Raw genomic sequence first — 117576 nt, 5'->3', positions numbered from 1 at the left:
CTTGGCCGTCCAGCCAAACTGAGTAATTGTGGAAGGGAGAAGAGCCTTGGTGAGATAGGTAATGAAGAACCCAAAGATCACCGTGGCTCAGCCATAGTGGCTGACCTCCAGAGAGATGCAGTAGGGAGATGGGAGAAAGTTCCACAATGTCAACTATTACTTCAGCCCTCCACCAGTCGGGACTTTATGTCAGAGTGGCCCGACGGAAGCCTCTTCTCAGTGCAAGACACATGAAAGCCTGCATAGAGTTTGCCAAAAAAAAACAAACAAACACGAAGGACTCCCAGACTATGAGAAATAAGAGTCTCTGGTCCGATGAGATCAAGGTTGAACTTTTTGGTGTTAACTCTAAGCGGTATGTGTGAAGAAAACCAGGCACTGCTCATCAACTGCCCAATACAGTCCCTACAATGGTGGGAGCATCATTAAATTAATTGTTTTTTTCCAAGGGTCTGAATACTGATGACCATATGATATTTCACTTTTTCTTTTTTCATAAATATGCAAACATTTCTACATTTCAGTTATTTTTTTCTGTCAAGACGGGGTGCTGAGTGCACATCAATGAGAATTAATATGAACTTTTTTGATTTTGGCAAATGGGTGCAATCACACAAAAAGTTAAACATTTCAAGGGGTCTGAATACTTTCCGTATCCACTCTGTGTATACTAATTGCTACTTTTGTTCGATTTTTAATTGAGGTAATAAGTTATGGTGAATATTAGCACTTGTGAACATCCAGATGCTTTTATTGGCCTGCGTGCTTCATTGATCTGATCTTATGTACTAGAAAGCAAGTTCTTTAAAATAAATAAAAACAAAGTTATTGATTATTTTTCGTAAAATACTTAATCAGATGACACTTGGTATACTTTTTATTTCAGCAGGGTACTTTGTGTCAAAGTTCTGAAGAATTTGTTTGGACACCATTTAATTTTTATGTACTGTAGTCACAAAGAGTAACAGCGGTTGTGTTCCCAGTCAATAATAACCATGCATATTTTAATTGCATACAAAGGAAATCATCCTTAAAGTGCACTTGACATGTTCACAATATTCCAAGACAGATGTCCCCATACCAGTCTATCAGATGTGTTTTTCTCAGCCTTGTGTCTTATGATTGTCCCCACCATGGTCAATTTTTGGGGGAGCAGATCCTCTCCATGTATGAGGTGAAAAATTTTAAATGTTACAGTGCGCCCCTCTTAATAACTTTTACAATGGTCAAATTTGACCAGAACACAACACAACACAACACAAGGGTTTAAGTGCTCACTGTCCAGACACAAATGTGCAAAAATGACAAAACCACCATTGTTTAAAAATAGCAAAAAACAAAAAAACATTTATTGACATTGCACATCTTTATTCAGTTCCTGTTGGACAATTTCTGGCAAGTCAACAACAATCAGAGTTGACTGTCAAGTGACAGGAATGTTGAGGTTCATCAGGGTGAGATGACAGGCATCATCATACATGGTTGCCCAACAAGGCTTCCAACAGTCTTGAACTGCTTGTAATCGCAGTCGTTACCACAATGAATTTATATCCTGTATACAAAAAAAGGATCTGTATTAAATTGTGCTTGTAAATATTGTGCCTCATAGCATTAACTCATTTAAACAAAATTGCTATGAGGCATTCTGAGCTATTTCCATATGAAGCACATTATATGGGAACAAGTTTCAAGATTCCATTTTCAATGATCAATAATCTTCTTTCAAAGCCTACAAAATGCAATCAAATCTTTGAAAACTATTCTAAATTCAGTCAAAAGATAACACATAATAGTGGAATAATAAATTCATGTGAGCTGTTTAACTCAACTATGGTAGCAAACATTAGGGTGATATTTAAAAGTACACGTATGTGACATGTTGATACACATTTCAATTGTTTACCTCTTTCTCTACCAAGAAAACGTAAAGCTGAAATCTCAGAGTAGGTGCATCCCCCAAGGAACATGACAACAACAATGCGTTGTGCCTCATTCTTTGCTCCATTTTTGCCTGGCACAAGAGGGACAACTATTAGAACATGTCCATTCAAAACCATGGTGCATTTACTCTGGCAAAACAGGGCCTCCAACTGATCGATACATACATTCATTAAAACTGTCAGGGACATTAAGGCATCACAGAAGCAGAATCACAACATACTGTATACATTCACAGAGGTGGGCATTCCATCCCTGGGACGGAACGGTTCGGACGGATGCCCATTTTGTGGACAGTCGGACGAGAACACTTTTAAAAAGGACGGAGTTAGGTTTTCATCCGTCCCTTTAATCGTCCTTAACCGGGTCAAGTCCCGGCTGACGTGTTGTGTTGTGTTCTTTTAAAAAGCAAGACCTTCTTGCTAAGCCTGCACAACATTTGGAGTGCTCTCTTTCATGTGTTCTCTCCCTACAGTATTGTTCTCACAGGCATAGTTTGCCCTCTAGTGGATGCCCATTTCACTGACAACGGGGGGAAAAAAAAAAACACTTGAAAGCTTTGACCCGGAAGCGGAAGACGCTTGTTTTCCTCCTAAAATAACATTGCCTTATTTTGCAATCTTAAATATTCTCGTGATGACCCCCGGCATTCTCCGGCAGACTGACGGAATGCAAGGCTGGAAGCGCTTTAAAGGATGAGGACAATTTTTATGAATAAAGATGAAGGGATGAGGACGTAAGGGTACCCAGGTTGCAGACGGCGGACGGACTGGCAAAAGGGTAAAGTGCCCATCTCTGTACATTCATATGACTATATACGCAAAGGAACAAAATACAGTATCAGCATTGTGGAGGAATTTAAAAAGACAATATGTAAAATTTAGTGCCATCTAGTGGTCAATTAACAGAATGCAACAACCTAAGATGGAAGCGCGTGCATTGTGAAGCACATGACTACGGTGCCTCAGAGAGACTACAAGTCGCAAGCCTACCAACAGTTTCTTCAGCAGAGGTGCAAGAAAAATGTCATCACAAACGACTTCTAGTAGTCCCATCCATCCATCCATTATCTGTACCGCTTCTCCTCACAAGGGTCGCGGGGCGTGCTGGAGCCTATCCCAGCTGTCTTTGGGCAGTAGGCGGGGGACACCCTGAACTGGTTGCCAGCCAATCGCAGGGCACACAGAGACAAACAACCGCACTCACAATCACACCTAGGGGCAATTTAGAGTATCCAATCAACTTACCATGCATGTTTTTGGAATGTGGGAGGAAACCGGAGTGCCTGGAGAAAACCCACGCAGGCACGGGGAGAACATGCAAACTCCACACAGGGAGGCCGGAGCCGGGATCGAACCCACGACCTCTGAACTGTGAGGCGGACGTGCTAACCAGTCGACCACCGTGCCGCCCTTCTAGTAGTCCCTCAATACTGAATTAAGTGCATTGCATTTGTTACACATGCAGTAGTCATGATGCTCAGGAACTACGTTCGCTAAATTTGTCTCCTTTGAGTATCGGTAGCACAAAGGTGGCAGCGAAACATGGCAGCATCTTGTAGGGGAGGCGCGCCCTATGTAATAAAATTAGAGATTACTTCATCTACGGTTATATATAAATAATTATGTTGATGTGATAGAGCATATTTCTTTGCATATTGTTGAAATGAATACTATTTTGTTTGATGAATGATCATTGAAAAATCCAAACATTCTATACATTGTCCCTTTGACAATTACAGATGTTTATAAAGTAAATGTCCCGAACTGCAGATTGATTGTTTTTGCATGGTACCCTACACTCAAAATCATGCGATGAGTGTTTTTTAAAAAAATGTTTTAGGTATGATATTGACAATATTATAATTCAAATGGATATTAGGTACATATATTATTAACATATATAATGTCAGCTAAAAATATGTCCTAGTCATATTTATAGTACTTTTTGGCAAAATATTCACTTCAATGTAAATAACATGAAACTAAAGAAAGCAAAGAATTGATGACCGATGCAACTGTAGTAAATCCGTTCAACATCATACCTGTGACGGCAAACTCATTTCCATTTAGCAACCTGGTAACTTCTTCAAGCCCAGTCCAACCATCTCGCTCTAATACCTGTGAATTGCGCACAAAATGGGCTTAATCATCTTTGATCCAGTTGAATCAAAATAATGAGAAATCCTGCTTATTTACCTGCTCTATGAGCTTGCAGCTCAGTGGGATATAGGCACCACTGAAAATGTAAGCCATGTCCCTTGGGACGCGCAGGTCATATTCGTCATCTGACATTGGCACCTTTTTGCAAAATAACATAGCAGGGTAATTAACACAAAGCAGAGTGATATAATCTAATATGATGAACATCAAGTAACACTTGATGACGTTATACCAGATTGAGTTTTCTGCTTAGGGCCCTGAAGTTGCTTTTCCTTGCCAAGGATGAAAAGGCATCTGTTAGCTTCCCTTGAAAAGGTGGAGAAAAAAAAGCAAAATCAAATAAGTCACATCAGGTCACATCATACTAAATCTTGCAACAGAAAACTTGCCTTTACTGTACCTGCTGTCTTATCGTTGACCAGTTTACCTACTTTGCTCTCCATAACAGTCAGTGTTTCACCCTGCTGTTGCTCCACAAGCAGCCCCGACTGCTTGAGGTTGGCAAATGTGAGCAGGTGCTCCACTCCATAACTCTAATGAAGGTCAAGCAGAGAAGGGATAACTACACACCACTAAACTAAACTCACAAGACTGTGGGAAATTCATGGCGGAGAACATTTTTTTCCATGTTGCAAAGGTAGAGCGTTTTTTTTGGATCTTAGTAAGGGAAATATGTGAAAATCTGCAAAGTAAATCATTACCAATCAATTTGTTCACTAATGTGTTTGTAAAGGTGCACAGTAAGATGTATTAAAATTTATGTTTTTTTTCGAAACAACTGCTCAAAGTTTAGCTACCATATACTGATTTATTTCGAAAAATCTAAAAATTTTCTTTTTTGCAATGGGTAATTTGTGATTGTACAAGGCCAAACAGAACATTTTTTATTTTTAGTAAAATAAAATCAGTATTCGGTGCTTCAACTTTGAGCAGCTGTTACGAAAACACATACAGGATTTGAATTTCAACGTTTTAACACATCTTACTACATACCTTCCAAATATCTGATAAAATGCCCTTAATAAACATGTACATATATAAATGCTGATTATCTATGTCTATAATGTTTATGATGTCTATAAAGCCAACTAATGGACCTTGATGGGATACAATTATGATTTTTGAATGCTGTTTTAATTAACTTTACTACTGCAAAAGTTTAAAGTTACCCAGAGCTGGGCAGTTCGTCCCAGGGGCTGAACAGTCCATCACACCGTCCCAGACGGATGCCCATTTTTGGGGCGGAGGACGGGGGGTGACACGTTTTTAAAAAGGGGCGGACTAAGCAAGGGCAGATGTGGATTTTAGTCCGGCCCACCCATCGGCCCTCATGCATGTGACGTAGTCACTAGGCGGCCAAAGTTCATATCAACCTACTCGGCGAAATGGGCAAACGACAAAAATTGACTCCGAACACTAGTTACCCAATTGTGCTGGAGATTTTTCAACAGGAGATACAGCGCGAGTCAGACTAGTACGACAAGTGATGAGACCGAGTAGCGTGTGCAGCGTCAGAGCCAGCACACCGGAAAGTGACGTCAGCATGTCGCTTGACTGTCCGCTGCTGCAGGATTACGTAGCTTTGTGCTAAAACTAATGCAAATAAATATTCAGTCACTGCATCTTCTCTTCTACAGAGCCGCCTTCACTAATTGCCTGCACAACGCTTTTCATGTACTTACCAGTAGTCACATTGCACATGCATATTCCGCCCTCTTGTGGTTCAACACATGTACTACTATGGATAATGCCACAGGAATCAGCCTTTCACCTCACTGACAGAAACACGGCCAGCCTATCTTGTGTGTGTAATCCAGAATAGTTTTGTCAACTAAGTGTTCACATTTAGTACCGCATCCCTTTGCTTGCAAAGTATGTCCGTGTGTGGGACATCTTTAGACCGTAAAAGTCTCTACAAGCATATACATTTAAATGACCCGGAAGTGGAAGTCTTTGTTTCCTCTTAAAACACCTTGCGTTATTTTGCAATGACTATTTTATAAAACATGAAAACATCTTAAGTTAAAACGCAAAAGTTTTGCAATAAAGCGCAATAGTACTGCGTTATTACTCAATCTTAAATATTCTCTTGATGTCCACTGGTTTGCGCCAGTCAGCATTATCATCTCATCTTCATCACGGAAGGACTTGTGTTGCAGTCTCATGCTATCAGTATTTGGTTAAACAACTGTAAACAATTCAATCCACTCAAGATATTCCCAGCCGGTAAGTAGATGTGCACAGGAAATTAGCCAGCTAATGATCTTTAAATAATGTTTATGAGTGCACAGAGTTTTTTTTTTTTGGGCGGCAGGGTGTGGGCTGGAGCGACGGAATACAAGGACATAAGCGCTTTAAAAGGACGAGGACGGACGGGGTCGGGGGATGGGGGATGGGGGTGGGGCGATCATTTCTATGAATAAAGACGGAGGGACGAGGCCGGAAGGGTACCCAGGTCGCGGACGGAGGACAGACTGTCAAAAAAGGGTAAAGTGCCCAGCTCTGAAGCTACCATTAAGCTGTACTGACAGAATTATTTGGTAGGGTTTGAGATACATTTGAGTCAAGTAAGGGCTCAAATGGGAACTAAAACTGAATAAAATTTAGTATTATATTCCTATGGGTACAACAATGAATCACAAAAATACCAGCTATTGTCTTTCATACATACATTATACAGGTGCATCATTAAAAAAAATAAATAAATAAGACAACATCATGGAAAACGTTTTTTTTTTTTTTTAAATAATTTAACTGAAAAAGCAAAACTCATTTTACTACATACAGAGCAAAATATTTCATGATTTTATTGTTATCTTTAATGACTATAGCTTACAGCTAACAATGACCAATAAGTCACCATTTCAGAGACATCTAAATATTAAATAAGAAACAAAATTATGTTATATAACATATTTTATTTAGGTAGGTATTTGCCTTCCCAAAAATATTTTCCCATTTGTTTAATGAAGCTGTACATCATACGTACATAGGAGTTTCAATTTTTGAATTTAACTACTCAAAAACATGAAACAAAGCTATGGGATTTTTGGTATGTTAGGACAAAAACGAAAAGACAATTACAGCAGCAGATGTGAAATCTCACCTGTAGATACTGTGTTTTTAAAGACCGGTAATCTTTTGGCAGGAGTCCTGCAGGATACACACATTACAGTACAATGAAGCAGAAGATTTTTTTTTTTTCAAGTACTTTGAACATACATGCCAAAAGAACCTACCATTTTCCGTTAGAGAGAGAAGACAAAGCAGTCGAAGACTTTCTGTCATGGAGACCTAAAGATAAGAATCACATCTGGTTCAGTTTTTAACGACATGCATAAGACTGTGTCGCAACACTGACTGCTTTAAGGAAACCCACCTGCCTGTTGATGTGTTCCTCAATGAAAGAAATACATTGGCGGATTTCAAAACCTTCAAGTAAAGCTTGGGGGCGGGGGGGAGACAAAAACATTTCTGTTAATGTGATGTAATGATTGATTAGCCAAATAACGCACAAATTAGAAGGATGCACGTCCTGACGCAAAAAAAAATGTATTCAAAGTAACCTACAGTGTTCTGTCTTTAACAGCTCCTGGAAATCCTGTTTCGTTTTCTTCTTCATCATTGATTCACTTGCGCTGATGTCTATGAGAGATTCGTGACTGTCACGCAGTTTGTTCAAAACCAAGCAAGTCCAATCAAGCTGATGTGGATTACTTTGCTTCACTCACGCAGGCTCAGGAGCCGATGCTCTTGTTTCAACCCTTTCAGTTCTTCTGACACAAACGTTTTCATCTGCTTTATGTCCATCCCTCGACGCTTCTATGGAATTTAAAAAGAAAACTTTCTGTCACACTGCGTCCAACGAAGAATGTCATTTTATTGACTTACATCATATGCAATCTGGAGATTCCTGGCTTTCTGACTGAGAAAGCTGAAGACATTGGAGAAATGTTCATTTCTGATTTCATCGAAGACCTAGAGACAAGCAATTTAAAACACATGCTTGGTTTAAGATCTGCTTCCCCTCTAAAGTCAGCCTTACTTTATCTTGAGAGTTCAGCATGACTTTGATGCTTTTGTCTGAGGAGGAAACATCAGGCCCAAATTCCACACATCCTGTGGGGGAAAAAAGGGTCTGTGATTACATTATACACAAAGAAAACATCTACGGTCTGACAAATCTGAAATATATGTGCTGCAATTTACATGTGAAAAATACAACTCTGATGCATTGCAATGGCAATGATGGAGTCAGGATTCGCATTACAAGGTATTGCACCAAGTATGTGAAGCAATCTCATAAATAATTTAACAAATGATATTGTCAGTTTTATTTAGTGAGGCTTAGATGTAGTGCCTCCATGAACACCGACTAGGTTGTTACCCACCACATTTGATTCTGAATACATCATCCACAAGTCCTTCATAAACCACTTGGGAGCACAACGGGGTGACAAAGTCCACATCTGTAATTTGATAGAATTAGTGAGCAAAGCAAGCATGACACAAAGTGAGAAATCGACTCTCATCTACTCACCCCTATCGATTAAGAAAACTTTTCCTATTTCAGTGTTCCGAGCCTTATGGTCTGCCTCTTCCGCTTGCTCTCTCCAAGACTCGCACGCCATCTGGTGCAAGACAAAGAACAAAAATGAATGTCTGTCAGCTACCCATCTTGTTCAAAACATAACATAACAAATGACATTCAACCCAAGGACCTACTGTACCTTTGAACACCTTCCAATACCATAAACCTTTGAAAAAGGTCCATAAATGGAGTGAAGGAGATGGAGAGCGCTGCCAGCTGTCCTCACCCAACGCAAGTCTCCAGCCTGGGTGAACATCACATACAAGTGGGAGTTGCACCTGCAATCTCGCAACGAACAATTAAAGACGATACAATGAGACTTGTGCTGCATCAGTACACACCGTATGATTTTAGTTGAGCATACCACTTACGCATAATGGTGTAATCATTGAGGGAAGAGTGAGTAATGATAAGAAATACTGTTAACATAATACTAAACAAATAAATGTGTTATGTGATTTTAAAAAATGCAATTTAAAAATGTACCATTGGTTGACATTACCTACACCAGCATGGTTTGTTTTTGTGAAGGAGAATGCTGTAGAACGCAGTATCTGTACGCGATCGAGTGAGCTTGTGAAAGAAAAATCCAGGACCAAGGCAATAGATTCACCAGGTTTTCATGATGAATGGTTTCAGAAGTAGGATAGTTAGCTTTCTAACATTCCGTTTTTGCTTTTAATTTTGTCATTTACATCGTTAAAAAAATAATTTCTAATCAAAATGATGGATATTTAACACGGACATATTGCGTATTATGTACCAGATAGTTGTCCCGAAAAAACTCTGGGAGTTCCAAACTGATGATGTCATCATCCAAAGGAAGTAGATAGAAGGCCCATTCATCCATTGTCACATCTGTAAAAAATAAAATAAGTAACTGCCCCTTTTTTTACACAGGTGGTCAGCCACGAATTCAAGAGCTAATACCTCCAAAGACTCCCTCCTCCTCCAGTACCGTTTCACATGCAAAAAACTAGAAGACAGACCATGAACGACAAATCACTACCAATAATTTCAGTGTGAATAAATCAATGTTTGTTTTTGTTTAAACACCAGAATATCAGGTACCTTCTGTGGAGTAAATATAATTTTGTATCTTCTAAATTTCCCTGCTCCTTTGTCTGCTTTGGCCACATCTGCAGAGAGAAGGCATAGAAATTAGCAAAAATTAGTTGAGACATTTTTAGTTTTATAGGTTCTTAATTGGCATCTAATGTCTATTGAAACTGTAAAATATCAATGGCGTCAGGTTGAAACCTCATAGGTTGCAATGTGGTAAAAAAAAAGAAGTTTTTTTTCAAAAACCTATACTATTGGTCAGTGCACACATGTGGGTGATATTTTTACAAATTATTGACCAATCTAAAGTGTTGAAAATGTCTTGCTGTCTTTGATGATGCAATGTTAAAGGGACACTTGGATGAGATTAACATTGGCACTTATATAATAGGTTAGCATGTAAAAATGACATCAGTACTAAAATCCTAAAAGATTCTGTAGTGATTTAAGGCCTTTTTTTGTGATTAGATTTCCGACAAATTGGCACGCCCCTTTTTGGAGCTCAGCTTGTTATTTTTTCGGTCTCAGCGGTCTACGTCACAGGAGGGAGGCAAGCGTGGTAATATTGCTCGCTTTGTCAGTTCTGTTGTCTAAAACGGTGACCGATCGCCAGCAAAATGCAAATGCACATTACTACTCTTGTCCACTACAACCTGTGAAAGTATAAAAGTGTTCTGCACAACAGTTTGGATTTATTGACATAAAATGTGAGCTCATCATGATCACCTCCACAAAATCCAAAATACCGTGGCGATCGCTTACACAGGCTGAAGCGGACAAGAGCATGAATGCGCACACGAACCCTGACTGGTTATATTTCGGACATTTAGTGACACTAAACTTGTGTCAATTCTCAGGAGGCAGACAGCGACTGACGGGGGACAAGCAATCAGGCAAGCATGGATTTTTAATTTGAATTTAATTTGAGTAAAATGCCCAGCTCTGATGGCCGCCCCCTGAGATGGACAAAAACAGTTGGATTTTACTGTTTAACTAATATTCCACAAACTAAATATTACGTAATCAGAATGCTGTGTTTAGATTAGTGGGGCTGCATAGAAATTTTTATTGTAAAGAAAAACTTTTGACTTCCCCTTGAAACATTGAATAAACATTTGATTTGGGGGCAAACTTACCACATATCCACTTCACCGTTTTTATTCTTGGCCGGATCAGAAAACAAAGCCTCAAGACAGAAAAGTCACATTGTCAGACATCTACATGCTGAAGTGTGCATGAGTATGTTTCTATGTGCGTGTAGGATGGGTACTCACTGGTCGGACATGCTAATTATGGGTTTATATTCTACTTTGTATAGTTTGTCAACATCATGTTGCTGTTAAAAGAACAGAAAGATAATAATGTTCTAAAATATTCATTGTGATTCATTGTTGAGGGGATGTAATTGAAGCAATGGATAAGGGTCACCTTCAGGATGGCAACATTGGCAATACGGTCCAGCGGGCTCATCAAGTCTGCGTCAATAAAGAGGTCCTTCTTTCCTGGAAGCTACATGAATAAACATGGGCATAAATGGGGACTTCATGATGAAATGGATATTTCAATCATTGCACATGGACTTGTTCTATAATAAATAGTTGGAAACATTTACAATACAGTTCAGTCTATATGAGCACTCACAAAAGAAACCTGAACTTTTTTTCAGGCATAACGGAATAAAACCTCTGCATTGTTTCTGATGAACAATTTTGACATTGTATTTTGATGCAGTCATTATGGTGGTATTTGGAAAGCAAAGTGTGTTAGGATCACTGTGAAAACATTTATAGAGCCCTGTTTTACAGATTACTATGGCAGTACTGTACACGGGTGCAACCTGTACTATTTGTTTGATAACTTTAACACACAATCCAGTTTTCTTGGACGAAAAACCTTCAAGTGACATTATAGTTCACTAAATGTGTTTACTACAAGGGAAATCCCAAAATAAAACACGCTCCGAATTGTTGACTTTTTTATGACGAGACTAATCATTTCGGATGATTCGTGAGTGTGGGTTGCTTCTTGAAATGGTAGCAGCAGTTACATTGCTGTATTAATTAATTCATTATTATCATTAATAATTTATTAATTTGGCTAACAGCTAACATTGTTGTACTGTATTACATGCTAGGTGTTCTTACCTGCTCCAGCAGGTAGACGAGCTGGTCTCTGGCCAGTCTCTTGAGCAGAGAGAAGTCAGGAAGCTCCGGGGAATCTTTCCTGGCACTGTAAGCCATGCTGTCGAACCCGTATCCATTGATTATAGACATATAGTTAACATTAAAAACACTCCATATGTAAAGCGCATCTTTTGATAATAATGAGGAAGCAGAGTAGACTAACCTCGGAGCAGTGGCTTTTTCCCCCTCTTGCTAGCTAAATCAGCTTAATGTTAAAAACAAACTTCTGATCGTACACAAACTGTCGACAATAAGATCATGGTATTATAATACTAACGCGGTTGTATTCAGCTACTAAAATTGTGATTATATAATGAAAAAAACACAATCTGAAAGCGTTTGGAATGACAATTTTGATCATTTTTTTAAATATTGACAGACGTCAGAGGCGGGGCCTTTTCTTCTTTCCTGTTGCTTGCTGTTGGCAAAAGATGTGTATGCCGCCATCTATTGGACAATACTTGTGCCAATCATCACACCCTTTCTGATTGTCACACAGAGCTTTGTTTTACTAATAAATGTCAACAGCACAATTGTAAATCAGCACGTAATCTGTTCCTGGCCAATACCAAACAGTCTGCAATGACTCCTGTCCCTACGGCTAGAATCTAGATCATTTAACGTAACATTTCTCATTCTACTACACAGATTTGGTTCAGCAGCTGAAACCATCAACTAGTTGCCTTGACCCATTACCGTCTGACTTTTTCAAAACTATTGTGAATTCTGTTCTAACTGTATTGCAGCGAATAATCAACTGCTCACTTCAGTCAGGCAAGTTTCTTAAACCCCTGAAAGTTGCTGCCATCAAGCCCCTTCTAAAAAAGAGAACGCTGGATGACTCCCTGTTAGTAAATTATAGACCCATCTCAAACCTTCCCTTCTTATCAAAGATTGTTGAAAAAGTGGTTTTTAATCAACTCAGCAAATTCTTTAACTGAAACTGACTTTTTGATCAACTCCAATCAGGATTCCGACCTCATCACACCCCAGAAACAGCTCTTATTAAACTACTAAATGACATAAGATTGAACACTGACCGAGGGAAGGTGTCGGTGCTAGACTTATTGGATCTCAATGCAGCATTTGATACAATTGATCATAACATACTGTTGAACAGGTTGGAAACTTGGGTGGGATTAAATGGAACGGTCCTAAAATGGTTTAGGTCTTACTTAGAGGAAAGAAGTTACTTTGTGACCATTGAAAGTTTTGAATCAGATCGGAGGGCCTTGACATCAAGGGTCAGTCCTTGGGCCCCTTCTGTTCAGTCTGTATATGTTACCTTTGGGTCAAATGCTTCAGAACACCAATGTTGCCTGTCACAGTTATGCAGATGACACATAACTATATACATCAATGTCCCCAAATGACACCAGTTCAATCAGTGTATTGTGTCACTGTCTAGAGCAAATTAACAACTGGATGAATCAAAATTTCCTTCAGCTAAACTAAAACAAAATAGAGGTAATTGTTTTCGGCAATAGAGAAAAGAGGATTGCTGTTAGAAAACACCAGGAGTCACTGTCTTTAGAAACCAAAGACCAAGTCCGAAATCTTGGGGTACTGATAGACTCAGACCTGACTTTCAGCAATCATATTCAATCAATCACTAAATCAGTCTTTTATCAGCTGAAAAATATATCCAGACTGAAGGGTTGAATGCTGCAAGCAGACCAGGAGAAACCTATCCATGCTTTCATCTCCAGTAGACTTGATTATTGTAACGGTTTTCTTACTAGTCTCCCTCAAAAGAGCATCAAACAGCTGTAGCTCATTCAGAACGCTGCATCTTGGGTTCGTACCAGAACAAAAAGATCGGAACATATTACTCCAGTCCTAAGGGCTTTACACTGGCTCCCAATTAAGTGTAGAATAGATTTTAAAATGTTGCTACTGGTCTATAAATCAGAGAATGGTTTAGGTCCTGAATACATGAATGAAATGCTGATTTAATATAAGCCCTGTAGGGCTCTGAGATCTGCAGAGTTGGGTCAATTAGTGGAACTGAGAGTTCAAGGTAAACATGGTGAAGCTGCATTTAGCTGTAACGCTGCACGCAAATGGAATAAGCTGCCAACAGAAGTGAAGTCAGCCCCGAGTGTAAATGCTTTTAAATCCAGGTTAAAAACTTTGCTTTTTTCTCATACCTTTGATTAAGGTCCTTAATTTTAATCATTTTTTAAATTCTTTTATATATTTTAGAAACCCACTTTTATTTCTTTACTTTTAAATGTTTTTAAAGTTTTCTGCTGATGTGCTTAAATGTTGTAATTTTGTTACTCCCGCCCGCTCCAGCTTGTCTCCCAATAGCGTGGGCTGGATGGTTGAAAGCACTTGAGAAATCAAAGAAAATGATCCTCACAGTGCTCCCCACCTTTTCCAGGTGGGAGAGTGAAGTGTGGAGGAGGTAGATGATGGCATCATCCACACTGATGCCAGGCTGGTATGCGAACTGGAGTGGGTCAATTGAGGAGCTCACCAGGGGGCGCAGGTGAACGACGACCAGTCTCTCGTGGTCCTGGATGGTCCTTACATGGATGGATGTAAGGATTTTAGAAATAAAATACTAGGGCTGTAGTACTCAATTTGAATTATTGCGACAAATTCATTCATTTTCAATTTTGCATTTAAATGGAACGGTGCGTAATCGAGCGAAAAACAAGTACAGTAAAAACCTGCAGGAACGTATCCCACTAGTGGGTGTTTCCCATCGGACACCGAAGAAAACGAACAGTTGCGCTTCACAGTAGTGGTAACTGAAACATCAAGGAGTCGATAAAAGGCATTGCGTAAACGGTGTGTCATGAATTTAGACACTTCGTTGTTGGTAGAGACGGTCAATTTTGCCGCTGAAAAGCATCGAAATCAGCGTCGTAAAGACCCAGAACAAACTCCGTATATTAACCACCCGATTGGTAAGTTTGTTGAGCGCTTTGCCACGCAATCAGGAATGCTGTGACCACCACAAAAAGTGGATCTAATATTGCTGAAACAATTACTTGCATGTTTTAAAACAAGTTGCATAACTTCAGTAAATACCACAATATGTAACAGCATGTCAAATCTCAAATAGCAGGGTGAATTAAACAAACAAACAAACAAACAAACAAACAAACATTTGGTGCCCAATTAAAGCTAAAAGGCTAACTGTACGTTGAGGGAAACATTTTTTTCGTTTGTCTTTTCTTTTTAATTTTATTTCCAGTGCGACTAATGTAATTGAAGATGGAGCTTTCGAAAATACTGACTCATCAAATACATCATCCAAAATACTATATACTGTATACAGTATTCAGCAAATGGAATCACATTCGGTAACTTGCCCAATGCTCTTTTTTACTCTGATTATGATCAGTCTAAGCCGGTGTACGCTCAACTGCTTTTCTTTTACCGGTACATGTATCTGTTTTTATATTTTGTTGTCATGTGATCACCTGTTGCACTTTAAGATATTCAAATTAAAAGTCTATTACAAATAAAATGTACCTATTGGAATAACAAAACAAATACTAAGAATAATACACTGACATGAGAACAAGTCCATTTTAGCTTACCTTCATTACATAGTATGTCATTAAATAATTAAAGTGAAGGAATTGCACAGATTTTTTTTTTAAACATTTTCCCACCATTTCTCTCTTTGATACTCTGCTCTGTGTTTTTACTGTTAAGGAGTAGCAAGGATTCTCAGCCATGAAGCTGGCATCACTGACATTGTGGTATTACAAGTATGTATACTTTAAGTTGATGTATTAATGTAAATCTCTACTGTTGCAACCACTAACAAATTTATTTTGTATGTGTTTTTGTGGCCTTCTTTTCTGGAAGGCTGCTCTTCTTCATGACACTTTGGAGGATACAGACACAATGCCTGAAGAGCTGGAAACAAAGTTTGGACAGATCGTTGCACACATTGTTCAGGAGGTGACAGACGATAAGAGTCTGCCCAAACAGGAGAGGAAGCGTCTACAAGTGGAACATGCACCTCATTGTAGCCACCAGGCCAAATTGGTCAAACTGGCAGACAAACTGTACAACCTCAGGGATTTGAACCGTTGCACACCTGTTGGTAATCACGTTCTTGTCCGTCTACTTTTTATGGCCATTTCTATTTTCAATTTAGGGAATTAATTCCTTCAGTGGTTTTCTCTCACTAGCATGTCACCAGATTGTTTTGCTGTATACTGGTAGCAACACACCCCAAAATCCATACATACATACAGTACATACAGTACATACATACATTACATACGTACATATGTACGTATGTACATACATAAAAGTACAATAATGTTTGTTTTTACACTTTTCCAATATCTTTACTCTGAATGTAATGTATGAATGTCTGAATGGTATGTATAGTTATTACTTTACTTGCCTTATTGAAACCAAAATGTTGTGCTGTAGCTTAATTTTGCATTCTAACTAAAAAATACCAGAAGATTACCACACAAAACAAAGATTCATGTATTATTAGATACAACCTGACCCTCTTATTTATGTGTTTTTCAGGTTGGACGGCTGAGCGGATCCAGCAGTATTTTGTGTGGGCCTCTGATGTTGTAAAAGGTCTAAAAGGTACCAACTCAGCTCTGGAGGAGAAGCTCGAGGAGTTGTTCAGACAGCGAGAAGTGCAACTCTAACATGGCAGTGATATGACAGAGATCCAGTGTGATTCATAGTTTTCATTTGTAAATATTGAAATTAATAGATTTATTTCCTATAGATACCTCTTTTTTGTTTTTTGTATTTCTGAAAGTCTTCGCTTACTTGAGCAACTAATATAAACTGTATCATTTATCCACCGTGCCACTAACTGTATTATCAACTCAAGTAAATGATACTGACTATAGTGGGGAAGGTGAAAAGCATGCATAGTCAAAATAATTGTGACAGTCTGAAAGGACAGGAGATGGGCAAGTTTGCTTCTCAATCACTGTGGAAGTGTCATTGATCAAGGACCAGTACCAAAACCCACATTGCTCAGGGGTGTGACAATTTTACACCCTCCTTTTTGTCTCACAAAGTCTGGTAAAATATCACCTTGGACATTAATAAAGTATTATAATTAAATGATTGTTTCGGTAGTATACTTTGAATGTAAAAGCAAAGCACAAAGTGCATGTACTGCTGCCAAGCCTTTTAAATCATCACTTTCAGAGAAGCATTGACAATTACTGCATTTTGACAAAGTGTGTTTCTAATATTTGGGTTTGTATATTTATTTATCAAGCAGCTTGTGGGCGTTCAGTTTTACTTGACATTATTACACACTTAGAAACCAGATTTCGTGCCGCATCTTAACCTGAAAGGTTGTGCTAAAATGCAGTCTACGAAAGCGTTGAATGTAAAGTGCTTTGTTACAGCTGTTGTGAAATGCGCTATATAAATAAAATTGTATTGTATTGTATAGTATTACATGTTCCGCCATTTGAATTTAATTGGAAGAATTTGACCACGTAAAATTAACAGAGTACGAAAGAATTGTATACATTTGTAGTCAATAAATGTAAGTTTTAGCTAAGCCCAGAAGAAATTAAAAACACGAAGAAGAACGGCAAACAAAGACTAAAAAGCAGACGAAGAAGAAGCAGCAGACGAAGAAGAAGAAGACCCTAGCTCCGCCCACTTTGAGCACTACCGGACCATGTTAGCTCGGATGTTCAATATTTGAAGCATTAGCACGTTCTTTCCACCCTCCAGCGAAATACTACATTTATCTGTTTGGTTTGTCCATCAGGCAGCCATGTCTAACCACGATTCAGCCAACATGAAGCTTCCACCTATACAGTCCACGGCTGGAGCCGTGCCGGTCCGGAATGAGAAAGGTAAGACGTAAATGGTTAGCTAAACGCGTACTAGCATAGCAAGCTATTGCTAATGCTAACGCTACTGCCAAGGCAAAGCATCCGTCTTGTTCAACCTGAAAACGAATTCCTTTATTCTTGTCGATTTAGTAAAAATGTATGTCGACTTTAATGGTTTACAACCTATTACACCGTCACGCAACCGATGCAGACCTTGGACACTGACTCAGAGCCAGCATGTCATAAATAAGTTTAAGAATAATTAGTTAACAAATATTTAGTTGTTGTTTTTTAAATCAGAGATGCATGTAAAGTTTTCGAGATGATTTTTTTTTTTTAGCTCATTCTGAATCTACCCTGTTTTTTCTCTCGCACATCAGGTGTTCATAGTAGTAATAATAACATAATAGCAATACAATTGTATGTAATACAGTTAATATTTAGGAATTAAGGATTAAATTCAGCAACAGGTGGAATTTATTCTCAAACATCATAGCTATAAATTACAATGCATGATGAAATCCGTATCGTGCAAGCTTTTATCGATCAAACATAAAAATCAAAATAGAGAAAATATTAGGGCTGCACAATATATCGAAGAAAATATTGATATCTCGATATTGGCCCATGCAATGTGCGTATTGCAAAGACATGCAATAATTTTCTTATGGAATTGTATGCTTTTATCTGAATTTGAGCAGTCAGGTGCAAGCTTAAATGTGCATCGCCACCCAAATAGTTGGACATTATCTAGGAGGATTACAATTAATTAGCTTAGAACACCCTTGAGCTTGCTTATTTTGCTGCAGGAAAAAATGTACTTCTTTCATTAGATGATAAAAATGTCATTTCTTTTGCATGTTACATAGCGCAATAATATTGATATCGCTATCGTCAACATGCATATCGCATATCGCATCCATTCAAAAGTCAAGACATTGATACGTTGAGGAACAGATAAAGCCACCTTTGACAAAAATTAGCTATTGACCGGTGGAATTCTATTTTAGTTTTGCATCTCACCATTTCTCATTTGACAATTTTTGGTAAAGCTTTGACTTTGTACAGTTTGTAATCCATTTGTGTGTTGTTTCCCAGGTGAGCTCTCAATGGAGAAAGTCAAGGTGAAGAGATATGTGTCAGGCAAACGTCCGGACTATGCACCAATGGAGTCATCAGATGAGGAAGAGGAGGATTTCCAGTTTGTTAAAAAGGGAAAGGAAATGGAGCCTGAGATGGAGCAGGAGGAAGAGGATGTGTCCGACCCACGTCTAAAGCGTTTGCTTAACCGTGTCCCTGAGGATGTTGAGGATAGGTATCACCTGTCTCCCGGCTCTTGACATTCAGAACTCCTCAGACTGACGGCTTGCGCATGAAAATTTGACCTTGTCGTTTCCGTCTTTGCTCAGGCTGGCCAGACATCGGCAGATTGTAGAGCCGGAAGTTGTTGCTGAGAGCAGCGAAGACTCTGATGAGGGCACGTGGCATCCACAACGTGAGGAGAGCAGTGAGGATGAAGAGGAGGAAGAGGAAGAAGTTGATGATGAGGTTCACAGTAAAATTGAATTTTATACAATTTTAAAGCGTGATTACACTACATTTTTATTTTCATTGCGGAGGTCGTCGTTTCATGATGATATCACTATCACCATATGAGGCTTTGAGGTTAAAAACTGTTGACACTGAACTACTCTGCCCTGCAATGTCAGATTACATTATCAAGTGGAAGGCACGATGAGTTGCCACTCGTATTTACTGTTTTTTCTCTGAATTGTTTTATATTTATGGCCTAGAAGTATTTTTTTTAAATGCATGTATTACGACTTTTAATTACCGTGTTAGCGTTGGTCAGTATTAAGTAAGGGGCAAGTCAAACCAAACATATTTTTTTCAAAAATATGTTCCATGCAAGCCCACCAGTTGAAGCAAGGCACTCTGATAAAGGTTGCATTTGTGGAATAAGAGTTATTTAATCCACCTCTTTTTAGCCATCTATGGGGGCGGCCATTTTGTCACTTCTATCGACTGGAAATGACATCACAGTTGCTCAGGGCTCAGGAAGCGACCAATCACGTCTCACCTGTTTCTGATTGGTCGTTACCTGAGCCCCGAGTATTTGTGATGTCATTCTCAGTCGATAGAAGTGACAAAATGGCCGCCCCCTGAGAAAAAGAGGTGGATTTTTCTGCTTAACTCATATTCCACAAAAGCAATATTAATCAGAATGCCGTGTTTCAACTAGTGGGCCTGATGGGAACATATTCTTGAAAAAAATATGTTGGGGTTGATTTCCGCTTTTAAGTGCAATGTTAGAGTATGTTGTTTTCCCCTTGATTGTTTGCCATTTATAGCCTACAGGTGTTTTGCGTACTAATATTCACTGTTGGTGAAGTGACTTATATTTCTGTTGCGCAAATGTTTCTTTGCGCAGGAAATTGAGAGGCGTCGAGCGATGATGCGGCAACGGGCTTTGGAACGCAAGACTGAAGAGATGGAGATCCTGGAGGTGGAGGAGGAAGGCAAATCTGGGGAAGAATCGGAGTCAGAGTCTGAGTATGAAGAATATACAGATAGTGAGGACGAAGCCGAGCCCAGACTCAAACCAGTTTTCATCCGCAAGTAAGAGCTGCTTCTATCGAGTCAACTTTGCGCCACATTCTTTTTTTTGTCAATTTAAGGCAATCCCAGCTGACTTTCAAGCCAGAAATGTGTGATTGTTATTTAATGTATTGTTGTGGTCGAATGTCATTCCACCAATTCTATCAGGTTTATAAGCTCCCCAAATATTAATTTGGTGGACCCTGAATGTGTTTGCATCCCAGAAAAGACAGAGTGACGGTGGCAGAGCGGGAAGCAGAACAGCAAAAGCAAAGAGAGCTGGAGGCTGAAGCCAAGAGGCAGCAGGAGGAGCGGCGACGCTACACACTGAAGATAGTAGAAGAAGAGGCCAAGAAGGAGTTTGAGGAGAATCGGCGCACCCTGGCCGCTCTGGATGCCCTCGACACAGACGGCGAGAACGAGGAGGAGGAGTATGAAGCCTGGAAAGTTCGTGAACTGAAACGAATTAAGAAGGACAGAGAAGCTCGAGAAGCGTGAGTAGAAGATGACATTTGATTTATAAACATGTAGGAAACAATTTAGATCGTTAGTAGGGATGTAACGATTCACTCAAGCCCCGATTTGATTCGATTTTCAGTTCCCGATTTTCAATTCGATTCGATTTTTTTTTTTTTAATTGCTTCCTTGCTTGTCTCTGCGCTAGTGTGGTGCTGCAACCATTCGCAAATGCAATACGCGATGATGTTTGGCGCAAGCGTGTCAAGTAGGGTTGCCACAAACTATTATTTTGCTAATCGACTAATCAGCAACAGTAGTGCTGATACGGTTGGGCACCGAGAATCGGGCATCGATTGGAACCGGGTCCATCGTTGCGGTTTTCCCGGAACCGTTCAGATTTTAGAATGTCGATGCTTAAGTTTCGATTCCTAATTAGCCGCGCGGAAGAGCTACGAACAAAGTACGACAGATATAAAAAAAAAAGAAAAAAAGTTTGTGCGCGCACGGAAGCTCGCCCCGGGCTCCTGCCGCCGAAGCTGCGTCGCAATATCACGGAAGCTCGCCCCCACTCGAGTTGCCGTGATCCTCTCGGTCGGTCGGCCCGCTCGCTTCGTAAGGGCCGGCAAGCGTGTGGCGCAGCGGTGGCGACTCTGGGACAGCGATGGCAGCAGTCGCCCTTCGCGGGGTCGGCGATCCTGCCCGGGCCAATCGCCGGGGCCGCCCCGGCTGGCTCATTCGACCGACACCTAGCCATAGAACTGACATGATGCAGTTTATGACCCAAAAGTCAGAATCGGCTAAGTATGTCTAATGCCAACATTGAGCCAACAAGTTCAACACACAAATGCACATATCCAGCCAATATTTAGCTTAGATCATACGTAGCTGCAGCATATACATAAATACTGTACCTTCATAGATACATCCTATGGTTACATAGACTGCTTGGATTAACTAGACTTTCCTTCCTTGCGTTTAAAATGCAGCGCTGTGTTTGTCATATATATTTTATTTCTAAAGCAGACAAGGTTAGCCAATCAATTGGTGTTCAGTAGCATTCAGTGACAGCTGCATTATTGTATTGTCTTGAACTTCTCAAAAGTAAAGATCTTGTGTAAAATAATACCAAATGATAATACAAAAAAGGTATTAAAATAAATATACTAAAATATATATTTATATTAAAATATAGTGGTTAAAAGCAGCCTTTTGAATAATCAAAATAAAAAATAACTCCTTTTTTGGGGGGGTTAGAAATCGGAATCGAGAATCGTAAGGAACCGGAATCGAATCAAAGAATCGGAACCGAATCGTCCAAAAATCAAAGAATGCCCAAACCTGTGCTGAGTTGCACTAATACTATGAAATTACATATAATTACTAAAAAAATATTTGTAATGAACATAGCCATGACACCACTACCCACAATGCTTCCGTTTACATCACAGTAGGGCTGCTCGATTATGAAAAAAATATTAATTATGACTATATTGGTAATGTTTGAAATCACGATTATTCAAACGACCATTTGGATTGGATTTTTTGGTGCAAAACAAGAAAATCTTTAAACATAGAAAAATAGATACTTTTGGACCAAACAAAATGATAAAATTGATTATTATAAAATATAAAAAGGTGCAAATAAATTTGAGTATAATTTCCTTGTGTAAACAAAGTGCGTTGGATATGAATTCATATTAATAATCGTGTTTTACGATTATGCCAATTCTGAGATCCTGGAGTGTAATAATCGTAATTGTAAATGAATTTCGATTAATTGCACAGCCCTACGTCACAGATGACCCGGATTATCATGACTGCGCATGTGTTGCCAAGAAAGCATGCAGGCCGTGGGACACGTGGCCTTTTCGAGAGAAAAACAGCGGCAAATAATTACATATATAACTAAACGACACGTTCACTATTAAAATTAACTGTCGACGATTTTGATTGGTTAAATTGTGGTGTTAGTAATCCAATCTTGGCAGTTCTAGTGTCAAGTAATTTACCCGATATGCGTATGCCGTTTGGTTACAGCAGAGACATTAGAGAGCGGCAACGGTTAACATGGCGTTGTGAATCGATTCTTTTATTTATTTTTTTTACATGGATGCATATTTCAAGCATTTATATCGATATAAAATCGATTTTTGATCAATCGTTACATCCCTACACTTTAGTGAAGAATATTGCAACAAATGTACAATTTGTTTCAATGTGAAACACTGATTGAATAACAATCATAAGGCTTTGTCCAATTTGGTCATATAAATTGTTTGTGGTAACAGGATGGAGAAGGAAAAGGCAGAAATTGAGAGATTCCGCACTATGAAGGATGAGGAGCGCAGGACTGAGCTCCGCAACAATGGCAAAGTCATCACCAACAAAGCATCCAAAGGCAAATACAAGTTCCTTCAGAAGTACTACCACAGAGGAGCCTTTTTCTTGGTGAGTTGCTACGTTGGTGCATTGTGGGACATGGTGTTTATCGTCTCTGCAATCTGGTATGTGGCGTAGAGTTGATTTTTGGACATCACGCAGGCCACATCAGTAGCCGGGTTTACATGGAGATTGTTTTGTCATTCGGATTGAAATCATTCCGAATGAAGACCTCCGGTCACCCGTTTACACGTGACGTGATCTATTCCAATCCGCCACTTACTTGCTCCACCCTGTTAATCACATCAGCCGCGTTGCAGCCGCGTGACGCACGGAGATCGATGTAAACGTGACGTGATTTACCAAGATGGAGGTCGTTCATCTATTTAGCACAGTATTTGCAAATTCTTTTAACACTTTTATTAAAGGATCATATTGATAAAAACAAGTTAGGAGTACTTTAAAACAAGTTCTCTCGCGCTACGGTAAGATGCTGCCATTTTAAAGCGCGTATGCAACGACGTCATTACGCGTGTTTACGTCAAGACAGAGCATGCGCACCCTGGCTATTCCGATTGAACTGTTTATATGACGCTCATTCTGATGGGCAAAAGGAATATACCACCACTGTGATTTGTGACTTTTTATTCCGATTGAGGTGTTTATATGGAGCATTTTCGTTCCATTTGGTCATTCGGATCCTTTCGAATCGGAATACACGATTATGTAAACCCGGCTAACGCATGACATTGGGACAAAAATGGCAGGTAATTTAACAATACTCAAAGGCACTTATTCTTATTATTCTATTCTTAAAAAAAAAAGAATCAAGTTCTATTAATAGAGCTCAATTGCAAGTTTCTTCTTCTACTCTTCTTATTGCATTGTGAGTACTCCATGCTTGCATGGCACCACACTGCCTCCAAGAGGCCACCACGCACAAAACAGTAACAGCCAGTGTCTTGTTGTATTTCTTGTTTTTTATTGCTATTATTTTGGTATATCGTTTTACGTCGTTGCCAATTTATTTTAAGCGTTCTATCAATTTTTATTGTCATAGCATCACACATCTTGACATATGGCATGAAATACAATACCCGAGATCCAAGGTTAGCCTAAGTCCCAAGACTTGTGAAGATAAAAATAGGACAACAAAGTAAGATAAAATAAATATGATAAAAAGATGAGGGCGATGCTTATTCACGGTTTGAATGTGTGCAAAGTTGCAATGCATCAAAGGTGCGGATGTAGCACAATGAAAATGCAAGAGGCTTGAATTTCACACATTTCAATATCAATCAAAATAATCACGCTTATTATTCATACCATAATCACCCAGCCCAAGGAAGGACACAGGCTTGCAAAGGGCAACCCTGCTTGAAGTAAATGTGAATTGTGTTGCAGGATGAGGAGGATGAAGTGTACAAGCGGGACTTCAGTGCACCCACGCTGGAGGATCACTTCAACAAAACCATCCTGCCCAAAGTCATGCAGGTCAGTGGCAGCATCCATTTCCTTCATCGAGTTGAAAAGTCGATACGATACATAAAGTTGGGCATCGTTTGAATTTTGAATTCTGATTCCTGTTCCTCGATTCGGTTCCAAACGATTCTGATTCGATTCCGGTTCTGAACGATTCTCGATTCCGATTTTTTTTTAGGGGCGGCGGGGGGGTGGAATAAATATTTGTTTCATTAACGTTTCGACTGTTTATGAATTTTTCCTTTGATTTTCTCAATGGATATTTTTGACAAATATAATAATATCAAACCTATGAGCTTGAAAGAGAGCTTTATTTTGGAGACCCTCGAGAATATACAATACAATAATACAGCTTATCGCATGCTACTCATTAATGGGGAAGCCGAGTGTGCAAATTAAAATGAAAAACATGTGCTCGATGTGTGCATTAAGCATATTTCATTTCATAAATTGTATATTTACCCGATTGTGAGTGCATTGCGGTCCGTATCACTTGGCTGAGCGTCGGACTCGCAGCTGGCGACCCCACCTCATTATTGGCGTTGTGAGCACACTAAGCATTGGTAAGACGTCTCGACGGAGAGGAAGGAATTTCAGAACACCGGTAAGTCGACGCAAAGAGTCAAAGACCCAACACTCGAACAATTCTACCTTATGTAAACGGAGGTGTTTAATCATATTAGATGTGCAACATGCTTAGCACGAGATCATTTTTTGACGTGTAGCACTGAGCGGCTCGGTCTTGCCACTTTTGACCTGTGTCAAACAGCAAATTGGGACTTGGCTGCCAGTAAAGAGTTGACAACCGTATTGTTTTGATGTAACAATCTTGGAACATGTGTAGTCAAATGTTTACTATCTTTGACACATTTTTCATTTTGAATCCCATGTAGGTTAAAAACTTTGGGCGGTCCGGACGTACCAAGTATACTCACCTGGTGGATCAGGACACCACGTCGTTTGACTCTGCGTGGGCTCAAGAAAGCGCTCAGAACAACAAGTTCTTCAAGCAGAAGGCAGCGGGAGTAAGAGACGTGTTTGACAGACCCACGGTGAAGAGGAAGAAGACATAAACCGCGTGCGCACGAGTGCACTCGGCCCTTGCCTGGACTTTACTTTGTAAAAGAAAACACATTCTGTTTGGATTGTTTCAATCCATCTTAAAAGACTGAACATTGACATTATTTAAGATGCATCTGACCGTCGGTTTCCCTGGATTTTGACCAATAACCACGTTTATTGTTCCGAATGAAATACACGACCGTCAATCCCGTCGGGGCATCAACAACAAAACATGTTCTTCATCACTCAATCGCTCTTTGAGAATCGGTCATTTTGTACATATTCACACGGAGTTAACAGATTTGTTTCCGTTGCTCTTCCACGCTTGTGAAAGATTTTTTTTTTTCTTTCTTTGTATGAATAAATCTTGTATTTTCACAATTTTAAACAAACAAGGGTACAGCATACATCCAAACAAGCACACAAAGACAATAGGTCTTCAAAATCTTTTATTGTGAAAACTTTCCCCCAAAAGATGACACCACCTCATATTTAATTTGAAGAGTTCAATCCTAATGAAATTGGTGCGATGCGAAAGCGATGAAAGAGTCCTGCGTACTTCAGCTGGTTAGAGCCACAAGAGCTTCCACCACGTTGCCCATGTGCTCCCTCAGACTGCGCTCTGCTGCGAACCTCGAAATCTCCATCTCTGACATCTGTGTCACAACACAAACATCGCCAAACACGCTGCTTTAATGTCAAGGAAATGTCACAACCTCACGCGCAAAATTGTTTTAAAGTGCTTGCAAATCAGATTTTTATTTGTTTGCCCTTTAAATTTGGGATGTTACGTACTAACCGACTGCTTTATGAAACTTTTATTATTACACCCATTGGGGTTTACATTTAGAAGTTGACAACCAGACAATCTTTACAGCGTAAGACCCCTCGTTTGTGTCATTGCAGGTGTACACTCAATATTCCTAGAGTAGTTTGGAATAACTTTTCATCCTCTACTTGTACAGGCAACATGTCACCAAACTCTAAAACCAAAACGGCTGGCATCACTTGGGCTCATGGTATTGATCCAGGTTATATGTTCTAATTCATGACATTTTCATGTGCCTTGGATGAGATAGATACATTACAATACATACTAAACTGAAACGCGAATAGATATCCGGGAATACTTAAACTTACAATTAACTCCACGTCCTCCTTCTTGATAGTGACTTTGGCCAACTCTTTTTCTCTGAAAGAACACAAGAAGACAAAATCACCTTATGTTTTTACTGCAAGCTTCACATCTACTCAGTTAAATAAACCTCAACATTTCTATAGGCACAAACTGATTACCAAGTGGACACAACACAATGAGTGATGCAATAGACACCCGATCCAAAGCGTCAACATCTAAGTGCATGTGCTTGTGCAATGTGTAAGATGGGCGTTATGCTTGAAAAGAATTTATACACCAAGATTGTTGTTGTTTTTTTCCTAAAATGATACGAAGGAAGTTTGAAATTGTTTCATATTTCAGACATTACCTCTCTTGCTTGGCTTTCTGTTCTCGTGACCTTCTGTCTCCGATTACTGACATGGCCTGGAAAAAAAAAAATAATAATACAAATATGATCTTAAATACGCACTAACAAAAGAGAGACAACATTTTTCCGCTGACAAGCAACACGGTTCTGAAATGGCGTGACCACTTCGCATATGGCGTGAGCGATATGTAAATGTGTCTATAACACCACAAACACAGCGCGTTTTAGAATCCAGTACAACCTATAATCTTACATTATAGTCTAAGCGGAAGTCAACCCAAAGATATTTTTTCCAAGAATATGTTCCTAGCAGGCCCACTAGTTGAAACACGGCATTCTGATTAATTTTGCGTTTGTGGAATATAAGTTAAGCAGCAAAATGCACTCATTTTTAGCCATCTCTGGGGGTGGCCATTTTGTCTTCTGTCGACTGAAAATGACATCTCAACTGCTCACAACGACCAATCGCGGCTGACCTGTGTTCTGAATCTGAGCCGTGATTGGTGGTTGTGAGCAGTTGTGATGTCATTTTCAGTCGACAGAAGACAAAATGGCCGCCCCCACAGATGGCTAAGAAGGAGTGCATTTTGCTGCTTAAAATTAATCAGAATGCCGTGTTTCAACTAGTGGGTCTGCTGGGAACATATTCTTGGAAAAAATATCTTTGGGTGGACTTCCGCTTTAAGAAATCCAGACACGCTTTCTATACATGCTCAATGGTGTATCGAAAGGCTGGTACAATGTTAACATGTCGATCTATGTGACGCATTGGTCAACCCCACAGCGTTAGCAGTGGTTTTGTCACAAGAACAATATCAACGTGAAATGTGCATCTTGGTCACAGTCCTGTGACAATGCAGTCGGCAGTGACCGCATGTTTGTTAACAGCCGTCAACAGCAGCAAGTTCTCCTACCGTCTGTAAATCGGAACTGGATATTTCTTTCTCCTCCGCATAATCAGTGACCCTCTCCAAATCGGCGGCACCACTGTCATGTTTACGAGGCTTTTCTGCTGGCTTCCCAGTGCAGTTTTCGTCGGCTTCCAGGTCCAAATCCACATCTCCCTCGGTAGCCATGTTTGCAAGGATGTGTTCTTTTTCTTCTTCGTTCGGTCTTTAGTGGCGGTTGGCATCCATTTCGTTGCATTATCGCCACCTGCCGGTTATTTTTCACTCCACACTACATTTCTGTCAAATCCATCAAATTCGCCCAAACTTTTGTTCCCAAATAAATCCTCTGTACCTCACATTAGCTATTATTTCCGACAATTTAATAATTGCTCATTTCTGTATTTATAGTTTGTCGAATTTGGTAGTCGGCAACACTAACGAAAACCCATTTAAAACTAGAGAATGCAATTTCTGGAGAAATTGTGAAGGCGAAGGAAGCTAAAAGCCTTCACTCAAATAGTTTGGGCGATTACAATTTGGTCCGGCCGGACAAAATGGTGGATAAAGTAGTAAAATGCCCAGCTCTGTCTATTTCTTCCCAGGTCAAAGCACTTCTTATTCTAACAGTCGATGGGGCCCCGACTGACCGGTCCGTCACGCTGAAGGAATGCCCACCTCTCTTCTGTAGTGTTAGTAATGCTCCTAGATTCTTCTCTCCTATTGGATGGCGATGCACATTTAGAGGGGTACTTAACCCCCCCAAATCAACTTTTTTTTCCCCAGATGAACTTTTTAAACATTTGCAGTAATGTCTACTAATGCGGTTTTTAGGTCCTAATCATTATTTCCACGTTTTAGTGCATGTTTGGGTAAATCTTGAATTTGGTGGCAAAAAACGTCGGTGTACTACTGTATTTGGTTATTACGTGTGTCGTCATTGTCACCGTCCGAACCGTAATCGTTACGCACCGCTCGGTCCAGTGACTTTAACCGCAGTGGTCAAAGGGATGTTGTATTGCTTGCTTATTCAACTGGGGTTTATGGCAAGCCATTTGAGCATTTATTCCAAATCCTTGATATCACACATTAGTGTATAACACTAGTTTGGTCTTTGTCAGCACTATAGTTGGACATTCAGCCACACTAGTTATGTCCTACTAGTTGCATGCTCAAATGGCTTGCCATAGGGGCTTCATTCCATCCCATTTCAACAGCAAACAGTTTTCTATGGCACTCACGCTTCTAACTGACTGCACACACACACACACACACTTGTCAAAACTGCCACTGCCTTCTCATCTGGGTTCTCAGCTGGTTTTAGTATTAGTTGTTGTTGTTGTTGTTGTTGTTGTTGTTATTGGTTTATTTTTTTTAATAAATGACACATTTGTGGAGTACAAGATAAAAAAAGTCACAAAGTATTTGTAATAAAGTAAACTACAGTCCCTAAAAGACTGTTTTACCTTCTTTTTTTTCTGGACAGTGGTACAATAAAACTGAAATAAATATATTTGAAATGAACCCCGAAACCACATGTATGAAATTAATTGACAAAGATGAAAATGAAGGACATCTTTGAAATAATTATAGTTCATTTTAGTTGGTTTTATAGACGTAAAATCTAGTTTCAGTTAGTCACTGTTTTTAAATACTCATTTTAAATATTGTTTCATTAACAGATTACTTTTCATTACCTGTATTCAATAAATCTTATTTATATAGCACTTTCACAACACCTGTAGCTGTAACAAAGATTAACAGAACATTTAACATAAAATAACAATACAACAGAACACATAACATGAAACATTGATAATAATACAATCGTAACAATCTGACATAGTCCTTGTTTGAGATTGTTATAGATGAAAAATGAGATAATCAAAGTTTCCTTTCACCAGTGGATCAGAGACGTCATGAACGACTGCTACAAGCTAAGTTTTAAAGTAAACAAGCAGCTGTAGCGTCCATTGACGAATACAGAATGGTTCAATTCTCCTGTTCCATATAGAGCTGCTTAAATTCCAAGCGCTGCTTCTCAGATCCAAATACACATCCACGCTCCGCACTGACGCTCCTCTCTACTCATCCTGAGCTCCACCATAACTTTGATCCCTCCCAAAGCCATATCTTAATACCACCACTCTCATCCCCAAATTTTAGAAATCATCAATGTTATGCAAAAAGGAAAGCTGCAGCTCTGGTGTTACATTACCCCATCTGAAGCTATTTAGGATCCATATTCAGATAAAAACAAAAACATCCATTTAAATGAAATACATCCTACTCACCAGAGATGCCTTAAAGTGGAACTCAACCAAAACTTATTTTTTTCAAGAATATGTTCTATGCAGGCCCACTAGTTGAAATACGGCATTCTGATTAATATTGCGTTTGTAGAATAAGAGTTAATCCACCCGTTTTTGTCAATCACTGGGGCCGGCCATTTTGTCGCTTCTGTTGACTGAAAATGACATTACAGTTGCCCAGGGTTCAGGTAACGACCAATCACAGCTCACTTGTTTTCTGAAGCTTGAGCGATGATTGGTCGTTATGTGAGCCCTGAGCATCTGTGATGTCATTTTCAGTCAACAGAAGGGACAAAATGGCCGCCTCTTGAGATGGCTAAAAAGGGGTGGATTTTCCTGCTCAACTCATATTGCAAAAACGCAATATTAATCACAATGCCGTGTTTCAACTAATGGGCCTGCTGGGAACATATTCTTGAAAAAAATATGTTTGTGTTGACTTCCGCTTTAAGTGAATTATTGTGTGCAATGTGCAGATAGTTACATGCAGACATGTTTACAATTCGAACTGGGCTCGCTCTGACCAACTAATCAGAAGATGGAAAAATGTGAATTTTGTGCTTGTGAGGACAAAATTGCAATGTGATTGGAAACTGTATAACTGCTAATATAGTTCTAGTTATAATTAAGTTATATTATCTAGCACAACTAATTCTGAAGGGTAGGTAGAATTTAGATCATAAATGTAAGTCAGATTGTTTTGGCCAGCAGAGAAGACATTGCTGGCTCTGATTGCCACTTGTTTACATCTTATGGTGTAATTCTCTGTACTTTTGTCCATGAAGTCTTCTAAAAACAGTAGATTGATTGCTAATGTCACTCCTGCCCTCAGGAGCTTGTCTCTCATTCTGTCTGTCTGTCTGTCTGTCTGTTTGTCCACATCACCCCTTCCTTCTGGGATTCCTTTTTTGTGCTGGTTTAGATCTGTAGGTAAGATGTTTTTTAATGTAAAGTGAAATATTAGCAGATTTTCTTGTGATTAATGCAAACTTGAAATTGACTAAAAATTGCTGAATGTAAAACAACAATTAGATTACGCAGACTTTCAATAGTCCGGATTACCCGTTCACTTCATGGTTGTTGTTTCTTTTTCTGTCTATTATAAGAGGTTTACGGTACTTGACTGTGACTAGAAATAAACCTTCAACCACTGTGACACGTAAGCTTTCTCCAGACATTTCCTGCTCTTTTGTGGGTGTACACTTTTCAGTGCACCCAGCATAATCAGATTAAGAAAGAATAAAACGGCTTCCAAGGAAGTCTAAAAATCCCATCGGTACCCTTGGGATCCAGTACTTCATCCTTGAGGCAATGTATGTATTGGTTTACGACTGGAAGGATGGCAATGTGGCCAGTAAAACGATGCCTGGATCACACCAACCCCTTTATTCTTCTTTATGAGTGACTCAAGATGTGGATTATTAAGAGTCGTCTCACGTCAGGTGTCAGAGACGCAATGCCAGGTCACTTCATACGAGCACAGGTAAGACTTGTTTTATGGTCTGACTCTTCCTATAAGATGTGGATGGAAACGTAAAACTCGGTGGGACTGAACAATATCTGTGTAATATTTAAGTGGTGTTTTGCACTGTGAAGACCAGGTGATCATTGCTTAAATGCCATTTTTGCAATCTTACACAAAAAAAATTCCATCTTGTTTTCCTAACCCACTTGTCGGGTGGCTGTGGATTTGGAGCAGATTGGGTAACTTTTACCAAAGTTTCGGTTGAAGACTGGATTTACGGCAGTTGAAGAGCTGAAGCTGGCCGGTATTTTTGCCACTTCTGTTGCATACTCAAGTTGAAGTCAATTTAATTCAACAGTCATGATTACTGAATGGCTCACTGGGGAACACTGTTGACGTAGAACAGACATGGATGACCTAACTAAGGAAAATGTGGCCTGTGTTTGGAAGGACAGCTGGTGTAAAAACTTTGCCAAAGAATATCATGCGAGTGACTGGCTATGGCTATACAGTATAACGTTTTTGTCGTCTTAGAAAGTTTTTATTACTTTTTGTATTCCTGGTGGTAACAAATTTGTAGCTTTGACTCATTAGTATGTGTAGTTTTTCCACCTTGTTGGATCAAAATCTTGACCCAATGTACTTGTATATTGGCTTTTGGACCAAGCGCTGGGTTATCTATTTCACCCAATTTGAGTTACTTTTGATCCAGTAGTTTTAAGCGTGTAAAAACCTAAATCAAAAACACCACAGATACTTGTATACATAACTGTATGTATACAGTGGATTGCTGGATTGAATACATCACAATTTTACCCTGTGTTACAACGTAGACACTATTGAGTGATGCACCCAGTACACAAAACGTAAACTAAACTAAAATGGGGTGTGATTGCAGTCCAGTCGTGTGTCATTAGCAGCATTTGTACAAGCTTATGTCAAATACAACCAACCCCATTCAACAGGTAGAACATCAGAAAGATTAACCATTGCCCTATCTTTGATGAATAATCAATCTTTCATGAGTTTAATTCCTTTACATTCCGTATTTCAGTCTTATACAGTAAATGGATACATTGTGTTTCTGTGTCAGCCCACCTGTTTACTGCTCTCAGCTCCAATGAAACAGTTACAATGAGCAAAAACAGTGCCAACGTGACCAGTACTATACAGTAAGGCGCTGTATACAGTAAAGTAGCAATTGTACTCTGATGGCAGATGGTTGATGAATGGATTGTTTCTCTGGTCGAAGATGGGATTTGAGCCAATAGTTATTGCCCAAATCTACGGAAACCATAGAATGAACAATGATTTGCTGCCTCTAATTTGCTTGTGTTTGTCCTCACTGGCACTTCCCCCTCTCCCACAAGGCAGAAGTAATTATCTGACAGTGAAAGGGGCCCCCAGGAATGCTTGGCCATGAGCGGGCGATTGGATCTTTCTGAGCAATGTGTGTTTGACAAAATAGTTTACAACCGCTCATGGTGGAATGACCTATCATGTTAGATATTAGGTGAAGTATTTGTATGGGGACCATGGTGATAGCGCACAGCTCCGATCATTTGTTTCAAATAAATTGATTAAAATTCTTAGAAGATTTTTATGATTACTGTTGCGACACTGTTTCATAGCTTTAAAAAAAAGGCGTAGAAGTATTTGCTTCAGGTGAAGATAAAATATATATATATATATATATATATATACATAGCAGTGCATTCAGGAGTGTGGCTTCAGTAGTCTTGTTGGAAGGTACGTGCTATGCAGAGCTGGGCATTTTACTAAAATTCTGCGGACCGCTCATCGACTTCCATCTGCAGCTGGGGTCAAGTCAAGTCAAATTTATTTATATATCCTTTGATCACAATAAAGTCTCAAAGGGCTTCACATGCCCATATTTGACAAATATTAATGACATCCCCTGATTTTAGTCCCAGAAGGGCAAGGAAAAACTAAAAAAAAAAAAAAAAACATCCGGGGAAAATCAGAAACCTTGAGAAGGGACCATAGATGGGGGAATCCACCTTCCAGGATGATCATCAGGCTGCAATGGATGCCGAGTGTGCAACATTGAACACATATTATGATGCTATACAATATTGGTTAAAATAATGTGAAAGTCAATCAAATGAAGTCCTGTAGAAAGATGACTTCGGTGAAGTGGGTCCCTGCCCAGTAGGTCAATTTAGAATTCTCCATAGCAGCACCTCCAAGGCTGTGGTCAGCCTTCGATTTTGAAACAGCTGTGTGGGCAGGGTACACCCTGAACTGGTTGCCAGCCAATCGTAGGGCACACAGAGACAAACAAACAACCGCACTAAATGTTAAATATCTCTGAATTAATTGCCTCTGAAAGCAGTTCTGCAAGACTAATATTTCTTTTGTTTCTTTAAATATACTTGTTGAGTGAACTGATAAATCTATAACAATAAGGTTAATGCTAAAAAATGAATTAATGGTTGTTCTTGATGTGCTAATGGAGGTGTCAGGTGTCCTTGCCAGCAGCCAGTTTCGTGGAAGGATGTAGGAGTTTTCGTCTTCTGTGTTTGCTAGTCTAATCTTCTTAGCTGAGTGTAGCCTCTCTTTTGTTCCGCAGTTCCTAGAAAATGAATGTTGGCACTGATTCTGTACCCTTTCTTGACATGCTTAATACCACGCTAAAAGTGATTGGTTATTCAACAGCCATATCGGGCTTGAGTTTTTCAGTTGTTTTAGAAATCCTGTTGTTGTCCTTTGTGACACTGAAAGTGTCATAGACATATATTTATATACGTACAATAAGACTTCCTTTTTGATTATGAACAAGTATCAAATCCCATCAAGAACGGCATCGAGAACGGATTTAACCGATATTACGTCACACGCAGGTGCCACACGCCTGACACGTGGTCGAGTAAGGAAAAAAATAAGAAAAAAAAGAGTTGTGTACCTTGTGGTCCCACAGATGCAATGACATGTGCCCCATATGGTTTTGATTTCACCGATCACCACGCTGCGGGCCTGCGTGTGTCAGTTGTTTTTGTTTGTTTGTTTTTTCTTTTTGGCGGCGTGTCTGCTCGCGCGGCGTCTGCGTGTGACGTAAAGATTACATTCTCGACACCGATTGGTTGTCGCCGACGAGGGACAGGCCGGGACCACGTGGATCGATTAAATGTACAAGACGAATACTCGGGGACGGAGGGACGATGCCCTGCTCTGGTCATTATGGACTCTCTGAGCTCTGCTTTGGCAAGTAGAAGCAAGCAGCCAGCCACAGCGCACACCTGTTGCCATGAGCCAACAAGCAATGCATTCACCGGAGAGATCCAGCCTGCTGGTAATCATACACGTGCTGGCAAGATGACAAAAGGTAGCACGCAAAGCGTCTATAGTTTGCCAAACTCGTCATGGTAACAAAAGTCGGACACATCGATGGCCCAGCAGCATTTTTTTGGGGGGGGTTGCGGAGGCCACCGGCATGAAAAAGGGCCGCCCCCTAAAAACAGGCTGATTTCAGCTAGATGTGTGTACAGTTTTCTATAAAAAATCATTTAATTGCTTGGGATGGTTTGTTGAATGCATGTCCAGGTAGGTTGCTGCTTACCTGTGGCCAGGGACATGCAGGGTTTCACTTGATGCCCAAAGTGCCCTTTTGCCCCCTATACAAGATTATTATTATTTTTTTATTCTTTATTTAGCATGTACTTGTTTGTGAAAGTATGTCAGTGGCCTTATAACAGTGCAGTGTGGACCCACGAATACCCGATGTTCGGCACCTGTGGATTCACATATTAACATACCCCCCCCATTTTTCATGGAAAGCATATAGTTTTTTTTAAGAATTTTGGGTGTTTGTAAAAAAAAAAACAAAAAAAAAATAAACAATGCATTTCAATGGGTGTCCATTTTGTACAGGTTATTGATGCAGCTCACAGCTGTTCGACAGAACAGTCTCTGCTTCTTTGAGCCTTCAACGAGAGTAATGTAGCATAATAACGTAGCATAGCAAAAGAGTACTGTTTGCAACGGTGAAGGTTATCCTCTCTGAAAGGACTGAACAACGACAGGATTATCCAGACGCTCTGCCCTGCACACTAACCCAAATCTAATCTGACTCTCTCTTCTTGCACTCAGCGCTTTTCAACGGCTAGCAGACACAATGTTTCAATTCACATCTCATCTTCAGCACAGAAATCAACTTGACACAAGTTGACTTCTTTTCACACTTAAAAAAAAAAGTGTGATCCACAGAGATGCTTTATTGAAGACTTTTAAATACTGTCCGCATGGTTTGTGCCCCCCCCTAAAAAAAACCATACAGTACAAAGACTAAAGTAGGATTTGCATTAAATGGGATAAGACAAAATTGGCCTCTATAAATGAACTCAGCGAAAAACTGTGGTGTTACCAGGATGCCAGGTGTGGGTGGTCTTACCTGGGGGGACAAAAAAATGCTACAATGCTTAAATAGGTCGAAATCCAGCGTAAAACATGCTTTGTTTTATCCTTAATTGAGATGGCTGTTGTTGTGATTTGAGCTAAACAAATTAATGGCTAACAAATGGATTTTTTATATCACATTCATCAGAACTACATCCAGTTTTCTTTGGGTGGGCAGAGTGTGTCCGTCGATGGGCACTGCCCACAATGCCCCCCCTTTAGTAACGACCCTGGCGTAAATACAATACACATATATTCCATGAAATGTGGTCTGCTTGTACACAGCACTACAGTACACAAGTTCAGAGTCATGCAAGGTAGTGCGCTGCAGACAATAACACAGTATGAAATTGGCAATGCAGTCACAATGGTCAATCACGCTAAAGCTAAATCGTAAAAAAAAATTCAATGTAAAAATCTGGCTTCAATCATATTGCTCTCAAAAGCAAATACAATAACACACTCTAATCAGAGATGGAGGCGATATGTGTACCTAAATGTATGATTTAAAACATACTTGTATCTTTACTTATTCTTCTAGCACATCAGGTTGTGAAATATTTTCTTTTTTTTTTTCTTTTTAAGTTTGACCTATAAAAGCTTGTGCAAGATGGATTTTACCATGCGTTGTAATTTATAGCTACCCTTTTCAGACAAAATCCACCTGTTGCTGAATGTATCCCTTAATTCATAAATATTGCTAAATATATGACTATACTACATTGTTACTATGGAAACCTGATGCGCTAGAGATAAAAACAAGGGCAGATTCGAAATCAGTGCAAAAAATAATAATCTAAGAATCTAAGAGTTTACTTACATCTCTGATTTAAAAAAAATTGTAAAACTGTGTTGACCAGTATAATCAACCAGTCATTAGCCAACAGGATTCCATATAGTCATTGGCCTATTTTGCAAACATTTTGACTAATGCCTGCCTTCATTGTTCATTTCATGATGGCAGAGTGTACTACAATGTTTGTGGGTGTTAAGGCACCCAGTAACTCGTGGGATTCTGGGTGCGTCCTCTTCATCGAGTGACATTCAGTCTTGTGTGGTGAACCCACACTGATTGGAGGCTGAGAGTCATTACCATCTCCAAATGTGATAGGGTCATTTCATTTTGACCAAACTATTTACGATTCCCTTGTAGTGTTTGGCCGTCACAGGGAAGGGAGGTGGACATGGGGGAAGGGAAGCGAGGGACAGATGGGATTGACACATGGTCCCTGTCAGCCTCCTCTTCTCACCCACCTCCCCTCGCAGATTTGGTCTAATCTGACCGGGTAGCGTCGGGTGAGGATGGGGGAGGGCACTGGGCATTCGCCACCACCTCTCTCTCTTTTCTGGCAGCACCCAACAGAGCCTCAGAGCCAAAGCACGCAGGATGTGGGGAAAAAAAGGGGACTTCTTCCCCAGTGAGGCTGTCCCGAGGGAGCTGACGTGATCTGAAGTGGCACTCATGCTGAGGTTTTCACTTGCAGAGAATGCAGCCTAACTAGAGTTATTGCTAATCCATCATAAGGAGAGCGCAGGCACAACCTGCTGAAGGACTGAGCTGCTCGTTCTTTTATCTTTCTTTCTTTCTTTTTTTCTTTTTTTTTAATTATTATGTTTTCCCCTTAAGGGCTTCAGGCCTGTTGTAACTTCTGGCTTCTTTAAGGATGTGACAGTGCGAACTGTGGAAAATCTGAGGAAAATCATTTTCGGTTGGAAATTCATGGCCAAATGCAGAGTCGTAGTGGGTGACCAAAAGCAATCTGGAGGCACAATGTCCGCCAACCAGGGAATGAACCGTCGCAGTGTCTACAATTACTTCCTCAACATGGTGGCCTATCAGGTGAGAGCTGGCGAGAAGCAATGTTGGCAGTGAATGTTGCTGGAGTTTAAAAAAAAAAATGTATTTATTTTTTTAAAGTTTCATGAAGGTCAGAATGTGATGCAGTTTTTGAACTGTTTTATATGGTCTTGTCCAAGAAGAACATGAATGTTTTCCTCAAAATATGAAACCAATACCCTTACTAACACAGTATGTCACTGTACTAGTGCTACTGTATGTTTATATTGATGTAAAGCACTAAAGGCAGTCTGGTTCATGACAATATTAGTTACAATTGTTTAATGTCATCTATTAAACACAGATGGAGGCATTTCACTGGTTTTCAACAAATGGTGTCTTTTCAAGATTCAGGAGATGCTTTATTTAACTTTTTAACCCCTGATTGAGGCTATCAAGAGAAAAACCCTTTAGTACAGTGGTTCTCAAATGGGTGTACTACTCCTGGGGGTACTTGAAGGCACTTCAGGGGGTACTTGAGATTTAAAAATATGTTTAAAAAGTAGCTGTAATGCAAAAAAAAAAAAAAAAAAAAAAAGCTTGATCACAGTACCTGCCTACTTGCCACCAAGAATGACAAAGATCCTCTGGAAAGCCCAAGCCCAAGTGTCTCACTAAATGCAAAAAGACTCAGTTCAGTGCAACAATGAAATGTTCAGTGTTGACACTTGGTAATGCTGTCAGAGTCTTCTTTTTAATTATGAAACACATATTTTCAGACAATATTTTTCAAAATTAAGTTTAAGGTTTCTTTTGGAGAACATATTCTTACTGTGATCGCAAAGGAGGACACTCCTCTCAATAATTATTCTTATGTGCACACATCTTGATAATTAAGTTAGTTCTATTTTTTAAGTTACATCTTTTCATTTCCAATTAGTTCTAGATATATGACTCCAAACGGAGTTCCAAAGTTGATGGCATAGCATGCTGTTTTAAGTCTTTTTGCTTTTTCATTCAAAACCGCTTTGCGCTAGTTAGGGGTACATGGCTGAAAAAAAAATGTCACACGGGGTACATCAATGAAAAAAGGTTGAGAACCACTTCTTTAGTAGACAAGAGACAGAACAATCACTTTGAGATGCAGCTAAATAAAAACATGCATCCAAGGAGACAGTCGAAGTACAACATGATGGCTGCTTCTAAGAAGCGTCTGCCTATTTCTCCTTGTCATCTACTTCATGCAACTGGGGCGCACCCAGCCAGAGACATCTTATTTTGTCTCACAGCAAAGTGATAATACAATATCAGAGAGAGAGCGAGAGGAACATTCTAGTCATGCAATAAAACAAAAGATTAAATGAGGTTATAATTAACATTGAATATGTCTTATGTGCAAAGTCATTTATTTTTCTAACAGAGGTACTAACTTGCAAGTTGCAGCATAATGTTTTGACCAATAACGTGTTTACATTGAGATATCTGTTAACCAGATAGCAGACTGAAAGACATTTGTGAGAAACTATCTATCCATCCATTTCTCCTGCTTACCAGGTTCATGGGTTACCTGCAGCCTACCCCAGCCAGTCAATCACGTGGCACAAACAGACAAATAACCATTCCCACCTATGGGCAATTTAGAACAGGCCTACACAGTATCCAATGATTCGATCGCCCTGATTTTAATGCAAATGAGGGCAGTCACTATAATTGGCTGGGAGTCGGCTACATTCCATTCCACAACATTGCAGAATGGCGCAAACGCCCACTTATGCCCAATTCGACCCGCCTAAACTCTAGGAAAGTACCAAAAGAAAGAAAACTCCACCCATGCTTACAGTTGGACTGCGCTTTGCGCTACACTTGCACGGAAATAGGGCCCTTAGGGTCAAGTAAACAGATGACCAGGTTAACGATGTCATTCTGCAATTTTATGGACATTTGAAGCATTTGAAGTCATATGAAGAACTATTATAAAACAATAACCTCACAGCAATAACGTTTGAGGGGCCTTTAGGTGAATTTCAGATGAACAGTCCAGGATGGGAACCTCACATTTTATCCTACTGGGAGAGCTAGCAGCTTACCTGTGAAAAAGGCAGCATTGAAAATGATGGGTGGTTGGCTGAAGAAAAAGTTTGACTAAAAAAAATGATAATACTTCCAATATTGTACTAATGTCCATCAGCGATGTCTGGTTTTAGGTGCAGTCAGATGTTCATTCCATTACTTGATGAAGGCACTAGTCCTCGGCTAATGAATCATTTAACTAGGCCAGAAGACAATCCTGCAAATAACATAACAAATGACCTATTTTTTTGTTGAGTGGGCAAGGATGGAGTTCTTCATCATATTAAAACAGTGTTTAATCGGGCACTATACCTAAAGGCGTAGATACACCAAAATGACGTCGGACGTCGGTCAACGTCGAGGCGTCGGATTGCGTCGTCTGATCGATGTTGCGAACAGCGCCGTAACATCGGACCCCGTCAAGAAGCATCTGGTGGGCATTTCGGCATGTTGAATTGGCGTTGTGAGTCGTGACATTTGGGCTCTCTGATTGGCTGTTAGCTAACGAATTAGCGCACGGGCAATAACAGGAAGTAACAAATGCAGATAAACAGTGAGCACGCCTTTGCTGCCTTCATCTTCTGACAAGTACAAAGGCGAGGGTTGACAATACAAGTATTTCACAATACTTTGTTAAGAGCATGAGGGTTTGCTTCGCATGGGAGTTCATCGTGAGCGAAAAATATATCTTAATGCATTGTTTACGTTTTTATAATCCGCCCCCAGCCAATAGCTTTCCGGTTGGCTTTTTCTAACCATGAAGAATAGTGACTACCGCCGCCGATTGTATGGAGGGGTATTACATCTCACGCATGCTCTGAAGTTACTTTAATGGTCAGCATCGCTGTCTGTCGGAGTGTATTTTTCCAGCGTGACGTGCCGACAGTCGGCCCGATGCCGCAGTAGGTAAGCGTCGGTCCTATTTGGGAAACGTCAAATTATTCTATCTAGGCATTAAGATGTCAAAACTTTATATTTTAAATGTGCATATCTTCTTTATCAGATGCTTAAACAAACATACACGGTATTAATAATAATAATGATAATAATATATAATAATAATAATGCATGAAAATAACATACCACGTGGGGACGGACTATATATTGTAGCCTATAGCATTTTTTCACGGATAAAATATTACAGCTAAGAGAAAAAGTAAATGGCTCCCTCTCCGGAAAAATCACGTTGTCACTTGTGCCATCTTCTTCTCCAGTTAATCATGTTAAGCTTCTAGACTCCCGGTACACAACTTTGAAACAAATCAAAATAGAAATACTTCCGAATCAATTGTTGACTTTTGCTTGGCGAAATACAAAGGATGCACCAGCTGGACATCTAAAATCATGGAATGATGACCTACCTACCCACATATCTACCATGATCCAATCATTTTACACCAGTACGCAATCAGAACTCTATTTTTGTCCATCCCTCCTTTCCGTGATAAGGTAATACATAATCTTCTCTGCTTTATCCATTAGATTATGACTGACACGTGACTTGTGTGTATCTGGACACACTGCACTAACATGCCTTTATTGATCATACACTGTAGTCTGGGCTACACAATCGCATTCATATTGAGGCCAATTTGGAGTCTTCTGTGAACTTAACATAGACACTTTTGGATTGTTGGGGGAATTACAGTACTAGGAGAGAAAACACACAATGACATGGAGAACATACAAAGTCCACAAGACAAGTGGAAACCATTGTTCTGCCCTTTCAGGATTTATATCCTCTGATATTGATGTTCAATGTTCCCAATGGCCAGGATATACAGGAAACCACATTTGTGTAATGAATGGACAAGGCTGAATCATTGCATTCCAAGACTCTACACAGATGAGATACAGAGGAAAAGAAAGAATGCATAGAAGCAAGTGTCTTACATCTTGTATTTTCTTGGTAACAGGCTCATATTAGCAGATTGGTATTTAAACATAAATTAACTTGTCCCCTCCCTGAGTTGTCACTTTATCATGTTGGAGGGGTGTGTGTGACCTAATAATCCAAGGATCTTAGTTGTCAGGGGCTTTAGTTCCCTGGCAGGGTAACTTACAGCAAACAGGTGATTTGTTAGGCACCGGGCAAAGCATGGCCCAGAACCTTCTATGAAGATGACCAAAAATGTGCTTGACGTATCCACGAGGTCCGCATGGCAAAGTTACGTCAAATGTGTAACCTACGCGGAGTCACAGACGCTATAAGCAGCAGTGTTTTTTTATTGTGCGATTCTTTGTTTTCACTTATTTTGTCAAATATAGCTGGCAACGTGTAGCTAGCTTCTTTTTTATGTGATCCTCCTATCCTGCTACATTAAGCATGAAGCGGGATTCAAATGTTTTCTCTTATAAGGTGCAACAACTGGCGTTCCTACATTGTTAAAGTCTGTGTCACTGAAAGTGAATTTGCACTAACATTTTCCGATTTCACCGTTAAAGCAGCACTGGGCAAGAATTCGACCTTAATAAAAAATGTTCACAAATCTTTTGATGAAACATTGACTTACAAGTAGTTGAATGGGACTTTTGTCAGGCTCTGGGGGTCTGTATCGTTTTTACTGGCACTAAGCAACTTTGAGGAGGATGGGAGCAACCATGGCACACAAAAAAATACAAATGTCCTGAATTGCTTTACGGCATACTCAGTTCCTCCTTTCGCTATCAGGACAGAAGACGATTCGAATGTTTACACGCTATTACTGGTGTCATGGCAGAAGTCACAAAACAAACAAAAAAACAAGAGTATTGTTTAAACAAAATTAGATTCATTACCTCATCGCTATTCATCTTTCACAAAGCCACTGGAAATAGAAATGTAATTCAGTCCAACTTGCAGGCCAGCGAGAGCTCAAGATTTCACGACACTATGCGCTAGCGCGCATGGGAGATGTGGTTGACTTTTGTCAAAACACTACTGCTTTTGTCCACATGGCGCCGCCATAATCAACAAAAATTGACATATGACAGTGTTGCTTCAAAGTCAAAATTTACATCAAAATGCTTGGTATAAAAAACAAAAATACACTAAAAGAAAAACTTTAGTTGCTGTACTTAGCATTACTGCTGAGAGGTGGATGGAGAAGAAGGAGAGGAGGGCGAAAAAGGAAAATATACTGCCGGCGCGCAGACACGATCGAGACACTGCGCAGCCACAACAAGCAAGGAATGCTGGTCTTTGTAGTACAGGAAGTGCTTGTACTCTTCATTATTTTGCTTGTATTATATAATTATGTTTTTTTAAATTAGAGTGGATTCGGTTTATATAAAGGTGCGGATTATAGTCCAGAAAATACAGTATTGTCTGACTTCATTTTCAAACATGAAAAAATGTGTTCTTCTGTGGTGGTGCAGTCTCCCAATTTCGACATGGGTTCATTTCCCACTCGATAGACTACAAATGTGAGTGTGAATGATTGTGTTTGTGCCTATGGTTGTGAATGATTGTGTTTGTGCCTAAAATATCTTCGAGTGGAAAGTGAACCCAGACCGAAGTCAGGTGACTGCACCACCACCTCAACCGGAGCCACAGAAGACCACATTTTTTTCATGCTTGAAAACAAAGTCAGACAATATATTAAAATGATTGTACACTCCACAAATAGGAAAGCGCTCAAGACTTTGTATTTATGAGAGCGTTACAATATTTTCGTAGAATACATTTCTTTTCCTGTTTGTTTGTCTCTCCCTGTCTGTTTTTTTGATTTGTTGATATGTGAATGATCTGAGAATCTTACATCTGTGATGTAAAATAAGACTGTGTGTAGAAAAAAAGGCATAGGCGATTACTATTTGGTCTGGCCGGACAAAATGGCGGCTAAACGGATGGCGGAAAGGTACCGTAAGGCAATAAATGGACTGCAATTTTTTTAGTAAAATGTCCAGCTCTGCCTATAAGATTATTCATCAGGCAACAAACAAACGATTCCTAGGAATCTACCGTAATTACTGGGAACCATCTCTTCAAAAACAATAGGCTTTTGATTTCCGTCCCTGTTAGTTACTCTAGATCAGACCTTGGTAAACTATGGCCTGAGGGCCACGTCCGGCCAGCCGTCAGTCTCTGACCGGCCCTCACAGTGACCATGAAGTCGAAGTAAAATGTAAAAAATGTGATGCTTTGATTTTGAAAGTTGTTTTGATTGCATAAGTGTGGCGGAGCCATGGGTGGGCCTGGGTGGGCACAGGCCCACCCAGATTGACAGACTGCCCACCCAATGAGATTCATGAAAAAAAAATATACTTTAAAATTTTTTGTAAATTATTGCATTATTTTTGAATTTTTGTTTTTTATTTGATTGAATATTAAGAATGGCACAATTGTGCTTGTCTAAGGAAGATCTGAAATTCATATTACCGGTATTCAGTTGATCATTTTATTTGAATAGACGTGTCAAGATGGGAGGATTGTGCTCAGTGAGAGAAATATTCAGGCCCATTCTGATTTTTCCGGGCCCACACATCAGCCACGTTCTGGCTCCGCCCCTCGTGCAGATTTTAGTACAAGCAAGGTAGCAAGCAAAAGCTACAACCTGTGTCTACAATGTTGGCAAGTTAGCGTTGTTTTCACTATATTTAGCAACTTTTCCAACCCCTCTGGCAACAAATTTCCCCCCAAAAGAGACCACACTGGTACTAATGTTAGCAACAGACTTATTTCTTGCACGGTGGATGGAAGAGTAGAAGGACAATTTGGCCTGATAACACTGAATCTAAAACTACAGTTTCATATACTGTACGTATTGAGTATGTTATAAGTCATCACTGTATCATTATACATCACTGTCAATAATATTCCATACTATACTGTTATTCTATACAATAATATTCAATAATACTTACCACTTATCAAAACATTTGGGAGTCCTGACTAGCAACGGCTAACATGAGTCGGCAGTTGGTGCACAAAATCACTGTTATCAATTTCTCAAGTGTAAAGATTTAATTTTAAAGACCGCTTATAGTTTTGCTTAAAATGTGTAATTCCCAATTATAAAAAAACATACCATATCGACACACATAGAAATTTATTGAAGAACTCGGCAAGTGTTCCAGTTTCTCATGTGGCCCCTTTGCAAAATTAATGACCCACCTCTCTTCTAGATGAAGGTCTTTCAGGTTACTGTACATTGACTGAGTATTTGTGTGTGTTCTCTCTTCCCCAGATATGCTGCTGCTGTGGGCCTGCTCCCTGCTCGCTCTGCTGTGCCTTCTGTCCTCCAGTCAAATCGTCCACCAGCACTCGGGTCATGTACACCATCTTCCACATCATGAGCTGCGCTGTCTCCTGCCTCATGCTGTCACGCACCGTCTCTGAACTCGTCAGGGAAAATGTGAGTACTGGATTTGACCTTTGTGTATTATTCAAAAGTGGCGTTATGGCTCACACACCAATGACTCCCTCGGTCAACTATCATCGCCGTCACTATGATTGATTGTTTGACAAGTTTGTAAATGATACGCATTTCTTATCAACAGTAAAGGATTTGCAGGCAGCAAGGAAGTGCAGCTTTGCACTTTTTATATATACAATGTATTTGGTAAACATGCTCAATTGAAAGAGCTCTAATACAAAACCTGTAATAAATATTCTGATGCTTCTTACAAAACATTGACAATAATGTTCACACTGAGGTACCGCAGCTGGGTTATTATTATTATCATCATCAACAATGTTTCTTTTTAATTGTTGTAATTTACAATTGCATAGAATTGCTCCGTTTCTAATATTTTGATGACCTTCTTAGCAGGGGCGGAGCCAGAACGTGGCCATGGGTGGGCCTGGAAAAATCAGGGTGGGACAGAATATTTCTCTCACTTCACACAATCCTCCTGTCCCGACACATCGTATATTCAAATAAAATGACAAACTGAATAATATGAAGTTCAGATCTTCCTTAGACAACCACAATTATGCCATTCTTAATATTCAATTAAAAAAAAACACACACAAATAATTTCATAATTTACTAAAAATGTAAAATTATATATTTTTTGATGAATCTCACTGGGTGGGCAGTCTCTCAGTCTGGGTAGGCCTGGGTGTGCACGGGCTCCGCCCCTGCTTCTTAGTTACATACATTTGAATTCCTCTTTGTCAGCCAAAGATGATGTTCAAGCCCTATGTACAGCTCTTGTTCTCACAAAATTGAGCAGGGGTACCAAAATAAGAAAAAATTCCCATGAGGATAACCTCAATGGTGGCCACAGATTACATAAAGCAGCAAGCCAGACGGAGTAACAGTGCATAGCATTGCAACAGTATGGCCATATTAAGTCTGACACTTTAAAGAATTACTTTTCAAGTCTTGTAAATGAGGTATAATGCCATTCGAAATTACATGTTATTGGACTAGCTCTTAAAAGAAAGTCTTTTGGGGAATTGCTACTTGTTTTGTTTTCACACTGACGTCAGCCTCAATAGAAAGGAGGGCAAGAAACAGAAGATGGAACAGAATGCTAATTGCAGTTAAGCCTTTGACAAACAACTATGTAAGGTTTTTGTGTTTTATTCAGGGTGGCTTCTATTTGAATCAGCCTCCACCACATGAAAGACTGTGGCAATGTGCTTATACCGTTTGTGTTTTTTTTTTCAGGTGCCTTTCTTCAACATGGTGTGTGATCAGGCACATGGTGGAGGTCATTGTGAGATGCTTGTAGGCTACTCAGCAGTCTACAGAGTCTGCTTCGGCACGTCCTGTTTCTACTTAATGATGGCCATCTTCCTTGTTGACGTCAAGTCAAGTCAAGACTTCAGAGCACTCGTACACAATGGGTCAGTGCTGCTGTTCATTTCATTGTTTGTTCTTCAAATATGACTCCTTAAAGTGGAAGTCAACCCATACATATTTATTTCAAAAATATGTTCTATGCAAGCCCACCAGTTGAGACAAGGCATTCTGATAAACGTTGTGTTTGTGGAATAAGTTAATCTACCCATTTTTAGCCGTCTCTGGGGGCGACCAGTGACAAAAAGCAATAGAAGGACTGTATATAGACAAACTGTTAATTTAATTGGACCTTTTCAAAACTTTTGACTGGCCATGACAAAGTGTTAATTCTTTGAGTACTTTATGCACTGGCTTTGTCTATCAAGGAATTAAACAGCAAAATTCACAGCAGGTGCTTGATCCTTCAATCAACCAAACCATTTCCTGGTTTGGTCGAACTTTGCCGTTGCAAGGCTTGACACAGAAGGAACTGGCCGCAGTGTCACAAAGTGTCATCAGCAAATTGCAACAGTGATAGAGAGAAACTGAAAAAGTCGCAGACGTGAATGTCCTTCGAAACGTGTTGGTCGGCTTTATTTTCATCACCGCTGTAAAACCGTTGCAGAGGGCTTAAATGTGCCAATTTTTCCTCACAAAACAAAACGAAATACTTTGAATATAATACTGTAAATAGATATAGGTAACATCTTACGAGTAAAGAGAAAATGAAGTAAAAATCATTGATCGTTCAGGTAATCTTGACAGTTTGGAATTGAGGCGGTTTACAGTCTTGCTGCTGTCAAACCGTCATGAATTTGAGTTTATGTTAGAATTTGGTCTTGTTTTCTGTGCCTTTCCTTTGAATCCACTCTCATGACGTAGCCTCGTTGGCCATGAACGCAGGTATGCTTTACTACACTCTATAATGGGAAAGTGTTTGTCCCCACAGCTTTACCTGACCTCCAGCTGGTCTATTTTAAACTCTTTGTTGTCACACTTTCTGCACCCGCCTGTCGATTAGGGCTGTGACGTGCTTTGGATTAGGTTTTGACATGCTGGGTTGCTGACCGTCTCTGGTGTTAATCTGCTCAGAGTAGTCTTATCTGGGCCATGATGAAAGATTTCAGGTTCTTTGGCAAAGGTTATTGAGCACAAAGTGGTCTAGTGCCCTGATGGTGACCTTTCATCAGAAAAAAATGTCATGTGGAGGTTACAGGTAAAGGCTGTAGTGTTTTTATATGCAAACCTTTCACGATTAGAATTTAGGTTCAATTTGTAATTATGTGATACTAGAAATGCTGTATAAATATCAAATAATCCATTCATAGAATTTGGTTGCTTTATCAACTCCCTATATACTGTACATATCATATCTAATAAATGTTTTATGTAAAACAAAGCAGTTGATTCGGTTGCAAATTTCCTGTGCTAAAGAAACAAAAGAAGATACTAAAAATTCTGCTCCACAAAAATTAACTGGCTTCAAAAGATCAATGACCAGCACACACACATAATGTATTTCGGGGTTAGTTTCCGAATATTAGAGTGTCCTTATAAAGTGTCCTTGTTTATAATAAAGTTTATAATGTGGTCATAATTTGTTTATAAATCATTAGTAAACTGTAGTATTTTATTTCTACATCATTACATTAGTATAAATGCAGACTCACTATGAGGCCATGGCTGCTTAACCCTTGTGTGGTGTTCGTATTTTTGTTACTCAGCCAGTCTTGATGAGTCTGGTGGACTCGCTAGAGTTTTGGGTTTTCGGAACATCCATCCATCCATTATCTATACCGCTAATCATCACAAGGGTTGCGGGCATGCTGGAGCCTATCCCAGCTGTCTTCGGGCAGTAGGCGGGGGACACCCTGAATCGGTTGCCAGCCAATCGCAGGGCACACAGAGACAAACAAACATCCGCACTCACAATAAGTGGCAAATTAGAGGGATCAATTAACCTACCAAGCATGTTTTTGGAATGTGGGAGGAAACTGGAGTACCCAGAGAAAACCGACGCAGGCACGGGGAGAACATGCAAACTCCACACAGGGAGGCCGAGTAGGGATTGAACCCACGACCTCTGAACTGTGAGGCGGACGTGCTAACCAGTCAACCACCGTGCCGCCGGTTTTCAGGTCAACCCAATCAAATAATTTTCTGATAAAATTCTGGTCCCAACTTCAAGTCATATGAACAGCAAACATTGTTAATATTTGCCTTATACCTTTGTTGGATCACATTTATGAATGAATGTGCTCCTCATTTGAAAAAAAAAATGTAAAAAAAATAAAAAGGAGATCCCGTTACAGTGTGTTATCGCTATGAGGAGATGGTTTCAGATATGCCTTGTGTCATTTTCTTTTGATAAAATCTGAAAACGGGCCCCACAGACCCAAACACCATACAAGGTGTAATTTATTGATAATCTGTTACGTTTAATGTATAATCAAGCCACCTTGAGTTTTACAAACAAACACTCACAAATGTTCACCGCTCAGTGCTTAATAGAAAGGAGAAAAAAAACAACGCCAGCCCCTTGTGTAAGACACATATCATAGATTAACCATTTAGGTCATCAATTTTCTGTGTAACTCATCAATTTTTCTTTATTTCACCACCCAGTTTCTGGTTCCTGAAACTTATCACCTTGCTTGGGATGTGTGCTGCTGCCTTCTTCATCCCAACAGAATCATTCCTCCATGGTGAGAAGAAACGTACTGTCATTCTTTGTGAAAACACTAGAGGGCAGCAAAGGATAGCCTTAGTTGTGAATTGATGCGTCATGTTTTGAGCTACAGCAGGGGTAACTCCGGTCCTCGGTGGGCCCCCATCATGTATGTTTTCGATGTGTCCCTCCACCAACACACCTGATTCAAACGATCAGCTGCTCTGGAGAATCCTCATAACAATCCTGATCAATTGAATCAGGTGTGTTGGATGAGGAAACATCAAAAACATTCAGAATAGGGGCCCTTGTGGACCGCAGTTGGCGACCCCTCCCGAGCTACAGTACATACGTATGTGTACTGTAGCATCAGCCACCATGACCTTGTGAAAAAAGTCACATGGATGATTTTGAGTTTCTCTTTTTCCCTGATACCTAGCTTGGCATTACGTTGGTGTGGTGGGAGGATTTGCCTTCATCCTCATTCAACTTATCCTCATCACAGCTTTTGCACACACCTGGAACAAAAACTGGTGAGTGTGGCCTGTGAATGAACAAACATACTACTCCAGAATACAAGGATATGTTTATTAACGTTGCAAATATTATATGCATCCTTTGTAGCAGAGTTCAAATCCGATAATTTATCTGGGTACACTGAAAAACATGGTGTGTTGAATTTCCTCAATTTTATTTCGTCCAGTGGTTGCACAAAATAAATCTGGATCCAGATATATGTTCTAAGCACACTCTACATCTACTTTAAAATTGATCTAAATACAGGTGATTCAATTTTGTGCAACCGTTGGTAAAATAAAATTAATTAAATTCAACACACCATTATTTTTCAGTGTAGCAGTTTGTTACTCTACTGTATGTGTTCTACTTTTGCCAAAGACAAATAAGCATTAACACTCACATTCACACACACACACAGTTCAGATAGTTCAAAGTTCCCGATTGTTAAGGCCAATATGTCTTGTTTATTCAAACTTCAATCATCCAATCTAAGTCAAAATATCAAACAAGAGTCAATGGCAAGAGCAAAATAATCTTTTTGACATTGGCAGATAAAATCTGGCAATTTTTCCAGCAGTGCAACACACATACCGTACTCAGCTGTTGCTCATCTCACAAATGCACATTGCTCACAAATGTGGCACCATTTTTAATAAACAAGCTTACAGAACAAAGAAATCAATCATTTCCCAAGCTATATTTAGGGGGGCGTGTTTCTTTTGTCTTCATTCAGTGGGCATCCATTGTCCCAGATGCGATTTATTGTATCCCACTCTTGCTGTTTTTCCTGGCCTTCACACTGAGGCAAATCTGCAGTGACATGGCGTTGTCAATACAACAGCTAAGAGGATTTGTTCATTCAGGACTTTTCCCAAGGCAAATCCTCAAATACCCACAATTTTCCCATTCAAACTAAGCCATTAAAAAGGAACTGTACACCAATCTGTGAGAGATGATGTTTGCTCTAAAGTAACCCGGCAATCTGGAGTGACCATAGCAATGACAGAGACGTGCGCTATTTTTGTTAGAAGGGAGTGTTCTAAGAAAAAGATTTTAGGGATAAAATAGTGACATCTAGTTTATTCAATACAAGCCCAAAAAAATTCCTTGATTCATGGCCTGTTACTTCATTGATGTGAACACAGGGATCTGCATTTGAAGCCATCTTTTACCTCAACTGTACTCTGTCCTGCTTTTAGGCTTACTGGAGCAGCAGAAAATAAACGTTGGTATTTGGCGGTGATGTGCGCCACCCTTTTCTTTTACACCATCGCCACGATGGCCTTTACCTTCATGTACAAATACTACACACACCCCATCGCCTGCCAATTCAACAAGGCCCTGCTGTGGATCAACTTGGGACTCTGCTGCCTCATGTCCTTCATTGCTGTCACACCATGCGTAAAACAGAGTGAGTCCACCAAATACACTTCTACGTCTGTCATCGGCTCACGGTTACTAAATAACACTTTGGCCAACTCCAGCTACGCAAACATGTCCCCCCACTGAAACTACTGCCGCTACAGATAATAATAATTAGAAGTAGGCTAATGTTATCTTTTTCTCCCTTGAAAAACACAGCAGGCCTGTTGGGCCTGAACATGTTGGATTTAAACATCAGCTGCCAAAGAAACATTCATCTTCAATAGACTGACTTTTGCCATTTTGAGGCATTTCCCTTTTAATAACCATTCTAATCATAAGGTCCATATAACAAATATTTGTTTCACTTTTAAACGTTTAATTGCATTTCAGCTGCTTTGGATGCGTGAACAATAAACATTTGATTGTGAAAAAGAAATAAGAAAAATAAGGTTACTTTCATGCAAACTGAAATGAATTATGGCAATCTGATTTGACTCAATACTGTACATAAATGTCCACAATATGCATTGGAACAAATTGATTGATTGATTGATTGATTAAAGCGATAAACACATTTTGAAATAAAAACAAAAATTGGAAGAAAGAAAGGAAAGAAAAGAAAATCAGTAGATGTCATTGACCAACTCGGTTCACATGTTCAAAGGGAGTAGGAAGAAGTACAACACTTATCTAGTCCTACCCCTTTGTTCACATATCTAGTAGGTTATTTTAATAACCTCATAAGTCACATTCTGCCAAAACCTAATAAGTCACATTCTGGTGAATTTCATATTTTTTTTAAAATATATACAATTGGTCAGTCGCTGCGTGGGTGCTATTTTCACACATTTCTGACCAATCTAAAGTGTTGAAAATGGTTTGATGTCTTTCACGATGCAATGCAAATGATTGAACAAACAAATTTGCCATTTTTGGGCTCTCCTGAAAAGTGACTGCGGTAATTTGGAGGTTTTGGCCCGACGCCAGCGATATGTTGATTAAATATCTATATTATTCATATTTATCCTTGATTTATATAATTTTGCAACACTATATTTTTAAACTTCCTTTTAAACACTGCCAGTGATTCACACCTTATCAATTCATTAGCATAATTATTCCATAAATTAGCACCTTTAACAGAGACACACATTTTCTTTATATTAGTTCTTATCTTTAATTTTTTGTCACTTGTACCCCTTAAGTTGTAACAGCAACCCTCTCTGATTTTGAACAACTTCTGAATACCGTGGCAAAGTTGATTATTGTATGCTTTGCAGTTTGTACATCATTTGTTCTCTTTTAGATTCAACTAAGTCAAAGAATTTGAGAGTATTTAATTTGATAAATAATGGATTGCTTGGTTCTGTACAATTTGAACTGTTGATAATTTGTATGGCTCTTTTCTTGTATCTTGTAGGCTGAGTATTTGTTTCATATGTACTGTATATACATACGGATGAACGTAGACAGATATGGTCTAATAATGAACAGTATAATGTGTATAAGGATTCCTTTTTTTAGGAGATCCTTGGTTTTATAAAGGATACCTATAGTTTTAGATATTTTGCTTTTAACATTTTCTATTTGAGATTTCTAGCATAATTTTGCATCAATAACAACGCCAAGAAATAGAATTTCATTTACTCTTTCTATTTCAATAGAGTCGACAATGATTTTGACTTGGTGTTTAATTTGAGTGGTGCAAAAGATTATGCATTTTGTCTGATTTAAATTCAAAGACAATTTATTTGTACTTGTGATACTTTGTTTTCTGTCGAATTCTTGTTTTACCTTTATATTTTTCAAGTTTAACAACAATCGAACAAATCAAACAAAATGTGTGTGTGCGCGTGTGTGCCCACACCCGTGTGTCCCATTGGGAGTTACCCCATTGTGTTAATTCTTGAATAACACTGGTCAAATGGCTTTACTTTTTTCTATCACATCAGGTTTTTCGGATATCAGTATTTCCCTATGCGTTGTAATTTATAGGTATGATGTTTCAGGGGAAAAAAAATTGAACTGTTGCTGAACCTAAGATTTTCATTTGTATATATAATTAAAAAAATAAAATAAAATTGTAATGTATTGTTTATATCAAATCTTATTTTAAATTATTTTTATTATTATTAAGATATTTAAAAAAATGTTGACCAGTGTAATCGAAGCATTCAATCATTTTCACTGTATGAAAAGTATCAATTTACTCAATAAAATTTGTATTTTTTTCTTACTTTTGTAAGGTGAAGACACACACGTTTTATTTTTACTGTAATTTTTTTCTTTTAATTGTTCTTTGAAATGTAGGGAATTTTGACAGGATGCTCTCTATATCTTTACAGAGCAACCTCGATCGGGGCTCCTTCAGGCCTCCATCATCAGCTGTTATGTCATGTATCTCACTTTTTCTGCATTGTCTAGTCGCCCTCCAGAAAAAGGTGAGCTCAACTCAACTGAAGAAGAGACTAATAACCATTTTCATTCATCAAAATTTCACACACTACATGCATAGTCACGAAATTTGTCTTGCTTTCAACCCATCACATTGAGTTATGAGTACAACAACTGCACACGTACGCATACACACACACACGCGCGCACATGCACACGCACACACTGGGGAGCAATTAATAGTCCCAGTGCCTTGCTCAAGGACACCACAGCCATGGATGGGTGAAGTCGTTTATTGCAGTATTCAGGCGTGCTGTCAGAGAATATAAAAGATATACTATAAAAGAGCAATTTTAAATAGTGAAAGAAAAACAGTGGAGAAAAAGGGTGGGGGACTAGGCAGTATATATAAGAACAATAAAAAAACGATGGCAAGTAAAAAAAAAAAAAAAAAAAAAAAGGGACCGTGTATTTCAGTTCTGCAGTAGTAGTGGTCTAGTTACTGCAAAAGAAAAAATACGTACAGCATATAATGCGCCAAGATGCAGGTATTCGACTTTTCGAGTACTGCCGGTCGCAGAGGTATTGCGCAGTGTAAACATTAAAGTCAGCAGGATCATTGCACGGTGTGGGTGACGGACTGTGATGTCATTTGTTCAGGAGTCTGTTTTTTACTCATGTTGTTCTGGCTGTGACGCTCCCGTTGCGTCTGCCAGATGGGAGAAGTTTGAAAAGTGTGTGTTCTGCCCTTTTTGTGGCACGTGCTGCATGGCTGTCATGTATGTGGCGTAGCGATGAGAAGGCTTCTCCACGGATGTGTTGTGCACTTTTAATGACACGCTGGGGAGCCTTCCTGTCCTAATGGTACAGTTTACATACCAGATTGGCAATATGAATACTGTTCCTACAGATACTGTAAACATGGAAGAAAATGTTATTTGCTCTTTGCAGCTACAGTAGGTTCCCTTTTTCTGATATTCTACAAGATGTGGCCAAACTGTTCCCAGGTAGTTAGAAGCCGAGAGTTGACCGAAAGTTTGAGAATTAAGATTGAGGGGGCTGTTAAGGTACGTTTGTTTATGAAGTGTCAACACGAGCCAACATTTTACATTATACTTGGCAAATCTTTCATAGTAATTCTCCTAGTAATATTATACATTTAGTGAAACTTCTTGTCAGAGGCCCCTTTTCCAAGGTGGCATGCACATAGGTGTTCACACACAAGCACACACACACACACACACAGATCATCTGAGATGAGATGTGCTCTGACATGCATGCTGGGCTGGTAGCCTGTGGCGAGACTAGACTGACGGATATTTGTTTCGCATTCCACTTGAATCCATTGACAACATAATAACACAGGCACAAAACTCATTACATGCTGTATAAAATCTGCAATTAGTTGGTCTCATGCAGGTGAAGAAAGCTCAGTTTTAACACAAGATTGTGGAGAAAAAAAACATTTAGCTTCACATTCAGGGCCCAAAACTTTTTCCATTTTCCTGAACTTTACCAGAGCTACAGTATATGTGCATGTGTGTGTGCGTGTGTGCGCGTTTTTGTGCTTGCACATGCCTGTTAGTGTTGTGTGTGTGTACTTGTGTGGTTATATATGCGTTAACCAAAGTGGTCCATTAGTGTTACTGACTCTGGTCTTTGTTCGCCTGTCTGTCCCCGGAAGGCTTATTGTGCTCTATTACTATACACACGAACACGCACATACACACACTTATATATGGTCTTTTTTTTTTAAAGGTCCTTCAACGGAAAGAAGTAACCGCAATGCACAAACATATTTATATTGCCATTTGGATACATGAAACGCATGCACGGACAACTAAGACGCACAAATAAACAGCCACACATGGACATATACAGCCCCTCCCACCACAGAGACACACAAACTTTTCTATGACTGCATCTGAGGTGCAACAGAAAAGACAACTCAGAAAGTTAAGACGCTCTCTCCCAGTCCTGACAACTCAGTGTCAAAGTATGTGATGGGCGAGATGTAGAGGTCAAATTTTGTGCACTCATGTCCCAATATTGGACTGACAACAGAAGCGTCTTTAACATGCATGTCAAGTGATACACGAACGTTTGAGAGTTTTGAACAACTGCAAAGTACATTTCCCGATGGTACATTTCAATCTGTTATTTCACAGTGCAGAAACTCTATAAGCGACCAAAAGACAAGTCCGCCTTTATGAGACACCACACTAAGTGTATACGGTCTGTTCCTCTCTGTTAGTTGTGTATCAGGACATGAACATGACAGTATGTTACCCCAGCGTGGGGCAAGATGGGATCCAGAATGAGGGCAATGCTGTGGCCATCATTGGAGCTGCAATCATGTACTGCTGTGTTCTTTTTGCATGGTAAGGACACAAATCACACGCACACCATTAACATGATGCCATACAACATTGCACGAAAAGTATAGTGGATCACATGTTAAATGGGGAAATCAAGCCTAACATATTTTTTTCAAGAATATGTTCTATGCAAGCCCACTAGTTGAAACAAGGCATTCTGATGAATATTGTGTTTGTAGAATAAGAATGAATCCACCCCTTTTTAGGCATCTCAGGGGGCGGCCATTTTGTCACTTCTGTCACCTGAAAATGACATCACAACTGCTCAGGGCTAAGGTAACAACCAATCACGGCTCAGCTTCAGAAAATGGGTCAGCCGTGATTGGTCGTTACATGAGGCCTGAGCAACTTTGATGTCATTTTTAGTAGACAGAAGTGACAAAATGGCCGCCCCCAGAGATGGCTAAAAACGGGTGGATTCATTCTTATTCCACAAACGCAATATTTTTCAGAATGCCTTGTTTCAACTAGTGGGCTTGCATAGAACATATTCTTGAAAAAATATGTTTGGGTTGACTTCCAGTTCAAGCATTTCTTTAGGGAGGTATGTGGTAGAAATGAATGTTATGTGTTCTATTTTTCCTTAGCAATGAAGCATCCTACCTTGCAGAGGTATTTGGTCCATTCTGGATGATCAAAGTTTACCGTTATGAGTTCCAGAAAGCCACCTGCTGTTTCTGCTGCCCTGAGGAGGAGGAAGGTTTGTATCGGGGCAGTAATCATGCTTTTGTTTTCACTATAGGCCACTTTCCTCATCGTTACCACACAGTCATGTCAAGTAGCTTTGTGGGAAGGTGATGTTGTGCTAATGGCAGAAGATGGAGGCAGTCATGCATTTTATGGCTAACAGATTGTCAAAATTGTCACTACAAAATATTGACCAAACTTTTCTATTTTGCTGTGTTCTGCTTTGTGACTTGATTCATCATGTATCCTTGGGCTTCTTTTCATCCTCTTTCAGTTGAGGAAGAATTTGGGATTGATGATGACGACAAAGGCTGTCAGAAGGTTATTCATAACGAGACACAGAGAGTGGCCTACAGCTACTTCTTCTTCCATTTCGTCTTCTTCTTGGCCTCACTTTATGTCATGATGACCCTCACCAACTGGTTCAGGTTAGTCAATGACAGCTTTGCTGATCAACTTTCGTAAACTATGGAACTGTCGATCCTACATATTAAGGCCACCTTGAAGGGCTCTTTGCACGCTATCTCCCGCATTGCTGGAATACGGCTCGGCCTTTTCCGGCTTTGAAAAATTGCGATAAATTATAAATTGCATGTTTACAGGACTTTCTCAAATGAACCATCACAGATTTACATTTCAAATTCTCCTCAAAAGCAACAAACAGCTGATTTGACAAGGGCTTTAAAAGCGAAGTAAAACCAAACTTTTTTTTTTTGTCAGAAAATATGTTCTATGCAGGTCCACTAGTTGAAACAAGGAATTCTGATAAATATTGTGTTTGTGGAACAAGAAATAAGCCACCTGTTTTTAGCCATCTCTGGGAGCGGCCATTTTGTCACTTCTGTCGACTGAAAATGACATCACAGTTTCCCAGGGCTGAGGTACCAACCAATCACTGTTTTCTCAAGCTGAGCCATGATTGGTCATTATCTGAGCCCCGAGAATCCATCCATCCATCCATTATCTGTACCGCTTCTCCTCACAAGGGTTGCGGGGCGTGCTGGAGCCTATCCCAGCTGTCTTCGGGCAGTAGGCGGGGGACACCCCGAACTGGTTGCCAGCCAATCGCAGGGCACACAGAGACAAACATCCGCACTCACAATCACACCTAGGGGCAATTTAGAGTGATCATTTAACCTGCCATGCATGTTTTTGGAATGTGGGAGGAAACCGGAGTGCCCGGAGAAAACCCACGCAGGCACGGGGAGAACATGCAAACTCCACACAGGGAGGCCGGAGCTGGGATCGAACCCACGACCTCTGAACTGTGAGGCGGACGTGCTAACCAGTCGACCACCGTGCCGCCCGAGCCCCGAGAATCTGTGATGTAATTTTCAGTCGATGGAAGTGACAAAGTGGCCGCCCCAGAGATGGTTAAAAACGAGTGGGTTTTGCTGCTTAACTCATGTTCCACAAATCATTGCATTCCAATTCCATTAATCAGAATGCCTTGTTTCAACAAGTGGGCCTGCATAGAACATATTCTTCCCAAAAAATATTTTCCCCTTTTAATGTTTGCCTCTTCTTATATCGACAGATGCAAAGATTTACGTCAATATTCTCCCTAATGATGTTGTGGTTATGGTATAGGCTCGATAAATTATTATGGTTATTAATATCAAAATAATGTTTATTCCATTACACCAAAATGCCTGTAGTAATAAATTATTATCATGAAGATTTCCAGTTATTTAAGTGTTCAAGTTCAGGAGCAAATGTTAAAGCTTACCTTCAAAGGAGTGTCCCAACAAATACAGCTGTACTGTATATGGACCGGGTATGATAAAAGCTCTGCTGAATCGTGAAGCCACAATCTCTGTCTCTTTCTTGACACATGTTCTGTCCTCTCGCCTTGATTCCAAATGGGTGCTGGTAAACGGTGAAATGACACTTTGTCCCTCCCATTTTATTGTTGCAGCCAAACCGCCCACTAATTCACTATTTCATCAAATGTATAAAACTGTATACAACTCCAGCATGGCCGCAACCATGACCAGAGGTGCGTTACGCCATGTGAAAATTATCTCGGCCTGTAATCAGTAGTAAGATCAACATTGCTGGATAGGGCTGTCACAGTTAAACCATTCATTATGCAGATTAAATTACATTTTATAAAGCACTAAAAAAAATTACTAATAAATAAAATAATTTTTGGGGTAGAGTTACTTGAACATTAGTTTAAGATGTGGATAGTATAATTACTCATTTTATTACTATAGGAAACATAGTTAGTGAATTTAAATAGTTTTTGTAATTGAACAAAAGTGGTACATTGTTGGATAAAATTTCTGTGGAGCCAAAAAATAAAATTTTGTTTCCATGGATATGAATACAAACATAATATTGAATGATAACTAGTGTTTTTATTAATTTTCAGGCTGAATTAAATCATGGGTCAAATTTGACCCTCAAAGACTAAAGATGTGCACAACTTTCTAACACATTACAAAGGTTAACTCAGTTTTATTTACTTCCTGTAGCAGCTGACCTCTGCTCACTCTGCAGCCAAACTTAGAGGAGGGTCACTGCCGCAAAGACGGACTTTTACGTAGTTTTACTTTAAACATTTGTTTGACGGCTCATTGGAGAAATCTAAAATAATTCGCACACTTTGCAAAGCCAAATTCAAATACCATATTAGTTGTACGTCTTGTATGTTTATCATTCAACTGTTGTATTTTACAGGAAAAGAATCGTATTCAAAGATCAAAGAAAGCTATTTGAACAGTCTAAATTTATTTGTATATTTTTCCACATTAATTCCAAGATTTTGCTCAAGTAAATATCGCTTCCACATTCCAAAAACATGCATGGTAAGTTAATTGGACACTCTAAATTGCCCCTAGGTGTGATTGTGAGTGCGGAAGTTTGTCTCTGTGTGCCCTGCGATTGGCTGGCAACCAATTCAGGGTGTCCCCCGCCTACTGCCCGAAGACGGCTGGGATAGGCTCCAGTGCGACCCTTGTGAGGATATATATATATATACATATATATATATATATATATATATATATATATATATATATATATATATATATATATATATATATAAACAAGGGTAAAGTTGAGTTGTTTGTTCTGTAGCTGAGATTTGAATTGCATTTCCTCCTCCAGCTATGAGTCGGCGGTGCTGGAGACCACCTTCACCCACGGGAGCTGGTCTACTTTCTGGGTGAAGATGTCATCGTGCTGGGCCTGTGTTATCCTCTACCTCTGGCTGCTGCTGGCTCCACTGTGCAGCTGCCAAAATGATTCCAGACCCCGCCGATCCCGCATCAAACGACGCTCGCCGTCGTCCCGTCACGTCACCGTCAGCGTCTGACATACAGCATGGAGGATGGGAGGTCACGTGAGTCCGTTCCTCTTCAGGAATGCCCCGTCGAGGTGTCACGGATGGAGGTCATACGGTTCACAGGTCAAAGACTCACATTGCTGTGAGGCGGTCTAATCAGTGGGCCAACATGACTTCTGTGAAACATCTAATGTCACAAAGTTAATGAAGACTTGACTGTATGAATTGCCAAAGTGAACCGAAGAGGCGCACTGCCACGCTGTATGGTGGTGGCAAATACTGTACAGTGAATAGGTGCACACAGAATTCCTACATCATTGTAAAAACACAACACAAGACCACTGTGACATTACCTGTCTTCTTTTGTCCTTTTTAAAAAGACAATTTTATTGTATTTTTGCTTCAAGCCAGAAGTTAGCCATTTTTGGTCTGGTCGTGGCTGATCGGTGATAACATGGTACCACGCTCATGACATACAGTATGTACAGCTATTTACTTATTCTTTTTTTTAAGACAACTGGACATAATATTTTAGATAAAGTATTTTATACACTTTACATGTTAAACAGTTCTCAAACGGTTAATGCTTTGACACGATGGGCCCTATTTTCATAGACAGGGGCATGTGTGCACAGCATAAATCGTGGCACGGCATCTTGATTTTTGGGCTGGGGCAAGTCTACTTAAGTTTACTGTGTTTGGAAATTTGGCAGAACGTATTGCATCTTGCTGGGCATTTTGGCGGACCAAATTTGTTTTCAATTACAACACCCTGGCACACCTGACAATTTGGTGGCAAAAAAAAAAAATAGAATTAAGACCAGCCAAAAGCAGGTCTAAGTTGTGGCGCAGGTGGTGTAAAGCGATTTTGGTGGGTTTGATCGAGGCGCAGGCAGACATCCCTGTGCTGAATGTCATCCTATTTCATCCATAAATATGACAACAGCATGCATCAAACCCTCTGAATCCTTGTAGAGATCAATTCATTGAACAAATTATTACTATTATTATTTTAAAAACATTTTTATAAGCGCCCACCCTGACTACGGCACAATTATGGGGCCTGGTGGGGTTGTCACACATGGTGAGTGCCCACTCCACAGTGGTCAACTTTACATGATTAATGAGGAGAGCCGCTTCCATTGGATGGCAAATAAGACGGCTGCGTTTTCTCACACAATGGCACAAACGCCCCCTGGGGGCCATTCAATCAAGCTGGAGACGCACATTCCAATTATGATTTTTCATTTTGTAGAAATGAAATGATCATTTTGACTCAAATACTAACAAGAAAAAAAAAAACAGATAAAAATACACAATTATTAATCAGACGTTTCTACAACATATTCGTGAAAAGGCCATTCAATGTTTCTACTAATTTAAACTGGTATCCAATATTTTTTCAAATGGAGTTGTATGAACCTGTCATGAAATTTGTCTACATCATAATGTTACACTTCTTGTGTCCAGAGTAGAACATCTGCACCCTCACTTTCTACTTTGTGTCACCATAATTGAAACCCAGTTGATAACACTCAAATTAATATATTAAGCTTCAGTGAATATCTGCATGTTCACAGTGTGTCATATTCATATTTCAAATTAAGTGACGACAGAGGCTCTTTAAAGGGAAGTCGAGTCAAAAAATTGTCTTATCATTGATGTGTTTTATGTGGCCCCACTAGTCTAAATACGGCATTCTGATTAATATTGCCTGAGTGAAATATGAATTAAGCAGCAACATTCACCTGCTTTTTTTAATCCATCTCAGGGCACAGCCATTTTGCTACAGCTCGCAAAACGTCGCATGACCAAAGTCAGAAAACAGGTGAGCCATGATTGCTCGATACCTGAGCCCTGAGCGACTGTGATGTCATTTTCAGCTGACTGCAAATGGCAAAATGGCTGCCCCCTGTGATGGATAAGAACAGGTGGATGTTCTGCTTAATTCGTATTCCACTAACACAATATTAATCACAATGCTGTGTTTAGACTAAAGGAGATGCATAGAATATATTGTTGTAAATATTTTTTGACTTCCTAAAGCAACAGTAGGGGATATGTATGCCCTATGACCCCCCCTACAGTTTTGTGGTAGAATTGATTGTTAGTATTAGCAAGAGGCATTTGTTAACAAACACAAATTGTCTGCTTTGGTCAGAAGTTTAAGAAGTTCAGTCAATTAATATAAATGCTAAACACTAAGAGAACTTACTCATTTTCGAACTTTTTGTAGGTATACTGCAGGGGCGGAGCCAGAACGTGGATAATGGGTGGCCCTGGAAATATCAGGGTGGGCCTGAATATTTCTCTCACTTGGCACAATCCTCCTGTCCCGACACATCGTATATTCAAATAAAATGACAAACTGAATAATATGAAGTTCAGATCTTCCTTAGACAACCACAAGTATGCCATTCTTAATATTCAATAAAATAAAAAACACAAATAATTTCATAATTCACTAAAAATGTAAAAGTACATATTTTTTCATGAATATCATTGGGTGGGCCTGTGCACACCCAGGCCCACTCATGGCTCCGCCCCCTGGTATACTGTAAATATTATCCACTCACTAAACTGTCTCGTTATCACAAAACAAAAATACTGCTTTGGATTATAATAGCAAATATCCACATTATTATAACAAATTAGTCCAAAACAACAAGTATAATTAATGTTCAACGTGACATCAGATCTACAAACTGGCCAAAAGCCAAAGAACAATTTGTTTTGTGTTCCAAATAGGATTTTAAACTTCTATGCATAATTTCAAGTGTTACTGAATGACAGGGCAGCTAAAAAGGAATGCATGTGGGAAAATATGAATAAATATGCAAAGAAGAAGATTGTTTGTAGTGTGAGTGACTGCTGATCAGTTCACCCTTCCCAACTTCCTTGCGACTTAGAACAGGGTAACTGAAATGAGAAAAAATGGATGGAGGAACAGTCCTCATACAGATTCAAATGTGTTTTTGTTTACATCATATTTGTGCGTTTGCTAACCTGAGGATTTTACACATTGCGAGCCAGCAGTGCACAATGAAAATACATCCAGAAAGGATAGACGCTTTCTGCCTCTTGCCTTCAGAAAGAAGTAGTCTCTAATTATATTGTAAAAATATTGAAATTTTGTTATTCCATCAGTGGATTTTGGGGGAAGAAATCTGCTCAGTTGTCTTGTGTTTACCTTGGGCGACGCAGTAATGCAGTACTATACATAAATGCTCAAGTTTGAATGCAGCAGTGTGCTGCATTTTGTTAGTGAATTCTTATGAGAGCAAAATTGCTGTTAAATAACAAGGTGAAGTGTATCGCGAATCAAAGTATTTCCTACCCTGAATGGACATTTCCTGTTGAGGTTGATTGGTGTCACACACATGTGACACTGCTTCTGAAGGGAGTCCCAGCCTGCCTGTGATGACTTGCTTCCAGCTGATGAACAGCAGTGGTTCCGTCTATTCGTACTTCAATAGCAAGTATCCACCGTTGTAGATTTGATGTTGTTTTCTTCTTCTTTTTTTAATATAATGTCTTCTTGCAAATCATGCTTGTGTTCTGTCGTCTTTGTGTCGCTGATGAATAGCAGTCATTATTAGACATGGTCATAAGTTATTTTTCGATGTTCAGTCCAGGACAGTCTTAACAACTTCAGCCTACCCAACAGCTTGGCATTCTTCTACCAGGCTAGTGGGTTAAAATGAATACCTATCACTAAGACTTTATCATATTATTTCAACTTCTCTTCAGGACTACTGAACTCAGGAAGTGTTCGTAAAACACCGTTAATCTGGCAGTGAAGGTGCTAGTAAGATTTGAATGTAGCCTCACTCACAATTGCTGTTGTTGTTTTTAAATTTCAATTTGCTCCTTTAATCGAAACACTTTGATGCTGAAGTTCAGCATTTTTGCTCCATTCTCTTATGATAGTCCCGCCATCTGTGTGGCAACTCACCCGTTTGCTTCCTGGAGAAGCTCAATATGTGCAATCATGGTCTGGAAATAGCTGCTTTGTACTTGACAGTTTTGATGAGGAGTAATCAGCAAAATGATGCGATGGTCAAAAAGTCATTCTGGGGAGGACTTCATGAGTTTAGGTGGGACAAAAAAGATTGACTACAGTGTTTCATTTTTGTATGATCCTTTAAACTGTGTGTGAGAGCAGAACATTGAATCAATAAAAGCATTAAATGAAACACGCCACACAGAAGCTGTTTGAAATAGTGAGGCCTAAATAAATGCAGTCTTAAACATTCAACCCACAGTCTGACATTGCACAGTTATAAAAATGGTTTTGTCTCAATGTCAGTGGAGCTCTATGTTATTTGAAATAAACTTTCATCCAAATACTGCATGGATTGTTTTGGCACACAGATGAGATTTATGAAGCAATATGCCATTTTGGAACTCATGAGATAATGACTTTGAAAAATAGAGATCCACACTGTATGTTGGATTTCTCAAGTGAATCAGTGACTTGAATCAAATAAAGCCAATGCCTTTGCATAACAAAGGAGAGCTCATTTACCACACAACAGGTGACACTGATGATCTCACACAACTGTTCCACAAAGCGATGTTTTGGTTGTCACTAATAAACATATGTAAATGTAAATATTCTGAAGTCATGTTACAAAATATTGAGCGATGGTTAAAAGAAAAATCCACCCCACAAACCCTAATCATTTTATTGATGAAGTTCCATGTTGTAATCATAGCTGCAGCTCAATGTAATTCACGTTTGCATGAAATTGGTTCTACTTTCAAATTGGTGCCACATAAATAGAAGAGAAGTCTTTTTTGGATGGTGTATTAGCTGCACTGCACTTGAGACGTGCACATCAAATATAATATGATTGCGGCCCCAATGCAAGGCTTTGTACACTGTGTATAAATTGTTCTTGACAGTTTTAAAAAAATAAATAAACTTGTCCAAGTCATCATAGACTATTGAGGTAATTATATTTATTTCACTTTAATATTGGTAGATGTTCATAGTGACCACAAGGGCATGAAATACTGTATATTAGGGCTGCAACTAAGAATTATGTTTATAATCGATTAATCTGTCAATTATTTAGTCACTTAATCGATTAATTGGATTAAAAACATATTTGAATCTCCAGCCTTTTTTCAAAAACAGGACATCATTTCAAATGAAAGGTGCAGAAAACAAATGAAGTTACTGGTTTGGTCGTCAGAAAATAGGCACAAATGTTCATTGTTTTCCTACGTAAAAGCAGATGTTTGTTTTTTTTTCAACACAAAGATAATCAGTCTGCTATCCTGGAGGGCAACAGAAGTTAAAGAATATTTACTGTTGAGAAGCTGAAATGCTGTTGATTTGGAGAATTTTAAATTCAGAAATGATCCAAGCGATTAATCGATTATGAAAATAATCATCGATTAATATGATAATCGATTAGATGTCGACTGATGGTTGCACCTCTACTGTATATAACAATAAAGTTGAAGTTTGAATTTTCCAAATGAAGTTGTTGATGTTAGTTTGTTCTAGATCCTTTGCGCATGCTTATTAAAGGCTGACAAAGGGGTCATTCAAAACCTATAGATTCGTTAAATAGGATACCGCTATTGTGAAATGATGAGAGGTGGATTTTTCATAAAAGTTGTCAAAAATAATATTGTGTACAAAGTTAACTAGATGAGAAAATCGGCAATGACATGGGCCTATTTCAGTCACTGCTCTCTGGTATGTGTTTACAGGTGGCGGCAAGCGTCCACCTAAAGTGCTCTGTGGAATAGTAAACCATGCACGCTTTTAAATAAACTTTGTGTCTCTTTGGTTTCGTGTTTTGGAGAGTTTCATCTGGCCATTTCGCTCCAGTGACAACGCTCTGGTATTCATCAGGCCTTGGATTGATGATTGTTGTCAACATCCAGAAAAGCAAAAGCTGAGCCACAATCCCATGTGTCAGTCCGTTCACACCGCAGGATATCGATGTTGTCTTTTGTTGCACAGCCTCTCCAGTTGTCGCACCAGCTCGTCCTCTCTGGGTCTGTACGGTACCACGTAACTGTCCTCTTCCAGCAGGATGCGGTTTAGTGTATGCTCGTAGTTAATGTGTCGGCGCACCATCAGTATATACTGCTTGCCCTGCTCCAGGTTGGGGCAATCACACACATTCGGGACCCAAAGGAACTCACGGTGCTCCAGGCGGAAGCTGTTTCGGTAAGTATGGAGGATCTGGACGTCGTAACGCGTCTCCTCTCCTCTGTACAGCTTCCCCAAGACTCTGGCCCGAAAAACTGATTGGTTGGAAAAGTACTTTTTAATATTTAAAATTGACATTGTTTAAAACAAACTCAAAGGACGTAAAAAGCTATGACTTACTAAAATCCTTCTGGCAATACTGCCTCTGGCGCTCTCGTCGACCCTTAACTCTGCGGCATTTCCCACAATGCCCTGCAGGTTAAAATGAACAGAAACCAACTCACATGTACAGTATTAACACAAGACCTTTGAGGACAAAGTGTTAAAGGGGAAGTCAACGCAAACACTTTTTTTTCAAGAATATGTTCTATGCAAGCCCACTTGAAACAGGGCATTCTGATAAATATTGCGTTTGTGGAATAAGAGTTAATCTACTCGTTTTTAGCCATCTCTGGGGGCGGCCATTTTGTCTTCTGTCGACTGAAAATGACATCACAACTGCTCACAACGACCAATCACGGCTCGGATTCAGAAAACAGGTCGTTGGTCGTTGTGAGCAGTTAAGATGTCATTTTCAGTCGACAGAAGACAAAATGGCTGCCCCCGGAGATGGCTAAAAATGAGTGCATTTTGCTGCTTAACTTATATTCCACAAACGCAAAATTAATCAGAATGCCGTGTTTCAACTTGAGGCTAATCAAGTAATTCATCCATCAGAGCAAAGGTCCATGAAGACATGGTGTCGGACAAGCTTGGTGTTGAAGAACTTGTTATCCTTGCCACTAACCCAATCAAACATCTTTTGAGATGAACTACAACAGAGGTTATGGGCTAAGCCCTCTCATCTGACATCAGTGAACTCCACATGAATGAACTAAAATTCCCATAGTCACACTCCACTGTTTCCTGGAAGTGTCATGGTAAGGTGTACAAATACTTTTGTGTACCTATTGTGTATGAAAGCTTGCTAGGCGTGAGTTGGCGAAGTGTGATGTGCAATTGGCCCAGATGTTGACAGGATCAACTTACTTCCAGGCGAGGGCTGAGGCAGCAGGTTTCTGTGGTTCTCCTCTCGTTCCAGGCGAGGCAAAATGGGATGGCGGGAAGGGTGCCGTGGTGGCTTCGGCGGCCTTACAACTGCTTGGCACAAAAGACACCCACCAGACCAAGCCAGGTGGTACAAATGTCACTTACCCTTCTAATTAAGATTGAATTTCCCCACGAGATGTTAACATTTCGAGAGTTGTACTGTACTGTACTGTATATCAGAGCTGGGCATACCGCCTATGTGACGGACCGGTCCACCTATCCGCCTATGACGGACGCCCATTTCGGAAGCAATAAACAATAGATGGGAAACTTAAAAAAAGATAGCCGGACTAAGCATAGTCGGAAGCCCATTTTTTACCGTCTATGTAATCGGCCTATAGGCGATTACTATTTGGTCCGGCCAGGCAAAAAGGCAGATAAACGGAAGGGTACCCCGGCTGTAGGTGATGGCAAATTTTTAGTAACATGCCCAGCACTGCTGTACATACAGGGCTTGAAAAATTCATTAGATCACCTGTGATAGAAACAAGAAGAGACCATGCGACATCATGAAGCGGTTTAATGCAGACTCCTTCAATTTCAGTGAGTCCCCCATTCAACATTTTGAACTTTTAGGAATTTCAAACAAAATTCACCCATTTACGTTCAAATTTTAGCCAGCTTACTGATAAGTAATTTCTTGTCAATCCAAGGAAAAAAACTAGGGCTGTCAATTTAGCGCGTTATTTTCCAAGTTAATTCAACCCCCTTTTGACACCGTCAATTTTTTTGATTGCGCGATTAAGGTTTCCATAGCAACCAGCGGCTGGATTGATGAAGGCTGCTGGTCACCATGATCTATACATCTATCTTGAAAAAAAAAAGCTTTAGAGTAGAGGAGGCGTTACATCTGCCTCAAAATATTGACACTGAGGATGAATTGCTTGGCAGACACATGCACGGCTGTGTCCCCCTTAGGGTTGGGCACCGAAACCCCGGATTCGAGTGGAATCAGGTTCCATCATTCCGGTTCACCCGGAATCGTTCAGATTTTAGAATGTCGGTGCAAAGTTTCGATTCCTAGTCAGCCGAGCGGAAGAGCTACAAACAAAGTACGACCGATTAAAAAAAATGTGTGCACGCATGGCGCGTAGCCTCCTGCTGCCAAAGATGCGTAGCAATAGCACGTTAGCTTGCCCCCACTCGCGCTCAGCTCCTCGGCTCGCTTCGTCCTGGCCGGCAAGCGTGGGCAGCGGCGGCGGCGGCGACTCTGGGCGGGCCAATTCCCACAGATCTCCACAGCTGCGCGGCACCGCGGTGGCAGCAGTCGCCCTTCATGGGGTCACTCATTCGGCTGACGTCTAGCCATAGAATGACGCGATGCGGCTCACGACCCAAAGTCAGAATTGGCTAAGTACGCCTACTTGCAACATTGAACCAACAAGTTCAACACACAAATGCACATATCCAGCTAATATTTATCTTAGATCATACGTAGCTGCAGCATATACATAAATACTGTACATACAGATACATCCTATGGTTACATAGACTGCTTGGATTAGATAGACTTTCTTTGCTTGCCCTTAAAATGCAGCGGTGTGTTTGTCATATTTTCTCTCTAAAGAAAGACAAGGTTAGCCAATGAATTGGTGTTCAGTGTATGTATGAAAGTGTATGTGTGTGTTTGAAAAAGGCTGAGGGGCTGTTTGCGTGAGTTAAGAATGCCTTGTTTCAACTAGTGGGCTTGCATGGAGCACATTCTTAAAAAATAATATGTTTGGGTTGAATTCGCTTTAATAAAGTAGTTGCATAAGAAAATCAATCCTCTTATTCATGTTAAGGGTATTACAATTCAAGAAAATAATGGGACAGAAAAATAAAGGGATTTTTTTTTACAATAACTAAAATATGATTAACTACGATTAAAAATTTTAATCGCTTGACAGCACTAAAAAAACATATAAACATGAAAACCAATGGACAAAAGACATCCTTCAGGAATAACCAATCTCGATCTTGCACGTGGCTTTATGCTTGGTTTCAATATCCAAGTCGATCATAATGAGCGCATTAACAGATACCAACTGAACATTTGTAAGAGAAAAACGGAATTTGAGGCCTGCCTGCCAAAGGGCGTCACTAGGTCTTTTGGACAGGGGGGGGCTTAGCCCCCAGGGGATCGGCCAGATGTGACTTTCACAAGCAGCTAACATAGACTGATAACACTGTGTAAAAGTTTAAAGTCAACATTAGATTTGCAGTCTTATTTCAGTCTGTTTTTAATACATTACACAAACACGGCAAGCATGTGTACAGCCATGCCAAAAAAGTTGTTACAGTGCATGCCAAATTGTATGCAAACAAATGTCACTGTGTTGAGACAAAGTAAGCCAAGCTCATCATTTTCAATTAACAGAAAATTGCAGAGAAAAGTTTTGCTTTGAGGGGTTAATAATATCATCAAACTCAAATTTAGAGCTGCAATTGCCGGCTACTTGGTGGGTGGACGCTTCAAAGAATGCCGTCGGTTTTGAAGGCTGGCAAATGGGTCAATTATTCTGTTGGCACTCAGGGCATAGAGGCAAATGGCATGACTTTGTATGTGTATTATTCCTATGATGCCTCTTTATAGTACTAAAAAAACAAAAGTATTTTAGAGTCATTATTCCTGGGCCGCTGGGTTTCATTGATTTTCGACAGATTTTATGATCATCCATCCATCCATTTTCGGAACTGATTTACACTAAGTGAATAATGATATGTTAGGTTATCATTTATTTCAAATAACTTTCTAGCCATTTAACATTGGACTTTTTGGGTGCTGTTTGCAAAATAAATAATTCAATAAATGAAAATGCAACTAAATCATGTAGGAGGCTTAACAAGATTTTTAGGTTCCCACTAAAATTAGCCTAACGATGCCATTGTGTCTGCCGACACCCTGTTTTGCATCGTTGGATATTTTGTGACAGAAGGCCCGACGCCTCAGGCTGTGGGGTTTGGTTTCATATTTAACAAGGGATCCTGCACATGTGTACAGCAGGCTTATTGGGAAAGAGAAAACAGATGCATTCTTTAGCAGTAGCAAACAGCCTGCAGATTTGGATTTTGCATTCGAATTGTTTTTTCCCCCCAGGTTCTCAGCTCTCGCACTCATCATCAGCCACCCACATCTTTTCATTGTCACGAATGTGTGGCCGTGTGCACGTTGTTGTCCAGGATGCTAAGGGTGCAATTAATATGCGTTTCATTACTGGTGCATCTAGTCCTCAACACTAGCAAAACCAAAACGCTTGTTGAGGACATGCGGAGGACCAGGACCACCACTCAGCCAGTTACTATCATGCAGGAGGAAATTAGCGTGGTGGAGCAATACAAGTGCTTGGAATACACTTGAACTACTCAGTGAAATTGAATACTAATATGGATGGATTATTTTTAGATCTTCTTTCATACCGTTCATGATTAATTGATATAACAACTCTCCACTGTGTGTGTGAGATAGATTTTATGGACAATACTGTGAATTGCATACATTATGTACAATCAATCTATTACCTCCATCTATTACCGGACATACTGTACACTGTTACATATCCAAGGGTTTACCTCTCAATTTGTTCAATGTTTCATATATACTGGTTGATATGTCACAAAAGCTACAGTAGTTGTTGGTGTGACTGACCCAAATGAAACTAATAGAAGAATACACTTACAGTTCCTGTTTCATTCTCCATTTAAAGTATTGTCTTATTCCATTAGAAAACACAATTATGAAATTAAATTAAGTCCAGTAGAAGACAAATAGATTGGTCTGTCGTGTAAAAAGGGTCAAAGACAGTGGGAATTGAAAGGGCACTTGGGGAAGTAAGTACTGAAAGTAAGAGTGATAACAGAAGCAGACAAATGACTCATTTGCTTCTCCGTGAAGTATAAGAGGCTCTTGACTCTTGCGACCCTTAAGAGTCATACGATGGCCAGGCAGGTCAGTGACCTGGGACCTCAACGACTCTGAAGAGATGGGACTCCTATCACACCGTGAGAACACAAATAGTTTGTTTCATGAAATTCAATTTATAACCGAACTTGGCGGAAGTTATGCAAAAAGCCTCGAAATGTCAAAGTGATGATGTTTGCCCCTGGGTTCGAGTCCGGTGTCGTTTGGATCCCTTGCTCAAGGACACATCATCTATAGTCAGAAACGGGACCGGCGTGGGACTCCTTTCCAGTCCTGGAGTTTCCGGGCTCAGATCGGCCCACTTTAGTTCAAAACATTTGAATGATGATATACAATTTAAACATTTTAAAATATCTTACCATTCCCTTCAAAGACATTCATACTGAATTTCATCAGAAATCCAATTTACAATTGAATGTGCTTTAAAGATCATGATCAGTGTTTACCTGAGCCAGTCTAAGAACTTAGTTAAATTGGGCAAAAGGGCAAAAAGGGACCAAGAGGCAAGTACCCATAACATAAGATAATTTACACTTGACAAGGCAGATTTATCAAACGCTGTTCAGCCAACAAGATTAAGGCAGCTCACATTGCACTTCCTGTTAACGCTCTTATTTTGAAAACTATTCATAGTCACAGGTGCTTCTACTCCGGAGAGCTTGTTTACCTTACGGTTGAGTAGAAGTAACTGTGGCTAAAGTCAAACTGTTGCAGGGTTTTTACTTTGTGGATCTGGATTTGAGACCCGTGCTAATGTTTTTCAAAAACTAGCCGTCAAACTTGAAAAAGCATATTTGAGGTAAGATGAACATTTATTATCAAGGGGAGTTAAGGGTGTCAGACTTAATTAGATTTCACCCAAATGTGGTAATATGAATTTAATTTATAGCTATATATGTAATCCCTAGTAAAGTACTAGCACTAGCTAATAGCACAGCTACTATGTTTGCTACGGCTGGCTACTTAGCGGCCTCAAGCTAACTTTACTACAGCATGAGTAATCGGATGAGGCTTCCCGTCATGTTTTGCTGTCGATAAAAGTAACTCTTGTGATTGCGTTATGACTCTTTAATGTGTAATTTTGTACAGACAGGGTGTGATATAGTTACAGTGCTGTTGTTTGTGTTAAATGATTGTGACTTGGTCACTCACCCTCAGCAACAAAGGTAGGCAGCCAGTGCTTTTCGTTTATAATGTAATAGCCAATGAAAACAGAAATACACGTGTAGAATAATGTGGAAGTTAGTCTAAAAGAGGAAGTCAACCCAAATATAAATTTTATCCCAGAATATGTCCTATCCATGCCCACGCGTCTAAACATGGCAATCTGATTAATATTACGCTTGTGGAATATGAGAAATCCACCTTTTTTTAGCTAGCTCAGGGGGCGGCCATTTCGTCACTTCTGTCAACAGAGGATGACATTGAAGTTGCTCAGGGTTCAGGTAACGACCAATCATAGCCGAGCTTCAGAAAACAGACGAGCCGCCAGATTGAACGTTATCTGAGTCTCGAGCAACTTCAATGTCATTATATTTGTTGATTTCAAAACAGATCCAGAAGGAATTCATATGCGGGCTGTAAGAAACTGAATGGGCGTTGAGAGTAGCGGCCCGAACAGCATTATTTTGCAGCCCGGCCCAGCAGGAAATAAACAGAACATACATATTACTCACTCCGGGCCCAGTCAGGAAAACATCATTCCAACAACTTATCATTATTTTTTTTGTTCGCAGAAGACTCGAACCCTAACCCTCCTGTTTCCAAATCCTTACCAATGAGCTCCTGCTGCCCCCAGCTCAGTAGTAGCATGTTATATAATATCAAAAGAATATCGAGGTACAGTGACAATGTGTCAAATGTGATGACAAAATACTACTGTATATTCAAAAGGTGATGCTGATTCGACTCTGATGGTTGCGAAACCAAAACGTTTGAATGTAGTCAGTGATGAGTAAAGAATAAACGTGGCTTACACCAGTGGGGGCGGGTGCTCAGTGGGGGAGGCCGCGTCGTAGTGGTTGTGGTGGTAGTGGTTTCAACGGTGGGTTGCTCCCACGGGAGGAAGTTGGCACTGTGGTGAGTCTGACGCAGTGGACTTCTCCTCCCATGGTGGAGGTCGTACTGCTCTGGCGGTAACCAGTACTCGTACTCAATGCCTGGATTTCTGTCTGTGGCAAGAACCTGTACGCACAATGACCACAAAGAAACATAAAGACTAGATAAGTCAAGGTTTTGCATCCTAGATATTGCGTGATTTTAAGGTGCAAATGCCCAAACGTTTTTGGCTCCTCCATCTCACCATCAGCCGCAAGTCTTCCTGGGTTGGCCCGGGGACCTCAAAGCTCTCCCAGGTGTCAGCTGACCTCCGGTATAGAACTTTGGTTCCCGCTATATTGTACTCGCCCGGGACACTGATCTTCCAGTTACCGTTGATGACAAACTGGGAGCGACCATTCTGGAGAGCTTGAAGAGAGAAGAGGGCAATTTTAGAGCCAAATCTTTCGTGTTCAGTATGACACAGGGAAGCTTTCGTTATCACTCGAACCCATGAAGTGGGGAAGTGGGTGGATTTTGGGGTGCAGTCACCAAAGAAGTAAGCCAGATGACCATTTAAGGCAGCTGTCTCCACTAAGTGCTGAAAGGGATTTTCCATGACATATAATGGAAACAAGCGCATTCACCTGCTTTGACCCGGTAGCCAGATAAAGCTTTCATACTGTACTATGTGTCCATCTCAAACCACAGTGTGTGCCATTACTAGGGCACTTTTATTTTAGTCTCATAAACAAGATGAAGAATAGAAGTCGTGGTTGTTATGTTGCCTGGAAAAGACACCACACATGCAGTAAGCGGACAGGGCTGCTCAGCCCGACTGTCTCTGGGGGATGAGGAAGTAATAGCAAGGCCAGGAAATTATTTGACATGTTGGATTTACAAGTGTAGCCATGGAGCTAGTGACACAGCAGCAACCTGAAATAGATACAAACACGAAACCAGGTGGCCTGTGCGTGTGTCCGTGAGCTTACCAAGATAATTCCTGCTGTTATCCGTGACTCGGATGTGAGTGGCTCCAGCTGGTATCTTGGTTACTTCGTTGTATCCAAAAGGACCTCCTAGCCAACAGAACAGCACACTCCGTTCGAGACTTGAATCTACTCAAGTAATACAGTTGAACAGAATTATTTTTCATTTCTGTTTTATTGACCTGGCGTATCGCAGCTGAAATTGGGCGAAAGGCTGACTACACCCTGGTCACCTGTCATCCATCGGACACATACACAAACCAACAGCTGCACCAACTCACATCGTCACCGAGTGGGAATCGAACCTACCGTATGATACCTGCATGGAAGTCAGTATTGTTTTAAAAAACAATCTAATTGTGAATTCCACATACAAAATATACATGAAAAATAAATTGTAATTGTTCACCCTTAGTGGTGTGCATCTGTCCACAAAAGACGATTCGATACGGTTTTCGATATGTTAGGTGCGAAACGATTCAAGGACGGTTCGATTTGAAAGTGGAACGATTCGGTTTGGTCCGACTCAGTGAGATTGCGATTCGATTCGATATTGTATGTCTCAGAGAGTGTACATTTTTTGAATGAATTGCTCAGTACTGCAAATGTGCCAATTCCTTCTAAGATATATCTCTCCAATAAAAGACGATTCGATGCACTCGCACCTTTGACATCAAAAAAACTTTTTCCGGTTCAAACTGTTTTTTTTGTTACACTCCTATTCAGCCTACTTCAGTCCCACAATTCATCTGTATAAAGTGTACCCTTTTTCCAGTATACATGACATTTCTTATTTATGCCATCATTGACACGTTCACTAGGGTTTGATGACATCGTTACTTAGATATAAGTAACAATGAGTAAAGTTCTAAAGGACTGTTTTACAAGCCCCTCCACACACACTTCATGAATGAGTTGAAATCACAACCATTCATTCCATGGTACATGGTACATTTTACATCCTGCGTCACAACCATAAAACTGAGACATCTCCATGGCTGAAAAGCCTTTTGCCTTATGAGGGCCATTCATGACACACCGTGAACAGCCTTCTGCTTTGGTTGCTCCTGCTTCCCAATTTCAAAGGAAAACTATGCACAAGGCTCAGTAAGCCTCCAACGTCAGACTTTCAGACAGGCCCCGATGAACTCTAAAGCAGCTGACCTTGCGGGAGCGTTTTGTGTCGCCACCCTCCGTCAATCCGCTCTCCGTTTGGAAGCACAGCTGCGAGTGGGGAGAAAACCTCCCAGGACTCAAAGTCACCCAAACAAAGGAGACATTATCAGAATGTTTTCTCCTTGCTCACGTTAACCCATTATGGCTTGCACACAACGGTGCGGAGGCCACTGTTTCACGCCAGAGCTGTTGTGGTCCCGTCGGGTGACGGTGCGAACCAGCCACAATTTGCATCTGTTATTAGTCAATCTTTCAAGGAATCTTGCTGTGCCAACGCTCATGTAATCTTCTTCTTCTTCTTCATTTTAGAGGATATCTGACTTGGCAAAGGTGGCTGAACTCGGATGTCAAATTAAAGCAGATGCTCCTTGTCATTCCTTTTATGGTCATATTCTTTTGCTTTTTTTGTGTGTGTGTGTGGGTCTGTTGTTGTTGTTTTTTGGGGGGTGTTAAAATACAACTCATTTAACAGTTAATTTGATGTATTCAGTAGCAAGAACATTCACATTGATTTCCAACCTTTGTTTTGGGTCTAGGAACAATTATTTTATTGAATATCCGAAAGGGATTAGTGGCTTCTGACCGAGCAAAGATGTCACACATACAATATTTTAGAATCAGTTGTGTGTATCTGTCTGTCAATGTTTTCCACTGGGTTCAGCCCTGTACTGTGTGTCAGTGTGTCAGTTAATTAGCTCCCATTTGTGTCTACCTAAATTAAGATGCGGATAGTGTTTGTTTAGTGGTTTACTTTGTTTTACACTAACATGCATTTTAGCATTACATTTTTATGTATCATTAAACTCAAGGCATTAAAGTATTGGATTGTTTTTAAATTTAAAAATGTAACTTCTTTTTACAGTTGCGTGACTGTTAACAATGTTAAAACGGTACTCAAAAATTGCCCATATGATAAAAATGAATAAAGATTGTATGATGGTTCCAATCGAACCTGCAATTATTAGACAATTATTTCTACATTGCTACCTATTTTACCAACTATTCGAAATCAAAATTGTTGTCGCTTCAATGTGTTTACTTTGTGCTTGATTACAATATTGAACACACAGGAAAGACTATAATCAATTCACATGGACTTTAATGTGTGTCCACATTGGGAGAGTCTCACATGATGATGATGTCAGGTACATGTTTTTGTGGTAATACATCCAAGTTTGATCGGATGCCTCGACTTGGGCCTCCGCACGCACCTCTTCTTTCAGACAATTTAACAACTGCAATTTTGGACTACCAGTTGTTAGTTTAATTTTGACATGGAGGATAGCCAACAGCTTTTGTTTGGCATAAAAGTTTCACAAACGCCTCATGACTAAACATCAGCGATGAGAAATGAAGCCAAGAGCCTGGTATTATCCTGAAATCAAGTAGGTCTGAAAGTGATTCCTCATGTTGATTATTGCACACTGCGTGTGTGTGTGGGTGTGAGTGTGCGTGTGCATCCTACCTGCCTCCAGGCCGTTGCTCTGGTAAATACTCCTGTGGTGAAGGCAGGTGGTGTTTTTCCCGCCGCAGACCATGCAGACATCCTCTTGCTCCTTTGAACCCAAGATGGAATCACAGCCAGGCTTCTATATAAAGAATAGAAACATGCTTCATGAAATGGTTAGCATACAACATACATTAGGATCTGATTGGATGTTTGTCATCAGTGCTTTTTAATTGCACATTTACTGACGAGAGGCAACCTTTTTTGTTTTTCTTCTGTAGTTATATTATGTTATGTAGGCCATATTTTTTTCAAGAATATGTTCTATGCAGGCCCACTAGTTGAAACAATGTATTCTGATAAATTTTGCGGTTGCGGAACATGAGCTAAGCAGCAAAATCCACCCCGTTTTTTAGCCATCTCTGGGGGCGGCCATTTTGTGACTTCTGTCGACTGAAAATGACATCACAACTACTCAGGGCTCAGGTAACTACCAATCACGGATGACCTGTTTTCTGAAGCTGAGCTGTGATTGCTCATTACCTGAGCCCTGAGCAGTTGTGATGTCATTTTCAGTCAACAGAAGTGACGAAATGGCCGTCCCCAGGGATGGCTAAAAAATAACTTAGCTTAATTTATATTCCACAAATGCAATATTAATCAGGATGCCGTGTTTCAACGAGTGGGCCTGCTGGGAGCATATTCTTGAAAAAAATCTGTTTGGGTTGATTTCCTCTCTAAGAGGACACACGCGCACACACCTTCTGGTTCTTCTCCCTGTCATTTTCTTGTCTTTGAAACATTTACTTGCAGCAAGGCGCTCAATGAGGGAAGATAGCGGGTCTAGAGGTGGCTCTATAAATTCCAAAACACAGGGTGATAACAGTTGCATGGAAGACCGTGCTGCGGCATAGATTACAGTGAATGCCTTTTACTTTAGCCTTCAACTACAGTTATTCAGGGCAATCTTCCAGAAGACCTATAATCAGCCTCTAAACTCGCTTTAAAAAGACAAAAACACTCCAAGCATGTACTGTATGTGCATTACAGGAAATGGATCCCTGGTGTAAAGGAACAGTGCACACAACACAAGCTTCCACTGGGGGAGTGAACATGGCCCAGCAAAATATGAAAATCAAAATATCATCAGTATTATGTCATCAAAGTGATGTAAATATTACTTTGCGTGTCTGCTGTGCTATCTTAAAATACAAGAGAACTTCCAAAGTCAAAGACAAAATGTCCATATACAGTATGTATGTGTATATGTGTAAGTATGTATTTATCAGGGATCCATCCCAGCAACAGAACGGCCCATTTTGTGGCTAGTGGACGAGAGTTTTTTTCTAAAAAGGACGGATTAAGCGAGGACGAAAGTGGGTTCGTCCCTGTAATCGTCCCAAGCTGGGTCAAGTACCGACGGACGTGTTGTGTTGGGTTCTCTTAAAAAGAAAGACCACTGTTCTCTTCTGCGATACCACAGAGCCTCCTTTGACTACCTGCACCGCACTGTCATTTTTTTTTTTCTTTTTCATGCGTGTTCCCTGCAGTAATATTGTACTCACGGGCATAGTCTGCCCTCTAGTGGTTCAACACATGTAATACCATGGATTACGCCACAGGACGCCCATTTCACTAACAAGGAAAAAGGTGGATAGCAATTTTGTTTTGGTAACTAACTGTTAACATTTAGTACATAGCCTATCCCTTTGCATGTGAAGTATGACCTTGTCTGGGGCATCTCTAGAACGTAAAAATCTCTCCAAACTGTCATTCGTGTCAGCACAGTACACCTAAAGCCATGACCCGGAAATGGAAGTCTGTCATTCTCCTCCTAAAATCATTTTTATTGCAAAATAACGCAATAAAAACTGACAACTTATTGCGCTATTACGCAAAGGTTTTGCAATGAAACACAACAGTATTGCGTAATAACACATACACGTTTTTGGAATGTGAGAGGAATCCGGAGTACAAGCACCCACAGAAAAACACGATCAAGCATGGGGGAGAACATGCATACTCCACTAAGGAAGGCCACATCTCGGATTCAAACCCTCAGAACTGTGACACCGATGAGCTAAAAACTTGTGCGTCCTGCCGCTCGTCCTTCTGTCATTTTGTAAACATGCCCAATGAGACAGTTAGTCAACTGTATACTCAATAGTATTTTCCAAAACATTTACGTTCGGAAAAGCACAGTTATGCACACGGCCATATGGTTTGCATACGGACCTCAACTAAAGAACGGCAGCATCCTCCAGCAGCTGCATGCTGCTTCCTGTTTGTTCTATTATCTTATGTTGCGTACTCTATGGGCTACGGGCCATGAATCCAGCCAGCTATTTACACTGCATGCCTCGTGTTGGTGCACACACATGTACACGTATGCACTCCCTAAGTAAGACATGCATCAATCACTTAATCTAACTTGGATACAGTTGCATGACTACTGCAGTATAGTGTATGTTTATTTTCGGGAGGGAGACAAGTTTATTTCCAGTGTATCTCTTTCTGTGACCAAGGGGGAGCCTGAAGCTGCAGACTTTTCACCAAAAAAGTGTAAAGGAACCGAATAGAGGGGTTGGACAGAACATCGATGACCATCAATGACCCCATTGTCCTTATTTTCCCTTATAGTGTTCCATTGATGGATGTGTGGATTTGTATTACCAAGAATGACCATTTATGGCGCTTTATCTGCTCTAAGTGTTGGACAAAGTTCAACGAGTTGTCCTTGGTAATCAGACTACAAGATAGAACTAGTTTTAGTTGACTCTCACCAGACAGCGTCCGTTGACACACACAGCTCCAGGTACTTTGTCGCAGGCTGTGCCATCAAGCACACGTCCGAAGTTGTAGTAGAAGTTATGACCCAAGGCCAGGCAGCTGAGCTCACAGGGGTTGGAGCCTGCTAGGGGAGATGTTCAGTCATTGGCTTGTTTTCTTTTAATTGGCTCGGAGAATGTCACAGTAAAATGCTGTTCGCTGTTTGACTGATCACAAAGAGCCGAAGAAAGCAAAATACAGTATACCCGACAGTATCGTGATCAAACTAAATGATGGCAAGATAAGTCATTACTATTTCGTGTGGTATCGAAATATTATGTCTAACAATTCTTTTAACAAGCTGACTGAAATAAGCGACATGTAGATTGAAATGACTTAAAAGGACAGGAAACAACTTCAAGGGAACACGTATAAGCGTTTCAAGAGCAGAGGTTTGTTTTGCAATGTCAGGAGATAATGAAATGTATTTTCATGTCTCATTAGGCCAGACATTGTCAAAATGTGGTGCAATGCCAGGGGGGTCACGTGTGACCTCAGGGAACATTCTTGGACTAGAATAAAGTGTCATTTCACATCCACTACAGAAGGTGGCAGTGGCGCTCTCTGTCAGAGTGAGTGCAGCGAGTATTAGCTCTTCTGCTGAGGTGTATTTGCAACAATTTTGAAGACAATTGATTTATAGTCGCGGCTGAGAGTTGGGGTAGCATTAAAATATTTTCCTTTTCCCGGGGGGATGTAAGAAAAAATAATTGAGAAGCACTGCTTTCGGCGCACCGTAACAAGGTTATAATAGTTTTCGATTATTGTTCGTTTTTAATTTCATTTTAACTTTTATTTCTTAAATTCAGTTTGTTTTAATTAGTTTTTAGAACAAGTTTTTTCGTTTTTAATAGTTTTATTTTTTCAAAAATGGCTAGTTTTAGTTTAGTTTTTATTAGTCTTAGTATTAGTTTTTCTTAATATATGCCATTATGCTCCACTTTTTATTTGAAGACTTTCACCAGTGAAATAATTATAAATAAATACATTTAAATTAAGTCCAGTATTCTATTTTACATTTTTAAATATGCTTAATATACAAAGGACTACAAAGGAGACACAAAGTTTATCCATAGGATGTTAGGACATAGGACAAGACAATTTAACGACTGCAACATGAAATGGATGCAGGTAGCCTGTCCGTCTTTGTCTGAGTTTCTCCTTACTCGACTCCCCCGGCAAGTCACGGGGCTGCACGCTCTCTCACTCCCTGGCTCCCCAGCGGCTATAGCGAGGCGATGAAGTCAGCCGCTCCGTCACGAAGCTTCGTGAGAACACTTATCCTCATCCTCCAGTTAGTAGTATACTGTACGCTTGTCAGTTTTATCATTTTATTATCGGCTGTCATTTAGGTTTTCATAAGATCAATTTTATTGCATCTGCACCGTAGAAAGTGCCAATAAAGGCTTTCCGTTGTATTTTGTGGCTGTTTTTTGTGCTTTATGAACAAAGGTGAGTTGAGTGTCAAAATAAGGATCAGCTCACACTGATTTGCTATGACTCAGCAAATGGCTCATCAAATGAGACATGGTCGCTTCGCCGTCACTTGGACAACTGGAACAATTACTAAGGGAACATGCTAACACCCTAAATGCGTGCATAGAGTCCATTCTCAAACGACTGTTTGACTTTCCTACTTCCGTATGGACGTACAGGATTTTTTCCTTTGTGGTGTGGCTGAGAAAATAATTTGAATGTTATCACTTCACATACCTTGTAAAGCGGTTCTAATTTTTTTTCTTTTTTAATAATAAAAGCATGATACACAGCATGATCAATCTAAAATGAGTTTTAACTAAATATTCAACAAAAATACAATACAAACAAATATGACCACAAGGCAATGGCAAAGTCTTAAATCTAACGTACTAGTAAATGAAAGACTCCACCGGCTCCTGCCCTCCCTTGCCAAACACGCAGGGGGGTACAGGTACAGCACAAAAACTGAAGCAGGGGTTAGATTGGAACAGAGTAAACGTCTTAATGTTTTTAAAACTGAATAAAATACATGACCAAAAAATATTTTCAAATGTAAAATAGAGTACTGGAGTGACTTAACCAGGGCTAACTAGATTTCTGACGGGGGCTAAAGAACCCCTTAGCCCCTTAGGTTTAACAATGCTGAAATGAATACATTTCAAATGAACCCTGAAAGCTTATGTGTGATAACAATTGACAAAGACAAACAAAAGGACATACAATTTGCAATAATTATAGTTAGTTTTAGTTTTATTCTAACATACATTTGAGTTACATTTTGTTTTTTAAAAAGCATTTTCATTTGACATTTTTCAACAAAATGTTTTTTCATTTTTTTGTTTTAGTTCCTGTATTTCGATAGTTTTCGTCAACTCTAATCACCTTGCATTGTAGATGGGTGAAATAAGTGACGTGTCAACAATCAGTTAATCTGATGATGCACAGGCCTAAATTAATAGGAGGATGAAATAATAATCCAAATAATTTGTCCAAAATAATTTTCACCATGAAGGTTTGACAGAAACATGTCCGATGTGCGATGTCTCACTGACCACCATGAAAGGTCGTCCATCTGAAGGAGCTTCCTGTCACCAACTGTCTGTCATTGAAAGCAGCACACTGCATCTCTCGGTAATCTTGTGAGCCAGGGGGGCACGCCTGCGCACAATACAATGGCATTAAGGATACAGAGTACAATATTATTGTAATGCTGATGATGATACTGTATTTATTCCAAGCAGGGCAAATGGTAATACCAACCCAAAAGTAAACAAACGTGCAAATGAAGCCTCCGGGAAGTAAGTGACACCTAATATGAAGCTGCATAGATTTGTGTTCCTATCAGAGTGCAGAAAACTTGTCTGGGAAGTGTTGCTATTTACTGTACCGCAGGCTTGAAATGAATCACTAAGTACAAAGTGCAACCTGCACACGCATTCATCCCGAAACAAGCTTCAACTCATCTGTGAGATCGACTCCATGCAAGTATGGGCTGTGTGGTGATTGCCTGTCCAAACACACCCACTCACTTCCAACTCCTAACGTATCTAACACGGGAGCAGCCCCGACACCCGACTGCAGCGCTGTTGCGTGAAACTCGACGAGGACAGAGTAGAGCAGTGAAGACAAAGGTTAATATGTCCGTGAAATTCCAGTTCACACCCTGAAAGGTCTCAGCCGCAACATTATCCCCGAACACGCCCACACGCTCAACTTCAAGAGCAAACATCAGCCTTTGTCGGAAAATATTTGCATTGAAAATTGCGTGGCAATTTTGTACAGTGTGGAAAGCTTTATGCTGAATGACCTTAGTGTTGCAGATCTTGTATTGTCTCGGATCACCTCCGCAGGGTCCACCTACTGGGTTTCTGATAAACACAAAGACAGAAATGAGACAAAATGAAGATTATGTGTTCACTCAGAAGTAAATGTTGACTGCTGAAATCTTTCTATTGTCCACAATTCTACATGTTTGATCTAAAAATGTACATTTTTTGGTCATTATTATTTTACGTGAGAGTTGAGTACATTAAAATGCAAAACTAGGCCTATCATAATACAATACAATACAATACAATACAATTTCATTTATATAGCACATTTCATAACCACTAGAGCTGTAACAAAGCACTATACACAATAAATGATAAACAATAAAAAGATCAAAGTGTGTGAACAACGATCCATCTCTTCCAGCAGCACGAATCTTAGCTTCCTGAAATAACCTCGAATTCAGTTTACCTTAAAGGTGCAGAAACTAAAAAACAAGTAATGCTCCATCTGGTTATAACACTCCTTACGCCAAGAGACATTAACAAGAAAGTCAACGCAAACACATTTTTTTCAAGAAGATGTTCTATGCAGACCCACTAGTTGAAACAAGGAATTCTGATAAAGATTGCGTTTTTGGAATAAGAGTTAATCCACCCGTTTTTAGCTATCTCTGGGGTCGGCCATTTTGTGACTTCTGTCGACTGAAAATGACATCACAAATGCTCTGGGTGACGACCAATCGCGGCTGACCTGTTTTCTGAAGCTGAGCCGTGATTGCACCTTACTGCATTTCATTGGCTGTATTGGCCAAAGGGGGAAACGGTGAAAATAGTATACTTCCTAAAGAGGATGTAAACACAAACATTTTGTTCAAGAGTATGTTCTATGCAAGCCCACTAGTTGAAACAAGGTATTCTGATAAATATTACGTTTGTGGAATAAGAGTTAGTCCAGTTAGTAACGACCAATCTGACCTGTTTTCTCAAGCTGAGCCGTGATTGGTCGTTACTTGAGCCCTGAGCAGTTTTGATGTCATTTTCAGTCGACAAAAGTCACAAAATCGCCGCCCCCTGAGATGATTAAAAAGGAGTGGATTTTGCTGCTTAATTCATATTCCACAAACGCAATATTAATCAGAACGCCTTCTTTCAACGATGGGCTTGCATAGAACATATTCTTGAAAAAAATATGTTAGGCTTGATTTCCCCTTTATGGAGTCATTAATGAAAGGTCGGTCCTCGTGATAACCCTTGTAAATAGCAGGATTTCCCATTTTTGTCTTTTTTTTCATGTCCTTTATACGGTAAAGAAACCAAAAATCAGAAGAAAGATGCTGTCTTTTGCAAGGGCTTGACAGTTAACATGAGGAGCATCTTGACCCATATTGTTCCTCAGTGACACTTTGTGATAGGAAGTCACCCAAAACGTTTGTACATTCGGAGTACTGTCCTGGGCCAAAACAGAGGCGGGGCACCAACTCCAAAATAACCAGGGTGTGAAGAGTAACACCTTACAGTATTCACTTCTCCCTCCCTTTGTGTTGAAAGCAATTACTGCTGTGTGACAAGTCACTCTGGACTCTATGTGAAAAGACACAAATCATCGATGGGCTTTGTGTAAAAGGCAAAAGGCCGATAAATGTCAGATCTTCTGTCACAGCTCTGACGTGGCAATTTTGCATGCTTTCTGTGTAAACAGAAAGCATATTATGGGGAGTGAAATTATAGTTTAATGATAACGTGATCCATTCTCTTTATGCAGTCGTTCCCCCCTCCCACTTTTTCCAATGTTGCAAGCCCAGTATATTGTAAAATGTTCCTAACCTGGTGATGCAGGTTCGCGTGCGCACAGCAGCACCGGCCCCACAACTTCGTGAGCACACGGACCAGCCGCTCCAGCTTGCCCATTCGTTCCTAAAGTGCAGCTGGCGTCGGGTTCGTGCAGGACGGCCCAACGAGCCTTCACTATAAGGATGCCTGGCAGAAGCCCATGAAGCCTGAGCCTGAGCGAGAAAATAAAGGCGGGCTCTTGAATACCAACATGGAACGTGACGTGCACTGTGGGGCAGCTGTGGCCACGTTGGACCTGCTCGGGAGTTCAAGGGCAGAAAAGGTCAGCTGCGTCAGTTTAGACAGACATACAGTAGCTGTAGAAGATAAAGGACAAAGTCACACCCCTGCTCCAGTGCATGTTTGCTGTGTTAAATACTGCGACAGGTCAAATGCAGACGACAAATGTCGTGAATATGCACGTGTTAATGACAGTATATGATTCTCTTTCTACAGTAAAGCTTGCAATTATTCATAACATGGCCAAAGTATGTATTCAAGTGAATTTGGATTCATTGTATACTTTCACGAGAAATTAGGCAAGAAAGTGACAAAATGAAGGGACTGGAAATGTTGCTGGTTGTAAATATTTTTTTGGACACCCATCCAACCATTTTCTATACCGCTCTTCCTGATTAGGGTCACGAGTGAGCTAGACTCGCACTCTCTCAATTCGCACCCGTTTTCAATTGGGGCTTAAATAATATTCCAAATGTCTTGGACAGTTGAAATGCTCAAGATCAGGGCTGTAAACTTCATTTTTGTCACATACCACATTGTATTGGTTTTTATTCAGAGGGCCATGACCACTGTAAAAAGCACATAAATCATCTCCTCATAATAAATAAAAAACAAATATACAATTACCTCTGCATTTGATTGTTATTAAATATATTTTCAACAACAAATTGACTTTGAAATCAGGAGTCATGGAAAATGGTGGCAACCAAATATTCTATAGGCATACACAATGGTTCTGTCCAATTGTTAGTTGGAGGAAAGTAAAGTTAATATTGGTTTAAACTTTTATTTTCAGTACAGATTTTCTGCCAAAATAAAAAGAACAGTTCCATTTATCAAGAAACATGAAAAAGTTGACACAATTTATTAACTTTGATGGGCCATGTAGTGCAGTTGGCTGGATTTGGCACACTAGCCTAGTGTTAGCCAATTCCACACTGTTCAACATTGTGATAGCAAAAAAAACTAAACCGTATTTAATATAATGTTAGATCAAGGTCATTGTTGTTAGGTTGTTGTTGTTGGGTTCTTTTTTACTTATTTTCTTATTTTGCAGAACTCCCTTTTTTTTTAATTTCCCCTCCCTTTATTTTAATTGGTTATAAAAGCCCCGGTTATAAAATTTCCTAGGTGTCTGGAATCATAACTGCATGTATAATGTTTCTATATGGGCAATATACACTGTCCTTGATGTTATCGCCAAAGTTGTTTTCACGATATTGAATCTCAAATTATCGAAAAAAACAGACCTTTTTGGGCCCACTGATTAGCTGCAAAGTAAGAGGAAGTGAGGAGATCCTCATTTGGCGAATCATCGTGCATAGACGACAAAGGAAGAGGAAGTGATAAGTTATCACGGATTCAGCCACGTGGCTCAGCTGAGGGAACACAACTTATATTTCAAATATTGAGGAGTGCCCTGTCTGAGTGAGTCATTTGATGTTCACCGAAACGGTCTGTTCGACCAAGAACTTCGCGACTCCAGCACGACTACCTCTAAAGAAAAGATAAGGTATGCTCGTACTCATGAAACCTTTGCCAATTTTAGCAAACACAGAGTGTATTATTGACAAAGCAAGTTGGTGAGACACCACTAACGCCACCATCACCTACTAAAAGTTTGATGTTCGATATTCGCTTAACATTCAGTTCTGACACATTCCGTATCCTAGCTACATTAGCGACTACATCACGTGTAGTATGAGCAGGAACATTTTGGAAACTTTCTGTCAAAAGACAGCAATTACATTTGCTGTCACTTCGAATGATTCTGCAAAAACGGTGCTAACAGCTGTATTTTTCTCTTACCCTCCGTATTAGGATGACCACAAATCCACAAATGAGATATTCCAGGTGACATAAGTGGCACAAATCACCATATATCAAATAAAATATATATTTTTTTCATTCTGATTGCTGTAGTAGTTGACAGCGGTAGACCAGTACTTAGTGCAGCTCAAACCGTGTTGATGTGTGTCATTATGGAATAATAGGTGAAATTTAATTGACATAAATATTCACAAAAATCAATGAAATCACATTATATAGCCTGCTGGACATAATTTAAATTTCTTCTTTGTTAAATATTGCTGCATAATATCATTGTACAATGTTTTGCAGAAGATGTATGAAGCAAACTAAAATATAAACAAGAGCTGTTGTTGAGAAACGCTGTCTAGCCATAATAGTTCTGTGAAGTGCAGGTTTATGGAGTATTTTGAAAAAATATTGATTTTTTTTTTCCCCATATTGTAACCCCAAGTCTATGGGCTTCTTCTACACATTGCCCCAATGGAGCTCAACACTGCCACATGCTAACAGCAGCTCGGTCCATTCTGGGCTCAAGCGTGCCCTTTGAGTTGCTTTTCTGGCTGTAAGTGTGACTAAATATGTCACACACATTCATTAAATATAGTAGACAGACTGTTGAACATCAGCATGTGCAGTAAATGTGTGATAAAATGTATATTATGATGAAAACCCAATATCTCCTGTGTGAGGCCAATAACTGCCTGACTCAGTTGATGTGTGCGTGCTTGCTTGAAGCAATGACTTACTTTGAGCTTGAGCAATGACTCAGGTGACTCTCGCAGCGGCTCTACTTTAATGATGAAACCACTGAAATTACTGGATTGAAAAAGAAAATCAATGTAAAGCATGAATCATAGAACTAAAATGGAACAGAATTGAATCATAATTACAATAAGTTGATTTGTTTTTACTCTTCACATGCAGGGGAAAGGAAAGAACACTAGGGGGCAGCAGTGCAGCATTGATTCCCTTGCCTACATCGACCACACGTCCCAAGATGGATGGAAGGACGCATACTCCACAGTAATAAATATATTCGCATCAACTGCAGTAAAAAGACTTGAAGACTGTTAATTGAGGATTCGTGCATCATGACATTGTGTGTCATTTATTTTCAATTAGCATTTTTAGTGTTTTCAAATAAACGGACATTGAGCGATAAGTATATGTGTTCATGTGTGAGTATGTGTGTGTTAACGAAACAGGACAGAGGGGAAAAGGTGTGCACCGAGAGTAATTTATGATTCCCCTCGGAAAGTATCGTATTGCCAGGAAACCACCCAGAAAATGCACTACCTTGTTAGCCTGTTGGATAAGGACCATCACAACCACACAATAAAAGTGATTAAAGAAATCTCAGAGGTGCTCCTCAAACACATTCCAGAGATTGTACCCTGGAGGTGGAGTGAAACTGGCAATGTTCCCACCAATTTCTCATTCAGGAGCTGATTCACACCCACTTAACTCTTCCTTCACACACACACTCAACAGCTGCGTGTCTATCAGCGTCAGCTGCGATGTATGGGCCCATAATGATGTGCGAGCTGAAAATGTGTGAATAATATGTGTCAAGTAGATGTGAATCTCATGTATTCACCACTGTGCAAAATATGACGCATTAGATACCAGATATTACATTAAGATTAACGTATATTTGAATATATATATACAGAGCTGCCTTTGCCTTTTTGCCAGGGGTAAAAAAAAAAAAATAGTACCCGTCGATAGGGCAGTCCACCTCTAATTTTAAACGGCCGTCCGTCGGCGAGTCCGACTAAACTTTCACTGAGCGATGTTTGAACAGAAATAATGACTCACTGCGCTTTGAAAGCATCTTCACAGCCTGGTCCCTCACTGAAATCTGTCCCCCAAGCAACAACAACTCACTATTTTCCTCGCGAAGCCTTGCCGCGAAAAATAATAGACGGACTGCAGACGAATGGCGGATTAAATAAAGGGTCTTACGACTATGCTTAGTCCGTCTATTTTAAAATTTTACCCGTCATGCGTCAACCGTCAGCAAAACGGGCGTCCGTCAGTGACGGATAGACGGAACAGTCTGTCACATAGACGGAATCTAGACCAGCTCTACGTATATATACAGTGGGTACAGAAAGTATTCAGACTCCTTGAAATTGTTCACTTTCTGTGTCATTGCAGCCATTTGAAAAATCAAAAAAAGGTCATTTTATTTCTCAATAATGTACACCCAGCACCTCATCTTGACAGAAAAAATCTGAAATGTTGAAATGTTTGCATATTTATTAAAAAAGAAAAACTGAAATATAATTTTTGACACACACGCGCACTTTTATATGGTAAATACAGAGGTGGGCATTCCGTCAGACTGATGATCCGTCAGTCTGTCACGAATGGATTTCCAGTTTTGCTAAAGATTGAATGATAGACGGGAAACTGAAAAAAAAGACTGAGGGAGGTGGGTTTTCGTTTGTCAGGGTAATCGTCACTAACCGGGTCAAGTATCGACGGACTTCTCAGTCCATCACAGATGGACAGCCGTTTTGCTGACGACTGACAGAAACAGGCCCCGCCTGTCTCGTGTGTTTGTTTGCAGAGGATTTTCTTAGAGAGGACTGCATTAACTATATATGTGTGTGAGAGTGAGGGTGAGAGTGAGTGCTCCTGTTTGTTTCCTGTCCATTGACGGATGACGGATGACGGACTGAGGAAAATTGAGCAAAAAGCCCTCCTCTGGGTAAATGGCCTTTCACTTGTATAGTACTTATTATATACTACATATACATACTACTATACTACACTATATATATATATTATATATGTATATATATATATATATATATATATATATATATATATATATATATATATATATATATATATATATATATATACCAAGTTTCATGTTAATCAAATTAGCAGGATGGAATTCATTTCCCATTAATGTTGAGAATGTTTATTTTTGTTTATTTTTGTTTCATATTTAGAGTGGTTAAGTTGGTTTTACACTTGTACGGAAGTTAAGAATTTCATGGCGAGGACTGTTTGACAGCAGCACTGTACACCTTTCAAAATAGTACCTCCCCTGTACTCTATGCTCCTGTCAAGATTGTGTTTAAACAAAGTTTAGCATCACAGTTTTGCTACAGTTATAATTAGAAATAAAAAGCCTGCTGAAAATGACCAAACTGTCTGTTTCTGATTAAAACATACTGACCTGAATTGCCAATGTTTGTTGTGAAGTCCAGCTCAGTTATTTGACTTTGTGACTCATAAAATAGAATCTGACAGCCTCATACACACATACAGACACCCCCCCGCACACGCACCTCCACCCCCACACACACGCCCACACACACCCACCCCCGCACACACACACACACACCGCCATGTTTCCATCACAACATTGCAGTGACATGAGCTCATTTCCCAGAGATGCTTTAACGTTCCATACCATACAACAACCTGTTTTTTCGCCACAGTTAATCTGATAGAGCCGCGGACTTGCTACAGAGTCCAAGCAGAATATTTAAATATATGTTTATTGGCCAACCACCACCCTTTAAAAATGCACCTAAAGGGGAAAACACATTAAGCAGAAACCAAGGAAACGCCTGTGTCAACTTTAATCCTCCACATAAACATTCCAATATGAGAAATGTCAACACAAATTGAGAATGACCTGGGCAATGACTCCATCATTCTCCATGGCAGTGTCACCTGAGGTTGCCCTCATAGTGTTACAGCTGGTAAAATGAGTGTTGATAACAGTTGGAAAATTCATTATACGTAGGGTAAATGAAATTGCCATAACATTTACAACAAGCTCCATCCTCACACACGGAAGATGTAGTGAAACGGAAACATGAGTCAGGTACAATCCGACACAAGATCATATCATGCTTCATGTCTGCAAGCAAGCAGATAGTATTCCAGTGTGAGTGGACATGTCGGCAGGTGGGAGAAGTTTTAACTGAGAAGGAAAAATGTGGACAAATGATGGCAGTGATGACAATGGTATATAAAAATGATCCAAATCAGAATAGTGAATCCTCTCAAGCGGAATGCACTCGGTTTGTACAATTTGGAATTCAATTCGATTTTCCTGGAAAAACTGGCAATAGCACACACTATTCATCCATCCATCCATTCTCTATATCTTCTACTCATTTGAGTTGTAAGCAGAGGTGGGTCGTAACGAGTTACATTTACTCAGTTACATTTACTTGAGTAAGTTTTGGGAAATGTTGTACTCTTAGGAGTAGTTTTAAATCACTATACTTTTTACTTTTACTTGACTAGATTTGTAAAGAAGAAACTATACTCTTACGCCGCTACATTAGGCTCCATTCAACCCGTGACTTAAATCCCCTCCCCGTATAGCCCTGCAGTCTCGTCAAGTGATCACATTCAACTTCAGCTGCAGGAAAGAGTTGCTTTCACACGCAGTTTATACGAGTTCATGGGCTACTTTGTTGTTCTGCCTGCGGTGCCTGTTAAAAAAAAAGTACAGGCCAGTGGCTGACATTTTGTGCTACTTGTGTTTAATTTATTTCTTTTATTTATAATATTATTATTTTATTGTTTATTAAAGTACTTGAATTTACCTTAAGATTATTTTAAGATATTATTTAATTGAATGTAATTCATTTTATTGATTTGATAGACTTTCATTTGCTTGAAGATGATTATTTTGTATTTTGGTCTGATTGAATGGTTGTTCTTCAAAAGAATTTAAAAATGAGACGTCGCTACAGTTACTCACTGCTTAAGTAGTTTTTTCACCAAGTCCTTTTTTAGTTTGGCTCAAGTAATTATTTGATGACTACTTTTTACTTCTACTTGAGTCATATTATTCTGAAGCAACAGTACTTTTACTTGAGCACCGTTTTTTGCTACTCTACCCACCTCTGGTTGTAAGTGATTGGAGCCTGTCCCAGCTGACTTCAGGGGTGGACCTACTACAAAGCAAACACATTGCTTGGGGCCCTGAGATTATCAGGGAACCCCAAACGTCTCATGAAAACGGATTAATGTGTTTTCTCAATTTAAAGACTTGATTCAGGAAGACAGCAGAAATCTAAACTTGTTAGCGCAGCGGTGAGTATGAAGAGTTAACCTCGTGGAGCGGAAAAGAGAAGAAGGCAAGAAGAAAGCAAACCATTTTTAACAAAACTGCATAAGGTTTCAGCCTTTTTCGAGGTGACGAATCTGCATAACCAACAGCAACAGCAGCAAGAGTGAGATGCTAGCATACTGTAGTACTGGCTATAGAGTAGCACTGCTGTCGGTGTCTGTGTCAGCCAAGGAGAATGAAGTGGGGAGTGACGCTTGTCATCACGAAGACATGAGAGGTTGAAATAGGGCACTATATTAAATGCTGATTAATGGTCTAGCATTGAGGTGATTCACTTGTTAGATAACAAATATCAAGAAGGATTGTAAGGATGTTATTGAGCTCAGGAAATTGGATCATTTTCCTCAAATTCACACTTTTTACATGATGACAGACATTAATATTCAAAATCTTTGGTGATGAATTTTAATCACTGGAGAGGGGAAGGGGAGCACAAAATGGTTATGTAACTAGTACCTTTGAGAGACAAATTTCAAATGACCAAATGATTAAAAAAACAGAATGTTGCTGCAATACAGCAATGGCTAATTGCATAAAATGTACCATGTGTAGAACTTGGTGCTGAGCATATAGTCTATCTCGGTGTCTGGTTGTGGCAGCCACACCCAATGGGAGGACGGTGTTGGTGCTTTCCTGACAGCAACGAAAAAGAGATACCACGAGCAATGAGGGATAGCGTTGCCTTTTTCGAAAGCCTGCCACAAGGCGCTGCAAACCGTCAGAACTCAAACATGCTACAAAAACAATGTCATTAGCAGATTCAAAGACCTCTGAGACCTGCTCTGGAGGAAGGGCTGTGATTAGTGTCGGTCATTATCAAAATTAGCTTGATTTTCCCCTGTAGAACCTGAGAGCACAAATTACAGAAATGGCAGCATTTCAGTTTGCAAAACAAAGGAAAAGAAGATGTAAGGGCAAGGGAAAAGTAGCCGCAGGGTTTGTGGTGGTTTAGGTGTGGGAGATATACTCATATTTACTACTAACAAAAATTAGGGACTGTCAGTCAGGCTGGACCAATAATTCCATATTAATATGTATCGCGATTCAATATCAACAAGATCGATACCAATAGAAAATGCCTTTGATAAAGCGTTTGATAGAAAAAAAAAAGAAAACAAACCTGATCGCGGCATCGTGCGGCACGTATCCGCCTCCAAACACGAAGAAGTTCATTAAACCAACGAAGAAGAAGCAGCTAACCCAACTGTTTCACATGTACCTTGTGTCATTTTCCTCTAATAAAAACTGAAAACAGGTCCCACAGGCCCGAACGCCATACAAGGGTTGGCAATGGACAGTTGATTAATTTTTCAGTCTTGGTCTTATGAAGTCCAAATATGAACAGTATCATGAAGAGAAGCGTTGAAATAACAAATCTAATCGAACCCGGACATATATTGGTCGAGTGATGGACCAAAACGCCGGTTGTATGTAAATTTAGCTGTTCAGTTCCATGTTAGAGAACGGCAAGGTTTGCAAAAAGTCCTTGAACAATCAGCACTGACACATTATTTTTACATCTCTGTTTCATCTTCGATTGAAACAGTAAATAATAATAAATTCTGAAAGCCACATGTCTAAGCTCTTTAATTCTTTTGGAATGATGTTTCTGTCTACTACAGGGGCTGAGATATTAATCATTTTGTAAGTGTTGAATTTCTGAGAAAACTTCAGGTTTTCAAGGGTAATTCCTAAGGCGACCTTAGGTTTTGGGGAGCTGTTGAGACAGGCGCTTTAGTCCTTAAAGTGCGTATACAACGACGTCACTACGCATTTACGTCAAGACAGAGACCGGACGCAGCCTGGCTATTCTGATTGAACTGTTGACATGACGCTTGTTCGGATTGGCAAAAGGAATACACCACCACTGTCAAACTGAATGAAATTCCCTTCGGAATCTGCCTTTTTATTACGATCGAGTTTTTTATTTTGAGCGATTTCATTTCGCTTAGTCATTCATTTTCAATCTAATGCCTCCATGCAAACCCGGCTAGTTAAGAGGATGAATGCTAAAAAAATGGATGGACTGGTGACAATAAAATGCTTCTTTTGCCATATAGGTTTGTGCATTGTAGTATGACATAAAATTTGTGTAGATTTCCTACCAATGTTGGGTTTCAGAAAAAAAAAAGTCTGCTCTGTGTTACTACGATACTCTTTGCAGGCTTACGTCATTATATAATCAGCCCCTGAGAGGCACTGAAAATGAGCAGAGGCTTTTCAGATGTTGCCGTGCAGTGACTTGTCTTGATGACTTACACTCTGCGGGGAGGCCAGGCAGGCGGGAGCGACTAGCAGCAGGACAAAGGTCACGGCCTCGCACAGAGTCAGCTTCCTACAGACACAAAGAGTGGACGTGGACTAACGTTAGATAAATACAGAGGTGAAGGTGCAACAGCAGATGAGGCGGAGAAGGCAAACAGAAAAGTGTTGCGCACAAGACCAAAAATGGATGTTCAAATAGCTTTTGGTCTCAAAGGTTTACAGATCAGTGACATGATCCACACAAATTAGCTGCTGCGCTACTGTGAGCTCATGTAGGAAAGCAACTTGGTCAGAAACCACCATCGCCTCAAACAAATGGTCGTGTAAATTCACACTTGATGGGTGCCGGAGAACTCCAGTGACCTCATTATTTGTGTACTAGTAATTATTAAGTAAAATGTTCACATGTCCCTTTTAGTATTATCTTGCACAACCTTTGGAAGCAATCCTTGCAACCAAATGTTTTCTTTAACTCTCAATGAAACGTGTGCACTTGTCGTCAGTTTGAAGGGTGCCTTTCCAGACTGCATGTTTTCCACAGTGGTTCAAAAGGATTTTGATCAGGGCGCTTTGGAATAATCCAAATAGTCCAATGGTTTGTTCTTAATCATTCTTATTTTTCTTTTTTATTTTGATTCAATTGTGTGATCAGCTGTGCATTTTGGGTCATCATCCTGTTGGAGGGTCCAAGAACTGCAGCTGAGAGCAGGCTTTCTGACACTAGGAAGCAATTCCACTCCAGCTTGACTTGTCAGATATGCCATTGTAGCCTGCGCAGTCTTCGGTTTCACCCATAATTTTTGCACACCTTCGATCATTGTTGTAACTTGGGTTGATATTTAGTCAATTTTACTGGCTTCTTTCTTTTTTTAAATATGATATGCAATATTTACCTTAACATTGCTGGCAGAATTGTTCCCTACATTTTGTGCTCTCATAACATGAACAAATCCCTAAACTGCATTTTTGTGTGACTTGCTGCTTTACGGCATTGCCAATATTGTGTTGAGGTTTGCCAGTGTGGTTATGTGACGGAGCGGCTCTGTCAGTAACGGCTGGGAAACACGGCTTCGATGACTCTAGTGCACACCCCACGCACACACATTACATTTCCACACTCATTCCTTCATTTCCAATCCAGTTTAATGTACACACCGGGCACCACATCAATCCCACCTCATTTACAGTTTCAGTAGAGCGAACAACGGTGCACACCAAGTTGTTTTTCAAACATACATTGACACACACACACTCACACTGACACTGCAGGTGACACGCAACGCACCATCTAGGAAGTCCATACATGGGCGTACAAGCCGCTTAAATAAGTTTTGGTTTTTTTACGCGTTTCAGTGGTCAGGTGACTGAATGTTTTTGTTTAATGAAATAACTTTTTTTTTTCATTACTTGGTAGTAGACAACGTGGGACCATATTCATACGAATTTATAATAAGAAACAGGGATGGGCACTTTACCCTATTTTGCCGGTCCGTCCTCCGTCCGCGACCTGGGCACTCTTCCGTCATTGCCCCTCCGTCCTTATTCATAAAAATAATCATCCTCCGACCCAATCCGTCCTCATCCTTTTAAAGCGCTTCTGTCCTTGCATGACGTCGTGGGAGAGATGCTAATGGCAGAGGTTTCATAATTCATAAACATTATTTATAGCTCATTAGCTAGCTAATTTCCTATTCACATCCACTTAGCGGCTGGGAGTACCGTGCGTGGATGGAGTTGTTTACAACAGTTTAATCAAGATAGCATTTAGCTGCCAACACAACCACCGTTGGTCACCAGACTATACGGAGCCCGCCAGGGGACATCACCAGAATATTGAAGATTGCTTTATAACGCAATACTAATGCATTATATTGCAAAACCTTTGCGGTGTAACGTTATTTTGCAATAAAAAGAATGATTGCAAACGAAAGACTTCCACTTCCAAGTTGTAGCTTTAAGTGTACGACGGCACTGGCATGAGCGTATATGACGGTTTGGAGAGATTTTTACGCTCTAGAGATACTTTGCATGCAAAATGATAAAGTGTGTACTAAATGTTAAAGAGGAAGTCAACCCAAACATATTTTTTTCAAGAATATGTTCTATGCTAGCCCACTAGTTGAAACAAGGCATTCTGATAAATATTGTGTATGTGGAATAAGAGAATAACATTGATCTTTCTTTTTAAAAGAGCCCAACACAACAGTTGGTAATTGACCTGGTTAGGGACGAATAGAGGGACGGACGAAAACCGACTTCCATCCTTGCTTCGCCGTAGTTTTATAAAACGTTTCTCTTCCTCCGTCTTCCGTCCCCAAAATGGGCATCCATTCAGGACGCAGGGACGGACCGTTGCGTCCCTGGGAAGGAATGCCCATCTTTGCTAAGAAATAAATCAGATTAAAATGCCTTCGTGCTAAAATAAAAGAATAAATAAATGTCTAATTGTACCATATGATGTTCACGGGGAGGAGCTAAGCATACATAAGAGTTGTTGGTTTAAAGCATAGGTGTCAAACTTGTGTCCTCAAGGGCCGCTTCCCTGCATGTTTTCCATCTCTCCTTGCTGCAACATACCTGATTCAAATGATCAGCTCATCAGCAAGCTCTGAAGGAGCCTGATACTATCCTGATCATTTGAAACAGGTGTGTTGCAGCAGGGGGAATTGGAAAACATGCAGGAAAACGGCCCTGCATGTTCCAGGACCGGAGCTTGACACCTGTGTTCGAGTAGTGTTGGGCGTAGTAGTGGGGCATCCGTCATTGATGGACTGTGCGATCCTTTTGGAATTGACCTGGTTAGTGATGATTACACAGACGGATGAAAATCAACTTCCGTCTGTGCTTAGTCTTTCTTTTTTTTTTTTTTAAGTTTCTTTTCTCTCGGCTAACTTCAGCAAAACGGGCGTCCGTCAGTGACGGGCATCCGGACTGGTCCGTCTGTCAGACGGAATGTCCACCTTTGGCCGACAGATACACATTCAAGACATAATGTTGGTCATCTGTCAACAATTAAATTCACAATAATGTAATAAATGCACAATAATTTTAATATGTTCACACCTTTACTGCATTTTATTGGCAGTATTGGCCAAAGGGGGAAACGGTGAAAATAGTATACTTCTTAAAGTAAGTATACTAAGTACTTATTTAGTAAGCAGTAAACACAAACATTTTTTTCAAGAGTATGTTCTATGCAAGCCCACTAGATGAAACAAGGCATTCTGAAAGATAATAATAAGAATAAGAGTTAGTCCAGTTAGTAACGACCAATCAGGCTGACCTGTTTTCTGAAGCTGAGCCGTGATTGGTCGTTACCTGAGCCCTGAGCAGTGGTGATGTCATTTCAAGTCAACAGAAGTGACAAAATGGCCGCCCCCTGAGATGGCTAAAAAGGGGTGGACTTTGCTGCTTAAAGTATATTCCACAAACGCAATATTAATCAGATTGCCGTGTTTCAACTAATGGGCCTGCTGGGAACATATTCTTGAAAAAAATACGTTTGCGTTGATTTCCCGTTCAACGTGTGCGACAGAGTAAAGTGTGTAACTGTGAAAGTGAAACATTGTACGACTGTGTATCTTGTCAATTCATGCTTATACTGAATCTATCCGAGTAACAAAGTGTCCTGTAACACTCGTTTGTTCTTGCTGCCAGTATACGGCATTGGAGATCCACGCCCACCCCCCAACCCAAAATATTACATAACATTGACCCCAGAAAAAGGGAAAAAAAACCCCAGTAAATATATGGGTGAATCCACAGGTGACGAATTGCGAGTATGTGAGGGTGCAATGTACTGTATATATGTCCTTTCATCCATAATGACTGGGTAGGCACTCCACAGACCCAGTATTTGTAAATAGTCCATCCATCCATCTGCTAAAACACCCGTCCCTTTTTAAGGTCCTAGATGACTTTGGGTGAGAGATAACATACAACCTGGACATTGACACTCACATTCACAATTATAGACAAAGTCTAGAGTCTTCAATTTAACCAAGAAGAATGTCTTTGGAATGTGGCAGGAGGCCGCAGTCCGGGGAGAACATGCAAATGCCACACCAAGATGTCCCGATGGAGAGTTTAAGCTCGACATGCATGCCAAGCGCCGTACTTAACCAGTTCCAACGTTTTGCGTGATACTGAATGTCCCGTTATAACATTTCTTCTGATCATCGACTGTATGCATGTACGTAACAATTGATTTGTGGCGTACCCGTACACTGAAACACTTGAGGTGCTTCCAAGACCTCCACTCATGTTGTTTTGAATGTCATGCTTTAGCTCTGTTCAGCGCTGTCGTTAAGCCGCACTTTACCGGGGGGCAAACACGCCTCCGTGTGACTAATCAAAAGACAAGTGCATTTTCTGAGAAGTGATACAGTGATCCTGGAAAGAACAGCCCCCCCGTCCCCTTTTTAAACACTTCCTGTCAATTCTCTGCTGTCAGACACAGTGTCTCCTCTTTGCCATGACATGATCACACTCTTTGGACAAAGTGTAGATGTAAGACGTTTGGAAAGCCGCCCACACTTCATCGTCTCTTTTTACCACGTGCTTTTTTTTTTTTTTTCTCTCCATCCGTCAGACGCTTTTGTCTCTCCTTGCACCATAAACATGGTGCAAACCCAAAGCTTTTTGTAGATGCCTTTTGGCTCTATCTCAGGTCAGTAGTTGGCCTGTCCAATTAAACGATACACATCTCGCTCACACTTGGCTGGGCAGGCCCTCCCTTCAGCTCCTATCTTAGACTAGCATGGGAATTCAGATCAGAGGAAGAAGGCCACGTTAAGCAAAACAACAGCAAGGAACAAATCATCATGGTGGAAGGAAATTACATTCTAAGTTTCACATCACTAAATAGTGACTGCCCCGTTTCAGCAAATGCAGACTGTATGGTTTGGAATGTGTGCTGCTTATTTTTCCCACATTATGTGATGAATTATTTCCTGCAATCTTAAAACCGGCTGGAGTAATTTAACCATCACGTGGACCAACAAATTTGTCTACTGACAAGTAAATACAAACCTTTATGCTTTCTTTCTGTTGAAAAATATTCGGAATATTCTACACTATTATTAATGGAAGCCAGTGGCTAACTAATGCTAAACATACAATAAGTACTGTTTATTGATTGCAGGGTAGCAACCTACTTGTCACGATCTGCTCTCAACAAATTCTGGGAGCTGGTGGCCATACGTGAGCATTTATCAACTCATGAGCCAGATGTCTGTGTTTGAAAAAAATTGAAGTGGAATCAGTTGTGGGCTTGTATTGACCAGGTGTCCGAAAACTGGAGTCCAAATGAATGATGCTTTTAATGTGCTATAATTGTAGCCACCGCATTAAAAAAATGTCATACTAGGGTACAATTGAATATCAATTCTGTATGAATTTTACTTTCATCTGTCAGGATAGATTCTCCGTTAAGTTCAGAAACAGGGTATCACATCTGATATCTAATCCATTTAGATTTCTTTCTCTCTAACATGTATCTTATATGTAATACAGATCAAGATGGAGGATTACTATGTACAGTGGTCCCCCCACACGATAGCAAAAATCTGAGTGCCGGTGGGAGGTGGGTGGGTTGGAATATTTTCCACAAAAGATGGTCTGAAATAGGGAAAGAAATCTCAGAAAAACAAAAATACTCAAAACAATTTTTAAAATTTGAAAAAAAAAAGAATAAAATCCGCAAGTATACGAAACTGCGGGAACTGGCTGTAGCGATAGACTGTTCTCATAGTCTCGTAGTGCTGTTTTTTTTTTTGCTTTGTGTGTATCTTTCTATCCAGGGGCATGGCATCATCAGCCCCTAGTTTGACATTAAACAGTCTAGAGGGTGTGGTGGTATATGCCTTGGGGGCGGGGGTGGGGGGGGGGATGTCTGGGACATTTATGATTGAACCCTGTAAATTCTGCCTCGTATCAAGGAGCTGGGAAAACATGTGACAAAACAAAGGAATCAGAAGAATTGTGGTGACGCCAAAAAAAAGCCCTCCTGGGGTAAACAATCGACAGGGTGATTGATTGTATTTTACTCAAAGCGGTTCATCCATCTATGTTAAAAACTTCAAGCATTATGAAAGTAAAATAGTTCCTATGAAGACATTTATTCAAAAATAGCGTACATACTGTATTGACATGCATTAATTGCGAAGCTGATCTTTTCTCCTGGCTTTTGACTTTCTCTTTGGTCGTATTTGAACATGAAAAGACAGCAGTCGTAGACACTGACTGATTGCCCCCCGAACTGCAGGGGCCCTTCAAGAGGTGAGAGGGGTCAGCCTGCCTCCTCCTGCTCTCATTTAGCCTATAGCAGCACATTAGTGCATAGCTCCAGGCCAGGGAGAGCGAAGTGGCTTTAATCAATGCGAGACGAGTTGTTTATTTTAACTGACATTGGTTGCACACATGACAAGAGAGCCAGAGGGAAACACCCGACCCAAATGACATTACACTTAAACATAGGCATGGTAAACAATACAATTACTGGTTGTTTAGAATAGTTACTTTCCTAATTTTGAGTTTCACAATTCAAGAAATTCATAGTTAGTTTTTACGTTGCCATATGATACCCAATAAAATGATGTAAATGTTTAATTATAGTCTATTATTGTAATTTGCCCCACAATATTCTGGTTAAAATTCTGGTAAAAAGTTTGATGGTCCGACGGGACAAAGTGATAAAAAGGATCAAAATTGGGGAAGAATGATCTGTCACTGATGCCAAGCTAATACATGAAGCTCATCTATGAAACTCAATCGATGTAATGTCCAGCGCTGGGCATTCCGCCTATGTGACGGACCGGTCCGTCTATCAGCCTATGACGGGCCCATTTTGTAGGCAATAAACGAAAGGCGGGAACCTTAAAAAATTTGACGGACTAAGCATAGCCCGAAGCCCGTTTTTTCCGTCTATTTTCGCGGTGAGGCTTCAATGGCCTCGATGAGGTTTCCGTCTATGGATTCAAGCTTTATGGTTTTGTCTAACATCACATTCTGTTCATTAACAAAACCAAAGCTAACATTTGACCAATTGTCCGCATCTACTGCTTTTGTCTTATAAACAACCGTACCTATCTTTATTAATACACGTATCACAGCCTTTTATTGTTTTTCTTCTATTTATGGTATTGTTTATAAAGTGCTTTGTTACAGCTCTAGCTGTTATGAAATGCGCTATATAAACAAAATTGTATTGTATTGTATTGTATAGTGGGGGATCATACAAAACTTAACTGACAACTCCCATTGCCGTCAGGACATCCAAACACCACTTTCGTGCTGTTTTCATGCAATGGCATGCATATATGCTATTATGGGCAAACGAAAAGTGAGAATGTGCCCTGTGATCTGTGAGAAGTTGTGAATAGCATCAATATCTAAGACACCTAACTGATGTTGCTAGCTACAGTACTATAGGCATCAGCTTTGAATGAGGCAGCTCACCCACCAAGTTAGTAAGCAGTATATGTTCCAACTATAGGGCCGATCTTAACCTTTGATCCCCCTCATTTGAAATGGAGCAAAGACACAACCACTGTTTGGGATCGCCGGGTGGAGGGTCTGATCATTATAAGGAGCATGCCACTGAATGGACTGACACAACCTTTAACAGATGTTCGGTCTGAGGGCCCTTTGTCAACTCTGACCCCTGAATGTGTGGTGACTATGAATGAAGCAATAACAATCGAGCACTCTGTGGCCCAACTCTGCATGTATTCATGAAATGAGTTTCTTTGAGTGATAATGGAAGCTTTTTGTGCTTCACCAGCTGCTCCCCTCGGAGGACAGTCTAAAGAGGAGAAACTAGGTGCCATTAGAAGTGAAATCAACCAAATAGCATTGCTCAAATTGATCTGATTTCGGTGGAAAAGCACGTAATCGGCACATGTCGATCAATACCTTTCATTGCCGATTACAAAAAACGACCGGCTGCAACTCGTACTTTGCAGCCTGCAGCCAACTAAAGACTAGCCTGTGTGCAGTGAAGCGCACCCTTCCCCCTTTTCCTTAACACTGCACATGTTACAAATCAAACCAGTAACTGAATCACAGGATATGATTGTGTATTTTCTGCACCGGCACTTTAAATGGATGGAAATTTGGATAGGATGTTTTTGTTTTTTTTACTTGATTTATCGGTTCATTGAAAAAATGACAGATGAATCGATTCTTCAAATAATCGTTAGTCAGCAGCTCCAAAATGTTCAGCCAACGTGATTGGCATCAGTATTGGCCGATCTCACTCATGGATGATCGGATTGGAATCTGCAGCATAAAAACCTGATCGGAACACGTACAAACCAACACTTTTGCCCAGGTCCTACAAGAAAAAAGATGCCGCCACCTTTTGTAGCGCTGCAACATACTGCCTGTCTGTCAGTGTCAACTTCTTTGGTGTCTGAGTCGCATCCTCTTCTTCTTTTCTCTTTCTTTGTACTATTTTTTTTTTTTTTTTGCTGTTGCCGTGCACACCAGATGGAAGAAGCCAAAAGACACTGATTAGACGAAACAATACCTAACATTTTATGCAGTAATACTGGCCATTTTATCACAGTTTATTGGTTGTTAAGTATACACCAACTGAATTAAGAGAATCTAAATGACGCTGTTGGTTTTGCAGCTGCTTAACTGTCTGTCTCAAGCTCTTGCTCAAAGATGTTTCCTTCCCTTCCCTTCACTTTGTTTTGTTTTACTTCACTTCCCTTGCTGCTTCCATGTCAGAGAGAAAAAAGTTGGTACACCGTCATACCTCAGGGATTATAAGATTATCTTTTTACAGCCACTTGGACTGAGACAGAGCACCAGGAGTCATCTGCAGTCCTGAAGATGCACTCAAGTAATCTTTTACCAGATTTTTGAATGACAATTATTTTGAAAAAAAAATGAAAAAAAAATGGAGATACAGTATTTTCTTTAACACTTAGCTGGATAATTTAAGTAGGTGTTCAAGATTTGAAGTAACAAATAGGTGAAAAATATAGATCATATTTCCATTTTCCACACTGCTTGTTGTAATTAGGGTGGCAGGTGAGTTAAGACCTGGGCCATATACTTGAAAAGTTGAAAGATATTTATCGTATATTATTAATATTATTATCATTTATTTTTTACTCTTCAAAATAAGGACCCGAAGAGAAAATCTGAATTTAGGTATGTAATATTTAACCTGAAATAAGAGGTCAACACAACTATAAAAGAAACTCAAATTAACTGGTCAATTTAATTGAATAAGCATCTTTCGAAAGATTTTGTGCTGCAGGGAGAGTCACAATGTCTGGACAGTATTTCCTATCAGTCTATCGATCATGATTGATATTATTTACCTATTTATATAAGGAAAACAATGACTGTACATTCATTAAGGCTAAAATTGAAAGCAATTCAATTGATTAAAGCATACCTTTATTTGTTCATTCATTGTAAGCGTCGCAAGCTAAAATTCTCTTGGAGTGCATGCATTACAGTTGACCAACCGCCTTAGGCCTACTTGATCTTTTGAGCTGGCTCATTATGTCGTAGGACATTTTTTATTTGCCTGTGAAGTACACCGCTGAGAGGGTCGAAGCAAGCAAGTCCTTTACTTCTACAACACATATCCATCCAAAGGCGTTTGATCGTGTCAATATGCGTAATAAAATCTTATTGCAAGAGTTGCACTGAGCCGACTGGTCATTTACTTTAAAGCGGAAGTCAACCCAAACATATTTATTTCAAGAATATGATCCCAGCAGGCCCAATAGTTGAAACACGGCATTCTGATTAATTTTGCGTTTGTGGAATATAAAATGACATCACAACTGCTCACAACGACCAATCACGGCTGCCCTGTTTTCTCAATCTGAGCGGTGATTGGTCGTTGTGAGCAGTTGTGATGTCATTTTCAGTCGACAGAGGACAAAATGGCCGCCCCCGGAGATGGCTAAAAACGAGTGGATTTTGCTGCTTAACTTATATTCCACAAACACAAAATTAACCAGAATGCTGTGTTTCTACTAGTGGGTCTGCCGGGAATATATTCTTGGAAAAAATATGTTTAGGTTGACTTCCGCTTTCAAGAAGTTAAAGTTAAGCCACACTTTCATTCAGCATACGTATGCCACTCACAAGCTCACATGTGCGTGCGTGCACTTCTTCGGCGGTTCAGCGTGTCTCCTTCGTTGATTCGGCGGACAAGGTTCACAGAAACGTTTTTGGTGCACTCAAAACATGCTTTCGTGCTCCAAATGTCCTCTTAGGTGCTTGTAATTGTGGCACACATCTAACGTCGTAATGTAGCCTCTACCTACTGCACACAGAATGACAGGGTCAGGGCTTGCTTCCTGTTTTTTCTTTTTAATCAACATTAACTTGAGCGTAATTTTTATTGATATTGATCAGGTGTCTATCACGATATATACCGATATTTAATTACTGCCCACATATATATGTATATGAAGCATTTGTCGAATGCAAGATACAAAAAAAGATCACAAAGTATTGTGTAATAAAGTAAACTACAATCCTCAAACAAGTGTTTGACCTTCCCTCTGCTGTATGTACAGCAATGCCTCAATAAATAAATATTAAATGGACCATGAAAGATCACGTATGATATTAGGACAACTTATTTGAAGACACATTTCTAATCTTTGGCTTTTGACCCGACGTGAGGCTGACACTTTTCTACTGTTTTCCGGTGTCTACCGGTAATAATTTGTCTTTTCATTTATTACTTTCTCTGTCTTTGTTGTTGTATTATTGCTATTTTGTTAATGTAAAGTGCTTTGTTACAGCTGTAGCTGTTATGGAATGTGCTACATAAATAAAATTGTGTTGTATTGTATTGTATTGTTATAGTTAGTATTAGTTCGTTTCATAAATGAAATATATTATTTTTTTCAGAAAAAAATGTCCTTTTTATTTCATTTCATTAATAAAAATGTTTTCAATTTTAGTTTTATTTTGTTACCCCTTGTTAACTATAATAACCGTGACCTATACACATCTGAATAACAATAAAAATTAAGTCAAAGCCAATGTGTCTGTCAAATACATTGGACTTAAGTTCACCAGCTTTGGAAATATTTTTTCCAAAAAGCATACCAGCCATCCTTAAACATTACAATAACTTACTGAGAAAGAAACCCACAAACACACGAGCCCAAAGCAGTAAACACTTATCTGACTGAACCTTGTAACAAGCCAGGAATATGACTTATTTTATCTGACAGCAAACAGCGATCATAATACGTGACTGAGCCAAGAACACTCTCTCATTCAAAGAAAGCTGGATACAAACAGGCAGAAAGACAAGATAGAAGGACCTCAGAGGACTGCAGTCCTGAGTGGTCAATAACATGTGGACCCACATGCATACTATCATCTTACCACACCTCAAAATTCAAACATTCAAACGTACTAGTAGGCTAAATGCTAAAACATGGCATTTATTTCCATAATGCCATGGGGTATTGACTTGCACATGTGCATATCCTGTGGCATTATGGGAAAACATGCTGAACGGAAATCAGGCATAATAAATCATAAAAATTAGGACTAAACAATGCTTACTTTTCAAACGTATTGGTATAATGTAGGCCAAATGCTAAAAAACAAAATCGCGATACCGCTTAGGGACGAATAGAGGGACAGACGAAAACTCACTTCCATCCTTGCTTAGTCCGTCCTTTTTAAAAGACTTCTCGTCCTCCGTCCGTCCGTCCACAAAATGGGCATCCGTCCTGGACGGACAAACGGACCGTTCCATCCCTGGGACAGAATGCCCATCTCTGCAAATACATTCCAACGTATTTGCCAGTCAGAAATATTTACTTCGCATTGGCAGTTCCACTCATCTGTAATTTCTACATTTGCACGTTATTCAGCCTGTGGCCTGTAATATGTTCGTGATATCTGAGTGACAGGTAAGAGTCAGCCAGGACATGTTGTCAGCACATTCAGCAGCCACGCCCGAGCGTCTGACAACTGGGAGGAGGGCTCTATTCTTCATAATTTTGGCGCCTCGTAATTTTATACTTGGCAATTTTTTTATTCATTAAAATTTGGCAGGCTTGTTACCAATGCTATTCTCTTTGTTGCGTCAAATTCCTAAGAAGCTTTCCACTTTATAGTTTTTCAATTTAACGATGCTCACCAACGCTCCTGTGAATTTAGTATATAGTAGTAGTGTTAGTATGTACTCAAGAATATATTTAAGATGCTCTGTGAATGCAAAATATTTAAATATATATATATATTTTTTTTTTTTACTGTGAAAAACTCACAATTTACTTCCCCAGGAAAAGTAGAGGACTTATGTTGGTCGCAATAGGACATAAAAACGACATAATTGCATTAAACCAAATTACAGTCCTCTTTTTTCCACGCTTGGTTCATTAAATGTGCTCAGGGGCCTGGTGGCTGTTTCCCAAACAAACATTCCTTTATAGAGTTATCACAGACGGAAAATTTGCCCTGAGCCAAATCCTACCTTATCGCCTCATCGACTGGCAGACCAATCACTTTGACATAGTGTCGTCCATCGGACAGAAAGCTCCAATGATTCCTCTTGACACAACACATCAAATGTAGCACCTTAAAGGCTTAAAGTACTGAGATACTCCTGTTTTGTTTCCACTAACAGCAGAAGAGGACACAACACAGCCAAGGTGGATTTAAGGTCATGACATTCAACCACAGATTAAAGATAAATAGAATTTGTACACACAGTTGGACCAGAGGATTTGGCTTTGTGTTTGTGTCCACTGTTGCGGGGCTTAGATCATTATTTATAGTATTTATAGCTGGTGACATTTAAGAGATACATGCGGTGTGGCAGAATAGGTGGAGTTGAAATATCCCAAAAGTGGCAGCCGCATTACCTCACTGATGGCAGGAAGCGCTTTGCAGCAGACTGAACATGACTTGTGCCCTCAGAGGAAATACCCATGCATGCTGCATGGGCAACTGCAGACGTATCTCATTGCCAGATGTCTCAAAGGCATCTATTGTGCAATTAGAGATCATTAGGTGTGCCACGGGAAATAATTTTGCTCTAATTTTGCTTAATTCCTCCTAGAGTGATTTACAGCATTTAACAGTCACATCTTTCTATGCCAGCGATGTTTTGTGACAGGTAGAAAAATTAAATAATCTTTCACTAAATGGCAGTGAACCTGCGTATCCACGTTTTGTGACATATTCCTTAGACGGCATGCCGTGTGGGCGGCACGGTGGTCGACTGGTTAGCACGTCCGCCTCACAGTTCAGAGGTCATGGCTTCTAATCCGGCCCCGACCTTCCTGTGTGGAGTTTGCATGTTCTCCCTTTCCTACGCGGGTTTTCTCCGGGTACACCGGTTTTCTCCCACATTCCAAAAATATGCCTGGTAGGTTGACTGAACACTCTAAATTGTCCCTAGGTGTGATTGTGAGTGTGCGAATGTTTGTTTGTCTCTGTGTGCCCTGCGATTGGCTGGCAAACAGTTCAGGGTGTTACCCGCCTACTGTCCAAAGACGGCTGTGATGGGCTACAGCATGCATTGAAAAAATTAATGCATTTCAATTACAGTTTGCGATATCGACCTCACAGTACAGAGGTCCATCGTTCAATCATGTGTGGAAAACATGCTTGGTAGGATAATTGAACACTCTAACTTGCAGAGATGGGCACTTTACCCTATTTTGCCGCCCGTCCTTCATCTGCGACCTCTGCACCCTTCCTTCATCGTCCCTCCGTCTTAATAAAAGTAATCGTCCAAACATCCCCGTTCGTCCTCGTCCCTTAAAAGCGCCTCGGTCCTTACATTTCACCAGTCCATACCGACCATTCAAATACAAAAAAAAAAAAAAAAAAACGGCCCTGCATGACGCCGCGGGAGAAAGGCTAATGGCAGAGGTATCATTATTCATAAACATTATTTAAAGCTCATTAGCTGACTAATTTCCTATTCACATCCACTTACCAGCTGGAAGTATCGTGAGTGGATTGAATTGTTTTCAACTGTTTAACACTGATACTCCCAAAGTCCAGACTTAAGTGGCACCCAAGATAGCATTTAGCCAGGGAACATCACAGGGAATATTTATGATTGTGTTACAACGCAATACTATTGTGTTTTATTGGAAAACCTTTGCATTATAACACAATAATTATTGCAAAATAACACAATGTTATTTTAGGAGGAGAACGAAAGGCTTCCGCTTCCGGGTTGCCGGCGCTGGCAAATTTGAAGCCGTGGCAGGCCGCACTGATGAAAGAAAAAAAAAAAAACATACAGTACTTCCGATTGATTTATCCGAGGCTGAAAAATATTTGATTTTGAAAAGTGACCGGATTCTCTCCGTTACATCCATCTATGACTGACTCTGAACGCATGTAAAGTTGTCTCTGTCACGTAATGCTCATACTAAATGCACGAGCTGGTAAAAAGAGAAAAATAAATAGACATATTTGGAACGTTTCTTTGCAATGGGCAAAAGGCCCAGTGATAATTCAAGAAAAAGAAAGGTACATTTCACACACAATACCAGAAGACCTACTTGAAAAATAGATTCATGGCAACAAATGATTCCCACACACAAAGCCCGTTCTGCACAATATGGGCAGAGTCAATGCAAACTTCAAAACTGATTCATCAACAAATTTGCATTATTTACATGTGTTGAACCACTAGAGGGCAGACTGTGCCTGTGAATACAATGATACAGCAGAGAACACACATGAAAATAAAAATGGACTCGAGAGTGTTGTTGCAGGCAGTGAATCAAGAGAGCTCTGTGGTAACGCAGAAGAGAACAGTCGTCTTTCTTTTTAAAAGAACCCAACACAACACGTCGGTCTGCATTTGACCCGGTTAGGGACGATTACAGGGACGGACAAAAACCCAATTACATCTTTGCTTAGTCCGTCTTTAAAAAAAAAAAAAAAACTACTCATCCTTTGTCCCTGTGTCGGAATTCCATCTCTGCTAAATTGTCTTTAGGTGTGACTGTGTGTGTGAATGGTTGTTTGCCTTTGTGTGCCCTGCAACTGGCTGGCAACCAATTTAGCGTCTAATGCCCGAAGATGGCTGGGTTAGGCTCCAGCGCACCTGCGACCCTCGTGAGGATAATACCCTCGGTTCAGATAATGGCTGGATGGCTTAATCTCTCAGTTTGTGTAAAATGTACTCTGAGTATTTTAGTCTCTTCCAAGTGTACATTTTACTGTTTCAACTGGGACCAAATATAGTATTTGTCAGAGTATAATTTAACTCAATTAGAGTAAACTGCAAAATTTACTGTGTAGATAAACAGACAGACAGACAGATAGATAGATAGATAGATAGATAGATAGATAGATAGATAGATAGATAGATAGATAGATAGATAGATAGATAGATAGATAGATAGATAGATATTTGCTTCAACACTTCTCATACGATACTTTGTCAGAATGACAGCTCAAAACAACAGTTTCCATAATGGGGGCACTGGGGAGAACACTCAAGTGTCCCAGGAATTTATCACCTCCCATCCATCAGACTTTCACGGCTTTGCAACTCCTTGCAAGAAAAGGACTCAAGGTAAATATTTGAATTTGAGGACGCTCTCGTGTCCTTTGAAATGCCCAATTAGTGTCAAATTAGCATACACGTGAAAAAGGCAATGACTGGCTGGGAGATCATCTTATTGCAGTACGTATAGAGCCCTTTCTGAAAGTCAGGGTGTAGTATCTTACCTTGCAGAGGAGGACATGATGGTGGATACTCAAGCAAGCAATCACGTGCTTTTTAGTTGTCTTCTCATGGTGTCAAACGGCTTGGCTCAGGTGCACTTTGCATCGCATCTGTCTGCGTCCACAGTCGGATTTCAGAGCCCATATGGCAGCCTCCTCTCTGTGCCGGCTTCATCCAGAACGCTTTCAAAATGTTTAACTACTCCTACCACTTTCAGATGTCAAAATCACATCGGGGCAGCCTTGTTTAGAGAAAGAAAAAAAAAGAGATATTATTATATAATAAAATAAACAAACCTCGCACGCTAAAGAGGGGACTTTCATTTGGGACTTTCGCTTCCAGGTAAATGCCTTTCTCTCTCTACTCAAAGTGGACTTTAAAGGTACTTAGAATGTACTGTAGTACTTATCTTAGTCTCGATTCTTCATTCATTAGTCCAAACAAGTCCAACGCGCTCTACACACACACACAAAAAGCTTTCAAGGAGCACACGAACACTCCGACAGCAACAAGTTCGCCAGGAGGAGACACTCCGTCTGTGTGTACGCGTGCGAGCGTCTCTCTCTCTCTCTCTCTCTCTCTCTCTCTTTCTCTTTCTCTTCCTCTCTCGATCTCTTTCCCTCACTCTCACCCTCTCTCTCCACCTGAGCTACATTCCTGACTCTCCCCTCCAATCACAGCTCAACTTTCCTCTGTCATACTTCTTTCTCTCGGCTCATGTCATCTATAATGATTATGTTAAAAGAACATAAACATATAATTAGAATGTATCAGACGTGGCAAAAATACTCACACTGCATTAGTAGTCTTATATATACATATGACTGGCTGGGATATATATATATATATATATATATATATATATATATGGACACCCTTTTATGTTTGAACGTGGTATTTTCCTTTTTCCCTCAGAATACCCCCCCCCCCCCCCCCCCCACACCGCCCATTTCCCCGATTATTCCCTGGAAGAAGTATGTTTTGGGGATGTAATTTTTTCTCCCCCCCCCAAAAAAAATTTTTTATTCCTATTTTTTATTAATCAATGGGCCACTCAGTGTGTGGTTGGGGGCCAGCATGCAGCCGGTGGGCTGCCAGTTGCCCATCCCGCCCTGGATGAAGGAGACTATTCAATAAGACAATATGTCAATAAACTATCAATGAAATTATATCTGATCTTGAAGAATGAATTTCTACTTTATTTGATGGACTACCTATATAAAATTGAAATATGTCATTCTTTATAGAAATGTCACATGCTTTACTGGCTTTGAAGTAGAACATATCATTTGACCACTCAATAAAAAATGGATTAAAACGATTGTACGTTTCATTATTGAGGCACATTTGTCAATTCTTTCATCTCTCAACTCAAATTGACATGTTGCAACTTGAAATTCTGCACATACACATGCACACCCCGTTTTCCTTCAAGAGAGCTGCGGTTTCGCCACAAAATCCTCTGTGGGACACAAATGATAGTGAATGGTTGTCTACATTGCCCAGATAGTCTTGGGGTTTGATAGGTGAGTTCATTCACACATGAATTCCCAGAGTTGGGCAGTCTGTCTCGGGGCCAGACCGATCGGACCCTCCGGCCCGGCCGGACGCCCGTTTTTGGGGCCGAGGGCGAGGGGTGACACGTTTTGAAAAAAGGGCTCTCCTGCGTGTGACGTGGTTGCGAGGCAGCCAAATTTCATCTCAGGCTACTCGAAAGGCTTCTTTAGGTCTCCTAATACGCCCGCGAGAGCGGCAACTGCCGCATTGCATCACGTCACAACGCATTGTTGGCGACAGGTCTGCAACACATGGCGCGGACACACCAGGAATTGTTGCTGGTGTATGCGACTCCGCGCGCATTCTCTCTCGTGATCGGTCCGTTATGTCACATGTTGCGATGACGTACAATTTTCCCCGGAAATACGCTGTAGCAAACCTGCTGTGTAATGGTTTGCTGGTATGCTTTTATTTTGAAGGCAGGGAAGTGTGAAGGAAAAGGAAGTGTGGAAAATAAATAAGTAACTTCTGGCCGTCTGTTGGACCCAAATAATTATACAATACGACAAAACCAACCCCAAGGCTCGCCATGGAAGTAAGCACACGCAGTTGGGTAAGTACTAGTGGCGCATTTGAAGCATGTTTGAAGCATGTTTGAAGCGTGTCCACAGCAGGTTTGAATACAACACAGTACAATACAATTCTGTTTATATAGCGCATTTCATAACAGCTAGAGCTGTAACAAAGCACTTTACAAACATCCATCCATCCATCCATTATCTGTACCGCTTATCCTCACAAGGGTCGCGGGGCGTGCTGGAGCCTATCCCAGCTGTCTTTGGGCAGTAGGCGGGGGACACCCTGAAATGGTTGCCAGCCAATCGCAGGGCACACAGAGACAAACATCCGCACTCACAATCACACCTAGGGGCAATTTAGAGTATCCAATCAACTTACCATGCATGTTTTTGGAACGTGGGAGGAAACCGGAGTACCCGGAGAAAACCCACGCAGGCACGGGGAGAACATGCAAACTCCACACAGGGAGGCCGGAGCCAGGATCGAACCAACGACCTCTGAACTGTGCGGCGGACGTGCTAACCAGTCGACCACCGTGCCGCACACTTTACAAACAATGCAATAAATTAAAAAACAATAAAAGGCTGTGATGCACGTATTAATAAATATAGATAGAAATAAATAATATATAAGATATAAATAAAAATATAAATAAAGCCAATAAATTAACAGAAAACACTATATACAATTGACACCGGAAAAGAGCCGAACATTTCAGGTCTGATCAAAAGCCAGAGAAACGAAATGTGTCTTCAACCGGGTTTTAAAAAGGGACAGAGAGGGGCTTGCCTAGCAACCAATGGGAGGTCATTCCAGAGGGAAAGACCAGCAACAGAAAAGGCTCGATTCCCTCTGAGGCTCCGCTTGGTCCGGGGCACCTCGAGCAGCTGGTCCGCAGACCTGAGGCTGCGGGAAGGTGCGTAGGAGCGGAGGAGCTCAAAGAGGTACGCCTGGGCCAGGCCATTTAATGACTTATAGACAAATAAGAGAATCTTAAATTGAACCCAAAATGCACTGGGAGCCAGTGAAGGGAGGCCAGATTTGATGTTTTGTGCTCGATCTTTCGAGCTCCAGTTAGTAGGCGGGCAGCAGCATTTTGGACCAACTGGAGACGTTTGAGGGAGGACTGGCTGACTCCAAAATAAAGTGCATTGCAGTAATCTAGCCGAGATGAAACAAAGGCATGGATGACTGTTTCTAAGTGCTGATGGGAAGAGGGGCTTTACTTGAGCCAGCTGTCTAAGGTGAAAGAAGCTCGATTTTACATGATTAGCTGGTCCAATTTAAGATCACTGACCGTTTTGAAACCCATGTTTAAGACTGTTTGCTTTGGATATAAAGACAGTGGGCCTAGGTCAACAGGGTGGGATGGAGACAAGCCACTGGGACCGAACACCATTGCTTCTGTTTTCTTTTCGTTGAAATTTAGGAAATTTAGTGACATCCAATCTTTGATGTCCTCTAGGCAGGACAAGTCGTCTTAAGGAGGAAGCCTCTTTTTTGCTTAGCGGGATATAGATTTGACAGTCATCCGCATAGCAGTGGAAGGAAATGCTGTGTTTTCTAAGGATGGAGACCAGGGGCAGCAAATACAATGAGAACAGCAATGGCCCCAAAATAGAACCCTGTGGAACACCATACGATAGAGGGGCAGAGCTGGACTCAGAGGAACCTAGGCTAACAGAAAAAGCTAATGATCTATTAATAAACCTCAGCTGTTCAATCAATCAATCAATCAATCAATCAATCACATTTTATTTATATAGCACTTTTCATACATAAAAATGCAACTCAAAGTGCTTTAAAACATTCAAAGCAAAACATAGAATTATCTTCAATCAAAAGAAAAGATAAATTATTTAAAAGTTGTTGAAAGCCAAACTAAAAAGGTGTGTCTTGAGCTTCCTCTTAAAAATATCAACAGTCTCTGCAGACCTGACATCCTCTGGCAGGCTATTCCAAAGGTGAGGACCAAAATGGCTGAATGCAGCCTCGCCATGCATTTTGGTCCTCACCCTTGGAATAAATAAAAGGCCGTTAGCATGTTAGCATCTCTCGGCATCATGCACGGACGCTTTTTTGATTTTTTTTTTTTCGGGGGCGGAACGGGGCCAGGTGGCTATAAGTTTTATGAATAAGGGCGGAGGGTCGAGGTCGGAAGATGTTCCCAGATCAAGGGCAGAGGATCACGGCCGGACCGGCAAAAAAGGGTCAAGTGCCCAGCTCTGTGAATTCAATTGATTTCCATCATAAGCCATAAAACAGAAAGTCCCCAAATATACTTTAAGGGAGGACCAGTGGGAAGACTTGGTGATGGTTTCTGAACTCAGAGAACTGTCTCCACATGAGTATGACACAAGCTCTTTAAACTCCGCCAAAGTGGGGATATCTTATCAGACCAATGCAACAGTTTTAAGCCGCAACCTTGACCGCTCATCTAGAGCATTGCAGACATAACGATATCGTTGGAGCTTTGTTACTTAAAGCTGCAGGAATACCACTTTTGTCTCATTGTCTCAGGTAAGGTGAAAATATGGGACTTTTCTTTCTACTATACTTCATTTTTAACTAGTTTTGCTCTGCTCAATTAAAGTTTTAACCTTTTCAGCCTTCTCCAAAATGACTAAAATGTTATCAGTTGAACTCATCCAGTGTTTTTTTTCCTTCTTCTTCTTACTCCAAATGCGTTTGTATTCACACATTGTAAACAGACATTGACCTTCTCTGACTGTGGTTTATGAGGTTTCAACTTTGTTTCGTTGTTTTGACACCTCAGGGTCATGGAAATTGTGTAAAGACTATTTTTGGTCAGACCTTTTAACATTATACGCGGTTGCAGTCTTAGGAAATATGAAGTGAAGCTGACGGTGATCCATTAATATAGATGGTACCCAGCTTTCACTTAGAGTAGGTCGTCCTCAGATTGGAGGGTGGAAATCCCCCTTTGGGCTCCCAAAGGGACTCCTTTGTTCTGATGGGGGACTTCAATGCTCATTGGGCAATGACAGCGAGATGAGCGTGATTGCAACGGCGCCCCTAATCAGAACCCAAGCAGTGTTCTGTTATTCGACTTCTGTGTTAGTCATGAACATGAGCACCTTGTTCAAACATAAGGGTGTCAATATGTGCACTTTGCACGTGGACACCTTTGACCAGGGATGGGCAACATAAATGATGGAGGGTGCCACAAGTTTTCATCAGTGCCACTGAGGGGCCACATAGGACCACGCACTTCCAAACCAACTAAAATACATCTTGGTTGTTTCATTTCAAATCCACTGTGGTGTTGTACAGAGCTGGATGCTGAAAATTGAATGCGTGTTAATGTGCGTGTGCGTGTGTGTGTTTTAATCTAAAGCAGGATATAAACCTTTGACCCTCCAAGGCTCTCATCCTTGCTTCTCTTAATGTATTTGCGCATGCTGCCAAGACAACGTTGTGAGGTTTTCCAAAATGTAAAATAAATGTTACAATTTTATAAAGTAGTTACAGCTGTGGGAATTGCCACGTGGTTGGGTTACCTTTTGTGGTTGGCTTGCAGGTTGAAATAGGAGTTAAGAGATCTGATCATGTTTTCAGCATTTTTGGGGGTGGTTCACTGATTTTCCATTTGTTTATGGTTTTGGTGCTGCTATTGCCTGGGACTATGAATAAAGATGTAAATCACTATTTTCCAACCACATCACAGCTGAGGAAGTTGTGTTTACTATCCAATAGAACCATTGAGACTCTAAAGTGTCTTTTAAGACGCCAAGTCTATTTTAGTATCCACTTAAGGTCAGTGAAAGTAAGCACAGTCTGCATGAATAGTCATGCGTCTTAAGTTTCTTTCATGTTCTCTTAAGTCCACGTTTATTCTCAGTTTTATTTTTTGAAGATATTAATCAAACAAGTCAAACATTTTGACACAAGTCCTCCCAATGAGCCATCCAAGTAATGATAAATGTATTCTTGAATTGCTATAAAAATGATTTTGTCAGCTACATTGTGGCGTCCTTCAGCCGTGTTCTTGTCCCTGCTTGTAGAAAGATTTTCCTCATAGTTTCATCCTGATAATTGTTCAACCCACTTCACATTTTAAGCGCCGTGCGCTTGCTGAGAGACGGCAACAGTCGGACGCATGTTTACAGTAATCATCGCATTCATACACGTGTGTGAAATCTTTTTCATTATGTGCATTTGGTAACAGTGTGCCGCTCTGTAATCAGAGACAGCACAGCCCAAGGAGACATTTCAATGCTCCAACGAGATATTAAAGGGGCTTCCTCAACCCCCACTCTCCTCTTTCGGCTTTTTACTGAGCTGGCAGTCTGCCAGTGTGACTGCAGAGTCTTGATGGTTGGACCAGGTTTCACACACTGATAAAATACAGCCGGTGTGAAGAGTCATATCCATTACACAAAGCCCTCCTGCGGCTAACAACTTAGGAGGAGTGCTCAGGAGTTGGATCTTGTTATCTGGAAATTAAAAAAAATAAAAGAATCCTTCTTGTGAGTGTGTTATGTACTGCCGTTGATTGTTGTTGGTATTGTTTTTCACAATCACGGTTGGTGGCTTTCCTTCTAAGGTATAAGTGAGGTAAAATGCTGCTTGAGGCGCCTGACCACTAGGGTGGCCCTCAAAAGAATGAGAATCGATGACGTTTGAATTTGTTATGAACCTTCAACTTTGGTGTTTACCCGCTAAAAATAGCCTCATCATCACTGGCAGTGTAAGTGCTCCTTCATTTAAGTCTTAACGTTAACATCTAGCAACGAGCAGGGTAATGTGGCTAACTTATTAAGCTAGCTTCTTTGAAATGCATTTGAGTTTCGATTTTGTCGGTGACTCATCGTCTTTTGTGTTACCTTACGTTGTATACTGTAGTGTTTTGTGGCTTTTGATGACATCCCTGCTATAACTATTGCCTTAAATTATGAGGACTGGTGTTGTAGTCTACAGCTGGTCATATTTGCTGTTGTTTATGTTTAACGTGACGATTACGTATTTGCGTCAGTGCTGCGTGAATAGGGGCATATTGTCCAGTGTGTGGAGACACGCTGCAGCACACTTTTCAGATTCACAGGTTTGCACATCGACGATCTGGTTTATATTTTACTGTTAATATTGTAACGGGAAAACATTTATATTGCACATTGCTTATAAATAATAATATATATTTTTTTAAGCTAACATAGCATTGAAGCTAGATGACACTGTCAACAGTACAGTACAGTACAGTACAACGCACCTCAATATTTCAAATCCCAGAATGCTTCATTTCATTTCAAAACTGTAGTTCCCCTTTCTTATGTTTTCCATAATCCATCCATCCATCCATCCATTATCGATGCCGCTTCTCCTCACAAGGGTCGCGGGCGTGCTGGAGCCTATCCCAGCAGTCTTCGGGCAGTAGGCGAGGGACACCCTGAATTGGTTGCCAGCCAATCGCAGCGCATGTTTTTCATAATGTACGGTTAATTAATAAGTGTGTCC

At 40.2% G+C, this 117576-nt stretch overlaps 6 protein-coding genes across 11 annotated transcripts; 3 read left to right on the top strand and 3 right to left on the bottom strand.

Annotated features, from left to right (window-relative positions):
* Positions 1-1316: 1316 nt before the first annotated feature.
* Positions 1317-12366, bottom strand: vps33b (VPS33B late endosome and lysosome associated). Its single transcript, XM_086026700.1, has 24 exons — positions 12100-12366; positions 11898-11994; positions 11182-11262; positions 11028-11089; positions 10890-10939; positions 9763-9830; positions 9622-9667; positions 9455-9549; positions 8831-8935; positions 8641-8731; positions 8492-8569; positions 8146-8219; positions 7992-8078; positions 7832-7922; positions 7671-7745; positions 7480-7544; positions 7340-7394; positions 7207-7253; positions 4501-4633; positions 4333-4406; positions 4137-4238; positions 3983-4058; positions 1904-2011; positions 1317-1552 (listed from the first exon to the last, which is right to left on the bottom strand). The coding sequence occupies exons 2-24, from the start codon at positions 11991-11993 to the stop codon at positions 1473-1475; spliced, it is 1839 nt and encodes a 612-aa protein (XP_085882826.1). The 5' UTR covers position 11994; positions 12100-12366; the 3' UTR covers positions 1317-1472.
* Positions 12367-14653: 2287 nt separating this feature from the next.
* On the top strand, positions 14654-17012 carry hddc3 (HD domain containing 3). Of its 2 annotated transcripts, none has more exons than XM_086025672.1 (4): positions 14654-14854; positions 15612-15667; positions 15768-16004; positions 16452-17012. In XM_086025672.1, exons 1-4 carry the CDS (start codon positions 14743-14745, stop codon positions 16503-16505), a joined length of 459 nt encoding a protein of 152 aa, XP_085881798.1. In that variant the 5' UTR covers positions 14654-14742; the 3' UTR covers positions 16506-17012. The 2 variants fall into 2 exon arrangements, with proteins under 2 accessions (XP_085881798.1, XP_085881797.1); XM_086025671.1 differs by having other exon boundaries at positions 15768-16008.
* Positions 17013-17526: 514 nt separating this feature from the next.
* On the top strand, positions 17527-26315 carry mfap1 (microfibril associated protein 1). The gene is made up of 8 exons (XM_086026643.1): positions 17527-17767; positions 18845-19061; positions 19156-19294; positions 20178-20365; positions 20569-20838; positions 23092-23251; positions 24587-24676; positions 25558-26315. The coding sequence occupies exons 1-8, from the start codon at positions 17686-17688 to the stop codon at positions 25735-25737; spliced, it is 1326 nt and encodes a 441-aa protein (XP_085882769.1). The 5' UTR covers positions 17527-17685; the 3' UTR covers positions 25738-26315.
* On the bottom strand, positions 26161-28326 carry hypk (huntingtin interacting protein K). The gene is made up of 4 exons (XM_086026645.1): positions 28128-28326; positions 27214-27269; positions 26867-26918; positions 26161-26382 (listed from the first exon to the last, which is right to left on the bottom strand). The coding sequence occupies exons 1-4, from the start codon at positions 28287-28289 to the stop codon at positions 26287-26289; spliced, it is 366 nt and encodes a 121-aa protein (XP_085882771.1). The 5' UTR covers positions 28290-28326; the 3' UTR covers positions 26161-26286.
* Positions 28327-31639: 3313 nt separating this feature from the next.
* Positions 31640-63704, top strand: serinc4 (serine incorporator 4). Of its 2 annotated transcripts, none has more exons than XM_086025707.1 (11): positions 31640-31895; positions 45309-45476; positions 46740-46918; positions 49479-49558; positions 49961-50054; positions 51240-51451; positions 53751-53846; positions 56054-56180; positions 56765-56877; positions 57139-57292; positions 59979-63704. In XM_086025707.1, exons 1-11 carry the CDS (start codon positions 31824-31826, stop codon positions 60184-60186), a joined length of 1503 nt encoding a protein of 500 aa, XP_085881833.1. In that variant the 5' UTR covers positions 31640-31823; the 3' UTR covers positions 60187-63704. The 2 variants fall into 2 exon arrangements, with proteins under 2 accessions (XP_085881833.1, XP_085881832.1); XM_086025706.1 differs by lacking the exon at positions 31640-31895 and adding an exon at positions 37618-38133.
* Positions 63705-64280: 576 nt separating this feature from the next.
* Positions 64281-110266, bottom strand: adamtsl5 (ADAMTS like 5). 4 transcript variants are annotated; one of them, XM_086025702.1, is made up of 15 exons: positions 110028-110266; positions 94308-94383; positions 92592-92681; positions 91820-91900; positions 84875-85053; positions 83086-83146; positions 82331-82436; positions 79754-79884; positions 76989-77112; positions 74351-74437; positions 73624-73787; positions 73298-73505; positions 67361-67468; positions 66512-66583; positions 64281-66426 (listed from the first exon to the last, which is right to left on the bottom strand). In XM_086025702.1, exons 1-15 carry the CDS (start codon positions 110042-110044, stop codon positions 66101-66103), a joined length of 1830 nt encoding a protein of 609 aa, XP_085881828.1. In that variant the 5' UTR covers positions 110045-110266; the 3' UTR covers positions 64281-66100. The 4 variants fall into 4 exon arrangements, with proteins under 4 accessions (XP_085881828.1, XP_085881829.1, XP_085881830.1 ...); XM_086025703.1 differs by having other exon boundaries at positions 79754-79881; XM_086025704.1 differs by lacking the exons at positions 91820-91900; positions 92592-92681.
* Positions 110267-117576: the final 7310 nt, after the last annotated feature.

Source organism: Filicampus tigris, chromosome 3 (assembly GCF_054856515.1).
Source record: "Filicampus tigris isolate MCC_2025a chromosome 3, RoL_Ftig_1.0, whole genome shotgun sequence".
Lineage (NCBI taxonomy): Eukaryota > Metazoa > Chordata > Actinopteri > Syngnathiformes > Syngnathidae > Filicampus > Filicampus tigris.
This window is presented reverse-complemented; position numbering and strand designations above follow the sequence as displayed.

Excerpts from the sequence above, each read along its gene's own strand:
- vps33b (XM_086026700.1), bottom strand. The coding sequence starts at position 11,993 with ATGGCTTACAGTGCCAGGAAAGATTCCCCGGAGCTTCCTGACTTCTCT. Across the intron at positions 8,732-8,830 it reads GTATTGGAAGGTGTTCAAAG|ATGGCGTGCGAGTCTTGGAG; the intron begins GTACAGTAGGTC and ends GTCTTGCACCAG. Across the intron at positions 4,634-7,206 it reads TAAAAACACAGTATCTACAG|AGTTATGGAGTGGAGCACCT; the intron begins GTGAGATTTCAC and ends GACCTTCATTAG.
- serinc4 (XM_086025706.1), top strand. The coding sequence starts at position 38,014 with ATGGCCAAATGCAGAGTCGTAGTGGGTGACCAAAAGCAATCTGGAGGC. Across the intron at positions 56,181-56,764 it reads TGCTGTGTTCTTTTTGCATG|CAATGAAGCATCCTACCTTG; the intron begins GTAAGGACACAA and ends ATTTTTCCTTAG. Across the intron at positions 57,293-59,978 it reads ACCCTCACCAACTGGTTCAG|CTATGAGTCGGCGGTGCTGG; the intron begins GTTAGTCAATGA and ends TTCCTCCTCCAG.
- adamtsl5 (XM_086025702.1), bottom strand. Across the intron at positions 91,901-92,591 it reads AGCACCAAGTTCTACACATG|GGCCCCAAGCAATGTGTTTG; the intron begins GTACATTTTATG and ends TGATAATCTCAG. Across the intron at positions 66,584-67,360 it reads GCCTCAGCCCTCGCCTGGAA|GGCATTGTGGGAAATGCCGC; the intron begins GTAAGTTGATCC and ends TTTAACCTGCAG.
- hypk (XM_086026645.1), bottom strand. The coding sequence starts at position 28,289 with ATGGCTACCGAGGGAGATGTGGATTTGGACCTGGAAGCCGACGAAAAC. Across the intron at positions 27,270-28,127 it reads CCAGTTCCGATTTACAGACG|GCCATGTCAGTAATCGGAGA; the intron begins GTAGGAGAACTT and ends TTTTTTTTCCAG. Across the intron at positions 26,919-27,213 it reads CAGAAAGCCAAGCAAGAGAG|AGAAAAAGAGTTGGCCAAAG; the intron begins GTAATGTCTGAA and ends GTGTTCTTTCAG.
- hddc3 (XM_086025671.1), top strand. The coding sequence starts at position 14,743 with ATGAATTTAGACACTTCGTTGTTGGTAGAGACGGTCAATTTTGCCGCT. Across the intron at positions 15,668-15,767 it reads CTGACATTGTGGTATTACAA|GCTGCTCTTCTTCATGACAC; the intron begins GTATGTATACTT and ends CTTTTCTGGAAG. Across the intron at positions 16,009-16,451 it reads GAACCGTTGCACACCTGTTG|GTTGGACGGCTGAGCGGATC; the intron begins GTAATCACGTTC and ends TGTGTTTTTCAG.
- mfap1 (XM_086026643.1), top strand. The coding sequence starts at position 17,686 with ATGTCTAACCACGATTCAGCCAACATGAAGCTTCCACCTATACAGTCC. Across the intron at positions 19,062-19,155 it reads CCTGAGGATGTTGAGGATAG|GCTGGCCAGACATCGGCAGA; the intron begins GTATCACCTGTC and ends GTCTTTGCTCAG. Across the intron at positions 20,839-23,091 it reads GACAGAGAAGCTCGAGAAGC|GATGGAGAAGGAAAAGGCAG; the intron begins GTGAGTAGAAGA and ends TTGTGGTAACAG.